Source organism: Podarcis cretensis, assembly GCF_951804945.1.
Source record: "Podarcis cretensis genome assembly, chromosome: 3".
NCBI classification, from domain to species: domain Eukaryota; kingdom Metazoa; phylum Chordata; class Lepidosauria; order Squamata; family Lacertidae; genus Podarcis; species Podarcis cretensis.
The window spans coordinates 82,975,176-83,119,354 of NC_137172.1; the positions used below are offsets into that span (position 1 = coordinate 82,975,176).

Here is a 144,179-nt window from a genome sequence, read left to right on the forward strand (position 1 = left end):
GGCTAGGTCACAACAACCTTTGACGTTATGTAGATGTCGGTACCTCCGTACCTGAAGGTACCACAGCATCCTTGGTTGGTTTATTATTTGTGCTCAAAGGATGCAGAAACGATGCGAACTGGCTTTTCCTTTGTGGCGAAGGGTGAGCAGGTCCTGAGGGACGTACGTGTCGTAAAGACCACTGCTTGTTCGGAAGCTGCGCCGGCTATTTAGTAGCGTACAAGACCTATGTGGCACAAGACCTATCCTATTAGAGTTGGCGAATGTTTCCTTACTTCCCCCGCCCGGGTTTTCGTCGGGCCGCCATTTTGAGCGCTTTTACTTCCTTCTACAAATTGGAAGTCTTGCAAGAATGGGCGGAAGTGCTTCAGCGGTTCCGTTTCTTCCCCCCGCCCTTTTCCCTTACCCACGTAATAGGGTGTCGAGGCGGGCAGAGGGTTGCTGCGCTTTTCAGGGGAGCTCTTCTTCAAGAGACCGAGGGGAACCAAAATGAAAAAAGCGCTTCGGGGAGCCTCTCGGCGCCAACTTCCTGCCTAAGACACGTGTCAACCTTGGCCCGCCTCTTTTGAGGGGGTGGGTTGGTGGGAAGTCACGTGAGAGAAAGCGGGTCGAGGCAATAGGTCACGTGAGAGAAACCGGAAGTCGGGAGCGCGGAGTCCCGGGTGTTTTCCTGACAGCCGGGGCCGCAGGTGCAGCCGGGGTCCCGTGCTCCGCCACGGCCCCCTCCACCATGAGGCGGGTGCGCGCGGCCGGGGAGAAGCTGTGCCGGCGCGTGCGCGGCGTGGAGGCGCTGCGCGAGACGTGCCGCCAGTACCCGCTCTTCTGCTGCCTCCTCCTGGGGCTCAGTGCGGCGACGCTCCTGCTCAGCCGGTAATGGGGGGGGGGGAGGCGAAGCGGGTTCCGCGCTGGTGGTGCTCCCCGTCACGGAAGCGCACGCGCGAGGCAGAGCCCGCTCTCCTGCTCGCGGAAGGCGCTTCAGGTCGAAATGTATTTGCACCAGTCAAATAAAACACGTCCCTTTGTAGGTGTAGCCGGAAGGACGGCTGTGGAAGGGGCGTGATAAACCCTTTTTAGTAAACTGCTCGGGTTTTGTGTTTTAAGAGTAAAGGCAGGGCACAAAACTCAATAAACAGAAAGGAGGGCTGTCTTTATGTTACGTTGACCTCCGTTCGTCCCCCTCGTTTAAGTGAAATTGCACGTGTGGGGATCGTTTCTACGAACCACTACCCCCCACCTATTTTCGCAATAGCACTTTTCTTTGCTGCAGCCTCTCCTTTCTCCCTGTCAAGGAGAGGCCCAGTGTGAGTATCTGTCACCCTCCTGCAACACCATCAAAATGCTGCTTGTGAGCAAAGGACATTGTGTGTGAATTTGCACCAGTTGGAGACTGAGTCTCACAGTGCCTGGAATAATTCGAATCATAGAGCTGTAGAGTTGGAAGGGATCACGAGACTCATATAGTCTGACCCTCTGCGATGCAGAAATGTTTTGCCCAACATAGGGCTTAAACCCACAAATTCCGAGTCTCAATCTCTACTGACTAAGCTATCCCAACTGTTAATGATGGTCTCTTTGCAGCAGTGACTGATATTTTGGAGGAGTACCCGTATCTCTCTTAACATTTATGACTTTAGATACTGCACAGTCACTTACTGCATTATGCTTATTCCCATTCAGGCTCCTAAGTCTTAGCACTTGTAGGTTAGGCACTGAAATAAGCAAACACTTTCTTCACCATTTAGCACAGGTATGGAGAATTTGTAGTCTCCAGATGTTGGTCAGAAATGATGAGAGTTGTAGCTCGTTGGTCAAGTTGGTTGGGGTTGATGGAAATCTTAGTCCAACAGCATCTGATATGAATGTCTTGATAGCTGTGTAAATTTCTGTTATAGTATATGTAGTGTTGAATATGGTTTTCCAAAGTTCGTAGTAGAAACATAACCAGATATACGTTTTTGTGCTGCTTTGTAGATTGTAATTTTTCTCTTTATTTTTGAGGTATCTTCACATTCTCATGACCTTCTGGTCATTTGTGGCGGGAGTTGTCACATTCTATTGTTCCTTAGGACCAGATTCCCTCTTACCCAATATTCTATTTACAATAAAACATAAAACCAAGGTAAAGTATAACTTCATTAGTGTGCTTTGATGCCTCATATGGAGGAAACAACTGAATACTGCTTTCTTTTATCATTGTCGGAGCACTAGGTTTATGCAAATTTAACTGAAACATTAGTTAATGATCAAGAACTACTTTTAGTTGATGCTGCTGCAAGTTTACAGCATCTTTGTTTATTAAATACTGCATTTGGCACACTTTCTTCAATATCTCAAAAAGTACTTATGTTGAGGCATTATGTTGGGTAATACACAAATTTAGATTCAATTAGTTAAAAGGCTGATGTTTAATGAAATTATTTGATAGCCATTTATTTTGCTGAAAAATATAGAAATATTTGTATTTTGTATGGAACATATGCCTCATCAAAATATATTAGCAAAAGACATACATGCTTATTTTGAAGAGATGGAGGGTCTGTGCATGTACAAATATTTCTAAATAATGATGTGTACAGTTTCAAGTCGAAGGGGGTTTACGCGGGTGGAACATGCTAAGCCCTTCTGCACCCCCTCAAAAAGCTGGGCTTACTTTTTTAGTGTCAAAACCCAGCTGGGGGTGAGGGGATAGATTTCATGAGGTGGGGGTGAGTACCAATTGAAGAAAAGGTTGGGATACTGTAGTGGGTGGCATGAAGTTCCAAGTGTGAGAGGATTCTTAGGTGCACCTTTCCTCCTCACCACCAGCCAAGGTTTGGCATCACTGATGCTTCTGCCATAAATGAAAAGACTGCCCTGGTATGAAGCTGCTGGTGAGAAGGGAAAAGAGCCTGTAGAGCCTTCATCTCACTCCTTTCTCGCCGCAGCTGAGGTTTGGCATTGCTGCCTTTCCCCCCATTTGCTTTAGACAGATTCATAGGTAGAAGAGGTAGTGGAAGAAATCCATTGCTGCTGTCCAGTTATAGAATGGCATTTTATTTAGTGAAAGTGTCAGCTTATGTAACAGAAGGAGAGGCAATTTTTGTCATTTGCCCCTCCCTTTCCCTCTGCAGTCACCTATGTCCCTCTCAGATCAGTTCTGGAGGGTTGGAGTGTGGAAGGTATTATGCTATGGTGGAAGGAGAATTGGGGAAAAAAAACACCTCTTCTATTTGGTAGATGCTTCAGCTGGATCAAGCATTGTTCCACAAGTGGGATAGCAGCAAGATAAGATTGTGGGAAGGAGCAGGAAGGTGAAAGCAGAATAAGTTTAGGAGAGTAGCCTAATTTCAAGACATTTGAGATGTGCTGCGGTGTGAATATTTGTTTGATGTTACAAGCCTTGGTTTTGGGGGGTGGGGTGCAGGGTGCAGACTGTTTCAGTATTTATTTCTGTGTTTTACTGTTGTCAACATTTCTACTTATGTGATTAGTTTCACTGCATAATCATTAAACATGGCCAATGCTGAATTATTTCCTTAGGATTATGAGTAATGGAACACTTGTTTGTTTTCTTAGCAATTAGAACTGCAAGAACTATATCCTCAAGGTTACACCTGTACTGTATGTAGTAGCGTCAAATGTAATAGGCACAGGTAAGTGAAAAATAGCATTTTAATTTTCTTTTTTGTACCTTGAGGAATGGAGCACTGCTTAACAATCTTCTTTATTCTATAGGCCTACATTTCTGCTACAAAATTATCAGCCATGGCTGAACTTGAAAGTTCCTTCTAAAGTTGATGCATCTCTCTCAGAGGTAACTGTTTAGCATCACCAGGTGTAGAAATCTCATTTTAAGAAATCACTATCATCCTTGCTTTGAATACCAGAATTTTTCATTTGCCCTGTTTGTAAGAATTAGTAAATTATGGGTGGATCCAACATAACGCTAAGCAAATGTTCAGCCGGGGCAAGGATTTCTTCTTGTGCAATAGAATGTCCTCCCCGTCCAAAATCTGTTTCAGGAGGAGAGGAGGGGAAAGGTCCTGTTTTGCATAAATGAAAATCCTTATGCTGAAAGGATGGATTCATTCAATACCACCTGCAAAGAGCTTTACCCTAAAATGTGGGGCCCATCCTTGGTGGGTCAGCGGGTGTCTAATATCCAGGGCTGCCAACATGCTTACAAAGTATACTGCCATCACACCTTATCTAGTCTGGGCAAGGAGACTCCCAAACCCTACTGGACACCCATAAGATTCCAGAGAAGCAAAAGCTTAAAAAATAAAGAGCTAAATGCTCTCTGAGCCTCAGGCTAGCCAATTACTCAGTAACAATTAGTTAGGAACTGGATTCAGTACCAAGGCTTGTATCCAATCTGAAATAAAATAGCTCTATTAAAAAAGAACAAGAAGAAAATGGAATAAAAATAACTGCATGTAAGGGGGAGCAAAGTACAGTTGATAGCTATATTTAGGAAATATAAATCAGACTAAAATAAAAAAGGTAATTCTGAATCCTATACATACCACAAAACAATGATTCAGAAACAAAAATCCATAACATAGCAAATATGATCTCCCAGATAAAAAAGTCAAGGAAGGCAAAAGGAGACTGAATGGAAATTAAATGGAGAAAAGAGACAAAGGAGCAACGGCTAGCCTAACAGTAAAAATTATAGCAACTGAGGCTTAGTCCCCCAAACCAATCAGAAGACTTAACACCTAGAACCTTCTAGCACTTTAGTGTACATGCTTTTCATAGCTGAAACCAGTTCCTAATTACCAGGCACCAGCTCTGACCTTGAAACTTAGGAGCAGCATAGATGCTTCAACTCTATAAGATCACTCCAATTACTTGAGAGTAGCTCCCAGCTTTTTACCTAGAGGCCTAAGCAAGTAAACCATTCCATTAACACTGTCCTATGAATATTTATGAAAAACGAGCACTTTTATCATTTTTTAAATTATAATTGATTGATTGTAAAAATAAATAAATAAGGAGCACTGTGTGAGAGGGTGATTTTCTTTCTGTCACTGCATCAGTGGGAAAGGGAATATTTTTGGCTTGTTGCCGCTCACATTGCTGGTAGTAAACAGACCAGTTGATTCTTGAAGAAACGCATGCCTGCAGTTCTGCCACCTCTCTGTCAACATTTTTGGGCATACAAAAACCTGAACATTGTATTCCCAGACCTGTACCACACATTGCTTTTTAAATGCTTTTGGGGCTGAAGATTCATGCAGTTTACACAGCTGCCTTTGTTGCTGAAATGCTTCTGCCAGTGGCATGCCATCCCTATGTTGCCTCTTTTACTGGTAATATTTTAACGCATTATTTAATTTTTCACTGTGATTTTATCTTCAGGTGTTTGAGCTTGTGCTGGAAAACTTTGTTTATCCTTGGTACAGGTAAGATTCCTTCAATGAATCTTTATTCAGTGGTTTTTTAAATAGCCCTATATCCATCTACACATAGAAGTCACAAAGGATGGCATATAAGACAATTAATTCTTGTGTTGCAAATTCTTAACCTGTGGACGGTAGAAGTTCCTTGGATCAATATTGTATTTTAAAGCTTTGCCTCATTAAGACAGCAGAGGGAGCTGAAATACCATTTTGTCTTAAATTAAGAGCGCTTTGAGTATTTGTTCACTGATAAGGCTTAAAGTATATGAAACACATTTTGAAGCCTCGTTTTGTATAATTATATATATTTAAGCCTCTAGATGTAGTTTTATTTATTTATAGTTTATTGAAGTGATTTCAATTAAAAGAAATAAAGTGATACAGAAAAAGAAGAAGAAGGAAAGGTGAGGGGGAATAAAAAAGAACAACAAGTGGAGTTAGTAATACTTAGAAATTAAAAGCTCACTTTGATTGTCTGGTGAGCATGAAAATTTGGGAGTATAGTTTGGGAATCTGTGAAATGTTTTCAGTGTATCGTTTCCCGTAGATAGTGTCCGGAGCCGTATTAACCTAAATATTTATTTCATTGCTTGATTGTTAAAAAACAACACCACCACTCCAAATGGTTTACAAAAAAAATAAATCAAGAAAAGATAGCAGGCATAATTTTAAAACATACAAAGGTTAAAATACTAAAATAGATTAAAATTACCTCAACTTTATAAGCATCCTATGAAATGACTAAGCAGAAACATAGATGAATGTATTTGCTTATCAATAATGATGCACAGTGCTTTCTTTTGAAATTTTGCAGGGAAATAACCGATGATGAATCATCTGTGGATGAATTAAGAGTAACACTGAGATTTTTTGCATCTGCAGTAATTCGCCGAATATACAAGGTAACAGTGCTATGGTGTTGAATCGAAAGTAAATCATTTTCGGTTGGGCTTTTTAGAAGAGGATAGTAAAGGATTACTTGGGAAACACTGGGCGCACAGCCCCCTCCCCCCGCAGACTCATATCTGTTTTATACCAGTCCAGTGCTTGCAGTATTTTTCAAATAATCCTGGGAATTGTATCTTAGGTTGATTGGGAATTTATGTTCCCAGCCCCCTCTCAGATGTACAGTACTTGAGAGTTTTCTGGAGGCAGTGACTTTTTTAAAAGTTTGTATACTCACAGTCCTTTATGCTGGGACACTTTGACTGAATTAAGCTCTTGCATCTAATTTACAGTTAAAACAAGAACCTTCAATACTGGTCTTCTTTTTTGACACTATTTAAATTATGCAGCTTGAATGTTGCTATATAAGCAAATGCACTTTCTTGTCATCTTTTTATTAATAATAGGGAAAATGATTTCTTCTTCTACTTCTCATCCAGGTGGATATTCCAATGGTTATTACAAGGAAAATGCTGAAGGCAGCTATGAAGCATATAGAAGTAATAGCCAAAGCCAGTCATAAAGGTAGCATTGACAGTACCATGCATTTAAATGGTTGTTAGCCTGGCAAAACCCCATTGTTATCTTTATGAAATGGTTGTTATCTCTTCAGAGTGCTTTCCTGGATAAAAAACCCATGACACTTTTTTTTAATATACCCTATCATTACATTGACTGGGACAAAAAAGTAGCCTTGTGGCAAAAAAAAATAATCAGGTGTACTCAGGGGCGCCGACTTATAAAAAATATTGGGGGGGGGGCCCATACCGACTTATAAGAAATATTGGGGGGGCCCAAGACCTCCAAACCGCTGCTGCTGGGGGAACGAAAGGGGCGAGCCCCGGGCTGCCCCGACCTTAAGTGAACCTGTGAGGGCCCGCCCTTTGCGGCAGCCGATTGGCTGCCGCCGTGGGCGGTGAATATTAATGAGCTGGGAGAATCCCCGCTTCTCGTGGGGCTGACGCCAGCCACGCGAGATTGTTGATGGGTCGAGAGCCCGCAACCCCACCCCCTCTCTAGATCGGGAGTGGCTTTGTTTCAACTCATTACTGAATGTATTTTAAAAGGTAACTATCGTCAAACAAGGAAAATAAAAAATACCAACATAATTTTGTGATTTTACAAAGCATAATATAACTAATAATTTTCTTAAATTATTGGGGGGGCGGAGCCCCCCCAAATGAATTTTTGAGGGGGCTTGGGCCCCCTCAGGCCCCATGGAGTCGGCGCCTGTGGGTGTACTGAATATCTTTTGTCTCAAGTGCTGTTTGTTTACAGAACAAAACCTGAATTGGCCAATGGATTGTTATCATGCTATTTTTGTTCAATTGGCTTACAACTGTTGTGTCTGTGTTATCATCGGCTGTTTTTTTTTTTTTTTGTTAATGGCACCTGTTAGTAATGTAATTATTGCAATCTGTCATTTTCTACATTTTATTCCCATCTGAACTCACTGTTCATTTCTGCCACTACCCCCTCCAACATGTATATCTGTAAATCAGAATATTACTTCATGCTTTTGATAAAGTGGTCAGTAGTCCATGGAAGCTTATCCAGTAATAAATACGTTAGTCTTTAAGGTGCCACAAAACTCTTTGGTTTTTATGTGCTGCCAGAGAATTATCATGGCTACCTTTCTGGAAATGGTAAGTGACTGAAATATTGGGAGACAATAGAGTATTTTGTGTCTGTAAATTCTGTAATGACATATGCACCTTGTGTGAATTTTACCCAAATTGATTGAATTCTTCTTTCATCGACAAACTAAAAAGCTTTACTGCAGTGTATCTTGGCATAAGTTAACTGTTCTATGCCCAAATATGTATTTGTGGCATCAGAAGAAAGTGTGCATCATAGTACTGAAACTTCCAGAGCCAGATAACACAACTTTTTACATGAGATTAATATTTGTTTTGAGTAGATATTAGCCCTTCCCTGTTTGGTATATAGATTATCCAGCAACTGTCTCAAAAAAACAAATGAAAAACTGCTACAGTCAGGAATAAACTGAGTTGCTGGTAAAATGTTTGCGGAAACTTTGGCAGTTTCCCATGCTATTTCTGAATAATCCCCACCCCATCGCAGCAGGTAACAGATACAGGCATATGGAAATTGGAGCAAATTCTGAGCACATCTTTTGATGAGAAATCATGGGTGTTTCTTGCAGAAATATCTCCATCTTTAATGTGGATCGTTGTCCAACTGTGTCTTTTGTCTTGAGACTGCAAAGTTCTTTGTGTTTATGGAATTTGTATGACATCACATAACATAAAGTTCTCTGAATCACTTAGAATAAGTAAACTAGGTAAAAACATTTGAGGTACAAAATGAAACAGAACTCTCTGACTCTGCCCAGTCAGATTTGAAAACAAGTTTTTTAAAAGAGATGGGTTAACACAAGGTGCTTCACTTGGTGCTGAAAAGTTCACATACATGGCTCAGTTGGTTAGAGGGTGGTGCTGATAACACCAAGGTTGCAGGTTGGATCCCTGTATGGGACAGCTGCATATTCCTGCATTGCAGGGGTTTGGACTAGTCACATGATGATCCTCAAGGCCCCTTCCAACTCTACAGTTCTGTTATTCTTTGGCTCCATGTGATCCAAGATGCCACTACTGAAAAGGCCCTTTCCCTTATGGAAAGGCAGCTTGGCCATATGCTGCTTCAGGCTTTAAAGGTTAAAACTAGCATGTTCAATTGGGCCTGGAAAGGGCCTGGGAGCCACCGTAGCTTGAAGCCCTGTTAATGACCACATTCCGTTTCCAGACTGTTTTTTAAAGGCAGCTGTACACAGAACACATTGCAATAGTCTGACTGAGCAGCTATATCAATATCTCTAGAACTACAGCCTGTCACTCTTCATAGCTGCTCTTCACAGCTGAACTGTGTTGTAAAGTAAAATATGAAGAATTGTTATGTAAAGCTATTCTATATAAATTTTATATAACTCTTGCTGGATTTCCTTTTTCCCTGCAGTGAAAAATGTTGAATATTTACAGCAAGCTGCTTTAGAAGAATATGGACCAGAGCTCCATGTGGCTTTGAGAAGTAGAAGAGATGAACTTCATTATTTAAGGAAACTTACAGAACTTCTTTTCTCCTTTCTTCTACCTCCAAAGGCAACAGACTGCGGGTATGCTATGAATTTAGGATTCTGATTTATTTGCATTCCATACTTTTTCATTGTGTGGTTACGCACAGTAGAGTCCAAAAACAAATCTTGTAATCTCAGAAAATCTTACTTTGCTTCCAGGACTCTTGTGCAACTACACACCTGGCTAGCGTCAATACTTGGCAGTGTTCATGAAAAACCAGTTGTGTGGGAGTAGCTTCAGTATAACCTTGTGCTTGGTTGTGATTCTTCTCAAAGGCTTCAGTCGCAATCTCCAATTAGTAGGTTTTCCTTCCACACAGATCTCGGTTGTACAGAACTGCTCCTCTTCCATCTGCCCACAAAGCTTAATGGCAACATCACCACAGCGCCATATTCTTCAGTTATTTTGCACCCTTAGTAGTAGTGATCAGTACACATTCCAAGTGCTTCAAATTGGCTCTGGTCTGCAAGACAGAAAGGCCAGAGGAGTGCACTGTGAGCAGCAGTGTGAGGAATTCTTGCATATTTTGTAAAATAGAACAGCAAGTGATTTTTCCAACAGTTTAGAACGAGTACTTTATGAAAGCTCCATTGCGATGAGAGAAAAAGCAGAAATGTATAAAAATAGGCTCTTTTATTCCTTTCAGATCATTCACCATACTTATAAGAGAAATCCTTTCAGGTTCTGTTTTCCTTCCCACCATGGACTTCTTAGCTGATCCGGTGAGTTTTGAGAAGTTCACATAGCCCTGTTTTCATTGTTCAACGAAATGCTACAGTTGGGCTGCTATAAAAATGAATTGCTGTATTTGTTTTCTTTTTTTATTATTGCATTTGCCTCAGACCTTTTCTCCAAGCTCAAGGTGCTGCTGTACATGGTCCTCCCTCATAACAACCCTGTGAGGTAGGGCAGGCCGAGGGAGTAGGACTTCCCTAAGGTTGCCCAGTGAGCTTCATGGCCGAGTTGGGATTTTGAAACCTTGTCTCCCAGGTCCTAGCCTGACACCCTGATCCTTGTTTGCAAGGTTTTATTCATTTTATGTTTTAAGTGGCTTTAGGGTTTTTTATTAATATTAAAGAAAATCGGGATATAAATTATTAAAATAAAGAGATGTTCTAGGAAAAGCCTCTGCAACATTATCACTTGAACTAGGAATTCACAGGGCTTCATTTGTAACAGCTACAGTTGTTGAATATATAAGATTTTTCATTGTTCCAGCAACCATTTGATTGTACTCCCACTAAATGCATTTTTAGATTTTTTATTTTATTTTTTTGATGGCAGGTTTCAGTCTGCGAACGTGCGCATTTATTCATAAGCAACTAGCTCATTACGATCTGAGCCAAAATCCTTTTACAGTTGTGGCTTGGCTTATACATCATCTTGGCTCATTCTGAGCCGTCTCTGCTCCTTTCCCTTTTCTGGAAACATACCTTCCAGCGGCATTGAAGGGGGAAAGCAGGCTGCACATACTGGAGGACTGCTCTCCAGTCCTTGGTTCGGTCTTAAATCCTTTAACCGATACAAACTTCTCCGTGCATAATAATAAGTTCCCAGGGCCTGGAAATTCTAGCAAACTATGGTTTTGTTGGCAGAGTCTGATAAGCTGATAGGTTGTTGACAGAGGTGAAGATTGAAGCCACCAGTCACATTGCTTTGGATGTGTTTCAGCTTGTGCAATCCAAGGATTTGGCTGAGGCTGCTTGGAACATTGGGTGCCACCACCTGTGCATGAAATCATTGTCTTTTCTGGCTACTACAGCTTGCTAGGACCAAACATACTATCTGAACCATGTAGTGAATCATCCTTCTCTGAGGGAAGGGATCATGACTGCTGCCCTGCCCATGTCCTTTGTTTTAAAAGATCAAATCTAGATGCAGTGGTCCTTGATAACTATTGCCTGGTGCCCAGTGTTCCTTTTTTAAGCAAGGTCTGGAGTGAGTGGTGCTGCTGCAGTTCCAAGCAGCCTTGGATGATATTGATTATCTGGGGAATGGATTGGGGATTGTAGCCTTGATGGTTCTCCTGGGCCTCTAGTGACCTTTGATAACGTTGACTATGGTGCATGTGACCCAACAACTAGTGGGAGCTGGTGAGCCAATCAGCTAGTTACAGAAGGATAGACTCATAGAATTGTAGAGTTGGAAGGGACCCCGTGGGTCATCTAGTCCAACTCTCTGCGGTGCAGGGATCTCAGCTGACGCATCCATGGCAGGTGGCCATCAAACCCCTGCATAAAAACTTCCAGTGAAAGTTGAGTCCACCACCTTCCACCGTCAAGCAGCTTACTACCAGAAAGCTCTTCCTGATATTTAGTCAGAATCTCCTTTCTTGTAACTTGAATTTGTTGGGTCGTGTCCTAGCCTCCGGAGCAGGAGAAAATGAGCTCGCTTCCTCTTCCACTTGTATGTGTGTAAGAAGAGTGGAATTTAAGTGAAGTGCTGACAGCTAATGATCAGATAAGGACTGTCTGAGAGAGCACAGGTAGGGATTTTCTGTGGGTTAGACAGGAGGCTGGGATTAGAGAGAGGGACTTTCTGGGTGGGAAGAAGGGGTGTCTGATTTACCTGAGAGGACTCCGAGTTTATCTGTCAGTGGGGACAGATAGTGAATTGGCTCAGTTAAAGATAGGGATTGTCTGCGGACAGGGGGGATGTTAGAATTCTAGAAGGGGCTGGGAGTCTTTTACAGGTAGCCTAAGACAATAGCCATCCTAGAAAGAATTTATCTGTCCAGTGGCAGGTTTATAGTGTGAAGTTAAGGAAGATCTTAAATATTTCTAAGCTATAACTTTATTGAGTATAAACAAATAAAGTTCTAGTTTTGGTTCTGAGAGTGTCTCATCCTTATTCAGTTCACTTGGCTGGGGGGGTTGAACGGCCACAGTTTCGTGCTGCTGTAAAACTATTATTATTATTATACAGTGGCTCTAGTCCTTTCTGGTAGGGCACACCCAATTGCTGGTGTTAGGGGACTTCTGTTCCACTCTTAGCCTTTGGCCTGGGAAACTGCTGGAGGAAGTGGAGGTTTGGGCTGCAGCGCCATTAACATGCAGATGCCACTTAGCCCTCATTTCCACCTCATAGTTCTGCGGAGGCAGTGGAATGTATGAGCTGGCAGTCTCACTCTGAGGTGGCTGCCTTATGTGGTCAATCATTAAAACCATAGCATAGAAACAGACCCTTAGTCAAAGGGAAAGAAATATAATATATGTTAGTCATAGTTTGCATCTTGGGATCAAAGGGGTTGTTGTTGTTGTTTATTCAGCACCATCTATGTGCTTGGTGCTTTCTGAAGAACAGGTATGGAAGTTTCCTGCCCTAAAACAGATGCAGAGAAACTACATAGGAAGGCAGTGTCACAGAGCTTTCTTCGCATGAACACACACAAACACCCTCCAAGGGGGGAAAGCATGACCCACACAGCTCCAACTTTTTGGTAGTATTGCCACCACTACCTGCATATTCTCTCTCCAGTCATCGCTGGAAGGCAGTGTCAGCCCATCCTCTCCTGATTCCCTGCCTGCCCAAACCTTGGAGCGTGTTCGGATCAGCTTAGCTCATAAGCTGTAGTGATCTCAAGCAACCAGCTAACCTCCAGTATTACAAAACGATTATGTCTTTAATTAAAAGAAATAATGAAAAAGGAAGGGGGAGGAAGGAGAGCAGAGTGCAAGACAAATCAAAACGTAACATCTAGCTAGCTTGCTTGAGCAAGTTATTAGGTTTAACTGAAATACCTGGAATAAACATGGATCTGCAAGTGTTCTGATGAGGACCAAATCTAGTAAAAAGAAGCCCTCGCCTATATATTGGGTGGGCAAGGGGTTGGTGGGGGGGCCCAACCAGTGCAGAAGGGTTCCTATGGCAGCAGGAGGCAGGACACCTTTAGAGATTGGTGCTTTGAAAAGAGTAGGAAGTATGAATTGGAAAGATCTCTTGGCCTCCCATCAACAGACTTGACTAAAGAGAAAAAACTAATGTATTGCGGCATTCCAGTCTTTGGTCTAAGGAAAATTGTGGATGGGCAGACAGGTTTGTGCAGATCACCATGATGGGCCTTTGTGTGTGTAATGAGAACATGATAGGAAGGGAAAGAAGATATGGTTATTTCAGTTGCACATGTTTTGGATTGTGTGCAGTAAGGCTTCCTGGAAAAGAGGAGTTTTGAACACTGGCTTAAGGTGGTCAGATAGTGGCAGTTTAGGGCTTAAGGGGCGACAAGGGAAGATGAGCAGAGTCTTTTCAGGGATTAGGAGACATTTGGATAGATGACTGTGGTAGAGCTGGATGAGCAAATGTCACAGGAAGGGGTGCGTCAGGAAAAGAGAATGGAGAGATAAGAGGTGGCAAAATAATTGGGGTTATCGAAGGTGACACAAGAAAACTTTTACAGGATCTCAATCTAGGACTGGGCTACTGCCAAATCTCTACAAGGAGGGTGGTGCTGCAGGAGCCTGATGTTTTTCTTAGAACTGTTTTTCTTCCAGTGAGTAGTAGTAGCCTCCACCAGTGGAAAAAAAAACGTGTTTGAAACAGCAGTTTCAGGGAGCGGTTCGCCTCCTTCCTATCAATTCTGTGCTTTAAATCCCTCCCGCAGGATTCCACAGATGCCAAGTTTCATCAGGCTGTATCTCATCTCGTTTCAGCTTCAGATCTCTCTAGTGTTCTTAATGTTTTGAGCTGAATTCAAGTTTCTGTGTCCAGAAGGATGAGCAGATGTGCTGCGGCTAGTAGCTTACAAGCATGTGTCTGATACCTCTTTCCACTGGCGCTGCTTTGGTGCCTTGTAGAGTGCGACTAAAGACGGGGCGGTTTTTTGGAAATGGCAGGCAATATAGCCATTTTGGTTCCACATTAGGAGGGGTGCAGTGCTGCAAAGTTTTCATGTAGGTGTGGCCCTTTGGGCTCCAACTGTTGTGTGTAAAATATTTTTTCTTAATCTTCTCTTTAGGATACTGTGAACCACTTGCTACTTATCTTCATTGATGACAGCCCAGTGAGTACTGACAAAATGTGAATACAATTTTTCTGCTTCTGAAATCCCATGGTCTTGCTCAGTTGACTTGCTCTTCTTCCGCAGCCTGAGAAAGCAACAGAACCTGCTTCTGCTTTGGTTCCCTTCCTGCAAAAGTTTGCAGAGCCCAGAAGCAAGAAGCCCTCTGTAAGCATGAAACAAAAAGTTCAAATACTGTGCATGTTTACATTGTGGTTGTTCTTGTTTTCGTTATTGAAATTAAACAAGGAATTTTAAATTTATTTATTTTTACTTTTTATTCAGGTCTTACAATTAGAGCTGAAAGAAATTAAAAACCAGCAGGATCTTTTCTTTCTCTTTATGAACTTTTTGAAAAAAGAAGGAGCGGTGCACGTATTGCAGTTCTGCTTGGATGTAGGTACGGTACCGCAATAAGTTCCTACTGCACGTGTATTAAATAGCCATTATTGTGAGTGGTATGACTTAACTAGCTGAAAGTTCCCAGCGATGCTCAATAATACTAATACACACACACACAAAATACTGATATTTATAAATGTCTAATGTAATTCACTCATTTCTGGGGCTCTGTACAGCCACCCCCTCCCTAAGCTGACCCCAATAATATCCGACCAAAATCTTGCCCCGAATCAATTCAGGGTGAGGTTGATGTTTAATTGGGACATTTCAACTACATCTGCAGTTGGGAGGGGCATCTCCTGCAGAGAGCAGGGAGCTTCTGTTCTTCTGGGTGCTGTTTCACAATGGCAGAGCAAAGCAAACCCGTGCAGTCAGCAAGATTGCACCCTTGGCAGGTGGCTCCTGCACTGCTGCATCACTTCCTGCCAGACCTGCTTTCCCTCCCCTCACTGCCGCCCCACCCCCATGTAATTGCCACCTCAACGTGCCCCAGCTCACTGCAGTTCAGATGACCCCATTCCTCTCTGTCACCGACTGCCACCTTCTCCCACTCTGTGGCTGCCATCACCACAATTGCATTATGGGAAGCGGCTGACTGAGCTGGACTCATCTCACTTGCCACTGATCCCCAAATCAACTCTTGCATCGGCACCACCGTGGTGATGATGAGCGATGGTGAGAGAACGGCCGGCATGGGGACAATAGCTAGTTTTTTTCTCCCCCCTCCCCCTATGCCTCAGTCTCCTGCCTTGGGACCTTTGTGGTCTTGGCCATCCCCTTTTCAGTCCTCTTCAGTGTGTTCCCTTCAGATAACATGCCAGCAAAGCAGACCCCTGCAGCTAGCAGGATTGCACCCTCTGCTCACTGGCTCAGATTGACTGTGATGCATACCCGCTCCCTGACAGCCGCAGGTCGCTTCAGGATTTTCTTTGAAGGGAGTATTTGCAATATTCAGAAATAATGCCTTTTTTTCATTTTCTTCCACCAACAGAGGAACTTAATGACAAAATTTTGCAGCCAGAATTGTCAGATTCTGAAAAGATGTCCCTTCATGAAGAAGTACAGAAAATCTACAAAACCTACTGTTTGGATGAAAGCATTGACAAAATTAGATTTGATCCTTTCATTGTGGAAGAGATACAAAGTAGTAAGTGAGACCGGGTGGAAGAAGTGGTCTCTTTGGTAGTTGGCTATGCAATTACTTTCTCCCTTACCTTGCCAGTTTCCACAGGATAATAGAAATGTTGAGCTAGATTGTACAGTACCTGTGTAGTCAAAGCACATGCCTTGATCAAACTTGGTGGCCTTGACATTCCCACCCCCACATGTCTCTTCTTGACTACAAGAATAACTGCTCTTGTCAACCTCCCAATATCAAGAGGGCAGAATTTGATGATTTAGTCCCTCCTGAGAATATCTAATCCTCCTATTACTGTGCATTTTTATGCAGCTGATATTTTGCACACCAACATTCTCCGCATTTTCACCTGTAGTTGCTGAAGGTCCCTATGATGAAGTTGTGAAGCTGCAAAGGATGCGATGCCTTTTTGAAGCCTATGAACATGTTTTCTCACTCTTAGAGAGCGTATTTACACCTAGGTTCTGTCACAGTGGTGAGGTAAGCCCGAAGATGAGAGAAAGCTCATATTTATTTGGTCAGATGTATTTTAAAAGCAGAAATGCAATACAGTGGTTTTAATACTTGCCCATTTGTTTTTAGTTAAGATGGTTTCCATTATTACAGAGTTTTGGTCTCTGAAATATGTTTAGCTCAAAGGTGCTTGTTATTCTTCCTGGGCAGAATTCTAACGTGGAGTGATAATGCTCTATTTTTAAAAATAGACCTCTGAATATAGATCGTCCAATTGCCTTAACTGTGTAGGTGGGAGAGGAGGAAGAGCAAAGGAAGAGAAAGGCTTGACCCAAGCCCTTTACCCTTGCAGAAAATTGTGTGGGGAGAGAGTGAGAGTACAGCCTGAACAAACCCCTTCTCCTTACTTGCAAAACTCCATTGGAAAAGGACTAGCATCAATGCACTTCCTGCAGAGGGCAGCGCCGAGTTGTTAAGCCTTGCCTGCTGAGGCAGGGACTTTTCTTGTTAAGGGGAGAGAAACTGTTCTTGTCAATGTGAATAACTGGGGAAACGCTCAATAGAACGCCATGGATATTGTTTCCCATTCATGATTCTCCCCCCCCCCCGCCCCAGATTATATTATCACTTTGAGACAAAATAAGGAATCTGCCTTGAAATGACACTTCTGCTGATTAAGAGCAGGTTACAGAAATCCTTTAGATCAGTAGTTCCCAGTTGGAGGTCCGTGGACCTCAGGGGTCTGCGTACAACATGGAGGGAGTCCATGGCACCATTCACATAGTGGAAAACTAACATAGAGATATCAACATTTTCAAACTCAAGGGGTCCATGGCTTGGTTTATGAAAAACTGTGGGTCTGCAGTACTTAGCTAATTGGGAACTACTGTTTTAGATCCTAGTAGTACAGTTAATTTCAAATTTAATAGTATCAAAATGTGTCTTTTTATTTTGAAGTATTTCTGACAAATGAATCATCTGCTTTATTATGGAAAATATAATTATGAAATGAAAAAGATGTGCTTAGCCATTTTTAACTTTCTTTTCCTGGCTTAGTTTTTCAGACATCTCTTAAAAGTAGATGAATCTCCAACACGCAATTCTAAATCAAACAAGTAGGTGTATTATACTTGCATGTTTTGAAAGCTTTTTTTTTGGGGGGGGGGGGGACGACGACGACAACAATAAGATTGTCAGATGTATTCGGCTTTTATTAAACTTTGTTTCAATACAGACTCGAGAAAACAGAGCATGTTATGTTAAATAATCATTGAAATGGGTTGTCGTACATTGACCACAATACCTTCCCTGTCTTTGACAAGCTCCAGTTAAGCACTACAGCTCAGTGGTAGAGCATCATGGGTTTGCATGCAAAGGGTTCCCTAGTTTGATTCCTGGCACTCCTGGTAGGCCTGGGAGAGATCCCTTTCTGAAACCATGGAGAGCTGCAGCCAGGCATCCCCAAACTCGGCCCTCCAGCTGTTTTGGGACTACAACTCCCATCACCCCTAGCTAACGGGACCATTGGTCAGGGATGATGGGAATTGTAGTCCCAAAACAGCTGGAGGGCCAAGTTTGGGGATGCCTGCTGCAGACAGCACCCAGCTAGATGGACCCAGTTGTCAGACTTAGGTTTTCTATGTTTCTGTGCAACCGGACACCCTTGGCACCAGACTACTTTATGGGGTGGGGAAAGGAAAGATGATCCCTGGACACTATTGATTGCCCACTGTTTGAATATGGCCACAAATGGCAAAAAATAAATGAAATTCAAGCTTTTAAAACGAATGCCACACAGTGCCTATGGGTGTGGGCAGGGTATCAATGACAAGTAAAAATAAATAAATGCAAATCAACAATTTAAGTAAAGCCCATCTTCCTGGGTTTAGGTACATGCTAGTATCCTGTCGTCTTTGAGCAAGGAGAGGATTCGTGTCCTGAGCATTGCAGGTGTCTGCTTGCTTCGGGAAAGATAAGAATTAATCAATAGATAAGTGCAACTTGATGGTGGCAAGCAGCACATCATTGCAGACCCTCCTACTTGCAGTTTGCATTGGTATTGTTAAAATGCTCGAACCCCTTTATTCTTGGAGGGGATCTCTATTTCTGCATGTGCACAGATACTGTCAACCCAGATTTATTGATACACATGGCTGGGATCCAGAGTCACAGGTGTTCATTATGGCAGGCAGAGTTCTGTGACTGTGAATGCACTGGTTTTCCAGTTGTTGTTGTTTTGTGCTGAGAGTAGGGAAGCCTTATCTGCATACATGGGACTGGATTGCATGCAAAATGACCCTTGCCTATTTAGCAATAATACAGTCTTATTATGCTTAGTGGTAAGTAACTTTTGCTATTCAGTCTCCTAATTAGCTGCGTAGCTCCGCATTTTGTTTGTAGATATTTCCTATCTAAAGAAGAATGGTGTGTGAAAAACAGTTGCCTTTCTGGAGTATGTGCATGTTGTGTCTGTGTAATTCTCAGTATTCTAATATCTCTCATAAAATTCTTTATGATCTCATGTAACTGTTGGGCTTGGTTTCTGAGTTTAAAATAATGCAAGTAGCTAGTTTTTAAAGTACGTAATGTGTTGTTTTATTGAATCAATATTAAGCCCAATTTTCTTTTTTAAAAAGAAAACACAGTTGGCCAAATGGCCAACTAATCATGTGTGTGTGTAAATTATATGTTATACTCAAGGTTAAGAGCTTACAAGAAGGTGGAGAGAGCTTGCCTTCTATCCTTCTAGCCATGTTAGGATTTTAAGTGTGGAAGGAGGGCTTGCAGTTGTGACAGCTCTCAAGTCAAGCCAAGGGGAGTGGTAAGACCACACCTTCTTCCAAGCGCCTCCAAAGCCCAGTGCCATGTCTGGGGAGTAACCAGTTCACTGGCAACCACAGATTTTATCTGGTTATAAAACAGTCAAAAACTGAAGACATCTGCTTGGTGCTTACATGCTGCCATTGGATTAGTGTCAATTGGATTGGAATGCAATGAAACGCAGCTAAAATAAGGAGCTAAAGAGAAGAACAAGGGGAAAAGAGAACAAGTATGGCTTTCATTAGTATGAAGATAATTCAGGAATGTCTTCCTTGCAGCCCTCAGATATTCTTGCTACTTTTAAATAATTGCTGACATTTGTATTCTGGGAAGGATATTCTTTCCTCTTAACTGCCCACCCCAAATCTATGCAAGTGATGCATTTCCTGGTATGCAGATAATAATAATAATAATAATAATAATAATAATAATAATAATATTTATATCCCGCCCTCCCCAGCCAAATCCGGGCTCAGGGCGGCTAACAACAATAAAACAGTACAACAGTACAACAGATGCAATTACCATGGAAGTGTCTCCTGTTTCTGTTGTCCTTTCTGGGTAGCTGTAAAAGGCACAAAAGTCCTGCCCCCCCCCCCGGTGTGTGTGTGTGTGTGTGTGTGTGTGTGTGTGTGTGTGTGAAATGGGCCATCCTACTGCAGCATTGTTTCAGGGCTCAAAGAAGGAGAAATCAGATTTCTACTGTGATCTCTGCAGACCACTTTACATCTTCGGTGCGCAGCTTCGCCAAATGCATTCAATTTAAGTTCAGCTCCTAGCAAGCATAACTGTGGTGTCACAAACTTTATGAAACAGCGCCAGTGCTTTTTTATCATACTGTATATGTAAGCGAATGCAGGATCAAGCTGTTGTGAAGAAAAGCAGATACGTCCAAATGCATTTGGAAATGACAGCCACTATAGCAGCTACTAACATTTTTAACTGCACTGTTAAAAATGTAGAATAGAAGTGTAATGGGATTCACCTTTTTCTTGGCTTGTGGAATACAGTACTATTAGTTGCCTAGCTGGAGAGGTAGCCTCTGTTTGGATTGTTTATAGTAAATTGAGCTGACATGCCATTGTTGCTTGTTTACACTGTGTCTTTTTTTTACTATATTATATTTCACTTGTACACATTTTTAAAAAATAAATAAATACATGGAAACTATTTCCAGGCTCAAGTGATAGTGCAAGTAACTGCACATTTCTGTCTTGTTTAGAAACATCAGCAAAAATGGCATTCGGTTGGGCTTTAAGGCATAGCTTTCCTTGGATATTTTCTGAACTCTAGAAATCTGCCACTAAGCATTCCTAAATCACTAGCCACCTGTTGTACCCATCCTAGTTTAATGATGCTGTTTTAATAACTGGGTCAAATAGTTGTGCATATTCCTTTTTCTTTAAATGCACTTCTTCCCCATTGAGGCTTTATATATGAACACAGATGCACACTGCAATCAGAATACTAAGAGTTAACAAGCAGATATCCGAAGACCCTGTTCTGTTTAGCAGTGCTTTTGTTAGCAGGAAACACAGTCCAGTTATTCCATAGCTATTACCAAATACTGCTCTCCCCTCCCCCCATTTTTTTATTTACCATTACCAGCTCTTTTTGAATAAGACCCACATTTTGTGTGGGGTTTTTTCCACCCCCCACTCAGATGCTTGGTGTGTTTCTAGAGTGGGAAATGAAGTTGGATTTGTTTGGTGTAAGGGCGTCAGTCCGGTGTGCATGCATGAAGCGGCCATATATGTGAAGCATGGCTTTTTTTGTGTGAGGAATGCAGATTTGTTGGCTAATGTCTGTCTTTTCATTTGAATTTGCTGCCTTCTGGATGCTCTGTTATAAGTTGCTCTAGCTCTGAGCAAGATTATAAACCATGCATCAAGCCACCTTCTTTAGGGCAAGCTGCTTTCGCCAGCCAGGAGGCTTCGTCTGCGTCTGTTTTCCCTCATTTTCAGTCAGTCCTAACCCTCCCATCTGGCTTTTTTCCATCTCTCCCTGCTGCTTTAAAGTAAGTTAGGGCCGTCTCATATCACACATGCTTGATTATTTATGTGCAAGTTTAGCAATAGCTTAAGCGTACGTTATTCAGCATCTCCCCCCCCCATACCACTCACTGTGATTTTTGCAGTATGAATAGCCAGTTTCCTTGATTATTGTTACTACATCAGCTTCTGTTTTGTATTTGCCAGAAAGGGTGCTATAGTAAGAAAACAATTAGTTCATTTCCCCCCACACTCAGCACTTGGAGCAGGCATGGCCAAACTTGGCCCTCCAGCTGTTTTGGGACTACAACTCCCATCATCCCTAGCTAACAGGACCAGTGGTCAGGGATGATGGGAATTGTAGTCCCAAAACAACTGGAGGGCCAAGTTTGGCCATGCCTGACTTGGAAGGATGCATTTCAGAAAGCTATGGGTTTTTGTAATCTGTGTATTTTGAGCTGTTTCTTTAACATTCCATCACACTTCTCTGGCCAGAAATAGAAGCCTTCTCCCAGACAGTATTGGGTGATGAAGAGGGAGCTGTGCAGACAGGAATAGGGTTGGGTTATCAAGAGGAGGCATCATCAAGGCCAAGGAGCAGGTTTAGCAGCCCATCCTAGTGCTGTCCCCAAAGGCTCCTCTCGCTTTCTCCAGTGTAAGAGACTGGTTGCCGAGCTTGGGCAGGAAGCAAAGCTGGCCTGCTGCACCTAACCCTGGATAGCCTGAGCCCTAGAGAAGTATTTTATGGGGCTAGAGGAGGGTGCAATACGTTTACACATTAACAATGTTACTGTGTCTAAATTCACATGCCCACACCCTGTCGAGGCCCTTGCAATATAAAAAGCATTCCTTCCATGTATCCAGCATTTCACAGCTGATGATGTTTTGCCGCTGTTGCATTCGGATGTCAAGAGAAACCATGGTTTGATGTGACAGGGACAAGCCTAGCCTACCTTCAGATTCACATCCTCCCACTCTTCCTCCAGTGTAACTTCATCATCATCATCATCAATTTATTATTTATACCCCGCCCATCTGGCCGGGTTTCCCCAGGCTCTCTTAGGGAGCTCTCAGCTTCATTTCTGATTAATTGCAGTTTCTCAGATCAGTCAAACCCAATGAAGCGTGATTAAGCTTAACTTAAAATCATGGGTTATCAGTCCGACATCTTTCACCAAACCACAGTTAAGATTAACCATAGTTTAGGATTTGGACAGCATTCTAAACTGTGGTTAGCTGAAACTGGCAGCGAAAGTTTCCTGTAATCCTCATGGCTGCTCTGGAGAAAGTGGGGGAGGGTGAGCATGCGATCCCAGAAGGGAGGAGTATGCTTGTTCTCATCTTGATAAACCATAGTTTATTGCCATTTCTAAATATAGTCATTGTGTGAAATTTACACTGTAAATTAGGGATGAGGAACCTGTGGCCCTCCAGATGTTGCTGGACTCTTAACTCCCATCAGTCCAGCCAGCATGGACCAGTGGTCAGGGATGATAGGAGAGGTAGTCGGGGGGGGGGGCAGGCTTTGGTATTATGGTGCCCTGAACCAGGCCAGAATTTGGCGTCTCCTCCCCAGCCCTCATGCTATGCTGGGCTTTTGGAATGAGGTGTGAGGACTCCTGCAGGGTCCTAGAGCCCCCCATCCCACCCCAAAGCAGGGCAAGTGCTAACAAGCCTTTAGAAAGGAGGAAAGAGGACCCTGTCAGAGCCCTTACACTTGCTTCCCATAACTGAACAAGTGCTTGCTGGGCTCCCTTTCAGCTTGGTGCCCATTGCGGGGGAACCAGTTGTGCTGCCCTAAAACCGCCTCTGGTGTAGTTATTTTGAGGGCCAAAGGTTCCCCACCTTGTTGTAAATGCTAAAGTGAAATAGATCATAGGCCCCAATCCAGAGGGCTTTGAATAGAGGACGGGGTATGCATGTGCCAGGAATGTGTCTCTCTTTTTACTCTACCAAGTGACTGGAAATATCAGAACTGGCAACATGGAACATCTGTTTGTATGGGTCTATTACTAGCAGAAGCCTGGTTCCTTTTCCCTTTGTCTCCCTTGCTGGATTGGGGCAAAGTAATGTCCCCATGAATTGTTCGTGCAGTAGAGTTGCTTCAATGTTCCCTTTGCAGTATTTCAGTTTTCTCTCCTTGGAATAGCTACGCAGTATGCATTTCCCTTTTTATTTCATATAGGAGCATGCAGAGAAAAGGAGAATCGTCCGGAATCAGAAGTATTAGTAGCAAAATTAAAGGAGTGTTCAAGAGTACCACAATGGAAGGCGCAGTTCTGCCCAACTATGGCCTGGCTGAAGGAGAGGATGACTTTGTGAGTTGGCTCTTCTTTGTCCTAGCAGCTTTGACTGCACACTCGTCCTCTGTCCTGTTCACCACATGTTTTATGGTTGCTCCCCGTTCCAACTTCAGTCCATTCTGTCTTGCTTCATTTTATGGTTACCGATTAGCAACACAAGTGCGGGAACACGATCACATGAGTTTCATCCTTGAAGAAGTTGATTGGCTCTCTTGAGAGCTTGTGCCACTTTGTATATACAGTGGTAAAGGTAAAGGTAAAGGGACTCCTGACCATTAGGTCCAGTCGTCACCGACTCTGGGGTTGCGGCACTCATCTCGCTTTATTGGCCAAGGGAGCCAGCGTACAGCTTCCGGGTCATGTGGCCAGCATGACTAAGCTGCTTCTGACAAACCAGAGCAGCGCACGGAAACACCGTTTACCTTTCCACCGCAGCGGTACCTATTTATCTACTTGCACTTTGACGTGCTTTCAAACTGCTAGGTTGGCAGGAGGAGGGACTGAGCAACGGGAGCTCACCCCGTCGCAGGGCTTCGAACCGCCGACCTTCTGATCGGCAAGTCCTAGGCTCTGTGGTTTAACTCACAGCGCCACCCGCGTCCCTTATATACAGTGGTACCTTGGGTTAAGTACTTAATTCGTTCCGGAGGTCAGTTCATAACCTGAAACTGTTCTTAACCTGAAGCACCACTTTAGCTAATGGGGCCTCCTGCTGCCGCCACACCGCTGGAGCACGATTTTTGTTCTCATCCTGAAGCAAAGTTCTTAACCTGAAGCACTATTTCTGGGTTTGCGGAGTCTGTAACCTGAAGTGTATGTAACCTGAAGCGTATGTAACCTGAGGTACCACTGTATTGTGTTCAAGGCAGATTGTTTCAGACATAGCTAAATAAGGAACTGTTGTGGCAGTGCTGCAACACCCAGCGTCCCTCATTTTTCGTCACACTGGTCAGAGCCGATAGTAAATGGAGCGACAGGTTACCCACCCCTTCTTGAAACTTTAGATACGGTCTTGGTTTTTATCGGTGCTTTTTTCTGGGAGTATGCAGGGGTACGCATACCCCTAAACATTTGCTGAATCTTTGTACTTTTGTCCATTTACTGTATTTATTTTCCCCAATTTGAACTATAAAATGGTCATTTTCTTGAGTCAAAATGAGAGTACCCCTAAGCATTTTTTTTTTTTAGAAAAAAGCACTGGGTTTTTGTTGTTTCTTTCATACAGTACAATTTAATACTTTGTTTTGTCAGTTTTGAATTGTAAGCTTTCCTGAGCTCTGTGATTATAGTCAAAAGGCAAGATACATTTGTTCACATAAGGAAACACATTTTAAGTTACCTTGAATAAAATAGGCTCAAGATAGTCTCTTGATGCATTAATCTTCCACTGTAGATTGAAGAAGGCATCGTGGTAATGGAAGATGATTCTCCCGTGGAGGCACTTAGCACGCCTAATACCCCTCGCAATCTTGCAGCTTGGAAAATTACCATCCCGTATGTGGACTTCTTTGAAGACCCCCCTCTTCAAAGGAAAGAGAGAATCCCCGTATTTTGCATTGATGTGGAAAGGAATGACAGAATGGCAGGTACTGGTACCTTTACAAGTGTGTGCCTCTTTACCCTACCTGCCTTAATACTCTTGATTTGCCAGCTCTGGTGCACACTCATTTTATCTTAGTTGTTTTCACGATCCTGTGAAGTCTTGAAAAATATTAAGAACCAGCAAATCCAAATGCATTGTCTAAAACCCTGGTAAACTCTTATTGAACATTGCACCTGTTAGGATGACTGGGGTATTTCCTTTTGTATTTATAGTTTGACTGCAGCAGGATATTATTGCTGCTGCTGCTGCTGCTGCTGCTGCTGCTAATAATAATAATAATAATAATAATAATAATACCACCTTCTGAGGACTTTTCCCATATTGTCTTACACTTGTACATTTGCCTGTAGAACTTTTTTTTTAACCCTTCTTGGATGAACAAGAGGGAAAAGTAAAAAAATTAATCTGTGTATTTTCAGTTGGTCACAAACCTGAACACTGGTCGGTCTACAGAAAATACCTTGAATTTTATGTTCTTGAGTCAAAGCTAACAGAATTCCATGGTATGTTCATTTCCTACCCTCCTCTGGAGGTTAAAATAGCATTTTACTTCGATAAAATTTACACTATCATTTTAGTGCAAGTGAAAATAAATCTTCACTTTAACTATATTGTACCTATTGTGCTATGATCAGGTACATTCCCTGATGCACAGCTTCCTTCAAAGAGGATCATTGGACCAAAGAACTATGAATTCTTGATGTCAAAGAGAGAGGAGTTTCAGGAATATCTGCAGGTATGAAGAAGCTTCACTTGAGATGTACTTATTTCTGTGGATAGCTTGGGTTGCTGCTCATCAATTTCCCATTCTCTCAGTGTGTACATTTGCCATCTGATAGCCACACAACACATTTTGAATGACCATGATCTCAAATGGCATTTTAATTCAAATTGTATCTTATGATTTTTACCTTGCAACATTTAACAGTTAATTTCCATTCCTAGAGAGAAGCTAATTTGAGTGTAATTGCTTGTTTTTCTTTTTGTTTCCCTCAAAGAAACTTTCACAACATCCAGAACTAAGCAACAGCCAGCTTTTGGCTGACTTCTTATCCCCTAATGGTGGAGAGACTCAGTTTCTTGATAAAATGTTGCCTGATGTCAATCTAGGTATGTAAACAACAACAACAACCCTATAAAGGTAAAGGTAAAGGTACCCCTGCCTGTACGGGCCAGTCGTGTCCGACTCTGGGGTTGTGTGTTCATCTCGCTCTAGAGGCCGTGAGCCGGCACCGTCCGAAGACACTTCTGGGTCACGTGGCCAGCGTGACGAAGCTGCTCTGGCGAGCCAGCACCAGCGCAGCACATGGAAACGCCGTTTACCTTCCCGCTATAAAGCGGTACCTATTTATCTACTTGCACTTAAGAGTGCTTTTGAACTGCTAGGTGGGCAGGAGCTGGGACCGAACGACGAGAGCTCACCCCGCTGCGGGGATTCGAACCGCCGACCATACGATTGGCAAGTCCTAGGCACTGAGGTTTTACCCACAGCGCCACCCTATAGCTGAGGGCAAAATTGCAAATGTTGGATTCTAACCAATTAAAACATTCCTTCACCTCCTGCCACACACCCACAACTGCTTTCTGCCACACGTCTAAACCAGCTATGATTCATATGATTGGAGAGTAAAAAATTAGAAGTTCCCATGTGCATATAGAAATCTTTCTCTTTGGTAAAGGGTAAAGGGACCGCTGACCATTAGGTTCAGTTGTGGCCGACTCTGGGGTTGCAGTGCTCATCTCACTTTATTGGCCGAGGGAGCTGGCATACAGCTTCCAGGTCATGTGGCCAGCATGACTAAGCCGCTTCTGTCGAAGCAGAGCAGTGCATGGAAATGCCGTTTACCTTCCCGCCAGAGGAATTTATCTACTTGCACTTGACGTGCTTTCGAACTGTTACATTGGCAGGAGCAGGGACCGAGCAATGGGAGCTCACCCCATCGCTGGGATTCGAACCGCCGACCTTCTGATCGGCAAGCCCTATGCTCTGTGGTTTAACCCACAGCTCCACCCACGTCCCTTTCTCTTTGGTAGCTAACACTAAATAGTATACAGTTGTACCTTGGATCCTGAACGCCTTGGTACTCGGACATTTTGGCTCCCGAATGCCGCAAACCTGGAAGTGAGTGTTCCGGTTTGTGAACATTCTTTGGAACCGGAATGTCCAACAGGGCTGCTGGTTGGCTGCAGGAATCTCCAATCAGAAGCCGTACTTTGGATTCTGAACGTTTTGGAAGTTAAATAGACTTCCGGAACAGATTCTGTTCGACTTCCAAGGTACGACTGTGGTTTAAAACTTAGTTACGTTATCCTGATGATCCAGGAGTGGTCCCACTGGCAGAAGGTGGGTGGTTTTTTGCCAGCTCTCCCAGAAAAGCATGATCTGGAGCAGCATGGGAGGCAATGCGGAGGCTGAAAGAGGAAGGAGGTATTGGAACGAATTGCCGATTTTAACAGCATGAGCCTCTGCTCTGTCAAAGTCCCTTCCCCAGCTACTCTGGGCAGCTTCCAACAAAATATTAAAATACATTGGTACCTAGGGTTAAGAACTTAATTCGTTCCGGATCTTAACCTGAAACTGTTCTTAACCTGAAGCACCACTTTAGCTAATGGGGCCTCCTGCTGCTGCAGCACCACCAGAGCACGATTTCTATTCTCATCCTGAAGCAAAGTTCTTAACCCGAGGTAGTATTTCTGGGTTAGCAGAGTCTGTAACCTGAAGTGTATGTAACCTGAAGCATGTGTAACCCGAGGTACCACTGTACAGTAATGCATCAAACATTAAAAGCTTCCCTAAACAGGGCTGCTTTCAGATGTCTTCTAAAAGTCTGGTAGTTGTTGTTCTCTTTGACATCTGGTGGGAGGGCGTTCCACAGGGCAGGCGCCACTACTGAGAAGGCCCTCTGCCTGGTTCTCTGTAACTTGGCTTCTCGCAGTGAGGAAACCACCAGAAGGCACTTGGCGCTGGACCTCAGTGTCCGGGCAGAATGATGGAGGTGGAGACGCTCCTTCAGACTAAGTATATATTTTATCTGTTTCATTCCATGCATGAAATACTTAAGTATACACAACAGCAACGATGGCTTTGAATGATAGGAGGTGCAGTCAAGATTAAAAAGTGAATTGAGCTTTTAAAAAGATCAGGTGACAAATTTTGCAGATTGCATCCAGCCAGCTGAATTCTACTTTGAGTAGACATTGAAATTAATATACTCATTAATTGCAGGGTATCTACTTTACGTATGATGTAGCTGGATATAACCCAATTCTATAAAATAAGTGGAGGAACATAGTTAATGCTGTGTTATTGCTAATGCAAATCATTGCTTATTTTTCCCTACTGTTTTTCATTTGCAGGTAAAATTATAAAATCTGTCCCAGGGAAGCTAATGAAAGAGGTGGGTATAACTTACTTAATTGTGTTTGTAGTTACTATGTCCCCTCCCGCCCAAAAACTAGTAGTAGATTTGTCCCAGAGAGCTTTTCTTTTGAAAATGTTGCATTACAGCTATTGTTTGGTTAATTTCAGAAAGGCCAGCACTTGGAGCCATTCATTATAAATTTTATTAACTCCTGTGAATCTCCGAAGCCTAAGCCAAGTAAACCCGAGCTTACTATTCTCAGTCCTACTTCTGAAAACAACAAAAAGGTATGTGGTATGTCTGCTGGGGTGAGAAACAAAATCAGATATTGTAAACACAACCTTTTATCAATACCTATTTATACCATAACTTTTGTCTGATTGAATAAGCTGTAAAGTCTGTAGACTGGGAGCCAAAGAGCTATACTTAGGCGCACTCCAAATCTAGTAAGAGTTTGACCCCCCCCCCTTAAACAGCAGATCCCCCTCATTCCATCTCACAAACTGCCTTTGAAACTTTCCCTCCTTTTCAAAAGACATGCCCTCGTACGTAGCAGGGCAGTTGCTTCATTTTGAAAGGGAGAAGTCTGTACACCATTTCCATGTACAGGAACAGGCTACATGGTTCATTCAATCCTGTCTTTTCCTCCCTCCCTCTCCATTCAGATTCCTTCAAAGTCAGAATGTCACAGGTGTGAAGACTTCATTTTGGCATAGCTGAAGTGCAAGACTAGGGTTAATGGTTGACATGGCTAAAAACTGAGTAAAGCTGATGTTTCAAACTCTCAGATAATTTCATTCAAAATAATAGGTAATATTGGGTAATATTGGGTAGCATTTCAGAACTTCTGACCGCTTCAGCTATTCTGTTGTTGCCAGAGAAAAGTGATGCGGCTTCCATTAAGCCTGCAAATTACTGAAGAACGGGGTGTTTTTTGTGTGATGTTGCTGTTTGAAAACTTGATACTCTCCTGTTTCAGCTTTTTAATGACCTGTATAAGAACAACGCAAACCGCTCAGAGAACTTAGAGAGAAGACAAATTCAGAACTACTTTATGGAAATGATGACCGTTGAAGGAGTCTATGACTACTTAATGTACATTGGTGAGAAATCATGTCTTGGTTTTTCTTTTTCAGCAGAGGGCCTGTTAATACAAGAGGCTTATCTACAACATATTATGTGTGTTGGGAGTTTGTGCCAGGATCTGATAAATCTCATTTCAAAGATATGGGTGTGGAAAGTTTTGTTATTGGCACAATTCCCATGCTGACTCGATGTTGTTTTTTCTCTCTCTCTCCTTCTGCAATGTGGGACTTTGATCACAACTATGCTGATGGAATTATAGCAGAAACAAAGAGAGAACACTTTTTGCCACCCACAGAATTTTTGTTTCCAAAAATCACCACAATGTATATAAAGCCCTGGGATCTCTGAAGTTTGGGGAGAAATAAGATTGATGAGCATGTTCAGTAACAGTGGACAGCTTTTTCAGCCCTGCTGAGTAGGAGGCGGTGGCTGAAAGAAGAATGGGATTTAACTTACCATGTGTAGATGTTTCATCACAAATAGGAACCACTCACTAAAGATGAAACTCAGAGACCAGGCATACCACCAGAATCCCCCTTCCCACAAAGAGTATCTGTCAGCAGCCAGGAAAGCTCCAGCAACTGCAGGTTTTTGTATTCCCATGTTGTCTTCTGCACTCTCCCTTTACTTTCCTTATTAAATCAAGAGGGGGGTAAATGACAAGTATTTTGAGAAAGTGCTGTGCACACCAGTCATCATAGAAGGTGTGGCATAACACAATATGGCTGCCAGGGTGGGGTGGGGCACGGCATAACACAAATTACAGCAGAGTTGTCGCTGCTCCACTGGACAACCTGAGGTTTACCGTGGTTATCTGGGTTGTGAAGATCACACAATATTAATATCACACACACATACATGCTATTGCTGTGAACATTTCTCATGATAAATAAGAAAAAGGTTTTGCCTCGTATTACAGGTTCTAAAATTTTTAGAAACCTGACTGAAAAAAATAAAAGCTTGGAATCTGAGGGTTCATCCTGGGAGCTCCAAAAAGGCTTTCATGGGCACTCTGGTACCCATGGGTTCAGGGTTGGTGACCCTTGGTCCACAGCATGCCTGCAGTAGGTGAAGGCAGTCACCTTGCTCCCATTTTAGTCTCCGCTTCTAGATCTCAGAGTGTTCTGACTAGTAGTGTGGAAGTTAATGCTTAGCTACCATGGCTAACAGCAATACGTGTGTCTTGTTGTCATTTTACAAATATCTGCAAAATGAGCTTTATAAATGTAGTTTGTTTACAGTATATACGTAACCATTTCCCCCCAACCATTGTTTAGAACATGGAGGCTTAATTAGAGCCTCTGTAGCTGCTTTGAAAGGTAAATGTGTTCCACAATTAAAAAAGCATGCCCATACACTAAATATATGTAATGATAATGACTTTGCAGGTCGGGTTGTTTTCCATATTCCTGATTGGCTTCACCATATCTTGATGGGAGGGCGAATTCTCTTCAAGCGCACCTTAGAGGAGTACACAGACTACTACCTGCAGCACAAGCTAGAGCAACTCTTTCAGGAGCATCGCCTGGTGTCACTTATAACACTTCTGAGAGGTTAGTGGAAAGTTGTGCACACAAATGAGAGCTATTCCCTTGATAAAAAGACTTGCTCTGTTTTGTACTTGCAACTTATTTTGGTACTTGCACAGTTGCCTTTTTTGTTGTTGTGTGTCTTTGCATAAAGTAAAAACTAGCGCATACTTCAGCAAGAGCTGTTAACTAAAGGGCTTTTTTAAAGGTTAGTATCTTTTGCATTTAACTTAACTGAAGTTCACCAAGTAAGATAATTAAAGCAACAGTCAACCTGTGCTGATAGCGCCACAGCAAAAAATGGGTTTCTTTTGTTTCAGATGCTGTATTTTGTGAGAATTCTGAACCTCGATCTCCTCAGGATAAGCACAAGAGGGCAAAACAGACCTTTGAAGAAATGATGAAATACATTCCAGGTTCAGTATTTTTGCAGCATGATCTGTCAAGAGAGGCATGCTAAATGACCAGGCTGAATGGCACATGTTAATACAAATATCCAGGGGTGCCCATTTTTTAAGGCATCTTGAAAGACTTGGGAGATGGTTTGAGATGCATTACATTTCTAAAACCTATGTGGACCATAGAAATTCTCATGTGACAAATCTGGTGTGGGTTGTGTGTGTGTGTGTTTTTTTTACTGTTTTATACTTTCTTCGTATAAACTCTTTAGCAATATTGGCAGTGGCATAAGCATTGCTGGATTCTTGCAATTTATCGGCTGGAGCATCCTCTGGTCCTGCATTTCAGATACAGTGTCATGTCTTTGATAATTCATAGTTTAATGCTTCGAAAAGAGCACTGTAGGAGGATGGGATTCCCAGAATGCAAAGGGCATATTTGCTGAAGGTGTGCTTGCTGCTTTCCAGTAAAAGATGTCCCTATGCAGTCTCATTAGACAATCAGGAGGATTCCTTCATATCTGCTGCTAAGTGTATCGTTTCCTATGGTGCTTTCCCCAGCCCCCAAGTGCTCCTTTCTTGCTTGAGGCTCCTCTGTCTGGGCCTTTCTTGTGCTCAAGGTGTGATGCAACCATCTTCCCACTTATGTAGAATTCTAAGAGAACATCCATTCTTCATACTATGCTGAGAAGGTGTGTGCCACATTCCTGGGACACTTTCCCAGTAGCATGGGTGCCCACAACTCCACAGTGTCACGGGCACACAGAAACATATTTGCTGCTAGCTGTTTGCCTTTTTATCTACTGTTTGCCCCCGCCTTGTAGTTTGAATCTAATGCTGCCGCTTGCCAAGGGTGCAAGGGACCCTAGATATGCCTCTGAGTGCAAGGGATTTTCTCTCTTAACTGTGCATGATATAAAGAACTTGTATTTGAACAAATTGTGATGACTACAACAAGCTGACTTGTAAAGGACTTAACTCTTCTGTTTTATGGAACGCTCCACCTAAATTTAGTCAGACTTCTCTGACTTGACCTAAGTCATATTGCATTGTGCGTCCAGCAGAGGATTATCATTGCATTTAACATAACTTAAGACTGGATAGGCACAGGTGGTTAATCATTACATTGGAGCAGAACATGATAATGCCTCTGTGCCCCCAAATGGGACACTTGTTGGTTCATGAACTTCGAGGCATGAAGTCACTCCCTTGTCAAACAATAGATGCTGTAGGAAATGTGCTGCTTGCCCCAACACAAACAATATGTCGGGGTGCTGATCTTGCCCAAGTGTTTCAGGGAAACTGGGTGTCACCAGCTGATCTCTTTTGCAGAATAATCATTGTTGATAACTTAAAGCTCCGGGGATGATCTGGGCATTGACTTTCTACTCCTCCTTGTTTGAGTTGCCATAACTGGTTTTGTTTTGGCATTTTGTCCAGATTTGATAGGCAAGTGCATTGGAGAGGAGGCCAAATACGAAGGCATAAGACTTCTGTTTGATGGACTGCAGCAGCCAGTGCTCAACAAACAAGTAGGTGCTCTCACAGCCATTATTTATAACGTTTTGAAATGACCTCCTTTTCTCTTCTGCCAGAGAGAAACCAGGGCCAAGGGCCGGTAGAGTCCAGTTCTTCTTCTTACAGTGGTCAACTATGGAAAGCTTGCAAGCCAAACATGAGTGCAGAAGCATTCTCCCCACTTGTGTTCCCCAGCAATTGGTATTCAGAGGTATGCTGCCTTGGGCAGTGGCAGTGGAACATAGCCATCATGGCTAGTGATAGCCTTATCCATTAATTTCTCTAATCCAAGTTGGGGGCCACTATTACCTGCTGTGAGAGCAACCTCCAATGTTTTAACCTGGTGCTGCATGAAGAAGCCCTTTCTTTTGTCTGTCCTGAATCGTCCGACATTCAGCTTCATTGGATTCCTCCATGTCCTAGTATTACAGTGGAGTGAAAAAGGCTTTTCTGTATTCACACCATGCACAGTTTAAACACCTCTATCATGTTCCCACCCCCTTACCTTTTTTTCTAAACTGCCCTGCTGCTGCACAGCTTTAGATCCATTTCAGTCCGGTTTCTGTCCTGGTTTCGGGACCAAGACAGCTCTGGTCGCCCTAACAGATGATCTCTGTAGACAACTGGATCGAGGCTGGTCAGGACTGCTGATTCTTTTAGATTTGTCAGCAGATTTCGACGTGGTTGATCACGATCTTCTGGACCACCGCCTTGCCACCGTGGGGATTCAGGGCACAGTCTGACAATGGCTGCGCTCGTTTCTCTCTGGTCGGGGACAGAGGGTGTCGTCAGGGAGGGAGATATCATCGCGCCACTCCTTGGTGTGTGGAGTGCCACAGGGCGCAATCCTTTCCCTGATGCTTTTCAACATCATTATGCGCCCCCTCGCCCAGATTGTCCAGAGCTTTGGGCTGGGTTGTCACCAATATGCTGATGACACTCAGCTCTGTCTGCTGATGGATGGCCACCCTGACTCGGCCCCAAACACACTGACCAGATGCTTGAAAGCTGTGGCTGGATGGCTTCATGGGAGCCGACTGAAATTAAATCCTTCAAAGATAGAGGTCCTCTGGCTGGGTCTGGATGGCATGGGGTTGGGGGACCAATTCCCTTCTCTTGCGGGGGCTCAATTAATGCCAGTGCCTTCCATTAAGAGTTTGGGTGTAATCCTTGATGCCTCCCTTTCCATGGAGGCGCAGGTTGCAGCAACAGCCAAGGCGACATTTTTCCATCTTTGCCGTTTCAAGCAGTTGGTCCCTTACCTTTCCCGCCCCGACCTGGCCACAGTGATCCATTCGATGGTCACCTCCAAGCTTGACTACTGTAACTCGCTCTACGCGGAGCTGCCCTTGAAACTGTCCCAGAAACTCCAGCGGGTGCAGAATGCTGCAGCGAGGCTCCTCACAGGGTCCTTGCCACAGGAGCATATTCACCCAGTGCTCTACCAGCTGCAGTGGCTCCCGGTGGAGTATAGGGTCAGGTTTAAGGTGCTGGTTTTGACCTTTAAAGCCCTATACGGCCTAGGACCCTCGTACTTACGGGGCCGCCTCTCCTGGTATGTCCTGCAGAGGACCCCAAGGTCCATGAATAATAATAGCTTAAAGGTCCTGGGCCCTAAGGAAGCCAGACTATCAGACTATCCACCAGGGCCAGGCCTTTTTCAGTGACTGCTCCGACCTGGTGGAGTGCTCTGTCCCACGAGACTAGGGCCCTGCAGGACTTGATCTCCTTCCGCTGGGCCTGTAAGACAACTATTCCACCTGGTCTTCAATTTGAATTAACCTGATCCTCTATTCCCTTTTCCCTTTCCTCTTCTATGAAGAAACCCTTTCTGGTTAAATTATTCTCTGGTCTCCTTGCTAGCCCTAATAGGACCAACTTGGCCAGTTAGCCCTGGTGATTATTCAATGTCTACTGACTGGGGTTTTTTCCTTCCAAAAATGACCCCTGAATTTTATTGATGCTTCATTTTATGCTGTATTCTATGCTGTTTTAAAGTCGCATTTTAATCAGTGTTTTATACTTGCTGTTAGCTGACCTGAGCCCGGTTTTTAAACAGGGAAGGGTGGGGTATAAATAAAAATATTTATTTATTTATTTAGGAGAGAAATGCCAAATCTGTGATATTGGTGCCAAAATAAATTCAAATAGATAGCGGTAAGGTAGCTCATGGGATGTCAGTAGGTAGCTCATAGGAGCATAGGCAGGAAGGGTGGGGGTTATACAGAGTTTGGCAAGATCACTTGGGATTTGTGATGCCAGTGCCACTCCAGCTGTGGCATGACAAAATTCTTCGCTGTGACACTTCGGTGCAAGGTTAATAAAATTTGCCACTTGAGATTTGGCAGAATGATGGCACTAGATTACTGCCAGCTTATCTTGTCATGGCCAGGTATTCAAAGTGGTGTGTGTCAACAAAAATAGAACCTTTCAAACTACCGTAGTTTGTTTTAAAATGGTTTCATCTCCTAGTATATAAGCCCTTAAAGGTTCATTTGCATCTGGGTGGGGTTGTACTTTTCTGTCAAGTGTACCATGGGAGTCCTTTTAGGTTATTGTTCGGGATTTGTTACCATGTAGGTGGCGATTCTTCTAAGCGGGGGCTTACTAATCACCTACAGTCACTGTAGTCTGTATTGCTAATTCCAGGATGTAATTTATCTCTCTGTTTTATTTTAGTTAACGTATGTTCTACTGGATATTGGGATTCAGGAACTATTTCCAGAATTGAATGAGGTATGTTGTGACACAAAGTCATATCTATCTGTTTTAGTTGCCCTTCATGAAGGCATTGTGCTCATAATTTTAGTTGCTCTTTATGGTTCTCAGCTCTGCTATGCAGTCTGCACCATATGAATTTTAATAGTGATATGTATGCCATTCCTTTTCTAAAAAAAACAAAAAACCTAAGTTTTTTCAACTAAGTTATGGCACTGTTTCCAGCCAACCCCTGTTCTCATCCATAAGCCCCAGCTGATATTAATAGAAATTGTGCAAGGGGCTTGGAGCTACTTCCACTCACTGCAGTGCCATTTTCACAGAATATGCTGGTACATTGTGCCCCTTTACTCATCAGTGCGTAACTGAAGATTATGTTTGTTGCTACATCAGCCAGTTTGAAGCTATCGTTTCAGAACTTTGCACAGGGGACTTTAGATTTCACCATCCTGAATGGTTTTTGTGACGAACTGTGCTTATCTCAGTATTCGCCTGTAATACTAGAGCACTTACACATTACACAACTTCTTAATGCATTGCTTTGAGCTTCTACTGTAATTGTATTGCCATTCCATAGCTGGATAAATTTAAATCACAGGTATTTTCTCTTTCTCTCTTCCCCAATACTGCTGTTGACAGGTTTAAAAGTATGCTTCCTCCGGATCATAGTGGATGAAAACAACAAAATACTGGATTAACTCCATTTTATAGATAGTTGCTATGTGCTAATTTATTGAATAGGTCATGTGTTTAGTCTTGTACATTTCCTTGTAAATAGAATGAACTTTGACTTCAAAAAAAATATATTCGCTGAAGAAAGATTAAAGTTTATTACTGGCTGAATTTCAGTAATACCTCACTGTCTTTCTTCCTAATAAATAGTACTGGCAACCCCACCCCACCCCTCAAAAATATTTTTTATGCATGGTAAATGTTCTGAGGCACTGCACAGGTAACTGAAAACACCCACTTCCACCCCACCCATATTTGTGACGTTTTCAGGTCACTTCTGGGTTTGGCACAATGTGCATATGTGCGGTTGCGCACCTATTGGACTCGTGTGAATGGGGAGTCGCCTGTATGAGAATACTAGCGTTTGCCATTTATTGAAGATCCTATGAAGGACCAAACTGAGAGAAGGTTCACACTGACTTACACAGAAATCTTAAAAAAACAAAACAAAACAAAACCACCCTGGGTGGAAACAGCTTTACACTCAATAGGCCAGATCTACATTTATGCCAACCATGACAACATAGCTAGAAGTTACAGCAGCATTGTACAAAGACTCTTGCGAGCTCTTTGGTTTGGGTAACATTTTGCAATATGCCCAGCACTCAGGGTAAAGAAAAACAACTTGTTTCTTTTTGTTTTTAATTTTCTAAAAAGTGACGGTATGAAGAACAAATATACATATCAGTTATATACATAACTCAGTTCAAACATAGTATACATACAAAATACATTAAACCTTATTGTTGAATTTTATGTCCTTTAATGGCCATGCCCGTAATAATTTACATTCTGCCCTCTGGGAAGAGTGGAAGCAGCTGAGATTGTCTTTTAAGTATTAAGAAATTTATAGAATGCAGAAAAAGTCAAGTTCCCCTGCAGCAAGTGAAAAACTAAAAAACGAAGCACAGAAGTAAAACAAATAGTCCGGAAATCAAAGAAAGATGTCCTTGGAAAACAATTCCAGCAGAAAACCTCACGCGACCTTCAAGCGCTGGAAATACCCTTCCCATTCTAGTTATGTAGTTGGAAACAACGTCGACATCAAGATCACCTATTTAAGAAAAGGAAAAAGAAACACCAAAGTTCATGTCAGTCAAATCATTGTAGCATCTTAATCACACCCAGTTGGTCAACATTCTGTAACTACGGTGAGTAAATAGTTTGCGGAGCTGTGTTTTCTAGGCAAAGCCACTGTAGCAGAAAAGAGATTTTGCATCTTTTTGCCACCTCCTATGATGACCTCCTCCTGGAAGAGTCCTCACAGCCTCTTGTTCCCTAGTATGCATTCCCTGTTGTTAAATATGCAGTGCTCTCTATATACGATTAAAGCAGTGACATGCTACAGTAGATGCCCGAATCCAAATTGTAACATGCTTAGGCTTTCTGCACAGGATATTAATTGGCTGCTCTTTTGAAAGAAACTCTTCAGCTTTGGTATTCTGTTTTAAAGGCTCGATCTGGAAGGCCCTACCCTCTTTAAATGCTTTTCCTTGCATTGTCACCAGTGTCCACGCAGTTGCTCCTACACCAGGCCAGATGACGTGTGAAGGCTTCTTTCTATTTTCTTCCTTCTCCCTGCTGACTTAAACAAACCACACAAGCAACACTAGAACTCTAGGGAGGTCTGCATGTGTGATTGGCATGTAAAAAGACTGGCACAGGAGCAACTGTGGTGACAGCAGTAACCATGCTAGGAAAAGCCTGCGTAAAACTGATCTGATTTTAGAAAATTCTTTTGTATGTCCAACACATAAATTCAAGATCAGCTTGAAGGCAAGCAGTAACACACTGAACTTTTGCTTTTAATTATTAGGTGCACTTATTTTGGAAGTGATTGTGATTGTACTATTACACCTGTGAAAATTTCCTCATTTTTGTTTCAAACGTATTCTCTTGCTTTTCCCATTCTCTACTTTTGGATGAACTCCAAAACCAACCTGAGTTAAATATTTCCTGTTGCAGCTAGAATAAATAAAGGTTTGCTTAATAGCAGCATTTTCCACACTCATGGGAGAGTGGTCTCCTACAGGGACATTAATTCCAATATACATTCTATGTTCCATATTAGAGATCGCCAGGAATAACTTATACATACCGCTACTGTGGTTATTTGAGCTTCCCTTTAGCATGTGGTACCCGTCTCCTCCTCCAGCAAGGAAAGAAGGTAGCAGCACTTTGTATGTTTTTTCCAGCTGCAGTGGTTCATAGACTGGTACTCTACACTCTGTGCAAAGAACCTTTAAGCTGACCACTCTGCTTCCCGGACTTGCAGAAAGATCATACACCACCTGTATACCTATCAATGAAGCACAAGTTTGAACAGCATTTTTAGACATCAGCTCTTGCATTCTTTGGGTCTATAAAAACTTGCTTGAAAAAATAATGATGCTGGCTCCTTGGAAGTTCAGAACCAGAATAAACTGATGTGAGCACAACACAACCACAGGACAGGACCACACTGCAGTGGCAGAGCAAGGGTAGAGCACATGCACTGCATGCAAAAGAAAAGGTCCTGGGTTCAGCCATTGTGAAGCCTTCAGCTATTCCTATCTAAAACCTTGGGAGGCATTGGCGATTACTCCGTGCTGATAATATTGTGTTGGGTGAAGCAATGGTCTGTCTTGGTATTACTCTGCTTCCCATGACACACTGGATTCCAAAGCTGAATGAGTTAGGTAGCTGTCTTTCCTCCAATGATTCCTCCAGTGACCCCATATCAAGCAAAATAGGACCTGAGGGTATTTTGCTTTAAAGGCATTTAGTTTCTCCACAAACAAGTGTTGATGGTGTATAAAATTGAAAACTAATCAACAGACCCAGAAAATGGCATTGACATACATAACCACAAGGCATCATTTTTTGTTCACGTCCAATGGACTTTATTCTTTATAGGTTTTTTCAAAGTCTCATAAAGTAACAGCTGGTGGCTCACACAAAGGCAGCCAAACATGTACAAAAATATTATTGTCCTAAATGGTGTGTGTGTGTTTATATGGTTGTGTCCAATGTTAGTCATACTCAGAGTAGGCCCATTAAAATTAATGGACTTAGGTTAGTCATATTCGTTTCAGTGCATCTCCTTCAAGTAAGACTAACATTGGATAAAATCCATAAAGTCTCAATAATTCCAGTGAATTTGTTGATGTGGTCTGTGACCTAAAATCCCTACACATGAAGTAATTTTAGTTATAAGAATTTTATTTTCATTTATTTCATTTATTAAATTTATTCATTGCCCTTCATCCAAAGATTGCAGGACAGTTTACCATCTAAAAACACAAAAATATATAGCATAATAACAAATGAAAAAAATACCCCACAAACAGTTTAAAATGCCACAGGTAATTTAATTAGCCAGTATTAATATTTATTTTTCTTTATTGTGGGCCTTTGTGGTGAGTTCTCCCACCTTTTTTCCCAGAAAAAAAACCACGGGGGCAGAAACTAATTGGCAGCCAGTGCAGTCGGGACAGAATTATCCTTATGTGCTCAACTTGTCTTGCCCTGGTGAGCAACCTGGCCTCTGAATTCTGCACCTGCTGAAGTTTCACAACCATCTTAAGAGGCAGCCACGTGTATAACGGGTTGCAATAATCTAACCTTGAGGTTACCAGAGCATAGGCTATCCCTGTCCTGATAGGGACACAACTGGGCCACCAGCCAAAGGCGATGGAAGGCACTCTGTGCCACTGAGCGCACCTGAGTCTCAAGGAAGAGCAATGGATCCATAACTACTGCCAAGCTACATACCTGCTCCTTCAGAGGGAGTGTAACCCTACCAAGAGCAAGCCACCTCCCATCCATCTGGTCTAGGGGACTGCCCACTAACAGTGCCCCAGGCTGGATTGAGCTTCATCTTATTGGCTCTCATCCAGTCCATTATCGAGGCAAGAAGTCCTGCTTAGTTTATTTGAATAGTGTCATAAGTACAATGGGGTTTTGTTCTTGTCTTAATATGAGCAGTATAGTAATTGTGGCTCGTGCTTGTTTTTGCTGTTGCTGAGAGGGCATCCATGCTAGAAACATTTGTGTACTGCTTGCTTGATGAATTGCACCACCCTTGTAAGATAAACCTAACCCTGGGATGATCTCCTGCCTGGTTCCACCACACCTAACCTTGAGAATGGGGCAACGTTCCAGATACTTCATTGTTTTAAAAGCAGGTAATCCTCTTACAATACTCCTTTGTGAGTATGTGTGGGTTTAGGACCTTGAACAGGCAATGCTGGCAAAGTAACTTACCTGAGACCTGCAGGAGTTCCCCTGTCCCTTCCCCATGTCTGTAAACGCTGTGTTCAAATGCTTCCTTCAGAGTAGAGCCTTTGATCTGTAGCAAATCGAAAGTTCCTCCAAAAGGCAATACGGACAGCAACTCTTCCAAAGTAATAGTTCCTGAATGGGACAGGACGTTTCATAAAACAATCGGTTTTGTGTTCTATTTCTCACTTTAGGAGACTATGATATTGTAGATATAAGCGGTAGACAAGAGAAGGGCTGAGTTCAAACCCCTGATCAGCAGTGGAGCTCACTGACTGCCTTCCAACAAGTCACAATCTTGCAGTCTATTTTACGGTGCAAGCTTGTTGTAGGGATTGTAACGTGAGAACCTTGCTTATGCCACCCTAAATTCACAGGATAAAGACTAAGAATATTATAATAAATAAATACGTTTCTGATAGTTCTACCCCCACATTTATCAGAGTCTCCAGGCAGCTTATAGTATAAAATTTAAAGCAATAGGAACAATCAAACCATAAAAGCAGCAGAATCCCTTGTAACATGTGGAGAGTCCCCAGGGCGGGGCTACCATGTACAAGCTTATGGCATGGGGATTTTCCAAGTGGGAAGGCCCCATTTGGTACGGGTCATAGTATTCTCACATGGAGACACTGCCAAGTGTTTCACAAGCCTTCGTATGAAAACAATAATCATTAAATTGGTCACCAGCGTTTCAGCATCCAGAAATGTATATTATTTATCTGAATAGGTGTAAGATTGGTTTTAAAAACATACGCTAGAAAGGTATGTATGTATGTTCAAAGGGGAGGAGAAAATCAAATCTTTGTCCAAGAAAAGCATTGTGAAATATAGTAGATAAGCTCTAAAATAAGAATCCCTAAAACTAATTATCTTATTGAGAGAAATGTGGGGTATGAAGAGGAAATTTTAGCAGCATTCCCTTGGGGAAGAAAAAGCCCTAAAGCTAGATATACCATTCTTGCTTTGTTCATCAATGGGTCCCCGTATTCCACCACCATTTATGATGCACATCGAAACATGATTCCATTGCTTATCATCTGGATGTCTCAGGTTATTGTAAACCTAAAACATTTACACACAAAAAAAAATTCTATCAGTTTCAGTCTGCACTTTGTCTCAGCTTGAAGAACTTCAGGAAGCCAGCAAAGGAAAAGATCTTATAATGTGATGGGGGAAGGGGGAAACTGGGATATTATCTAGCAACAAATCATTTACTTACACAAATAAAACAACTGTAATTAAAGACTAAAGAACATTCATAGTAGTATACTAAAAATCATTTATATCAATGGACTTGGTATGGAATCAGTATAGGATAGAATCCATTATTTATTTCCAGCCATCCCTTACTCTATCTAAGGAATTCAGGCAATGTACAGATTCTTCCCTCTCCCTCTTTTACCTGCCCAACAACCCTGTAAAGTAGGCAAGGCTGAGAGATAGTAGATAGTTCAAAACACCAAGTAAACGTCATTATGAGTGGGGATCTGAACCTGGAGCTTCCCGGTCCCAGCCCAACATGGGCTTGTGGAGATCTAATATGAAAAATTTCAGGGTTTTTTTTACATGTGCTGTTATCCTGGGAAATACAAGCATGGCATTTTCCCCCTTGTTGAAAAGTCTACAGCTCCCTTTTTCTGCTGTTGTATTTCTGCTTCACAATTGGGGATACAGTGGTACCTTGGGTTACATACGCTTTAGGTGACAGACTCCGCTAACCCAGAAATAGTGCTTCAGGTTAAGAACTTTGCTTCAGGATAAGAACAGAAATCGTGCTCCGGCGGCGCGGCAGCAGCAGGAGGCCCCATTAGCTAAAGTGGTGCTTCAGGTTAAGAACAGTTTGAGGTTAAGAACGGACCTCCGGAACGAATTAAGTACTTAACCCGAGGTACCATTGTAATTTGGTGGGTACGTGCGTCTATAACAGCAAGTAATCTTTGGGGATTTCTCCCTGCTTACAAACTGAATACTAAACCTGACATCGTAGTTCTTATAAGGTGCACACAGGCAAATGTATTGTTACACACCACCTCCAATCTCCACAGAAGTGTGAGATTTCAAGGGGGTTCCAAGATGAAGTATGTTGTGGGGAGAGGCTACATATACTGTCTTGAGCTCCCTGGAGGAAAGGCAGAAATTTAATAACTAAATCATAACAAACTCACATTTGAGCATGACCAGTGGTCAGGGATGATGGGAGCTGTAGTCCAATGGCATATGGAGACTGCAGGTTTCTTATTCCTGGCTGTCCACAGTTTATTGTATTGACTTTTTACACTTCAGTTTTATATAGTGCTTATATTTTATGATGTGTTTTTACAGTTTACTGATTTTGTATACCTTTTTGGATATTTCTTCAATACAAAGCAGTATATAAGGGTTTTTAATAAATCAAGAGTGGTGGTTTTAAAAATAATAATTCTGAGGCTGAAGTCCTAAACATAACTTACGTACAGCATTAAAGAAAAAGGGATTTACCGGTACTTCTAAGGATCACTCTGTAAACCTCACAGAATCACTTTTAGTTTTCCAACTAGCCTGTGTAAGAATACAACTGGGTATCTTTTTTCCAAGAACAGCATTGGCAGAAACTAAATTGCAGTCTGACACAGGAACATTAAGTCATTAATGCACTGCATATCAACTGAAAGATGCCCTAAACTAATCTGTGGTCAATGTTTAACTAAGTCTACTAATAATTAGCTGTAGAAGGGATATCATTCTCATCCAAACAAATTAGTGCAATCAATTAAATAAGACACCTCTCCTAGTCAATGATTGTTCATGAATCTAAGCAAAGTAGCCTGTACAAACAAGTCAAGTAGTTTTCTATGGAGAGCCCTTTAGACACTTCCGCGTGACAGGACAGTAATGCCTGGTCAACCTAATTAATTGTGCAAACCTTATATTCAGATTTTTACAAGGCAACTATGGAAGCCCAGAATGAACCCCCCTTTCCCTGGCTGTTTTAGAGGTTACTCAACTAATACAGTAAGGAAGTTTGCACACTTAAAAGAATATCCTGAAGGCCAGTGCACCTACTACTCCAAGATTTAGCTGTTCATATGTGAGTGACTCACAACTGACAGTTCTCCCAGTCCCTTGCCACCACAATCTCTCTCATTCTTTGTAATTTCGTATATTCTGGAGTAAACAGCTCAGTCCAAGAGCTGCTGCGCACAAATACCTCTTTACATGGTGACAGTCTCCATCTGCTGTAATTTAAAGCTATAAAAAAATGTGATGTGATGCCAGTACTCACATATTGATGAATGTGCCATGGGTGTCAGCCCCAGGCAGCAAAAGGAACTGCCAGTACTTTATAATGGTGAGCAATGTCACCCAAAAAGACCTGTATAGATCCTAAGAAAAATTTCCCGGAGGCAAGTCTCGAAGGAAAAAGAAAGACATGCAGAAGTGAAAGTCCGACACCTACTTTAAAAGCTTAGGACTTACAGCTTTCAAGCTGTTTCAGGCTTTTGTCACTAGCTAATTCTACAGCTATGCCATCAGCAGTTTCTGTTTGATAGTTTCAATGTCCACAGGAAGGACTAACAAGACCTTGCATAACAATTTCATAGCCAGCTGAACCCCAAGTGAAGATAAGCAACCCTGGCCACAAAACCACATCTTTCATATAAAAGATAAAGGCCCTGGATGGTTAAGTCCAGTCAAAGGCGACTATGGGGTTGTAGTGCTCATCTCACTTCAGGCTGAGGGAGCCAGTGTTTGTCCACAGACAGCTTTCTGGGTCATGTGGCCAGCATAACTAAACCACTTCTGGTGCAACGGAACACCGTGATGGAAACCAAAGTGCATGGAAATGCCATTTACCTTCCTGCCACAGCAGTACCTATTTATCTTCTTGCACTGGTAGGTTGAACTGCTAGGTTGGCAGGAGCTGGGACAGAGCAACGGGAGCTCACACCGTTGCGGGGATTCGAACCACCAACCTTCCGATCAACAAGCCCAAGAGGCTCAGACTTTATATGAAACACTTGAGACTTTAAATATCAAATAATGAACCACTTAAAGTAACCTGGATTATTATCTTACCACAGCATCGCAAATTAAATTCCCCATGTTGCACTCTTGAAAGCGGCATGCTTGACTTGTACCGTTTAAATAAACAATTGTTTTTCCTATTTCCCGGGAAGAATAATTTTGTAGTTGAAGATGCATCTTGTCAACTTCTGCTTTCACATCCTCAGCTGAAAAAGAAGTAGGGCATGTTGAAGGTTATTACTGGCAGGGCGACTGATGAGGATGGCATATTTGTTTATCTACAGCACAACATTAGTTCAGGGTTTTTTTCAGACTTGCACTCCAGAATACTCCCAACAAAGTTCCAGCTTGCGATAGTTTGGATCCAAAGGAGTCACACAGCCATTAACTTGGGTTTCTTAAACGCAGCCCTCCCCTATTCTGTGTCATACAGTATGGCTAACTTCTTTTAGAACCAAGCGGACTTTCAGAAGCAGATGTGATATATCAGAACCAGGTAAAAAAAAAAAAAAAAGTCAAAAGTCAAATTCCCACTAGTTGTGTCCAAACCTTTGGATGTGCCTAGAGTAACTCTTTAGAACCAGTTTTAAGTTTGGGGGAATATGCTTCTGGTTTTTTGTTTTTTTTTTAAAAAAAGTGTGTGAAATTATATACTTTAAAACAAGATACTTTATATATATATATATATATATATATATATATATATATATATATATATATATATATATATTTAATTTATAGTGGGCATAATGTGAGTTCATAGCCATCCCGCATAATTTATTTTAGAAAAGGAAAGAAGGCTAGATCCTGAGTTCTCATAACTGGAGCAACGGTTACCACATACTCCCTGCAGGAGGGAGATGATTTTTCACTCATTTTGCCCGCATGCCCAGAGACCCTCTGGAACAGTATTCAACTTGGCACCAGGGGTGGGGAATACAGGAGGAAGGGAGAATCTGCAAAAATCATTCCTCCTACAACAGGAGACTCCGCCATATTTCATTTTTTTTTAAATGATCTTTATTAAATTTTCAAAAGATTACAAATAACAGAACAGAAAAAGAAAAAAAGAAGTAAGAAAAAAGTAAAAAGTCTCGAGAAAAAAACCAAAAAGCAACAAAAAAGGTTTCCACCTTTTAAGCTCATTTTCCTTAACTTCTTTTCAAGACTTCCCCACATCTCCCCTTATTGTATTCCATCTTCAATTGTTTAATCAAGCAAGTTTTCCACTTAATATCCTAAAACATAATTTATTTAAAATCACTTAACCCTAGTTTAATTAAGATAATTTTTTATAATAGAATTAAGCTTTAATTCATTAATATACCTTAGCCATTTATTAAAATATATACCTTAGCCCTATATATAGAGAAAAAGAATAAAAAAAGAGAAAAAATATGTACCCTTCCTAAGGTTGCCACTATTTCCCCTCCACCGATTCCCCATTTTTGTAATAATAAAAATTTTTTATACTCCTGAAGCGAAAAAAAAAACAGACCCCCTTCGGACTGTTAGGTCCCACCCTTCCCTCCCCGGTTTCCATCCCTAGCGCAAAAGCCATTTGGTCCATCTTTTTAGCCTGGTAATCTTACGTCCGAGGCACGCAAGTCTCTCTCAGTCCCATTCAGCCGGTTTCTTCGAAAGTCTCTCTTACTTAACACCCAGGGTCGAAGATGTATTTTGTCGGTGCTGACCGTGATTCTTCCAATGAGACCTACTTGTTTACAGGTGGTGCTCCAACACTGTTTCCAAAATCTATATGTCCCAACTAGTCCAACTTTCACCTTGGTCAATTTAAGGTTCTTCTTAGCAGGTCTCCAGTTCTCTTTTCTCTTCTGTATCATCTCGGCCATCCCTTCTTTCAGCTCCTCCTGCTTGGCAGATATCTTCTCCTCCTCAATCTTTAATTCTTTTTCTTGTCCAGCTGCCTGTGTTTTGAGCAGCGAGTCCTTTTCCAATTCAGTTGGTATATCTTCAGATAACTTCAGGTTTGAAGGGCTCGTAGACAAAACAAGGCCTTTCTCATTCCTCTCTAACAACTTTCCCACGAGATAGATCAGCTTTTTCAAGTCAGCACGTATTTCCTGTATTCCCTGTTTTAGTTCCATTCTTGTAATGTCCAAGAATCCCCTCTAGAGGGATTCTGGTTACTTAATGTTCTTTTCCCCTCCGACCCAAAAGTCAAATTTGTTTGTAACAATCTTTCTTTGTTTTCAATATTTTGTAGCAATATGACCGGTTAAAGTTTCAACTTCAATTCTTCCAACTTTGACAGCTAATTTGACAGCTGTCAAAGGTTTCTATAAATCCTCAGCAGGCTCTTGACTCGGGTTGCTCCCGGGCTTGAGAAGAATGGTACTTAGTTCAAATAAAGTAAACTCTAGTCCTCCAGCACATTAGCTTAGTCCTTTTAAATCCGTGGAATTTGTATCTTTATCCAATCCCGGCGGCTCTTTCCGCGACCTTAGTTGACAGGTCCTTGCTTTGAGCTATTTACAATAGGGGGGAGACGGACTTCCTTTTTTTTTCAGCTCCCCCGCTCGCGCCGAATCCAAAGCCAAATATATTGTAATCCAATTTTCAAATTACTCACGGGTTGTTGTTCTTGCTTTTAAGTCCAAATTTAGTAGGAAGAAGTCAGCGCTGACTGAAGAATGGCTTGCGGCTTCGCTCGGCAGGGGAAGCGAAGGACTCACAGCACCACGCCACTCCCTGGCACCCGATCCGTAGCCTTTAAAAAGGCTCCTTCACGAGTCGGGAGGGCGCTTATGGTGCCCGCCGAGTCACCATGTCCACGGGCTCCGTGCCCGTGGTTTTTAAGGGTCCCCGTGTCGCCGGCACGGCAAGACCCAACCCCCTGCTAAGCCGATTCCCTCCGGAGCTCGGAGGGAATCTGCCATTAGCCAGTCGCGCCAACCCAGAAGTGTATGAGACTCCGCCATATTTCAGCCCTTTCTACAAAAGGGAGAGAGCTGTTCCGTTTGCGGAAAGACAACTCTGGATCCAACCCAGAGTAAAAGAAGGAGGAACAATAACACGACACATGACATCATGCATTTATCTAGTACTTAAATTAGGTAATCATCAATGTTATAAATAGGCAATCTACAGGAAATAAAATTCTCCTCCCCATACATACCTTCAGGAATACTGCTGTTTAGTAAGATAGGGTTTCCAGACGCTCTAATTACATCTCCTTCGTCGTCAAACACAACGTTCAAATAGCCAAGGTATTTTCCAAAAGCATAAGCTTGAACAACAGGAACCTCACGCCCATCATCTGACTTCACCGTAAATGGATATTTACCAGCTGGTATATCATTTGAAGGTGGGGTGCCTGTAAAAGTGGCCAGAGAATGAATGACCTTTTCTCCCTTCCTAGCTTTCAAAGGAAGTCCTGAATACTGATGAGGCAAGCACATCAACTGATAGTGATATTTAGGGTGCAGAAAGAAACTGCTTGTGTGTGAAAGCAAGAAACATAACATGTATACAGCATCTAGGCAGGTTGTCAGATCATTCCCTTCTCCCTTCTTTCCCATGTCAACAGTTCATTTGGAGCTTCACTCTGAGACATTCAACAATGTCTGTCTCCTCCTGGGAAGGACAAGAGTGGGTCATCAGGCAGTTCCTCAGCCTTTCCTCAGCTCCTACTCAATTCAGCAGCTGATCGGGGAATCAGAGGCTTCCACTCTGTTCTCCAGCACTAATGGTGTTTTGAGAATTATATATATATATCACTTCTATATACAATAACACTTCTATTTGGGTGTAATCCCCAGCATTAGTGATTTAGAAAATACACCTAACCTTAATAAAACATTTAGCAATCAGGTTGTGCATTTTCAGAAATGTAGCTTTAGCTGTTTTGCAGTTGTTTTATTCTTAACTAATGTTAGTCACCCTGAAAAGGTAGGGAAGGGAATACATAAATCTTCCTGCACCATGTCACACTTCACATCTTCAGGGGCAAAGAGAAATGAGGGTCAGGAAAAGCCTTGATGCACACATGCACTGAACATCCACATGATTCATCCCTTTGACTCTTGGCTTTGGGATATGAGAGCTCGGAGAAAAACATGTTATTCTTTCCTAACAGAAAAATAATAAATGGTGAGATGTAAGTCCCCAAATGGGAAGCTGAGCTTTTTTATTTTCAATTACCTCATGTGCACTGTTTGACTGAGATGCTATGTCACTAAACACACACTTCAGCAGAAGCGGGTTCAAAAAAAAAAAGTTTCATTTTATTTTGCTCCCATATTCCTTTTGCTAAAGGCAGTATGTTTCACTGCAGAACATTATCAGTGATTAAGGCAATAAATATATTTCTGATTGAAAGTGTTACTAGGACATTAATGGGTGCACTGAAAACACTGCCACTAGATTTTATATTCTACACCCAGCATCTCGTTGGCATGAATGATTCTTTCTGAATGCAGGCACTGATCTCTCTACTTGTCTCAGAACTAGACTCCTGGACAGCTCCCAAATTCACTCATTAATAGTGCCAGAAAACGCAACATGTAGCTGCTGCTAGTTTCTCAACTTTCAGCAGCAACAACAAAATCCATTTCAACAGCAACAACACAATTTGGAACATTTCAATAGGCTAAAGAGCCTGTAGAGTCTAAATAGCTCCACCTGCATATGTGCTTAGCCAAGCACCAGTTGTGACAAGAGATAAAACTTAATAATGTCCAGGCTTCCTTTTATCTCAGGTATTCATATGCTGTTCAATATTCAGAGTATATATCCTGAGGGATAGCTCAGTCAGCAGAGCTGTGGGTTCAGTCAGGGATGTGGGTTCGAGCCCCACATTGGGCTAAAGATTCCTGCATTGCAAGGGGTTGGACTAGATGTCCCTTGTGGTCCCTTCCAACTCTATGATTCTAATATTCAGAGGTTTGTCAGCAAAGTATAACAGTATCAGTCACAAGCACAATGCTGCATGTTCCAAATTGGGAAATTAATATGAAGGCTAAGCTTGGTGCACTTATCAAAATGTTAGGTATGCTTTTTGGATGTGTCTACTCATGTATGTTCTTTTTATGTCAAGTAATGTATTGGCAAACTCATCTTCTTTCTTTAAAAAAAGGCTTCAATGCTTCTACCCAAGCTTCTAAGAATCAACTCTCTACCTTTTCTTTATAAAGTGCCTTTATAATTCCACAGAAGTTTTCAATCCCTACAATGCATTATGAACGATCTGTAAATGGTGGGCGTAAGAATGAATGTTTAGCTTAGTAAAGAGTGCTCAGACCAGGAAGGAGGCAACACGCAATGTTAATTTTATCAGAAAGTCTGGTATGTAAAACTAAAAAAAGACACACTTCAGAGTTTGAGGTATCTCATTTCCTATTGATAAACAACAGCACAGCACCCAGCTACACCATTATAACTAAAGTAAGTGTGACTTCTGCCCGGAAAAAGACCCCCAAATCAGCACTGGTGTTACTAGACTAATGTCAGTCTGTGGTCAGAGTAACAAAGTGTATGATACAGAGTGGCTTGAGGAACACAGAGCTGAGAAACCCTCATAGCTGGGAAAAATTATTTGAGATCCTGGGTGAAAGACATAACTTGTACCAGATCTATGTGTGTAAAGTCTATCTAGATCCACCTGGAGCAGCATGACTCATCTGATCACAACACCCTGCCTGACCTCACTGCTTCCTCTTCAGCACTCTGAACTCCTAGACTGCCAACCTAGCACTAAGAATACCCATCTCTGTAACTACACCCTGCAGTGCGAGAGAGACAGAGAGACTGTACCTGCAAGCTATTTTGTTTTCTGAACTGTTTTCACTAAATGCGGTTTTACTAGTTTTTGAGGTTGGGCTCTGCACACAACAGTTTATCTAGTGAAGAATGCAAAGGTGTGGGAATGTATGTACCCATAGTTATTGAATACACATGTACACTAAAACATTAAAGTAGCAGGACAAAGGTATTAGCATTGCCCATGCTAAGGACAACTAGGAAATCAAAATGTTTTCAATTTGGCCCAGCTAAAGGCAAACAGAACATCCAGGGAATCAAAGTCTATCCCTGCTAGAGATAGAGGACCAAGGAAGGAAGTAGATTTCTATGCTCACGTTTAGGCAAACAGGAAGCCACTGGGATGAGATTCTTGCCCATTTCAGCAAAATAAAAATAAATCAAAAGATTGGGAAGAAATTCTAAATAGGAATCAGAGCAAACTATGTTCAAAAGAAAACCCAAAGCTTCACTCAGCTCCATCAACTTTGCCTTTTATAGTCAAATCCTCCCTATAAAATTGTGGAAGTTCAAGGGGGGAGTATTATAAAAAGCTGAAGACTCTCATTAGCGAATAAATTCCATAGCGTGGCTATTGTGGGGGAAACTATAGGTTAAAAGTTTCACTCCCAATCAGATATACAACAATAATCTGTGGACGCTTGGCAAGCATTCAGCAGACCAGGTTCTGAAAGCCAGCAGCTTTACAGGTATATCTGAAAAAAGCAAAGTGTTTGTGCCATCTGTACATGACCAATGTTATAATTAGAATAGAGTGAATAGTGGGAAATGGAATGTTGTTTTTTTCTGAACACATCCTGGAAAAGTTTCCAATTTCTGAGCCAATTTTGAATATTGCTGAGGTGAGTTATCCCACCACTATTTCTGAAAGGTTTTAAAAACAAACCACCATTTCAGAGGAACATTTCACACACAGGAAAGTTTACCCTGATCTAGTATGAGGGAGGCTGGAGAAATCACTAAACAATCCTGGAGGAAGGTGTAAGACGGGAGAGAGTGAGTGAGACAAAGTTCATATTTATTCTGGACCAAGGGCAGGAAAGACACATAGACACAAGCAGAAACAGTAGAGGACAGAGACATGATTCATTTGTGTACAGCTATGCAAGCCACTGGAAAAAGGCCCAGCATCCTTAGTGCTTAGCAGCAAACCAAAAGCCAACCACTTCCTGAGGAGAAAATGAAACTCTGATGAATGAATAAAAGACTGAAAGCTATGACCAAGGTAAATTCAAGATGTTGAAAAAAGAAACACGTAAAAACTGAACAAGAAGTGTCACTGAACCTACAAGAAGTGTTGCTGATATTTCATTGATCTTTTATGCTTCTCAAATATCAGCACAATTCTATTAATGTCTGCTTAGAAGACCTAGTCAGTTCATTGGGCATCTTACCCCCATTGTGTACATGATGCCTTCTAGATGCTGATAGACTACAAGTCCCTTCATTCATGGCTATTGGACATGCTAGCTGAGGCTATAGAGAGTTAAGATTCCTATAGCAGGGGTCCTCAAATCTGGCCCGCCAGGGTCCTGAACCCAGCCTGCCTGGCAATTGCAGAACCCATAGCACTCCTCCTTCCTGTTGCCCAGATGGCTACAGCCAACGCGAGCTTCCTTCCCTCCTTCCCTCCGAACCACTACTACTGCAAGCAGCTGGGTCCAATCCTTTCTGGCTTCTCCTCAGACCACACTCTCCAGCCCCATCCCACTTGACTGCTCATCAATCCCATTGCAATCCCAGGTATGCATGGGCACCCCAGGGAGGGGTGTGTGTGCATGAGAGAGAGAGAGAGAGAGAGAGAGAGAGAGAGAGAGAGAGACTGCTGGCATTAGTGGCAGCTCCCTCAAACCACTGGGAAGGGACCGCCGGTTCGGCGGCAGCCTCTGTGGCAGTGACCACAATCCCCTCTCCCACCTGGCTTCTCCTTCTCCACACACACACACCACCTCCTCCTCCTCTTCAGTTGCCAGGTGAAGCAGGTCCAAAGGGGGCGGGACTGGCCCATGGACCAGCCAGGTCTGGAGCCAAGCCCAGAGGAGCCGGCTCCGAGGAAGGCCTGTGGAAATGCGGGCATAGCACGAAGGCGCAGTGGCTATCACCAGCGCTGCAGCTGGGTCCGGGGCAACTGAGGGAGGAGCAGCCAGATGCTGCTGCCACTGCCCAGAGCCTGAGGCCGCACCTCTTTCCTTTCCTCCCTCTTATTTGGTCACCCTTCTTTGTCTCTCTCTCTCTCTCTCTCTCTCTCTCTCTCTCTCTCTCATATTGAAATACTTATAAGTTTATGTTGATTTAAATCGTTCTTCATTTTAAATATTGTATTGTTTTCCCTGTTTTGTGCACTACAAATAAAATATGTGCTGTGTGCACAGGAATTTGTTCGTCTTTTTTTCAAACTATAGTCCGGCCCCCAACAGTGTCTGAGGGACAGTGAACTGGCCCCCCTGTTTAAAAAGTTTGGGGAACCCCGCCTATAGCATCTGAAGGGCACCAGGTTAGGAAAGGCTGATGAAGGACATCAGGAGAAAAAAAGCCTCTACACTAGACTAGTTTCAAGGTTTAATCTTATACTTTCAAATGTTCAGTTCCCACGACAGTTTCTTCCAAACATGCCTAGCTGCACCACAATGACGAGCACGAAGAATTAAATATTTAGCACCCTGTTATAAATGCTGAGACATAGCTACAATAATTAGCTACAAACATAGCTACAATAATAAGTACTAACCAATCAGAATCCCCTCTTTTTGCCAAGGAAATGACATACCTGTATAAAGAAAGGTGTTTGTATGTCCCCCAACTACAACATCCACACCTCTCACTTTTTGAGCAATGTTTTTGTCCACAGTAAAACCAGAGTGACCGAGTGCAATGATTTTGTTGACTCCTAAAGTTATAAGTTTGTCCACTTGTGGCTGTAATGCTGTAACTTCATCTTCAAATGTTAAATCCGGCCCTAAAAATCCAGAAAAAAATGCATTAATGTTTTGTATTTTATTTTATTCTCACAAAATGATTTGCCAAAGCACATGAACAAATATATTATACATATATAACGTATATACTATACATAACATTCTCTCTTGGTTTAACAAGTTCCTTTCAAGTACAGTGGTACCTCAGGTTACATACGCTTCAGGTTACATATGCTTCAGGTTACACACTCCGCTAACCCAGAAACAGTGCTTCAAGTTAAGAACTTTGCTTCAGGATAAGAACAGAAATTGTGCTCCGGTGGCGCGGCAGCAGCAGGAGGCCCCATTAGCTAAAGTAGTGCTTCAGGTTAAGAACGGACCTCCAGAACGAATTAAGTACTTAACCTGAGGTACCACTGTAATGGAAGTTACACTGATACATTGCTAATTTGCTAGCTCCGTAGTTCTGTGGATCCCTCATATGACAGGAAATCATTTGGTTGCTTTAGCAGAAAGTGGATGGTATTCAAATAAAATCATTGTGCAAGCAGAACAACTTCCACTTGTGCAAGGGGACATCTCCCCAAGGTCCTGACAAGAGAAGATTGGAAACAGAAGTTAATGGACTACACAGAAATGGTGAAACTTACCGGGAGAATAAGAAATCAAGGAAACAATTCTTTTTAGATAGGAATGGAAATGGTTTTTTGAGTGTTTACAAACAAACTGTAAACAGATTAAGACATTGGCAGGATTACTGTAAATACCTGATATATATATATATATATATATATATATATATATATATATATATGAATGATATATACGGGAATAGATACATAAAAGAATATGTTGAGATAATTTGGAGTATGCAGGAAGATGAAAAGAAAGGTAAAGAACCACAGAAAGAGGGGGAAGGGAGCCAGAGTTTAAAACGTTAAAATTATGATTGGATAATTGTTGTCATATATATAAATGAAACTTATAATTTAAAACTTTTAAAAAAGGGGGGGGACATCTCCTCACCCCCATCACACACTGTACACTCTCCCCAAACCAGCTCTGGAAGGTAGGGGTAATATCAATTAAAACATTATGCAGCAAGCTATCCCCACAAAAATAATGCTAATAAGGAGATTCAATCTACCCTAGCCTCCAGTGTTCCAGACACCTTAAGAAACAAGAAGACCATAATAAGGTGCCAGTGCCAGAGTGGAATCAGAAACCATGTTCCCATTATTAATTTTGGAACTATTAGCAGGCTCTTTATGTTCCCATTATTAGTCAGTACTAGAACAGCTACAGAACGTATTCATTCACCAAAGCATTTATGTAGCAGTTTGCTAACATACAGTCAATCAGCAGTTCCTTACTCCTGGATATGAAATAGCAGTGGATATTGGCTATTGGACATTAATGAAGAACATGTGTCTAAACAAAAATGGCTGCCCTCATTTTGGCCCCGGGTTTGTATGACACTGAGCAATAGCTTAGGCTTTGTTCCATGTTCTCACAATAATAATGGAAATCATACACGAAAGGATTCCCAGAAAAGCAAAAGGCTGAGCTGCATGGAACACCACCTGGTAGCTCGTAAAGCCAACAGCCTTTTGCTCTGGGCTCTGGAGTAAAGAGTGGCATTTCCTTTTAGCTCAGAGCAAATGCAGCTTTCTTGGCCTGATGATTTTGCATTTGTACAGCCTATATATCTATATCCTTTTGAAATTCATGCAAATGTCTTAAGTTGCTTGGACAAGGTGATTTCACAATTCTTCCCCAAGGAGGAAAGGGAGAGGTTACACAAAGCACCAGAGGACAGATGTGCTTTTTTGAAATATACATGAGCATCCAAGCTAATGACTCCTGGTATAAATTTTGGTCTAACTAATTAACCATTAAATAACCATTGGGCAGGTTTCAAGTAATAAGTCCTGTTCTCTTTTGCAATGGGTCTTCCTTCCCCTCCCCTCCCCTCTCCTCCCCACCCACCTACTATAACTGGCTGGGGTGTGTCAAGAGAACCCCTGGAACAGCATACATCTGGCAAGCCAAAATACCGTAGATTCCAGCGTATTAGGCGACTGGGCATATAAGACGACCCCCAACTTTTGCTGTTCAATTTTAGAGTTGTAGGGTTTGAGCGTCATCAGGAGCAGAGTGCGCACCCCTCCACTGCCTCTGCCGTCGCAGCAGCAGCAGCCCGAGACGAGGTGTTTGGCGGGCGGGCAGGTGAGCGCAGCGCTCGGAAGGACTTTCCGCATCCCCTTCTGTGGGGAGGGAGGAGGAGCGATGGCAGAAGGGGCGCCTCTGCTCACCGGCTCCCTCTCCTCCTTCCCAATGCATATACCAGGCGTATAAGATGACCCCTGACTTTTGGGGTAATTTTCCAGGGATAAAAAGTCATCTTGTACACTTGAACATATGGTACTTGTCTTGATGACTGCCTTAGCACAATATTGAATTCCTCTCATAATCTTTGAGACCTGTCCAGATGCCTGTGACTGAATGACACATTAAGCTGATAATTAAACAAAGATCTAAATAGATGAAACCCGTGTATGTGTGTATATATATGGGGGGGGGGAGAGGTTCTATCATCTGATTCCACTATAGTCACACATATCTGGTGCTCACTTTTTATCTTACTTTGAGCACCATTTAATATAATTGCTACAGGAAGAAGAAATAAAATAGGGTGGGAGTCACATGATTCAAAATAAATATATTTATTTGCATAATTTTTACATAAGCATTAAAAGAAAGAATACCTGGATTTGAAAGGACAGGTGTCTCCTTCGAGGTATAGCCAACAATTCCCACTTTTTCCGAACCAACTTCCAGAATTTTGTAAGGAAGGAAATATCCTGTGATGTTGCTTGCTAGTTTCTTGTTTGCTTTAATGTTTGCACTTACAACAGGAAACTTAACATTTTTCAGCAGTGGATCCAATAATCCATTCACACCATTGTCAAATTCATGGTTCCCGATTGTCTGCACAACATAAAAGAAAAGAAAAATAGAATCTCCTATTGACAAGAAGTTCCCGCAATCATGAAAAGCAAAGTACAGCATAAGGACATATTTTAAAATCTACACTGTGATCCATCCAATTCTAACACGTGAACAGTATGCTATATCCAAATAGTATCTTTTCAAACTCTCTTACATCTATTTCAGTTCAGCTACTAATATTTGGAGGTGCATCAACACAGTTCTTCAGTCTCTGAAATGCTAAGATTTAAAAACCTGTGGCCCTCTAAATATTGTTGTACTTCCACTCCCAAAACCCCCAGCCGGTGCGACCAATGGTCAAGCCTGATGGAAGTTGGAGTCCAGCAATATCTGGAGGTGAATAAGTCCCTCAGCCCCATTTTCAAACAAGAACAGTGTCAGCATCCTCTCCAATTGTCACAATGGACTAGATTTGGAATTTTGAGCCAATGAGTATTTAAGAATTTAAAATATTTGGAATTTCAGTGGCCCTCAATAATTTCCTTAGAATGCTTAACTTTCTTTATCTTTTTGCAAGGTTGAAATCAAGGCTCTCCCATAACCATCTTTAACCAGGCTGCTCACCAAAGGAACGTATTTGGGTGTAGCAGTTGCCTGACTTCAGTTTCAACTATAGGGTGAGTCTTTTAAAAGACGCCCCGTGGAACATGTGTACTCTGTATCCACGGGGCCTCTTTTAAAGGACTCACCCTGTATAACTGTAAAAAGCACTTCAAGATGACAGTGCTTGCTGAAGGAAAAGAAAGGGACTTTTATCCTGCTGTCTTTATCCTTCTACCCTCTTCTTGGTTTAATTTTGAAGACCAGTAAGCAACTGAATGATCTTGCACCCATTTTTTTTCCTGAGCCAAAGATCAATCTGACCAATCAACACTGCACAGCATGACAAAATATGTACTTACTCACCATGCCTTCAGCAGAAAAGATTTGGAAATGTATGCATTACACTGCAAATATATCCCTGTAATGTATTGCTCTCTTTTTTAAGCCATGGTGTAACAAGCTACTCTGAAGAGCCAATATTTCCAAGCAGCTTCCTTCTACACTTTCCAGGGCAAATCATTTCTCCGATTTCCACCCTTTTAGGCAATGACAGGGATTCTTGAAATATGAAACACACCGTTCAGGCAATGCCTGGTCTTGCATCCCTGTCCCTTGTGTGCTTAGGGCAGGATACAATGTTATAAACATGATACTGTATTCTACATGTAGTGTTATTAAGTTGGACTGACATGGTAGGCAGATAAACATATTTACACACCTAACCGCAATATGGCTCGATAATACTTTCAGAGAGGTTTGTGTCTGTTTACAGTAGGCACCTATTCATCTATTGTGGTCTGCATGGAAGGCACCAGATAACACATTGTACTATGTTGCAGTGTGCTGAAGTCATGTTTACCCTCTTTTCTCCACAACAAGTGCAGTGCAGACCAAACAGAGCTGCCCACACTGTGATTTGGATGTGGAAACAAACAACTTGAAGCTACCGTACTTAAAATGCCCAGAACAAGACCTAGAATGGATTTAAAATATATGATACTTCACATGCTTAAAATAGAATGAAAGCTTGAGCAAAACAACTCAGCACTGATTACAAGCCCGATTTGTCCAGAGCTGATCACCCACATGTTATGTGTTCCCAATAAAAGCAGATAAAATCTGTATATTATAAAAGTAGCATCTAAGCAAATAGTGAAATTTTCAGCAATGAAGTATTTAGAATCTGGCTTGTGCACATTCCAGAATTTTCTGTATACTTTGAGACTGAAACAAACATCTGCTTTTACTTTGCACATATAATTGAGAGCAGGACTCTTTCAATCTTGTACATTTCATTTCTTTTTACAGATTATTTCAAAATAGTTCCCACTATGCTTAAACAGATTTCACCAAAGAAAAGCAATTTGGGGATCCAGAACCACATCCCATGTATCTTTATGCAATAGTTTTTTGTCATTTATCCAGAAACCAAAAACAGTAGTGCCAAGCAAAGATGGGACTGGCGTTAGCTTGGCCCCCAAAATCTCCACCCTAACCCTGTGCTGCTTAGGAGAGGGAACGAGGTATGGCATAATAATCTCAAATCCGATGGCTCTGCTGTGCCAGCCAACACTTGGATAAAAGGAGGACAAGATGTTCCCTTGCCCAGACACTGCAAGTTATATATCTACGTCTCCTGTTGCTCTCTCATCTCACAAAAACAGATTAAAAGACCTTCTCTTCCTATAGATTTTCATATTGATCGGAATAAAAGGATGTACTGCAATTCACACCACAGAATGAGAAGAAGAGATGAGTCCAATATCCACCCCAGCCTTCTCTCTCACATTTTTTTTCAAGTAATCTTACATTCCCATTCACTTAAGTTTAGTGCCAAGTGCTTAACTCCTTGTTACCACACTGCCTGCAGAGGTTTGATAAGTGGAACAGATGTGAGCAGGCTGTTGTCACAAAGCAAAATAGCCACCTTTCTAGATTCAGTGACACATTTAAGAGTGTGTGTTTTTCTAGAGGCCAGAATAACGGCAAATGCTTTTCCTATGCGCAACTGGCAGAAGTGTTTCCTGGAAGTATATATCCCGAGGATACAAGTGGCAACAATAATTTAATATAATCACTTTAAGATAGGATACTATGACAATTACACTGGACAAAGCTTGCAGGTTATGGAAGAAGCAGGCAGTACAGTTATTGTTAACAGCACCGGATTTGGGGATATTAGGTGTTGGTTCACTATTTCTTCATCATCCCAGCAGTCTTCCCATGTGGGATTATGTTTTCTACATTCATCTTTGGTCTTGTGCTGTTTTGTCTTATTAATAGCCGCTGCTAGGAATAATTCAATGTGATGCACACTGGGGCAAAAGAATTCTAATTTCACATATATGCTCATGGGACCTGAACTGGTGGTAACTGATCTGGAACTAGACCTTATATACCTTGACAGAGGTATTTGAAATTATGCATGGTATGGGAAAAGTGAATTGGGAGAGGGGTTCTCCCTCTCTCTCTCTCTCTCTCTCTCCTATACTGCGAGAGCTTGTAGCCATCAATTGAAACTGAATTGCTGGAAGAATCAGGGCAGTCAAAACAAAGCTCTTCTTCTGTCAATGCATAGTGCCTTCTGTGGGACTATCAGATTTTACTCTCACGAGATGTAGTGATAGCCTTCAGCTTGGATAGCTGTGAAAGAGGATTAGACAAATTCATGGAGGACAAGGCTATCTGTGGCTGCTAACCATGATGGCTGTGTTCTACAACCGCATTTGGAGGCAGTATGCCTCTGAATACCAGTTGCTGAGAAGAGAACTGCTGCCCTCAGGTCCTACTTAAGAGGCTTCCCATAGGTAAGTTGGTGAGTAGAGGATGCCAGATGGCCTTTAGCCTGCTAAAGATGGGCTCTTGCCAGAACTTCCCTAGCGTGTATGTACAGCATAGAATAAGGCACATTTGCCATGGAAAATGGCAGACGTAATCCTGAGGTGTCCCTGAGGAATTTCCAATATGTGTTATTCTATCCCTCCAAATACTCTACCTCTAACTGCCTTCAGGCTCCATAACAATTAATTAATCAAAATGTATTTATATCTTCTCAATAAAATATCATCAAGAGAACTTCGACATAAAATTAAATTATTACCAAGGCTGCTTCAATGAAGAATTAAAACAGCATATCTAAATCACATTGGTATCTTCTAATCTAAGGCAACTAAGCAGCAGTCTAAAAACCATTTAAAAAACAACAACACAACCCTGGAAATATAAAAGCATTTTAATTTTGTGGCTAAAAGTTATTCAATTTGTAATCAGGTGAATTCATAAAGAGAAAGGACACTTCACTCCTGGAGCACCATGATCAAATAATCCCGTATCTGGCTGCTACCAACTTAAGTTCACAAGTCAGGCCTCAAATAATGGTTTTAATATTAGAGCAGGGCATATAGCAGTAGGTCTTCCAAACGCCATGGTTCCAGACTTACAGCTTTAAAGGTTAAAAATCTGCAGCACTTGGAATCAGCGGTGCAGCTAAGTATTTTAGACTCTGAACTTAATGTCCAAAGTCTAAAATGGCATTTCAGGGGCTCCTGCTGTTTAGATGGGGGTGTGTATTACTTAACTTACTTCAGTGTGTGGTAAGCCAGCCCTGCTGCATTTGAAGGCCCTCCTGCTCATTCCTCTGAGTGGGGGGACCTTTGATGTCTGCCCCAAAGTCCTGATCTGATGGCACTATCACTTTTATTTCTACTCAGCAGCAGTCTGGAAGCCAGTGGAGTTTCCTAAGTAGTGCCGAGATGGGTTCATTTTTGGATATACAAATTAACAGCTTCACATATGTATTCTGGGCTTGTTATTAACACATCCAAGTCTTCAGAGGCAGTTCCATGTAACCGACAGCAGTAGTTAGGCGATAGCTGGATCTGATCAAAGGTGCAACTAGTCCAGCACTTTCTTTCCAACAGCAGGCCTGCAGCTCCTCTGCACCCAGAGAGTAAGCCAAATGATGGGAGTGCTTCATTTTTTTCTTACATGGAGGTAAGAGAATAGGCACCAGGTTGTGCTTCCCTGGAGCATCTCCTCCAAAATCCCAACCTCTTCTAGAGGAGCTTCTCAGTGCTGAGTCTCACATCTTCTGGTTGTGGCTGGCTGCTGGCCTTCTCCACTACTTAAGAAGAAAGGATTCCTCCATTCAAGATGGCCAGCTGATCTCTTAAGGTCCACAGCTTAATTTTATTATCATTTACATGGTGCAGGTAGTGTTTACAGGATCTGAAGCGCTCAGGGTTTGGAAAAGTTGCCTCAAAATAAAGCTGACCAAATAGAATCAAGGCGGAAAGTGGAAAAGCTGAAGGGAGATCACTGTTGTTGTTGGTTAGTATCCAAACCCGGAACCTTGAAAAAATGGTTCAGACTCTTGCTTTTTGCTACCCTAAACAGAAGAGCGTCATTACCTCGCCTGCCAATCAACTACCTGAGGGCAGCCTGAGTCCCTTCAGCTATGAAGGGGAAAGAAAGAGAACCGGCCTCTTCTCATGCCTGCTCAGATCTTTCTTATGGCCTCCCTCCATAGTGTTGGGAGGACCCAATGGCGCCACAGAAAGTTTTTTTTGGAGGGGGGGAGCGTGCCAGACCCTCGCGCCCCACCTGACGGGTTTGCCCCCCTCTCTCGCCGCCCCTCCCCGCTTACCATTGCGTCATAGCCGAGGAGGTTCATGAAGCGCACCACCTCCTGCCCTTTGAAGAAGCTGAACCACACGGTGCCCTGGTACTGGTCGCCGGCGTCGAGGAGCAGCACGTTGCGCTGCGCGGCGCGCACCCGGCGGATCTCGGTGGCGCGCCGCGCGACGCCTCCGTAGCAGTCCTGCCCGACGCATTTGCCCGAGTCGCGGCTGGTCTGCTCCACGCGCGCGTGGACGTCGTTGGTGTGCAGGATGGTGAGCTCGAAGGCGCCGGCCGAGCTGGCGCAAAGCGCGCCCAGCAGCAGCAGCAGCAGCGCGCCCAGGCTCCGCGCGCAACTCTGCCCCGCGCGCCGCCGCTGCTGCCTGAGGCTCTCCATGAGGGAAGGCAGCGCGCGCTCCTTGCCCCTCGGCGCACTGACTGGCACTGGGGAGCGCAGCTGCCGACAGAGGCGCTTTAGGCGCAGCCCGGCGGGGCGGGGAGGAGCTGGACGGCCGCCTCCCGCGCGCCGCCATCATGACTAACCCCCCGCCGCGAGTTCCGCGGGTGCTGCCTGCCTGGCTCCTCTGGAGACTCCCTCCCCGCCTTCGCCTTCCCTGCTTAGTCAACTTTTCCTGAGAGGAGTCTTGGCATCCTTGGGCACTTTTCTGGGCAGATCTGGGGAGGCTTGCTCATATTATTGTCATTTCTGTATGTGAACTCCGGGCACCAAGCACTCCTTAAACCAGGACTAGGACTACTACTACTACTACTACTACTACTACTAAATGCAACATTACACAATACATAATTACATATGGTAATGTTTTGCTTGACATGATGTTTCCAGTCCTTGATCTGAACCCAGCTGCCAGCTGACTAACCTGTTCCTATTTCCTTTTTTTTTTTAAATGATATTTATTAAGGTTTTCCAATTACAACAAAATAAAACAAAAAAACAAAAAACAAAACATCCAATTTTAAAATCTTTTTCCCAATAACATCTTTCCGGGACTTCCCCTCCCCTCCCCCTCTTGTATTCCAATTCTTACAAATAAACAAATAAATTCAACAAGTTCTTATCCCAAATTTAAACTTATTATCATTGACCCAATTTTAAAAATATTTTCCCATCCCCTAAAATCAACCTGTTCCCTTCCGCGGGTTCCCCCCTTTAATATGCAATACAGATTAAAATAGAAAAAGGTAAAATAATAATAATAATTTTACACCCTTTGGATTCCAAATTTCCCTCCCCCCTTTCCCGGTTGCGTTCCCAATGTTCCTCAACGTCTGATGTCTTCCTGGAGTTCCCACATCTCTCTAAGCCATAGTCCTTTACCAGTCATCTTTAATTTCGAATGTCCAATCTTGGAAGGAATCTGTCTCAAAAAAGGCCCATTTCTTCCATGCAGATTTTTATATCTAGGAGTAAAAACTCCAATTTTATTTCTTTAAGCCTGTCAAATCTGGATGTCCCAAATGTTCCCACTTCCAGCTTTATCCAGTTCTTATTATTTTTGTTGTTCTTGTTGATCTCACTCCTCCTTTTTTTTTTTCCCCTGCTCTCCTGCACAAATGTTCTAATTCCAAAAGCTTCTAATTCCTCTGCAGAGGCTTGTTATTCAGGAACAAAACATTACGTCAAGTCCCTTTCATTCTTAAATCTATTGTCTCCTTTAGTGTGTAGACCTCTGTAGACAAAATAGTGTTCCATTTCTGCAGTTTCCCAGGAGATAGAAAGTTCTGGTCAAATTCCACGCCAACAATACTTGTAATGTCCCTCAGCTCCTCTAGGTGGTTTGCAATAACTGAATTCCCTTCCAGATCACGCCCACCAGTCAAAATAACTTGTTATTCCTTGTTTAAAACAATTTGTATTCAATTTGTAGCAAATGTAACTGGCAAAGTCCTCGTAACAAAGTTCTCTATTTTATTCTTCCGCTTTGACAGCTCTTTGACAGCTGTCAAAACCTCTATTTCTCTTCTCCCGGCGCTCTCACAAATCGCTCCCAGGGTTCCGGGGGGGGGGGTTGCTTTTTAATTCAATTCAATTCCACTTTTCTCTTCCAGCTCAGTCTTATAATTTTCCCTCGCAAAGTTAATAACTTTGTCAAAGTAGGGTTGCACTCGATCTTAGTTGTCAAATCCTTTGCTTTAACTCTTCTACAACAGGGGGGGGGCTGACTTCCTTTTTGCGCCTCCCCCGCTCGCTCCGAATTTTTTTAAAAAAATTATCCCCTTTTTAGTCCAGGTTCCGATTACTCACGGGTTATTCTTTTAAGTCCAGATTTTCAATAGAAGAAGTCAGCGCTCTCCGTCGAATGGCATGCGGCTTTGCTCGGCAGAGGAAGCGGAGGACTCAAAGCACCACCCCCCCGTCACCCGCTCCGCAGCCTTTAAAAAGGCTCCTTCGTGGGTCGGGGGGGCGCAAAAGGTGCCAGCCGAGTCACCATGTCCATGGGTTTCAGCGCCCATGGTTTTTAAGGGTCCCCGCGTCGCCGGCGCGGTAGGACCCAGCCCCTGCCGAGCAGGCTCCCTCCGGAGCTCGGAGGGAGTCCGCCATTCGGCGATGGCGCCAACCCGGAAGTCTTTCCTATTTCCATATCAACCCAAAAGGTTACAAAACTGAGTGTGTGCCTTCCACTTTGGGCACATTCCAGTGGCCTTAGTTGCCCTAAAATAAATTTGGGTTTTGTTTTGTTTCTTGTTGGGCAATGGGGCTACATTTAATTTTCCGATTTATAACTCGGAGCTGCAGTCTAAAAAGGCAACAAGCTCCCCTGCACAGTCACTTGCATTGGGGGACCCTTCCTTCGCATAACTCTGTGAGGTAGCTTAAACTGAGACACTAATTTAGAATCATAGAATTTGAAGGGAAACCAAGGGTCATCTAGTCCAACCCCCTGAAATGCAGGAATCTCAGCTAAAGCATCCATGACAGATGGCCAGCCAACCTCTGCTTAGAAACCTCCAAGGAAGGAGAGTCCTTCCTTGCTTCAGGCCAGCCAATGGCCAATTCACACTGACCTTGGATGGCAATTTTTGCAGTGCCAGATATCATACAGTGCGAAGGGGAGCCAACTGCTTCCAAGCAGTGAGGGCACTCAGTAGCTCACTGCTCCCACAGCCCATTGCCGGAGAGCCATGGGACAAGTGTGGCTTACTTGATTGACAAAGGGCTTGTGCATTCATGGCAGATTTCCTTCTCACTGCCACAAACCAGAAAGGACACACATATGAAACACAATACAGTGGTACCTCGGGTTACATACGCTTCAGGCTACAGACTCCGCTAACCCAGAAATAGTACCTCGGGTTAAGAACTTTGCTTCAGGACAAGAACAGAAATCGTGCTCTGGCGGTGCGGCAGCAGCAGGAGGCCCCATTAGCTAAAGCGGTGCTTCAGGTTAAGAACAGTTTCAGGTTAAGAACAAACCTCCGGAATGAATTAAGTACTTAACCCAAGGTACCACTGTACTTGCTTTTGTTTTCTATTGCTTGCTTTTTTATTGGAGAGGACATTTAAAGCTCTGTTTACATTATTCCACACCTCTCTTCTTAGGAATAAGAGCAGGAAATATATTATTTCAAGTGAATAAATACAGCCAAAGGTTGTGTCACCACTCCTTCAAATTTTCCAGTTACAAAGAATTGACAAAATAATCACAGTTGTTTCCTAGAACAATATGGAGAAAATGGATTTCAGAGAAGCCTGAAAATCTATCCTTTAGTTAAGGTGGTATGGTGCATGTTCTTCCAGTGGTTTAGGGATAGTACTAATTTTAATGATAATAGCATTGGTCCCGTCTCCTTTCTCAAAGTTGAATGCAAGTTTATCATGCAGTCTCCAAAATTTATCTAACCCAAAGTTACTTTTTAAGGGGCAACCATTGTTCTCAAACCTAAGATCTTCAAAGGATCAAAAGGATCACAGACCATATTGCTGCTGCTCTTCCTTTCCTTGATATCACAGCTTGTCCTTTTTGCTGCCTCGACAATTCTTCACCATTCATTTAACACCCCCCCCCCCAATGCAATCAGAAGGGTTGGGACTGGGGACAGAGAAGTAAGCTTCATTTGATAAGGAATGCCATTGAACTTATCTTTGAAGTTGATGTACTCTGCTAAAGTGCTCATTACTTGAATAGGATGTGCAACAGAAACCTCTGCATTTTTACTCAGAAGTTCATCCCATGCTGTCCATTGGAGATTTCTTCCTAACTGTGTTTCAGATTTCGCTACTGTAACCCTAAACACATGTAGTAAGTGGTAGGTACCTTGTACTGAAACAAAGTAAAATAAAATAAAATAAAATAAAATACAACACCTACTTGGTCAGGGGTAGAAAGAATGGGGATCTGGACCTCAAGACTTGGGGATTCTCTATATAAATTGCAATGTTTCAAATGATGTGACCACTATTTATCCTCATTAGAGAGAGGGGAGCAGCTGTGAATTGCATCACAGAGGTGTGAAATCTGTTGCAAGGGGAACTGTTGCAACTAATTCTATTCTCTGGAAAGATCAGTTATTGTTGGACTTTATCGGCAATACCCCACCCCAGAATGGTCTCTGTATGCATCATTATTCTGAATTCCAAGCCAAGAGATTATGAAACACAATGGAGAAGAACGGCATCTTAAAAACAAACTTGATTGGGGAGTGACTAGCATAGCATGCCAATTGTAAACATATGGAAGTACAGAAATGAGCAACAAAAAGAAGTTTCACCCGCACAAACATCGACAATAACACAAAATTATCCAGAGCATTTCGTGTATTTGTGAAGCAGGCTCGAGTCTACAAAACATTATACTACAATTAACTTGGTATTCTCACAAGGTGCTATGGGACTCTCTGTAATTCATTATTTGGCCTCCCTAACTTGTTAAATGTTGTCTCAATTATAACATTAGCATCTGCCTATGAAACCAGAATGTCCTGTCTTCAGAGGGGGCTTGGGAGCACTCATGCCACAGTTAAATAGCTCACTGTACAGGAATTCAAAAGAGCTGCTGATATTTTAAACACAGATTTGCCAAAGAGGTTGCTGGGGCGGGGGGCTGTGTACGGAAGAGAAGAGAATAACAGCAACCACAGAACACCAGGGCTTATGCCAGGGTTGCCTTCAAGCTGTATGTGGCAATAGGAAGAGGGAGGAAATGGTGCTTTCGTAGCTATGCCTCACACACCCAGTGATTACTTGCCAAAATGAAAGGCATTTTGGATTCCTGAAATTGCCTCTGCCCAAAGTTACAAACTCTGACTTGGAAAACTTGTTCTTAAATGCAAAGGCTGGCGGTAGTAGCTACACTGTGAGAAGAAAAGGACTCTGCATGTGCACGGTAGTTACAACCAGTACATTTTGAGCTTTGAGGTGAGACTGCGCCTGTGGGATTTCTGCTTGCCTTAGATAAAGGCACAAAAATAATTCATTCATATGCCGCTTTCCCACAAAAAACACTACAAAAACAATTTCATAATAACATTGCAAACCAATAACACAGTGACATTTTCAACATAGCAAAACAATAGCAAATATAACATACAAAAACCTGCATTTCATTACTATAAATATAACAAGGTTCCTTAAACAACATGCAGCATCAAATATTTTTAAAATAGCAAGGGAGCTTTACAGTTTTACCTTAGCCTAGAGATACCCTCTTCCCATGACGTTGCTCCTGCTAAGAAAACAGATAGCATCCCTAAAGAAAGAGTTGCATTTTAGTAGGAAAACCACGAGGTGATTTATCAATTCATTTTTGGTAGGGTTTTTTTTTTTTTTGCATAACATATAAAAAACTGTTACTCATTTTTTAAGCGCTCGAGTTTGCTGTGTGCTTTGAGTGTGCTGAGCATGCATACAGTTATCCCCCTATTTTTTGAAATGCAGAATCCAAATGCCTTCCTCTTAAAACACACCTCTTTGTGTGGTCACCATACTTTCCATGTGGTCAGTCTTGAAAATATTGCTACCAGGAGGGGAAAAAAATGTGGCTCTTCACTAAGCTATAGTGCATGTCTTTGGTGGTATTGTTATTGTGTGGAATGCTGTAATTTTAGTCGGTACACAGTGTGAGTCTGTAACAGACAGCTATTAAAATAAAATTGCATCCTTCATACATATTATGGTAAAGGTAAAGGTACCCCTGCCCGTACGGGCCAGTCTTGACAGACTCTGGGGTTGTGCGCCCATCTCACTTAAGAGGCCAGGGGCCAGCGCTGTCCGGAGACACTTCCGGGTCACGTGGCCAGCGTGACATCGCTGCTCTGGCGAGCCAGAGCCGCACACGGAAACGCCGTTTACCTTCCCGCTGGTAAGCGGTCCCTATTTATCTACTTGCACCCGGAGGTGCTTTCGAACTGCTAGGTTGGCAGGCGCTGGGGCCAAGCAGCGGGAGCGCACCCCGCCGCAGGGATTCGAACCGCCGACCTTTCGATCGGCAAGCCCTAGGCGCTGAGGCTTTAACCCACAGCGCCACCTGCGTCCTGACATATTATTAGGACATATTATGACCTCACTATTAATCACTATTGTTCGTTCTGTTATGATGTAAGGGTGGCGATAGCTTTTCTGTGTATAATTAACTATAATTAACTTAGACTAAGCTGTTACTTAGGAACGTAAGAAGAGCCTGCTGGACCAGACCAAGGGCCCGTCGACTCCAGCATCCAGTTCTTACAGTGGCTACACAGATGCCTGCTGAAAGTGTTCAAGCAGGAGCCCACTCATCTCCTCCAGTTTCCAGCAGCTAGTATTCAGATGCATTGCTTCCTCCAACCATGGAGGCACAGCACAGCTATCACTGCTGATAGCCCTCCTATTCAGTCCTCTTTTGAAGGCTGGTTGGTGGCCATCACTCCCTCCTGTGGAAGCAAGGGTCATAGTTTAGCTCTGCACTGTGTGAATGAAGTTCTTTCTTTTATCTGTCCCAAATCTTCTATCAATTCAGCCTTAGTGGAGGTCCATAAGTTATGAATTATTGGGAGGGGGTCTCTATCCACTTTCACCATGCCATGCATAATTTTGTAAACTTCCGTCTTGGCACATCTTTCTTACCTTTTCTCTAAACTGAAAAGTCCCAAATGCTGCAATATTTCCTCTTTGGCAAGTTGCTACATCCCTTTGATAATGATGGTTGCCCTTTTCCAGCTCTACAACTACCTGATTGAAGTGAGGTGAGGCAACCAGTCTACTCCATTGATTTGTCAATGATGCCTAACATGGAATTTGCATTTTTGACAACTGCCACACACTGGGTTGACTTCTTCATTGAGCTATCTATGACAGCCACGAAGTCTTCTTCCTGGCCAGTCACTGCCAGTACAGATCCCATAACGTGTATACATGAAAATTAAGATTTGTATCATTACATTACTTTAATATTTCTAATACTTCCAACATCTTTAAATTACTAGTTATGCTTACATTAAGTTCTAGTCATTCATATAATTCCCTTCATACTTTTTTCTTATTAATATCTTGTTTGTGTATTCATTGTATCCTGTAATGCAATACTATACATTAGCCCTCTTGTGCTTTTGGATCCCCCCCCCCAAAAAAAATAATAATCACAAATAATGTGTGAAGTGGCTTTTAAGGGAGAGAGCTAAACCTAGACTTCTCTTAATTTCCTAACTAGAAGATTCCCTGCAAAGGAATGAAAGAGATAGATAATTTATTACGGTCAAAGACCAGCTCACATAACATAACACAATAAAAACAGCATTCATAAAGATAAAATATGCAACCGGAGCAGATTGCAGCAACAGCTCATGAGTTAAAATTGAGATATAGCCATACACTGGTACAACTGAGATTTGGGCTACCATAGAAAATTGACCCTGAGGCACCGCAAAGGGCGACTTCAGCATTTCCCTAGTAAGCTATTTTATTCTAGAGGATGATCTGTGCCTACAAATCTGGGTGCAAAATCTGGCTACCAGCCAGGCCGTCTCGTGATCTTTTCCTAAGAGGATGCAGAGGAGTGTATATCATGTTGGGAATTCACAGGTTGACATGAATTTTGCAGCTACAGCACATCAGCTTTTGCAGAAAAAGCACTTTACCATAAAGAACTTTCAATTTCTTATTATATGGGTCATCTGATTTTTTTGTGTACAGAAGCACAACAGTTGGGTTTTATGTTCACATTCAGATGCGTGTCTTGGAGGCAGGTTTTAAAGGATTAAAGGAGCTTCAGAAAAGGGAAACAGAATTAATTACCACCTCCGCAGAAGTCTAATAGGCCCACACACCCCAACCCTTTCTCTCAGTGATAGCGAAAGGTATTTTATCTACAGAAGCAATCTGCTCCTACTGTTCCTCCTGGACTTGTTTCATCAACACCTCCATTAGTGTAACTTATCCTGATAAACAAATGCCATAAATTGTCTGATTAAAGGTCATTGGGATACCAGATCAAGAGTTAGTCAAAGACCGAGAAGTGGCGAAACTGACATACAAATTGTGAGATAAGGACAACTGTGACTTTAAAGAAGAATGGGAACTTTTTACAAATTATTTAAAAAGACAACAAAATGAACTGGACTCCTTGGCAGGTTTTGAATAAACATACACAAATTTATTGAGGGTTAATACAGTAGATAGATAATAAAAGGATATATGCAATTTTACAGTATGCAGAGAATAACATGAGTTGAGAAATCAGAGAGAGGAGCTGAGGGAAGTCTTGGGGGAGGGGGAAAAGGGGGGAAATAATGAAGATGATTTGTTTTGATAATTTGTTATGTTGAAATTTTTAATAAAAAAATATTTAAAAAGAGAGTTAGTAAAAAACCGAATTTAAAAAAAAAGAACCCTCAAAAGCAGGCAACATTCAAGAAATACAGTAAGCAGCAATGGGGGGGGGGGGGAGAGAGATTTCCTCAGAAATGGTTTGTGGACGATTCAGGACTTAAAATGGCAACTTTCAAGCTGCCATGCCTTTTATATTTTCTGGCATATGCAAAGCATACAATACAACCGTGCGACAAACTGCACAGCAAAAAAGAAAAGAAAGATTTGACCTGTGTAGGCAGAGAAGCCAAAGCAACCAATATAAAGACTGGGTACTGTGGGATTATACTAAAGCCAGAATATGTCTGGAGCGACCCTTTCATGAACTAAGGAGATGGCAAAACTGTATCTGCATCAAAGAAAGGAATGGGGGAACCTTTCTCCCCTAAGGGTTGTATTCCCTTGGGGAAAAGTTCTCAGAGGGATGCATATGGGTGGTGGTTGTAGCCAAGGGGGGCAGCTACCACCCCCAAATCAATAAAAATGCATAGCAAACTGATGCTCTGTCCCCATAACGAAAGGCCTGCCCCCTAACAAAAATCCTGGCTATATCCATGGCACCTTGCCCAGACACATTCTTTTACACACACACACACACACACACACACACACACACACACACACACACTGCCATGCTGCACATTGACTCACCACCCCCAGTCCTACTCAGCTCCCGCCCTGATTGCAATGGAGAGGGGAATCTCTTCCTCAGTTATTTTAGGCTGAAAGACAGAGAGTGCACTATTCCTGCTTTGCTTCCAGAGAGAGAGAGAGGCTGAATAAATTCCTGCCCATAAGAAGCTGATCAGGCTAACGAAATAGGCACAGAGTGCTCTGCTTTGCCATCCGCACTGGTGCCAGAGAAAGTGTTTCCACTATCTCCAGAGTCAACACAACGTGGATGTTGATCTGGCGGGTGAAGCAGGACACTACGTCATCAGCCCCTTATGCCTGGCCTTGGAGGAAGAGATCAGACTCCTCCCTCCATAGGTTCACTCATCATGGCAAAACATATTAGAGGGGCAATGAGTTAAGTGGAGGGGAAGAGGCAGGACATGAGAGAGGGCCAGGTCCCAGATTTGGCCTGCGGGCTGGGGGTTCCATATTCCTGACCTAAGGGGAAGCAGGAGGAAAGCTTCAACTGTTCTCAGAACAGGATCCTGGACTAGATGAGCCATTGACCTGATCCAGCAAGACACTACTTATGTGCACAACCATTTAAGTAAAATGAAAGGTTACCCATAACACAAAGTTATATGATTGTATGTTGTGTTATGCCTTTGTCCATGGAGTTTTCTTGGCAGGGATACTGGAGTGGCTTGCCGGTTCCTGCTCCAAGTGGACCATAAAGAAGGCTGATCGCCGAAGAACTGATGCTTTTGAATTATGGTGCTGGAGGAGACTCTTGAGAGTCCCATGGACTGCAAGAAGATCAAACGTATCCATTCTTAAGGAAATCAGCCCTGAGTGCTCACTGGAAGGACAGATCCTGAAGCTGAGGCTCCAATACTTTGGCCACCTCATGAGATGAGAAGACTCCCTAGAAAAGACCCTGATGTTGGGAAAGATGAAGGGCACAAGGAGAGGGGGACAACAGAGGAAGAGATGGTTGGACAGTGTTCTTGAAGCTACCAGCATGAGTTTGACCAAACTGCTGGAGGCAGTGGAAGACAGAAGTGCCTGGCGTGCTCTGGTCCATGGGGTCACGAAGAGTTGGACATGACTAAACAACTAAACAACTACAACAATGTTGTGTTATGCCTGGGCTCCTCTGCGAGGAAAGGCAGAACAGAATGATTATTACTATTCTTAGCATTATTAATATAGACATGTCGTAAGTCCTGCTGAGCTCTGTGTGGCTTTCTCCCAGGTAAGTGTGAACAGGATTAAAACCAAAGATTAGTAAAGGACTTGCAAATTCTTAATATGCAGTCGCTTGCAGGCCAGCAACTCGCTAAAAGAAAAGGGTTACCAAGCACACATTAATACATAATTGGCAGGTTTCTGTTTGTATGGTTTAATGCTGCACTCTGCTGGAACAGAGCTGTAATTACCGTTTTCATTTATGACACTCGTTCTCAGCAGGCTTATTTTACAAGCTTGTAGACCACTTAATACGAAAAGTCTCCAAATGGTTTACAAAAATATTAAATACTAATGTGTAAAAAATGAAACTGGAAAATGACAATACTAAACTGCAACACAACAACACAATATAAAACGATAAAACCCCCCTGAAGAAATATAATACGAAAAAAATAAAATTTCCCCCAAGAAAAACAAAAATAAACAACACACGTAGTGTACACCTGAAGGAGCGTCTCTACCCCCATCGTTCAGCCTGGACACTGAGGTTCAGCTCCGAGGGCCTTCTGGTGGTTCCTTCATTGAGAGAAGTAAGGTGACAGGGAACCAGGCAGAGGGCCTTCTCGGTAGTGGCACCCACCCTGTGGAATGCCCTCCCATCAGATACCAAGGAGAGAAGGAACTGTACAACTTTTAGAAGACATCTGAAGGTAGCCCTGTATTTAGTTTTGAATGTTTGATGTTTTAATGTGTTTGATGTTTTAATTTGTTGGAAGCTGCCCAGGGTGACTGGGGCAACCCAGTCAGATGGGCAGCATATAAATAATATATTATTATTATTATTATTATTATTATTATTATTATTATTATTATTATTTGCTATTACTACTATTACTACACACACACACACACACACACACACACACCCAAAAACAAACAAACACTGAAAGTACATTCAGAGCACCCATCTTCTTGCCAAGACACAACCTTTAGTAACTTAAAAAAATAACAACAATGAAAAATAAGAAGAAAAAATATTGGAAAAGGCAGCACTGGAAACTACTGACCAACTGATATAGTGCAAAAATGGGTGAAAAATAGGCATCTATTGAATGCAAAGGGCACAAATTACTCACACAGCAGGTGCGTGCCTATGTAGGATTTATTGCTTTGTTACCCCTGGGTGAGCTCAGCCCCTGTGTTGCTAGTGATACAGAATCCTATAAGCTGCTCTCTCAGCTCTTACAACTACCAGGCAATTAACATCCAGCAGAGGAACGTTCTCTTTATCCCTACAGTCACCAGTGTTTTTAGATGCTGAAGCTGAAACAGAATTATTTATCCTACAAAGAAAAGATTGCAGTTTCCTGCAGAATCATATGCTATGTAACAACACCAAAAACAACAACCATTTAACACTACCATCTGCCTGTAAAGCATTTGGCTTCTAGTCTGACCGCACATGTGTAGAATCTCCTTTTTACATCCTGAACTCAATTTGCATTACAGCTGAGCATTACAAGCTGGACAAATTCACGTTCCAAATGAGGTAATTATGAACTTCAACGACATCAACAGCCTGGATGTCAAAATTGGCTAAGCAAGTATACTTCTGAGGATACCTGCCAATGAGATTTGCCAGCCCAGATTTTGAAATTTGCCAGGTGGCAGGAGTGAACAACTTTTTTCCTGCCAAGGTCTGCATTCCCTCAGGGCTAATCTGTCATTGGCTGTATATCAGTAGTGGGTGGAGCCAGAGTAAAAGGTCAGAGGGCCTTCCCCTTTCTCTCTCTCTTTCTGCTATCACTTCCCCCACCCCCGTTCATGCCACCCAAAAAAAGTTAGACCAAGGGCCATGTAAAATGTAGATTTGAGGGCCACAGGTTGCCCACGTTGTCTGTCGTTCTTGCAATTTGTCTATTTCTGGAGAGGAAAGAAAAGCTGCCATGCCATGCCTAGGAGTTTCCCACATGGATGTGGGCATTTTTCCTTGGTGGTACTCTGGTTTAGGAATGCCCTCATCCACTCTGGAAAATCAGTCAGCACCCACACAGCTGGCATTCAAATGACCAGTAAAAATCTGGTAGTTTATTTAGCAGTGCTGTTATTTGATATTCTGGATACATTTTTTTGTTCTATTTTCTCTGGAATATCCATTTTAAACTGAGACATACTTGTTCTGTTTATTTTATTGTGACCTGCCTAGAGATCCTAAGACAGTGGTATACGATTTAAACATCATCATCATCATCACCACTAATCCAACCTTCACCCACAGGTCTCTGGGCAAGCTACAACATTAAAACACAACATCAAAACAATTTAAACAACTTAGAATCATAAATATAAAAGGGGGGTCCTTTACACCTTGAGTGTTAAAAACCAGGGTGAAGAGGGGTATCTTCAGCATCCTCTGAAAGCTGTATAATGAAGGTGATGGACACACCTCTGTGGGGAGTTCGTTCCACGGCTTAGGGGCCAACACAGAAAATGCGCTCTCCCAGGCCACTACCCACCAAGCATCTGAGGGCAGATGAACTACCAAGAGAGTCCCCTCTGCCGATTTCAGCAGCAGAGAAGATCTGTAAGGAAGGATATGGCCTTTCAGATATTTGTGGGCTGCGTTGTTTAGGGCTTTAAACACTAATGAGATTACCTTGAATTCGACCCAGAAACAAACTGGCAACCATGCATCTGTCTTAAAACAGGAGTTACATGAGGTCTAAATGGAATCCCAGCCAGATGTGCCAATACAGAACTAGCTGCAAAAAAACCCATAGATGTCAAACACCTGAGTGTCCATAAGATGGTGCTATTTTTCCTCTTACTGAACAAATGTTAGTTTCTTGGATTGGACTCAGCGGTCATATAGTTCCTCCATTATTTCTCATTGCCGCCAGAGAAAGTCCCAGTCAAAGTTTATTAATTTTCCTTTGTTTGGGTTGTGGCTTCCAATGATGACGGGGAGAAAACCTGAAAAGTCAGTGGAAGTTAATTAATCTTCATTCAGTTATAATAAAAAGAATAAGCTGTGAGGACATAGAAGGTTTTGCAGTTTTCCCACGACCAATAAGGCCCCCGTTTGAAAAAGCTGGTGAGCTTTTGACTCTGCAATCGGTTCAGACAAGTGTTGCGGAACCTTATGATTTGCAGTCTGCTTAGATGGGCATGCACATAGCTTAACAATAAAATAACAAGGAGCAAATTTTCTGGACTTTATAACTTTTCCTTGGTTGCAGACAAATGCCACTATTGCATGAATACAAGCAACAATTCACAAAGTGGGTTACTGAACCCAGCACACACACACACACACACACACACAAGCACATGGCGTGGTTGTTGTCTGTCAGTGTGGTTGTCCATCAATCTGTCTGGTAAGAAGAGGCTCTCTTTTAGGGAGCTCACATACAGAAGGGGTGAGTACATCACTAGCAACAATACACCCTCATTCAGGCCTTTCAGGGCACATCTACATTATACAGTGGTACCTCGGGTTACGTACGCTTCAGGTTACATATGCTTCAGGTTACAGACTCCGCTAACTCAGAAATAGTACCTCAGGTTAAGAATTTTGCTTCAGGATGAGAACAGAAATTGTGCGGCGACGGCACAGCAGCAGCAGGAGGCCCCATTAGCTAAAGTGGTACCTCAGGTTAAGAACAGTTTCAGGTTAAGAACGGACCTCCGGAATGAATTAAGTACGTAACCAGAGGTACCACTGTACTTCTAAAACACTTTCAGAAATTATATTCTTGCAACAAACCTGTGAGCTAGGCATAGGCCAAAAAATAATGTAACACCCCAAACTCTTTGAAGGAAGGATGGAATACAAAGTAAAAAAGAAATCTCAACCAGCCTTAGATCACCTAATGGTGGCCGAGCAGTGACTGGAATCTGTGTGTCCTCAGCCCTAGTTTGACAATCTAAGCAGAGCTGGGAAACTTGTGGCTCTTCAGATGTTGGTTACAGCATGGTCCTGATAATGCAGGTTCGATGCCCCTCTGGGCCAGCTGCATATTCCTGCATTGGAGGGAGTTGGACAAGATGACCCACAGGGTACCTTCCAATTCTACAATTCTATGGTTCTATGAATTATCCTCAGAACACTGATTTACCAGTATTAAGCTAAGCTACCATTCAAAATTTATTCTCCTCAGGTAGAATAGATTGAGGCACTAGGCAAAATGCATCTTTATGGCCGTTTCACGCATTTCCCCCCAGTTTATGCTGCTTTAGTATTTACAGATAAAACAATACTGTTTACATGATATTATCAGTTGTGTTTTGTTTCAGTCAGTAATTTTAAAAACGTTGAGAGAGATTCTAACCTTTCGAGGCAGCTACACTCCAACCTGTTAAAGTAATAAGGCAAATACAAGTGTAAATGGAAAGACATGTAATTGTCAAGGATTTAAAATCCAAACGCTTCCTTTTGAGTGGAGTTCTCTTCATTATTCATGGTGGTACTCTTACCAGCAGGGGGCACTCCTGATCCTACAGACGAATGATGAGTTTCCTGATGCAACCTGGCCTGCTTAATCTGGAAACATATGACACATGATTTATATCTGGCTGGCATCTGTATTATGAGTCAGCAGATGATAAAGTCAGATATTTATGACACCTCCATTTACCACCTTTGACAGAACAGTGCTAAATATCATATAACTTGATCTAAAAGTCACTTGCAGTAAATTAGTTCGAGGCACTAACTTCTCAGTGCAATATTTAGGCTGCAAGCTTAGCTTGCTAAAAGGAAACATTGGCAATAAAACCAGTGTTTCTTCTGCAGTGTCTTCAGAGTCACGAGGCTTCTTCACATGACTTGTTGAGCCCAAGGCAGCCATTCGAAAGCTACTTAGTGGATGTCGAGTTGAGCAACAGTGGCTTTAAGCAGTCACTATGACTGCAACTTTCTGAGAGGTTGCAAGAGTGTGAAAAGGGTTCAGCTCAGTGTACCAGAAGAGGCAATGGATAGTTAAGTCAAGTAGCAAAAACAAGGGCCTACCACTATAAGCCTCAAAATCCTGCAGCTTTTTTAAAAAAGGCACACATTGGGCTAAATTTGAAATACACGATCTACTTGACAAAGCCAACAAACACACCAAATTTCAAACCAACGTGATAAAATGACGACAGGTAAAGCTGAAAATTGGCCCCTAGACTCCCAAGTTTTAAGAATGTGTATCACACATGTCTTTTCAATTCTAGTGAAAACTATTGAGACGCTTCCCCTAGGCTTCTTGGGGAGCACATACTTCCATCGGTTTGGTGAAGTTCTGATCTGTGGTTCAAAACCTGTGAAGGTTTTCCTGCCCCACTAAAGTCTATAGAAAATAAGTTCCGGCAAAATAGTGTCATGAAGGACTGAATGCAAAAAAGCAAAGCTAAAACGTTACTAAAAGATCACAATGCTTTCTAAAGGAGCCACCTAGTGAATGCTATGTGCACTGCCTCTTCCTTTCACAGAATCATAGAATCATAGAGTTGGAAGAGACCACAAGGGCCATCGAGTCCAACCCCCTGCCAAGCAGGAAACACCATCAGAGCACTCCTGACATATGGTTGTCAAGCCTCTGCTTAAAGACCTCCAAAGAAGGAGACTCCACCACACTCCTTGGCAGCAAATTCCACTGTCGAACAGCTCTTACTGTCAGGAAGTTCTTCCTAATGTTTAGGTGGAATCTTTTTTCTTGTAGTTTGGAACCATTGCTCCGTGTCCGCTTCTCTGGAGCAGCAGAAAACAACCTTTCTCCCTCCTCTATGTGACATCCTTTTATATATTTGAACATGGCTATCATATCACCCCTTAACCGCCTCTTCTCCAGGCTAAACATGCCCAGCTCCCTTAGCCGTTCTTCATAAGGCATTGTTTCCAGGCCTTTGACCATTTTGGTTGCCCTCCTCTGGACACGCTCCAGTTTGTCAGTGTCCTTCTTGAACTGTGGTGTCCAGAACTGGACACAGTACTCCAGGTGAGGTCTGACCAGAGCAGAATACAGTGGCACTATTACTTCCCTTGATCTAGATGCTATACTCCTATTGATGCAGCCCAGAATTGCATTGGCTTTTTTAGCTGCCGCGTCACACTGTTGGCTCATGACAAGTTTGTGGTCAACCAAGACTCCTAGATCCTTTTCACATGTACTGCTCTCAAGCCAGGTGTCACCCATCTTGTATTTGTGCCTCTCATTTTTTTTGCCCAAGTGCAATACTTTACATTTCTCCCTATTAAAATTCATCTTGTTTGTTTTGGCCCAGTTCTCTAATCTGTCAAGGTCGTTTTGAAGTGTGATCCTGTCCTCTGGGGTGTTAGCCACCCCTCCCAGTTTGGTGTCATCTACAAATTTGATCAGGATGCCCTTGAGTCCATCATCCAAGTCGTTGATAAAGATGTTGAATAAGACCGGGCCCAAGACAGAACCCTGTGGCACCCCACTAGTCACTCTTTAGTTCTGAAGTACACATGGGCTCATTTAGAAACCTGAGAAACTGTAGTGGAAGGCCTCCTACCATAACTGTGCATGCAAATACCCCACTGCAGCCCCCACCCCACATGACCATGTAGTTCAGTGATTAGATGAGGGGTTACCAACCTTTTCAGAAACATGAGAAACTGTCATAGGAAGCAACACACCCCACAGTCTTACGTGTGCCCACCCTCCCTGCAACCAACACACTGTCCAACTTTGATTCTTCCCCCAAAAGCACACTCCCTCCACACCTACGCTGAACACAAGAGGACAGAGGCGATTCTCTTCCAGCCTTTAATCTCATAACAACCCTGTGAGGTAGGACATATGGAGCAAGAGCCATGGCAGCAATGCAATCCCACAAGATGTGTTTAATCAGTCGAATAACCAAATAGAGACCACACTCCACAACCGTGCATGTAAATCACATTGCAAACCTACTATTCCATTCATGATGCAAGCCCCTTGCATCCACAGTGAAGCACCCACACGTACCCTGCCCCACACTAAGAGCTCTTCAGCACACTCCACCCCATACTTAACACCACCACCCCTCTCTCTCACAGACATGCTATCCCATTAGAGCATATTTTCAGTTTTTGGAGAAAGCAGTTTACAGACCCTCCAGGTGCCCCTCTTTTCCAGGGGCATCCCTGTTTTAGAGAAGTCGTCCCGGTTTTGATCCTGGAATCCCACTTTTCCATATTTTCATTGGAGAAATGTTGGACGATATTGAGTTATCCAACCCCCGACAGCACTCCCGAATACGGAATGTTTTTTTAAAAAAAGTTTATTATGTTTTTATATATGTTTGAAGCCGCCTAGAGTGGCTGGGGCAGCCCAGTAAGATGTGTGGGTCTAAATAGTAAAATTATCATTATGGAATGCGACATTCCTATTGAGAGCCAGTGTGGTGTAGTGGTTAAGAGCGGTAGACTCGTAATCTGGGGAACCGGGTTCACGTCTCCGCTCCTCCACATGCAGCTGCTGGGTGACCTTGGGCTAGTCACACTTCTCTGAAGTCTCTCAGCCCCATTCACCTCACAGAGTGTTTGTTGTGGGGGAGGAAGGGAAAGGAGAATGTTAGCCGCTTTGAGACTCCTTAAAGGGAGTGAAAGGTGGGATATCAAATCCAAACTCTTCTTCTTCATGAGAGAAATATTGACAGTATGCAGTTTATATTTGGAGCACTTCCTCCAGCACTTTGCATACGACGACTTTCTCAGAAAAACACATAGTCACTCCATTTTAAGTGAAGCATTCCCCTCCTCTTTCCTTAAAATGCGACTGGAATTTAAGTACATTGAATCCAAATTGCTTCTTCCAGAACAAGGGTGCTCCCCGAGCCAAGCCTAGCTGATGGTTGGGGCTTCAGCTATGCAGGGCTCTCTTCAAGCTCCAACAACAGATCATGGATACTTGTCAAGAGCCCTGCACTGCACTTGGAAGCACCAGAAATCAGCAGAGTTGGGGATTCAAAACACTTTGCCAAGGACCATTCCCCCCCCCCCCCACGTATGTGTTGAAACCATCTGCAAACAGGAATAAAGATTTTAGGACACTTCTAGACTGTCACTATTTTGGTGTGTGTGTGTGTGTGTGTGTGTGATTCAGCCACACAGCAGCACATTAAGTTTGCTCATATACAGTTGACTGGGGTGTTTTGCACAAGAAACCCGCTCCCCCAAACGTTCAGACGTCTTGCAATAAAATGTGCTGGAAACAATTGCTTTGAAAGCAATGTTTAGTTTTGAAGTGCCATCATTTAACCTCTCCACAAACAAATCAGGATGAATGCTCACAGAGCTACCATTTCCAGAGATCCCCATGAAGAACGACGGACTGTTAAACCACTCTGACAACTGTAGCTCTGGCAGGGGGAATAAGTGTCTCCTAGCAGCTCTCAGCACCCGTAACAATCTGCAGCTCCCAGAATTCTTTGGGGAAAGCCATGATTGTTTAAAGTGGTATCATAGTAGTTTAAATGCTGGGTGTGAATGTGACTTAAGCTGCTTTAGTGGCCACCAATTAAATAGAATTATATTAGAAACTGCAGATCAATTTCTTGCGAAATACCTGGGGTTAATTTCAGAATTTGTAATCAGTGGGGTATTTATGATTGAGGTATAAACTATAAACCGTTATGTACATATAAATTTGCCACTGCCACCATGGAAAGAGCACTATAGTTGATTAGATATATCCTACTGTACCAAATACCTCTAGAAAGGATAAAGGTACCCCCCCGCCCTTCTCACCAGCCTGCTAGATTTCAGCTCTCACCTCATAACTATAAATAATAGCTCTGGGGTTAGTTTTGTTTCAGACAGAGACAGAGAAAGACAGGAATTAGGAAAAACAAAGTATTTCTTCCTTCTCTCCCCCCCCCCCCCCGTGTCACTGGCAAACTACAGCTCTGTTGTGGTCAGTGGTAGGATGTGCAAAGTAGTGTTTTGAGATTCCATAAGGGCCTGTTTTGTATTTCAAGCAGACTAGTATCATGTGTGGTTCAACTGGCTACGGTAGAGTAATGACTGCTACAAGGTGGGTGGAACAAGGGGGAAGAAATGGGGTGTGTGTGTGTGTGTGTGTGTGTGTGTGTGTGTGTGTATCTCCATAATTAAGAATAAGACAGAAACTATGAACAGACCCCACCCTGTTGGTTTAAAAAATGTATGCGCACATAAAGAGGACATCTGTAGGGGCAAAAGGTCAGCTGGGTTTGTCTTTCCCCAGACTTTCTGAAGCAGCCATTGAGTACATTTTTTAACCACAGTCTGAACTTTAGCCGCTTTAGGAGACTTTTAAATGGCAACTTTTGTGGGAGGAATTCAATACTGCTGTGGCTTTTTCTCCATGTATTTGCAGGAAAATCTGAACAATAAAAAAGTTCCTATTGTAAAAGAAGAAGTTAGTCAATGCCTCAGGGCATTGTTCGTTTTAACCTACCATTCTTTCCTCCTTTCCTCCTTGATATATTTAGGAAGGGTGGAGGAATAGTGCCCTTTGCTGATTTTAAAGGTCTTTTTGTCTTGTTTAATTTATGGAACTTGATAAGGGGTTTGATGAAATCACTGGGATATCATTCATCTATCTCAGTTGCCCAAGGTCTGGTCTTCTAAGAAGTGTAATGAAAACTCCCCAAAGCACATGATTTTTATTCTAAATTTTTATTTATATTCTACAGGACTTTTCTCTTACATGATACTGACAAGTTGGAACATGTGCAGAGGACAGCAAGGGTCTGGAAACCAAGCTTCATGAGGAATGGTTGAGGGAGCTGGGTACGGTTAGCCTGAGTATGGAGACTGAGAGAAGATAATGATGGCCATCTCAAGGGCTGTCACATGGAAGACGGTGCATTTAATTTTTATTTTTTTAATATAACTAATATGAGGATGATTTTGATGCATGTTATTGTTAGATTTTCGACTGAATGATTTTTTGTAAGTTATTCAACATTCCTGGATGAAAGTGTGAGTATAAAAAATGGGGGGGGGGGATAAAAATTAAATAAATAAAATAGATAAAAATCTTGGGGAAAAAACATGGAAGATGGAGCATACTTTTTTTCCCTCCTGCGCTGATGACAAAATGCATTCAACCTAAACATCAGGAAGAACTGATGTTCTAGGAGGCTAAAATACAGGCTATTCAATACAATGCTTCAAGATTATGTTGGTTTGCAAATATGAACAATGCTTCACCTTCAAAAGAGTCAAATGGCTTTCCTAAGCAGAGAAACTTTAAAAAAATAATAATGGGAGGAAAGCAAGACTTTGAATAAAAAATGAATCTCCAGGAATCTCCTCAGCTTACTCCAAGCTACACTAAAATCAAATCTAGCCATATCATAGTTTGTTGTTATATTGTTCCATTCATAATGTTTTTTCATATGGGATTTCAGCCTTAACTTTTAAAATAATTCTAGTTCAGGCTGAAAAACTGAATCTCCAGAATGAAAAGCCAACAAATTGAACTCCCCTGGGTTGAAAATATCTCTCTTAATTATTTTTGTTTTAATCTAAGGTTGTTAACAGATGACAACTTCTCTTTGTTCATTTCTCTCCCCCCCCCCCCCCCCCGAGAAAGCAGAAGGGTTTTTGTGAGTGGAAAAATACAGCAAATATTTCCCGCCCAGCTGTTGTCAAGATGAATTTCAGATGAGAAGAAATGTCTATTCTGCTTTTACACAGTAAGTGATTCCCAACAAGTTTATATTAATGACAAGAAAATGGTTTTCAAGTACTTTGGAATAGGATGGTTATAATTATGTGTCTATGAAATGATGGGTTCCAAATTTTTGGGTAACTTTTTTTGTATGCTGTTGTTTCAATAAATAATATACTTGGTAGAAGGGATAGCAGCATATCCTGTTCCTCAAGGTTCCTCCCCTCACCTGGCCAGCCTATGTAGCAACCATGTGGTGATTTGGCCACAGGATGGTGTTTCTGAGGAAAACTTTCCTGAGGTCAAATCTTAGGTGGGTCAGATACATTCCATAGATTTTTATATCGGCTATTTATCATTTGGCATGCATTTTTTCTTCTTTCTTGATGACTTTTGTTCTATTAGGGTGGCCACTCACAAATCACCAAAAAAGAAGCTGTGTGTCACCAACAAGAGAAGACCAGTTTACATAAAAGATGTATATGATAATCTGTATGTATGAAGGGCCATCTTAACCGATGGTGCTAGGGGTGCACGGCATGGTGCGGGGCTCTCAGAGGTGCCAGGACAAGAGTCCAGGGCCGAGCGTTGGAGTCCAGGGAAGAGCCGCCGACAGCCGAGTGGAGCAGAGCCCGTCAGAGCGCTGCAGGTGGCTCTTCCTTGGACTCCAACGCTCACCCCCAAACTCACCCTGAGCCACTGCTGTGCTGCACTTGGCTGTTGGCTCTTGCTGACAGGTGATCCACACGCTCCTATTCATTGGGTTTTGTTGCTGCCGTTGGCGCTGTTGGCACGCAGCAGATCCCGTCAGAGATGTTTCCTCTGCTGCCGCTTGCATTCCCCGTTGTTCTGCGCTGGAACCCACGTTGGGCGGCGCTAGGAGTGTGCGCCGACAGCAGAAAAGCCAGCAAAGGCACGCAACAGGATGCGTCGCACAGTGCCCACAACGTTACACGATGCTCCAGGTGCGGCGTGCGCAGCCGAAACAGTCAGCTGCCATGCAGCTCGGGACGGGGGGGGGCAGCAGGTGGACAGCGTGGTGACTGTGCTGCCCGACATTTTGCCCCCCCCAGCATGGAATCCGCACCCACCTTCATACGCCCCTGTGCTTGGGTGCTGGCACCCCCGTTAGTTGGCACTGTGAGTCCCTGCGTCCCGCAACCATTCTAAAGGTAAACAGCCATTTCCTTTAAAAAAGTCAACAATTTTGGGGGTTCTCTCCCTAAAAAAGTCAACAACTTTGGGGTACCCCCTTAAAAAAAATAGTAGGGGTGCTGGGCGGATCTTTGCACCCCAACGCTGCATTTGCTTAAGACGGCTCTGTGCATATGTATAAGCTTAAAAATAGTAACAATAATTTAAACAGAAATATATCTTATAATCTAATAGGGTGAAGGGTAAGTAAGAAAACAACACAACAACAATGGCCAAGAGGCCTATGTACCAGCTCAGTCTGCTATCCAGATGCTACCTATTGATGGACAATTTCAATGCCCCTGCTCTTCCTTCATATTTGTAAGTAATTTCCTCCCAAAAGAGATCAGGGCAGTTCTTTTTCTTCAGATAGAAGACTCCTTCAAATACAAGCCTGTCCTATGTGTAGTAGGGTATGTGTCCATACTATCTATCCATGCATCTATCCATGTTGACATATCCCTATTCTGCTTTAGATTAATACATTTCCCTTTTCACAGACCGATCTCTAGAGAAATATCACATGTATATTTCTTTTGACTATTGACTAGGCCTCAGGAGTCTAAGTCAAAATATTGGTTTTGACCTATAAAGCCCAATATAGGTCCATGCTGTGTAATAGCCCTAAAATTCAGTGCTGTGGAGAGAACACCTTTCTCCAGGCAGGCATGGGCTTCCCATCTAATAAATGCAAGTAGTGTGATATAAAATACTTGGGTTCTGGAGATACTGTGCAACAGGGCCTGATATATTCGGCAATATAATAAACATGAAGCAAATAAAGACCAGAGAAACTTATAGAAGACCCATCCTCACCAAAAAAAGAAAGAAAGAAAAACCCTGAAAGCTACCTAGGAACAAGGGTATGTCATTGCCAAATACAAAAACCCGACATTGTGAGAGGCTAGCAATGAACTAGAAAGATGTGGCTTGCTTTTCCCTGTAATATTGTTCTCCCAAAATGATTGGATTTTAATCTTTCTACTGGGTTACGGCGTCTGTCCCCTGTTAACCACACTTGCCCTGGTTTGCTGTGCGCAGTATGTGAGATTAGCTTCGTTCCCATGCATTAGTGCATCTGAACCACAACAAACTCCCTAAAAACAGCTAGAGTAGGGTTTGGAGGGGGGATTTTTTTTGTTTTATGAACCCCACCATTTGTTCAAATGCTTACTTCCTCTCCCCCATGCCTTGTACTCCTGCTTATCCACAACAACAAAAACTATCTAGTTTGCACCCTCTGTTTGGGTTCTCATTCTCCTTGCCATCCCTTGCTATTTCCTCCTGCAATCCTTGCCAGATCTACAGTATGATCCCTATTGTCATTCACACATGGTCCTTGTTAGCACTTCATTGCTCCACTTCACAAGGCCCACTATCTGGCAGGTTAGTTTAGTGCTGTCAGTGAAAAGTGTCTCTTGTTTTATGCAACTATGGAGTCGGCTTACAGGGAAGATGCCATATACAGAATAGCAAAGTCTCTGACAGAAAATCTGTTGGAGCAGCACCTTCTTGGCAATGTGTCTACCACATTTTTCTATACCTGCTTTCAATTTATTGCAAGCCATCATTTTTTACAATGTTATTCAATGTACCTATCCCAGTATACTGCCAGTGATTAGATCTTCACTATTTATGCCTTTCCAGATGACTTTTCCCCATCCTACAATTGCACAGTTGTGATGTGGTTGTTTTGTGGGATCCAGAGATACTTTTCTCATGTAGGGATGGCAGACAAATCAAGTCCAGTCCACATTTTAAGGGGAACCTACCTAATTTGCACTTTCCAAAACAATATGCAAACCAAAACACAGACATCCTTTTGAAATTTGCACCTCTCTGAATTTTGCAATGCAGTTCTCCAGCCAAGTAATATGTTAAAAAAAAAAAAAAGCCTACTACTAGGGCAAAAGCATACATATAAATGCACATACTGGTGAAAATAACATACAAAACTGCATATTGGGGAAATTACTTTGCAGAACCATGTATATAAGGAGAAATCTGACCTAAAATGTTGGTGAATTTTCATTTTAGAAAACTTTTTGCAAACTGATGTGGAGAACCAGATTTAAGATGGGGAAAATAAGAAATTGAGAGCAACCAAAATTGACACATTTGCCCATCCTTATCTCAATATAATGCTGCTTCTCTTATAGGCACCTTTCATTTTCCTGGTACTTGTTACAATAATGCCCATTGCAATGATGGATGGAACATAGAATGCCAGTGCTCTTGCATTTGGAGTGCCTGCAATGTACCTCTTCCCCACTCACCAATGCCTGTGGCATTTACAAAATCAAAAGTATCACAATCATTTTTTAAAAGTTTCTTTTTTTAATAAAAAAGAACACTTTTTAGAAGCTGAGTTTTCTCCTTGTGTAGCTCTTTGCATTTTTATTTTAAAATGATAACACAGAAAACATTCCCCCTCCCACCACAGAAAAGCCGTACACTTTCACGAACTATTCTTACTTCTTTTCCTTTCTTCACATCCCATCAACACACACAGACATAGACACTGTCATGAACTGGCAATGTGACAGGGATGAGGAAGAGGATCCTGGTGTAGCTGGAACTGGGACACACTGGGGCAAGCTGGGTTTGGGGAAGGAGAGGTTGGCGTAGGAAGTACTTACCAGATGACGGAGAACCACGAGGGGATGGGAGTCAGTGCACAGGAACTAGAGAAGCAGGACCCGTCACCAGAGCCAGAGGGGGCCCATATCTCCACAAATATGATGGGCTCTGAGGTGTAGGGAGCAGTGGGAGGGGTGTCCTAGGAAGCTGAGGCAGGCAAGGGCCCACAGCCCTGCTCCCTAGCTGGCCAGGTGGGGCTCGCTAGCTCTGGGAGGAAGCGTGTGATTCCTCAGCTGGAGTAGGCTTGGGACAGGTGAGGGGCACCTGCCTCATCAGCCCAGATGCTGCAATCAGCAGGCAAAGTTTAATGCAGAAGCAGAGCTGAGGTGCTATGCTGGCTCAGCTTCCTATGTTGGTTGGACCACAGTTTGGATGTTCCAGGGAGTTCTTCAGGACTGTGCTTGTGTGGGACAGACCTCCAGGCGCCCTGGCCCCTGGATCACCTGCAGAGGTAGGAATGTGGCCTGTCTGGACTGGATTTGCTGGCCTGCTGGACTGTGTGCTAGCATCTACTGTGGGATAGTACACTCCAGCAGGGCTTGCTACCAGTGGAGTCTTGTTGATTTTGATGGGAGAACTGAGCATGAAAGTTAAGTGCACTGTGTGTTCTTTGTCCATCACACATGCCCTCTCTGTTTTTAAAACATGGAAACGCTTCACATTCTACCACACTGGAAAGTGCTTTGCTGCCTTCTATGCACATTCGTACCTCACTTGTGACTCCCTAGCCTGCCACTGTTTTCTCCTTTTGCTTTAACTTCCATACCTGAAACCATCTCCTTCCTGAAACATGCTATATTGCACATATTCAAAGCACAGGTGTTTAAACTTATACATGAAACCTGAGCAGAATTGCACTGTCACACCATTCCCACTTTTAAGTTCTCTTTCATCAAAGCAAGAAGCCAGTTCTTTAGAGTGTCTAGATCAAGGGTTCGGTATTCACTGACTCGTGTGTGAATAAAGAGATGAAAAGCAGCCTTTATGGCAGCAGGTGGCTCAGGAAGCCAAAATGGTGTACACGATCATCTTCAGAAATAACCAGACTTTTCCTATTGTGTGTGTACATTGTCATTAAGGTGTGAATATTTCACAATGGCAGATGATTCTGAGCAACAGTTTGGTCCAGTTTTTCTTTATATGGCACAAGAAACACTTGGAGATTAAAACACTTGTAAATCCACAAACATGTGGTAAACAAAGCATTGGAGAGCTGTCAGTTACCTTTCAAACACTCTGCAGGGCTCCCCTTCTTTTCTTTTCAACACACTCGCACCAAAAGACACCTTGCCAGAGCTTACAGCAAGGCCTTTCTTAAATCAAACCTTCCCCTCAGTCAGGAATGAGGAACCTTTTGCAGGTTGAAGTTCACATCCTCACATAGCTAATCTTCTGGGGACTGTACACTAGTGGTGGGCAGGAGATGGAGTGGATGGGGACCTGATTAACTATTTCTGGTCCCTTTGGTGGATCTCTGGTATGGGGCCTGATAACAACATCTGCGCTTCACATCCTTAGTGCCACACATCTGGTTTTCAGGCTTTCAGCTTAGGCAGAAACATAATAGTTGCTACTTCTTCATCCAACCCACAACACACCTCCTTTCTTGTTGGTTTTACATTGGCTTAACAATCGTGTCGGGACGCAGGTGGCGCTGTGGGTTAAAGCCTCAGCGCCTAGGGCTTGCCGATCGAAAGGTCGGCGGTTCGAATCCCTGCGGCGGGGTGCGCTCCCACTGCTCGGTCCCAGCGCCTGCCAACCTAGCAGTTCGAAAGCACCTCCGGGTGCATGTAGATAAATAGGGACCGCTTACCAGCGGGAAAGGGACGCAGGTGGCGCTGTGGGTTAAAGCCTCAGCGCCTAGGACTTGCCGATCGAAAGGTCGGCGGTTCGAATCCCTGCGGCGGGGTGCGCTCCCGCTGCTCGGTCCCAGCGCCTGCCAACCTAGCAGTTCGAAAGCACCTCTGGGTGCAAGTAGATAAATAGGGACCGCTTACCAGCGGGAAGGTAAACGGCGTTTCCGTGTGCGGCTCTGGCTTGCCAGAGCAGTGATGTCACGCTGGCCACGTGACCCGGAAGTGTCTCCGGACAGCGCTGGCCCCTGGCCTCTTGAGTGAGATGGGCGCACAACCCCAGAGTCTGTCAAGACTGGCCCGTATGGGCAGGGGTACCTTTACCTTTTACCTTTACCTTACCAGCGGGAAGGTAAACGGCGTTTCCGTGTGCGGCTCTGGCTCGCCAGAGCAGCGATGTCACGCTGGCCACGTGACCCGGAAGTGTCTCTGGACAGCGCTGGCCCCTGGCCTCTTAAGTGAGATGGGCGCACAACCCCAGAGTCTGTCAAGACTGGCCCGTATGGGCAGGGGTACCTTTACCTTTACCTTTTTAACAATCGTGTCTTCCTTCAAAGAACTCTGGGATGAGGTTGCTTAGAACTTTCTCCTCTGAACAGATTAGCAGTCCCCAACGACTGTCAAAACAATTTTAAGTCACCATAAGGACTAACTCAAGTGAAGGGGGCCAACACATTCCTTCCCCCATTCACATATAAAATGGGGGAAAGTGAAAATTTCAACTCCATCAAATGGAGGAAGGGAAGGACAATCTTTCATTGTGGGTGCCTCCAGACGGTCAGTATTTCACAGGAAGAATCCAAGTAAATACCAATAAATTGAGGTTTGCACAATTAAAGTGCTCTGCTGCCCTAGCACAACAAATCTACTTCGAAAAGAAATGGAATTTTGCATTTATGAAAGCAACGGGGAACTGCATTGAAAAGTGTAGTATGAACAAACGATTAATGGAAAGATGTCGAAACCTCATACAAGCAAATCAGAATGAAGACTTAATGTCATATAATCTCCCTAAAAACAAACAAATAAACACAGGCTATAATCTAACCTTGGTGAAACTTTGTGCAAGCAAATTGGGATGGATGTTTGATAAATATGTCACCTACAAGAGACCTCTACATATTCCATTGCCCCAGGAATTTCTCCCAAGCTTAGGATGATAGATTGTGGGGGGAGTTCATGTGGGAGGGCTCAGCTCTCTTTATGTACCCATACCTTTTAATATTAAAATTAGACCCTCACTTTGCCCACCATACCTTATATATGAATTAAACAAACATAACTAGCTCCATCATATCTAGTTGGCTTCATAGATATGCACAAGGACTGCAGGCCTCAAAAGCAGGAGAAAGCAAGGTTGCTCCACCTTCCATGTGACAGCCCTTGAGATATTTGAAGATGGCTATCATATCTCTTCTCAGTCTCTTCTTTTCCAGGCTATGTTCCTCATAAGGCTTGGTTTCCAGACCCTTGTTCATCTTGGTTGCCCTCCTCTGCACATGTTCCAGCTTGTCAACATCCTTCTTAAATTGTGGTGCCTTCCATTAATCCTACTGCAATGCAGATGTGCTGTAAATCTGGCAAAAAATGATAGCTTCTGCTAATATGAGCCCTTATTCTATTTCCACAGCTCTTCAAATTGCTTTATACAAAGAAGCATAAAAAAGAACATGGTGCCACTTTCTATGCCTTGAGAGTAAAACTTGGCTACAAGTACCAAACCCCTCCTTTCTTACAGTGACTTTCCCCCCTCTAGCGGGGTCAAAGGGAAAATGGGGGGGAGGGACAACAACGACAGAGCAGTAGCTTAGTAGGCATGTGGCATTTCCTCAAGTCATAGGATGGGTTCCCCATCTGAAATCAATAAATAGCAGTTTGGGAGGAATTCTTCAGAAAAATCAGTCGTGAAGTTGACAGTCCTGATGTACTCAAACAATTCTTACAGCTGTGGAGTCCTTAAAGTCAATGAGCTCCAGGCAAAATGACAGTGGGTTCTGGAATCTCTCCCATAGCAGTGTCTGGGCATCAGAATAGAATATTTACTTGACAATGTTATTTCATTAATCATTGTAGATACTTTTGTTGCACCCGCTTTGAAGCTCGCCACAACTTTTCTTTTCCTTTTCAGATGAAATGTGGTCAATTATAGCAATACATAGTCAGAAGGATCTGTCCCACGTTATGTCTATTTCTTAAGTTCATCAACCCCCAAGCTCTCAGTTCTCAGTTATTTCTCAGTTCCATAGGACTTAAAGAAATGATGCATGTCTTTGAGGGGATATAGATCTTGATGGACCAGCAGCAACCTGCAGTTGCTAGTATATATGATCTCCCAACGCCCACAAGTGGGTACTACTGAAGCACCAGTGGTATGTTAAGATGAGTGTGCTATTTTAAGCATGTTACTGGAACAAGGCACTTGGAAAAAGCAATAAACATGTGGCTAAAGTAGGGCTGGACGAATCTGTCACAATTTTGACTTCTTTCAGTTTTTCCTTTTTCTAGTCTTACTTCCAGTCCTCCATACTTCCAATTCTTGTGAACATTCAGCAGCACTTTACTGTGAATTTCTCCCAATGGACAATTTTGGTATGCAACTTTGCCTAAAATACACATTTTTGTAAAGCAATTTCCCAATTGATATGTTATTTTCACACACATATGCACATCTTAATGCACATTTTGCCCTTTTGTATGCATTTTATATAAATTACTTGACTGGAGAATTGCATAGCAAAATTCAGACACGTGCAACTTTTGAAGGTTGGCTGTATTATGGTTTGTGAATTGTTTTGCAAAGTGTGACTTAGGTAGGTTTTCCTTTAAATATGAACTGGACTTGATTTGTCTGCCATCCCTATATGAAGAAAGTATATCTGGATCCCCCACAACAACCACATCACAACAGTGCATTTGTAGGATGGGAAAAAGTCACTACAGGCCTATCAGAAAATTGGGGGTAGCACTGATCAGATGTTTTGGAGGGGCAACTGGATTGTCCTCTCTCACTTGGCCTTCTTACTAATCAACTCACCAGCACAAATGGTGGTTTTCTGAAAGGGCTAAGTGTATTAAGCTATGCATTCAACCTTGGTTTGGATATTACCAGTTCATATGTTTGGTACAATTGGTTGTATGCAACCCACTCAGCCAAGAAAATTATGTTTACCAAGAAGCAATATGCTGTTTGTGGGGAAAAACTTCACCTTTCCCTCCCCCTCTTATCTGGCTGCTTGGTTAAGCTTCCAACTTCTGCTTAAAAATCTCCAAGGAAGGAGAGTCCACCACGTCTTGTGGGATTCTGTTCCAGTAAAAATACAGTAATAACAACTGGTTGTCATTCACGGCTCCTAAAATCGCTGACTGAGGTGGCCATCACACTCTGCTAACGGTAGGGCAGGCCTGGCCCTGACTTCTATATCCAGCAGACCTTCCAAGTGTCCCTTATTTAGAGAAGCCTTTCCGGTTTCTGATTTGAACCCTGAATGTCCCACTTTTCCTTAGGATGTCCCTATTTTCATTGGATAAATGTTGGAAAGTTTGGAGTTTTCCAGCCGACGAGCCATCTGAAGGCAATCCTGTATAGGGAACTTTTTTTAATATTGTTGTTGTTTTTTAAATATGTTGCAAGCTGCCCAGAGTGGCTGGGGTAACTCAGTAAGATGTGTGGGGTATAAACAGTAAAATTATCATTATGGAATGGGACATTTCTATTTTCATCGGAGAAAAGTTGGAGGGAATGTATTCATACGGTTTTATTTAGTGATACAACTACAGCCATTAATTTAAAACAGCACTGAAGTTCTCCTGCAACCTAAATGGAGCTTTTGGATTTATGCATGCTGAATGATTGAAATCTCTTGATAATGTCCTAAATTTCCTTTTTGAATGTTCAAACCATTTGATTTTGTAGGAGGGTTCTATATACTGCACTCGCTGTCCTGTGTGCCTTCTTCTGCAATTCTTGGAGTCCAAGGAGGCTGCTTTCCATCAATTTTAAAGTTCTTTTTATCTCCATTTGCTGACATTTTAACTCGCTATGTAATGCTTGATAGAGCTGTGTTTGCAAAAGACTGGCAGCCACAGGCGGAAGTTCAGCCTGCGGCATCTGCCCACCATCTTGCTGCGCAGCTGCTAATTACCTTGACGTGCAAATTTGCCAGAAAGACGTTATTAAAGTATTTCCAAGGGCCAGATCTGTTTCCTTCCCTAGGAGAGAGAGAATGCTGAAATTATCTTGACAAAACCTCTAGCTTTGAGTGCATCTGGCTTCTCTTGAACAGTCTTCAACCAGAGCCATGTCAACCAAGCTATGTTCCAAGTTATGAACCAAGCTTTGTTCGTTGGGCTTTGAAGAGCCTGCAACTTTCTTACAACTGCTTAGCACATGATTAGGTTTGCACACTGATATCACTCTCGAGTATAAAATCAAATGACCTTAGATGCTTGCCATCATGCTGGATGAATGTTCATGCCACAGGAACTAGCCAATGACCGGGGCTTCTTGCTGCAGTGATGCCACAGGCACTCAACACATTTGGTAAAGTTTCTTACACTGAATGAAGGACCCATGTACAAATTTTGTCATGTGTGAACTCTTTCACTATGTGTGTGAACTGGCCATGAGTGTAACTAGTTCAGTAGTCATTTGTGACTGTATATGTGCCACATAGCAGCCAATTAGTAATATCCTTATCCTTTGAGCTTCCATGGAATACATAGCCAGATAACACACACACAAAACTTCACAATAGGCTGCAAGGTGGCTGAAAACTCGTCACACACCAACACTGTAGATTCCGGCATATAAGACGAGTTTTTAACACCAGAAAATCCTCTAAAATGTCGGGGGTCATCTTATACGCCGGGTATGGGTTCGCTGGGCAGCGGCAGTGGGCAGCAGGCTCCGCGCCGGGAGGAAGCCGCCCAGCGAAGCTGGCTTAGCATCGCTGGGCAGCTTCCTCCTGGCGCGGAGCCCGCCACCCGCTGCCGCTGCCCAGCAAAGCTGCCGTGTGTAAGACTGGGTGTATAAGTCAACCCCCCAAATTGGTAGCTGTCAATTTGGGGGGTCGTCTTATACGCCCAGTCGCCTAATATGCCGGAATCTACGGTACATTGACCATGCAATTCTAGCTTTCGATACAGTCTGATTTCCACCGGTATTTTCTGAGATACTTATTTTTCAGGATCGTTGGAGAAATAAGTATCCTGGTATAGGGTTTATTCCAAGTAAGTGTGCATGTGATAGTAGCCCTACAATGCAATGCTATGGTTGTGCACTCAGAGTAAGCCCCATTGAGTTCAATGAGGCATACTTCTGAGTAGGTGTGCATAAGATTGCAGCCTTAAGCAGCTAATGAAGCGCTCTGGGACAAGAACAGAGGAAGCCTTTCATCTCTATTAAATAATGCACTTCAGAAATATTAACCTATTCATTAACCAGGTATATATATCTTAACCAGGTCAAGTGATAACAGGGCCTCAGGCAAGCTATGGAGCTTTGACGAGGAGTAAGGGGAGGAGGGACTTTGGTGAGGAGTAGTGGGGGAGGGGTTTTGGGGGAGCAAAGTGAGAAGGTGCATCAGCCCCTGGTCAACTGATATCAGCAGTAGTGAAGCTGAAATGTTCTCAGTTGATTGTGGCAAAAAAGTTTGACCTTGCTCTGCAAGGCATCTTGAACTATGATAGCCAACCGACCAGTCATATGAGGCGCTCACTCGCGTGCGCACATGCACACACATTCTATTTGATGACATTCCCCCTCTTTCTATGGATTAACTGGCACGAACATAAAGGTCTACATCTGTATTAAAGATGTTACTGATTACTAAATGAATAATGCAGACAACTGTCATAGTCTGTGGAGAGTTAGTGCTTTATGTGCATATACATCAATATTTTCTTCACATCAAGGACTGGCTGAGCATCCTAGATTAACCCTTGAAACAAGAGAACCATTTTACCATAGCAAATTTGGGTCAAGGATATCCTTCAGTGAATCTTCACCAGTTACTATTCTCTTATTAATGGTAATTTACCAGCACAGGCTGTGCAGTGCTTATTGTCAAGCAATTTACTCGTGTTTAAGGAGGCTACTCTTGAATGTAATGGCAAATAAATTAATCCTTTGTCCACACAAACCACTGTGCATACAGTCAGTTTTCTCTTGAAAGCTTTAGCACTGCTGTCATTTAAATATATATAAAAGCACCAGTGATTATTGTCAAGTGGGTGAGAAAGAGAGGAAGGCGCCAGCTACAAACCCGTCACATGGTATCCTAACACCCCAAAGGTTCTAAGAGAAACAGGCATTTGGCGCAACCCTGCATGGGATTTTCTTGAAAGCAAGCGCCTGGATGTGGGCGTTGTGTTGGCAGGTTTGCCAGCCTTTGAATGTCTTGTTAGCTGTGGTGATGCAGGCCAACAGATGTACAGTTTGGGGGCTGCCAATTATACAGCTGGAAAGAGAGTTTTGCAATTATTTGCGTTCCAGCCGTTGGCAAATATCCAAGCAGATCCTACCAATTTTATAGGAACTTGCACATACACGTATGGCCAGAATCCAAACTGTGATACCAGTTGTGTGCGTCATCCAGTTTTGTACAGCAAACTCCTTATGAAATTTAAGGGGTTTTTTGGGTTTTTTAAAAAAGTACTTTGTGGTAACTTGCCATGGGGGTCAGCTGCTTTAAAAAAGCAAAATAATAATAATAATAATAATAATAATAATAATAATAATAATAATAAATAATATACCCCTGGGATAAGAGTTTATCCATACCTTTTGCCTTGCTCTTTCCAGGTATGGATCCACACTTTAAAGCTCTGTGTCTGAATGCCTTTCCCCCTGTGAAAACTGGGGGGAATTCTTTAAAGGTGAATTGGAGCAAATGGAAATTCAGGTTTCCTGCAGATCCTCGTTTGCTCCGATTGAGCCTTAAAGAGGGGGTTTTCACAGGGAAACTTCAGTGTAAAATAGGACGGTGCACTCAGACACAGAGCTTTAAAGTGCAGACTATGCCTGGATAAGTCCTAACACAGGCCCCTTGAATGCACATAAACAGATTTTTGGAGTCCAAGATGATGAGGAAGACCAGTCTTGAACATAGTTTAGAGCTTCCCTTAGTAGTGTAATGACCTTATTAATTGCAATGTAGTGGTTTCAGGTGAACGAATGTAGATACCAATTCTTCTTTACATATGCTGGAAGCTTCCTTAGATTGCATAGGTTTACAGTTTGGTAAGGTTTTTGTGCTTTGGTCAATCTAAGGAGCACATAATATTTTAAAAATGTATTTGCTGTTCTCAAATCTAAAGAATTATTCTTTCATTAGATCAGGGTGGGGAACATTCCATCATGGGGAACCTTGGGGGGTTTTGTGCCAGTGGTGGGTGGGGACACAGGCAAAAGTGGGCAAAAAAAAAAAAGTAGATCATATTCACCCGGTGCTATACCAGCTGCACTGGCTCCCGGTGGAGTACAGGATCAGGTTTAAGGTGCTGCTTTTAGCCTTTAAAGCCCTATACGGCCTAAGACCCTCATACCTATGGGACTGCCTCTCCTGGTATGTCCCACGGAGGACCTTACGGTCTTCAAACAAAAACAACTTAGAGGTCCCAGACCACAGAGAGGTTAGGCTGGCCTCAACCACAGCCAGGGCTTTTTCGGCTGTGGCCCAGATCTGGTGGAACGCTCTGTCACAAGAGACTAGGGCCCTGCGGGACTTGACAACTTTCCGCAGGGCCTGCAAGACAGAGCTGTTCCACCACGCCTTTGGCCAAGGCACAGCCTGACCCCCTTCTCTGGTAATTCTTCATGGAACTCTAGCCCAATGGTTGCCATCAATTTGATTTGAACTGATTTTATAATGAATTGATTTTAGAATGCTGTATTATTTTACTGTTGTTAGCCTCTCTGAGCCTGGCTTTGGCTGGGGAGGGCGGAATATAAATAAAATTTTATTATTATTATTTATTATTAGTTGAAGCAATTGATGTGACTCTTACCTTCATACAGTAGGCTATTCCAGTCATGCAAATGTCAGTAGTTTATACATGTCCCTGCCCACATCTCTCCATCATTCAGCCAGGCATTGCTATAGTTCCTCATCCCTTTTCAGCCAGGCTTAGTGAAGGGTGTGGCCTGGGAAAAAGGTGTATCCTAAAGAGAGCCCTGAGAACCAAATATAAAGACCTAGAGGGCTGCGTTTGAGCCCTGGGCCTGAGGTTCCTCGCCTTTGCACTGGGTCTTCCTGCATCTGACAAAATGCACACCGGAACCATAGATCAGATCTACCCCTCTGAGGGCAGAGAGAAAGCTCCAGTGTTGAGAAAAGGAGGCCCAATCTTGGATTCCTCACTCCTTTCTACTACCAGCGTCTCTTAATCCCAGCACTGGAGCTCCAGCATCAGAAGGTCCATAAAGGCAGCATTCTGGGCTGTTTCAGGAAGCAGGTTGGATTCAAAGGATCCTAAGGCATTACAACCCCCTGGCATGCCCCAAACTAGAGAGATAGCTAGTTAGCCTTTTTCTAATGGGAGGGGGACAGCATCTTAAAAAAGCAGAGACATCACCTTGCCAACAAAGTTCTGTATAGTTAAAGCTATGGATTTCCCAGTAGTGACGTATGGAAGTGAGAGCTGGACCATAAAAGAAGGCTGATCGCCAAAGAATTGATGCTTTTGAATTATGGTGCTGGAGGAGACTCTTGAGAGTCCCATGGACTGCAAGAAGATCCAACCTATCCATTCTGAAGGAAATCAGCCCTGAGTGCTCACTGGAAGGACAGATCCTGAAGCTGAGGCTCCAATACTTTGGCCACCTCATGAGAAGAGAAGACTCCCTGGAAAAGACCCCGATGCTGGGAAAGATGGAGGGCACAAGGAGAAGGGGACGACAGAGGACGAGATGGTTGGACAGTGTTCTCGAAGCTACAAACATGAGTCTGACCAAACTGCGGGAGGCAGTGGAAGACAGGAGTGCCTGGCGTGCTCTGGTCCATGGGGTCACGAAGAATCGGACATGACTAAACAACTAAGCAACAACAACAACTGGGAGGGAAACTTTTTTAAAAAACCAAAAAGGACATAGGAATGTGAAGTGTTTCTCTGTAATCACTTCTGCCCTGTTAGCTTGTGCTCATCAGGGTGTTGGATAGACCTACTTTTATATTTATACTACCACCGTGGGATTGCACTGTCCATACATTAATGTACCTGCTTCTTCTTTTGCATTTATTATTATTATTATTATTATTATTATTATTATTATTATTATCATTATTATTTTACTTGCATTGATTTTTTTTGTAACTGGCCTTGAAATCCTAGATAAATGTTTAAAGAAAACCAGTAAGTATTGGTTTTTGAGCTCCTGTAATATACTTTGGTTATCCTTACTTAAACAATCCAGTACTATGTTGATGTTATCAGCCTTAAATGTGACAACTCAGCTCAACTCAACTGGGGAAATGCATTAACACCCAAATATTTAGTTCACATCATGATTCTCTCCTGCTCAAAGTTATGTCCTTTTTAGCATCTGCCAGCAGTGATGAATTATGAATGCAGTTCATCAGAAACCTGATGAGTTGCATTAGTCTGCAGTTATTATATCCTTCAGAAACATAAGTCAGGCATTGCTCTGGTTTTCATGTGTGCAATGTCAAGGAATCTCAAGTTTCATATCACGGTAGAATTATAACAAACATACAGGGAGCAATGAAATAATACCAGTGTCATATACAAGTAGGGATGTAGGAGAAATTTGATTCATTTCACATTTAAAGGTGAGTCTAACTAATGTGAAATAATGTGTGAACTGAAACACTGCCATTCTTCAAAATTGGCACTTCTCTGAATTTTGCAATGCAGTTTAAGATAAGTAATGCGTACAAAAATGCATATACTGTGGTGAAGTGTGCATTAGTGGAAATAGCATACAGAAATACATTATATTAGGGGAAGTTGTTCTGCAGAGATGCATATTCAGCCTCTGAACTTAATGAAGCTGCTGGTGAACTTTTTTGAGAACTTTCTAAAAATAACTGCAAATCACTGTGATAATGTGGAGAACCTAACTTGTGATTGGAAAAAAGAGAAACAGAGAGAAACCACAACTGACAGATTCACCCATCCCTACCAGGATTCCCTCCGTGGAAAAAATAAAAATAAATTCTGAATTCAGGAATTCAACAATATTCTGAAATCCAAAAATTGTTACTTCAGGAATAACTCCTAAAGACTTGTAAACTCCAATTTTAGTTGCAAGGCAATATATGCTCTAACTAAAAGCCCACTATAGCTCCCTTTTCTCCCCTGAACAACCCAATGACAAGGCACAAAACCTGAGGGCATTTCACTGTTTGTGGGTGGAATTTAATAATATGCCGATGAACTCAATTTACACAATAAATGTTGATTTGCCATGCTTGTGCAACAAACCCACTTTCCACGAAATCAGACTTTTTGTAATAAAGAAAGGGGGAAATGCACTGCAAGTTGTGGAATAACACATGCTTGTTGCAGCATTGTCTAACTTTGATGCAAACAAATCAGAACAAATTCTCAATACATTGCCATTATCATCTAACCTTCTTGCAAATTTTGTGCAAATAAATCATGATGAATGCTGTGTAAACAGGTTATCTGAAAGTGACCTGAACATGTAAGGAAAGTAATCCTTTATTAATTAATGTGTTTGTTTGGCTTGGAAATCCTATACTTGACTACATATATACTATGAACATTTCAAAGGCCTGTAGATCATATTTAACAAGAAGACTATGGTGTTTTTTAAATAGTATGTGTGTTTTATTGGATCAAATATTAGTTATTTTCAAATGCTGTCTTTGTCTTGCCCAATCTCAGGGCGGGGCATTCTGCAACCAAGTGACAGATAAAAACACTTACCGTAATAGAACAAAGACACACAAATCTGCTAGAAACAGATTACTGAATCTTTAGCACATTTTATGTGGAAATAATTCCCACTGAGATCAATGTGATTCAGTACATTTCAGTTTAGGATTCGGCTAGAGTTCACCTTGATTTCAACAGAACTGAAGTGTACTAGACTTCTCCTGGAAAATACATTTTGATCATTTATTATGATTTTTCTTGGTAGAAAGACCCGGATTCCACAAAAGTGTAAATGTGTGGTATAACATTTATGGTAAATGGCTTTCTGTAGTTTCATTTCCTGCCAATGACCCACCACCTCCCCTCTCATTTTCTATTTCAGGACTGCCACTCTGGAACATAGGAAACTTCCCTTATACTGAGTCAAGCTGCTGGCAAATTTCCCACAGTGCCCAAGACAGTGACAAGCATTTATTTCATTTGCAGACTGCTTTTCATTTGAAAATCAGAACAGTTTACAAAATTGGATAAACAATAAAATACAACCATCTCAGCACCTCACTAAAATTAGAAAATACTTGTACTCACAATACAAGTAGCAGGCACAGGGCAGAGCACCTAGTGTCTGGAGGGTCCTAAAGTCTAGATCAGGCTCCCTCAACCTCGGCCCTCCAGATGTTTTTGGCCTACAACTCCTATGATCCCTGGCTAGCAGGACCAGTGGTCAGGGATTATGGGAAGTGTAGTCTCAAAACATCTGGAGGGCCGAGGTTGAGGAAACCTGGTCCAGATGAATAGATGCATCTTAAACTGACAAGAGAGCACTAAAGATGCTTGACACACCTGCAAAGGCAGGCAGATAAGATGTGACTCTATACAGCTAGATGCATGCATACAGCTTGTTTGTTTTTATTATCCCTTTCTCCTCTTCCCCTTTTTTGTGAGAGAAGAACCCCAAAGGTTTTGTGTACATGCAAATACCCAAGCTCATAAGTTACTTTTTCTATGCAAGTAACTATATCCAGTGCTAGCCAAGCAAAATAATTGTCATGCAAGAACATCCCCTGCTCTTTCCTCCCCACTGCAGTCCCTTGTGGCCCCTGCTAAAAGCATCCCATGAGTAAGGCTGTGCTGTACTGGGAGAGGCAGTTTGCAGTAGTGGGAATCTTCCTCCTTAGTGTGACTCTACTGGATACCCAATGCAAGGCATATACAAGGGGAGGGAGAGTAAGCCTTTGCAGTGCTCCAGTGCATGTTCAAGATTTGCAGCCTACAGCATCTTGGTACATTGACAACCTGTTCCTACAAACCGTTACAAGAGAATGGGCAGAAATGTTACATCTTGGAAAGTTGCGAGGGCAATTTCTGGAGATGCAAACCATACAATTAGAAGCAAATATGTGCTTAATAAAACATTTGGAGTCTGTTAGTTTTAGTGTGCCTTTTGCTTGTTATGAGTACACGAGGTTCTCACGTTCTCCTAAACCCTTCTTAGCAAAATAAAGGTTATTTTGCTTTCCACTGCACACTAAGTTCCCACCCTCATCTGAGACATGTGTTGATTGGCAAGGATTCTACCTTAATGCGCTGAGAAAGAAATGATTTCCTGCAGGGCTAGATCTCACCTGCAGGCTGCTCGTCATTTCAGAAAAGAAAGAGGAAGCCGGAAAAGCTATGACAGCCTGGATATGTCTTGGGGGACATTATATTGCCAACCCTGATCTCATGGATCTAAATACACTTAGGCATAGGGAAAGGTGTCTAGAAGCCTCCCCACTTGTTAACTGAACTGAAATAATGATTATGGTGTTGTGTACCCTGAGCTGATGGGACAGATTAGGAGTCTATCAAATAATAAAGACATCACAGTTTCTTAGTTCACATTGCCAGTGAAAGTATTTCATATTTATGATTGTGTACACACACAAATTTCAACAAAGAACTGTAGAAATGTGGAATGGGAAGAGTGAGGAGGTATGAGTCTATTACTGATGAAGAACACAAGAGAACTTTCTGAAAGTTTCTCATAAAATGACTGGCTGCCAAAGTACCCCCCTCCCCAGTTGCCAGCCCTGCAGCAAAGAGGGAGTTGCAAAAAGACTTGTCTGCAGACCACCTTGGTCAACTCCTGCTTTACTGCTGCTTCAAAATGGCTGCTGACCACAGTATGAATATTCGCCTCCTTTTCAGTTTCTGAAGATCATGAAAGTGGGTCAATATCATTTGTGGAATGAAGACAATGAACAATTTGTTTTAAGAAAATAATTCGGGAGTGGTAGCTCAAGCCGCTCATTAGGTGATTTGACTGTCGTTAAGCACCGAGGAGGAATGAGAGGAGGGGAAGAACCAAACTTGCTTCAGGGTGACACCAGGTCACAGGAAAACACAGCTGAAGCTCCCCAGCCCTGTTATAATGACACACAAGGGAGCAAACACCAAATTAGCTAGGCAGTGGGCCTTGAGATGTAGCTGAGCGGCCAAAGGGATCCTGGGACAGGCTGAGCAGATTCTGTTTGTGTCCAAAGAAAACTGACACAGGCAACACATCTGCTGATCATTAAAGAACTCTCAATGTGGCTGAAAGGCTCAATAATATATTTTAAATTGTACGAACAAATTGTCACTGGCTCTTGCTTTCTCTTCACGACAGTGAGTAACAATAAACTTCCAGCCAAGGTCAGCACAGCCAGTGTTTCATTCAGGAAAGAAGAACGGGCCTTCAACATATTTCCCGTTAACAGACCAATTGTATCGCCCAGTATGAGAATCATTAAAGCCTGGCAATGGAAAAAAGAAGGGTTGTTGTTGTTGTTATGGCACATTTAACTTCCTGACTTTAAAAACAACTAACTAAATGGAACCTAAAGTTTCTGCTCTAGCTGGCTAGGCATTACATAGTGTTGTATGGAGTTGCCATGTGTGTAAGAGAAAGTCATCAATTCAGTAGGATTTTAGTAACTCCACCCTTACCCTTGGAGAATTGCTGAATCCAGTAAAGTGAAAGAAATAGCAGGTGTGCCCCAGAGACCAGCCGGGTCTCATAATTGGAAATTGGTTTCATAAGGTTTGCTCTCTTCTTGTCCAGTAGATGAGAGTGGGGAAATTGATCGGTCAGAATTACAGCAAAAGCAGTTCTTACACGAAACAGCTGAAAACAGCATTGTATTATAGTTAGGCTGGAAAGGTGACTTCTTCTGGTTTGACTGTTGTCCTGTTTTGTGTGCAGGGAACTCAAGAACTAGATCAGGGACAGTGCTTCCAATTGCCCATACAAAGACATTCATGTGTACAATCACTCAAGGAACACATGCATAAAGCACAGCCTACCACCCTCTCCCTGTGCACGTTCCTTGAATCTGATTCTCGAACTTCATTTTAGAAATCTGACCAGCAAATTTTTTAACGGGCCAACAAATGATTATATACATGGCTTGAATCAGATCAGAGACATCACACACTATATTCTGCTGTACTGCCCTTTATATGATTCACCCAGGGATAGATTCTTCTGTTCATTTCAGAAGGTCAGTCAGATGGTTTCAAAATTAGATGGCTGCTGGCCTATGAGACATTTTAAGTTATGAAAATTTGCAGCTCTGAAAATGTATATGTTTTGACTTACCCTTGGACTGTCTTGGTTGTTTGGCAGGATTTGTATTGTAATGACCACTGGCTATAAACAATAATAATAATAAAACGTAGGCTGTGTACATGCAACATTTTATTCTAAACTCATTGGAGCCCTGAGTACTTCCACATAGTCCACACAAAATCTAGATCTATTGCATATTCTTTCCCCCTGAAAAGCACTTCCTGAGAAACTATTCCTTTCCCAAAACACAAGCTCACTGCAGATTGATTCTGCATGACTCCACTGTTTGCCCCTTTGAAAGCAGATGTAAGCAATGACAGTGCAGGTGGGTGTATGCCAAGATGGCAATTACCACTTCCTTCTTCCTTGACAGAGAACACATGTAGGGAGGAAAAGGTGTGGACAATCTATCCGCTTGAAAGCATGGGGCCAAACAATTCCCCCCCCCTTTCCATTGCTTTCTAGGCATGGGTCTGAGAGGTTTTGCCTTTGGCCTGCCACTTTTATCCAGAAAACCTGCTCTTTAGGACTAAAGTGGAACAAACTGCAATATGCGGAAAACCCAATTGCCATTCTGTTCTGATTTAATGCTAGAAAAATGCAACCTGTGCTGCTGATAGTAGTGTGACTCATGCAACACGTTGGCGATTAATATACACAGAATAATAAATTATACATTCTTTATCAAGCTTCTGAGAAAAATACAAAACATTAAACAAAGCCACAAAGACTTGCGAACTACCCAACCTTGCAGGTAGCACACTCCCAAGATAGTTTTCTGGGCTTCTTCAGTGGTCTAATCTCAAAGTCTTGATACATATATTGTTATTCAATCTTATAGAGAATACTCTTTCTTGGCATAAGCTTAAGAGACTACCTGCAAGCCCTAGGAAAAGGGCCCCACTGGGGGCGAACAGCAGCCTCTTGATTACTTGGACTGCCAGGGCAAAACAGGTGCAAAACGCCGGCACCCTGTCATCTACAACTTCATTAACATCTATCTACAACTCCACTAGCATCTCTGGCTATTGTGAATCACACCGAACTTACCTTTTGTTGGTATCTTCATGAACTTATTTAAAAGACCGAGTTAAGCATTTGAAAAATCTATTGAAATCAGACATTATAAGTTCATCTTAGGTTGGGTAGTTCACAAGTCTCTGTGGCTTTGTTTAATGTTTTGTATTCTAATTTATTATTAATTTATTATTCTGTGTATATTAATCACCATTCTGTTCTGATTTAGCACTAAAAATGGGTTTCCCCGGGGGGAAAGTGGTAGGAAAAATGGAAGTATGGATAAACCCATGTATCATGAAGCTATACCCACCCTTGTAGACAGCAGGCTCTAGAATAATTCTAGATTGAAAGCAGCATGTTGAGGATGAGCACCAATGATTCTGGATGGAGAAAAACCACATTTTTGTCCTGTAAGCAGGTTAGTGTGTATGCAGCCTAAAAATAATGTAGGATCTCTACAACAGAAGATTGGAGAGGAGGTACCTGTGACTGCATAGGTATGTGATTATTGCTCTAGAAACTCAATGCACATAATATCAAGAAAATATATTTTTGAAATTGAGAGTGCAAGATAGCAGAGTGCCTACCAATAACCAGCTGTCTCTTCCACTTCCATCATCTATGGGAATCTGTTTCAACAAAAAGAAAAGAAAAAACGGGGTAGTATACATATAGTATTCAATATACACAGTATATTGAAAGGGAGCTAAATAAAGTGTCATTTATAAAAAGGAAAGGAAATACAGGATTATGGACAAAAGGCACTGAACTGGGCTTGCAGTATATCCAGATTTATCTAAAGAACAGCCTTTGTCTTTATTTCTGAGAAATAAAGACAAGCAGCACTAAAAAGAAAATGTCACAGATTCTTCAGATGCAGCTCTAAAGTTTTGCCCAACCCAGCTTTGAAAATATAGCTAATAAAACTGCACGTGCTTAAGGTCTCATATGGGATTTCCATAAAGTAAAATCCTTCCCGAAAGGTGTTTCATATTCTCTGGAAGCCAAAAGGATGCAAGATGAAACCTTAAGAATGAAGCACCTGAAAACAATGACAAATGTTATTTCCATTGCGTCAGAGCATTGCGGTATCTAGTGGAGTATTGTCTACATGGAAGGGTAGCAGATCTCCAGGGTTCCTGGTAGTGGTCTCCCCCTGCCCTACCTGGAGATGAGCTAGGGGTTTCTGAATGCAAGGCAGATGCTTTGCCCTTCCTCAAGCTGTGTTCAATGAAAAAGCCATCCCCTTTCCCATCACACTCCCCTTCTCTCTTTTGATTATGGGCCTGTGGGCAATGCCTTTCCTCTCTGTTGATCTATGTGTATCTCTTTTCTTTTTAAAACATATAAATAATAAATATTATTAACAGCACTACTAGTTTTGACATTACCATCTCATTTTCCTTGACAAGTGATATGAAACAGAAACATGCAATCTGAAGAGGTTTTGTTTGGGGTTTTTTTCTGTTCTATCTGGCGAGCATTAGATAGTGGTGGTGGGGGAGAGTGTGCACTTTTATTTAAAGACAGCTTGCAATGTAAGAGACTGTGAGAAGTGAAGAAATTGTTTTTAACACACAACCTTAGTGATTGTCTTCCTCTTTCTCCTAATTTGTTCTCTGGAGCCTAAACAGTGCTTAAGGCTCCTGTTATTTGTCAAATGCCTGTCGATTGGCCAATGTGAACTCACTCAGGTCACCAGTCATTATCTCTCCTACTCCAGGGAAGGGCTGGCTGGGACCTGTTGAATGGGAATGGCTCTATTTTGAGCAGTAGGCTTGAGGCCTCCCTAGCTGTGGCTCTGCTCAGGAGTAAACACTCAGACTTGCTGAAAAATAGATGTGCTTAACCCCCCCCCCCCAAATATTGGCAGGCATAAACTTCCCAGCAGCAGGAAGATCCACTGGGAGAAGTGATCAGCAGGGCGTTTAGCTTGTTCCTTTTCCTGGGGCACAGAATTGATTGGTGTGAACATGTCCCAAAAATATGAGTCCATTTGGGGAGGATTCTATAGATAACAGCAACTGAGAAGTATTAATCACATCAGGCTGGGCCAGCTTGCCCTGTGTTTCTGCTACACCTTTTCAGAGATGTGTGTGAAAATACCCCGAGTTTGCCTCAAGGAAGGCTTATAGAGAGAGTTTGCTCTCATTCACTCATCACCACATACTTTGGTATCCATAACAAGGGTGTGGAAACAGATATTGCTATCCAATATCATGACCCCAGGACAAGAAGATCAGTGGCTGATGAACCAATCTGTCAACAAGTTTTAGAGCAGAGGAGCCCTATGAAAATAACCAGCTCCCAATTTCATTTCTTATATATTCTATTTGAAATAATGGTATATCATAACCAGCACCCACATAAACACTGTTCCATTTGACCACCACCCCCCAAAATGGAGAATTGAGATGGAATGAGGCAATCAGGTCCTGGGACAGTGGAATAGTCAGTTTTCGTTTATGTACACAAATTATCAGATAAAATGAAACAGAGTGAATAGGGGTGTGGATGTCATGTTGCAAATGCGTAGATAAAAATAAGGGCTCTGGTAATACAAGAGCATGGATGCTGCAATGACCATGAAGAAGTACAGACGGAAACACCTGTCCACACCAATCATGCAAAATGTTTTACCACTAAAGAAGCACAAATATTTGCATGAAAAAAATCCAGGAAGTGCAATGGTGTGACAGTTCATGGGCAGTAATGGTATGAGCTGTTCATGATATTTGTTTGTTTGTTTGTGTCCAGTTGCTTACTGGTGAATAGCATTTGGGCGGTAGCTTCCAAAAAACACCATGAGTTAGATCAGATGTTGAGAACCTGTGTTTATGTTGCTGAACTACAATTCTCATCAGCCCCAGCAAGCAAGGCCAGGGAAGATGGGAGCTGTGGTTCAAGTCCATGGACAAAGCCATGGTGTATACTCCTGAAGGGATAATGCCATTTAACAGATCTGCCTGTGTCTTCATTTTATAGCTTTAAAAAAGAACAACAATTCCTGCCATGTGGCTCATTCTGCATTCCATCACACCCCGGAAAGAGTAAAAACAATAATAGCTAACCATGTTCCTCAAGCATTTCATCTTGACATGTTCTGACTTGTATATTGAGCAATTATGAGGTGATGTTTCAGTATGGCCTCTGTGATTGGGACATATCTCATTTTGAAATGATTTGCAGTCTGTACTTTCTGGAGATCTTCCTTCCTCATTTCCCCATTTATGAGTAGACAAAATCAGTTTTGCTCTAAATACACTAAATGTCTCATAATGCAAGATGCTCCCTGTTAACAAGGCTGTATGCAGATCAGGGACTGGAGAATCTATGGCACTCCAGCTGATGTTGGACCCCAACTTCCTTAGCCCCAGACAGCATGACCAATGGTCAGAGATGGGCCCTGTAATCTGACAGGGTACCTAGTTCCTGATCTCTGATCTTGCTGGTGAGACCAAACATTCACTTTGTATTGTACCTAACACCAGCAGTATATTCCCTTGTTTTTATTTAGGCATTTGTCTTTTTTGAGCTTTTGCATCTAGGGTTTTAAAAAATGCGGCTTTGATGTAAATTGCATCAGCTGATAGTCAGGATTACAGCAGACGTCAGGAGCACTGACATGTTACATTCAATAAGTGTACAATCTGTGCACCTGTATATACAAATAGTTGATCTGGACAAATCAACAAGCGTATGCTCTTTCACACAACCATGTGCATGTATAGAGAGAGTTTGCACCTGTGTTCAGTGTAACTTGCACTAGGGAGAGATTTGAATCTTTTCCTCCTGCAGAAAATCACATTTCCAAAACTGATACTTTGCTTGGGGTGGTGTTGGTCAAATCCACCACTGGAGTAAATGCAAAAATACACTTAATGACATGTCTAGTTTGGCCCTTGATTATGAATGAGAAGAGAAAGCTGGAACAAAAAAGAGAGTCAAAAAACAGTATTTCTGAGACTTCCTTTCAGCTACTAAGACTACCACCTTTTTTTTGACAGCAGCTTTGAACTTTTAAAAGCTTGCCTGAGTAGCAAAAAGTTCAGCAGCTTCTGCTTTCCAACACCTCAAGACAGGAGAAAGCTGTAGTTCTTTCTGCTTGTGCCTTTGCTAAAGTTGCAGTAAGACTACCACAGGTGGGGGAAATGATCACCCTGTAAGCCATGCAAGCGTGGGTGGGCCTCCAGATGTTGTTGGGCTACATCCCAAGATGACGCAGCCAATGGCCAAGGATGATGTGAGTTGCGATTCAGTAACAACAGGAGTGCCACCCAAGGATACTTATGACAAACTGTGGTGACAACATTGTGTAAAATGAGCACTCCCTGCCCCCCATACAGATAGTATCTGAAGTGCTCTAGCTGGTCAACCAAATCAATGCTTGTTCCAGATTTGGGGGTCTTTGGGTGAGATTCTCTCAGTGGACCCATCTCATTAAGTACCCGCCTCTTCTGTCTACAGTTGTTACTGCCAATTCACTGGTTTCTTCCTTTGGGCCTAGTTGTACCATCTCCTAAAGAAGGTGTGCTGGCAGGATGTACTGTGGTTACTGCTCCTTGTTTTGTTCCTCCCGATGCTCATTCACTTGGTGAGGGCAGGTGAACAGGCAGCGGCAGCAGCAAAGAGGAGGACGAATCCAGGATGCTCTAGGGATTGGCTGTGCCGCCCCCTCCCCCAATTGGAGCATGGGCCTAGGAAGGTGCCTGACTTTGCCAACCTCTGGTGCTGGTCCTTAACCAAATCCATGATGACCAGTTAAGAGGATCTGTTGGATGCTTCCACCACTTGTCAGTACAGGGAAATATTAGAGAACATATCAGAAAGAGTGAGGCAGATAAATGCACCTTTAAATGACCACCTGCTGAATCCACAATACTATTATGGGAGATTTCACAGAGCAGCTTTCCTAGGTCCCATGACCAGTTGATCACAATAATCTCTCTCTTCTGGTATTATCTTGTACAGTCATACCTCGGGTTGAAGTTGCTTCAGTTGAGTGCTTTTGGGTTGCGCTCCGCAGCAACCCAGAAGTAACAGAACGCGTTACTTCCGGGTTTCGCCGCTTGCACATGCACAGACGGTCAAAATGACGTCAAGCGCATGCGTGGAAGCGGCGAATCATGACCCGCGCATGCACAGACGCGAGTTGCGTTGGCTTCTGGATGCGAATGGGGCTCCGGAACGGATCCTGTTCGTATCCAGAGGTACCACTGTACATGGTGATGTTTTAATAGACTTTGATTTTAGGTGGCTTTAAAATAATAGGCAAAAAAATGTGCCTTAAAATCACCTGGACTGCAATCCAGCACACACAAGCAGTTTAAATTCTATCACAAATCAATTGGATTTTAGAGGCCTAATTGTGTGCAGGATGGCAGCCAAACCATTTAAAAAACAGATCCGTCAGAGCTGAGCAACTGCAGAGATTTGTGTCTCTTGAAAAACAGTTAATCCCCCGCAGTGTGTGTTTCTAGTAAAAGTTTAATAATTCAACTTATTTAGGAAGATAACTCATCTGGAATGCCAACGATGATCTGAAACACTTTTAAAGAAATGTTTAAACTATGTGTGCAAAACCTACAGGAATATGTCTTTAATAATCGTCTGGGATTTTTTTTTCTTTTTTAAAATGCAGTTAGAATCTCATTAAATCTAAATAGAAAGCTTACTCGGGAAACAATTTAAAAATAGATATTGAAACCCAAGAATTCACACTCTTCTGTATTTGTTCTCATTACAATGCACACCTAAGAATTTGGTAATTTTTTCCAGGTGCTTGAAAATAAAAACTGGTTTGCATTTGTAGTTAGTTTCAGATTTTAAAGTAAACAGGGTACTTGAACTGAAGGACATGGTTTGTCCATAATATACATCCCATCTGGGAATGTTTAATTTTAAACACATCATTAAAAAGCAGCCAGTTTAATGTTTTTAAAGAAATTCCCTACCATGGTAAAACATTTGGAGGAAATTTCCTTTTAGTTAGGAACACTAAGAATTTTTTCTTTCTTTTTAGAGCTCTAGTTCAGACAGGCACAATGGGGTGAAAACACAGATGTAGTAAGTGGGAATTACTTTTCACAAGGAGGAGGGGAGGAAAAGAAATGAAGGTGAAAGGCCCAAAAACCTGAGGAGGAAAATGCATGTTTGGGTATGCTGAGGAAAAGTTAATGCAATGTGATGCTTGAACTCACTGTAGGAGAAACACCCTTCACCTGTGAGGATTTTCCTATCCAGATATCACGGCACTGTTGCACTGTGGCTTGGTCTGCAAACACTTGCAGGTGATCATATTTATCTCACTGCTGTAAAAAAATCAGGGCTAGCCAAAAGTAGTCCCCAACTCTCAGCTCAGCATTAGTACAAAGCTTTGGCACATAGGTGCAGAGAGCTTGCAGAAATATCAGTGCAAAAAAAAAATATATGTTCCTTTTCTCTCTCTGCACCTATGTGCCAAAGCTTTGTACTAATGCTGAGCTGAGAGTTCTCATATGATAGCCTTACACAAGCACACCAGGGTGAAATGGCAAAGCTGCCACTGATTTGCCATTTTGGGATGCAGATGTGTGTTGACAGATACTGTGAAGGCTTTAATCTGTCAAGGTCTTAGTGCAATATTTTCTGTTTGGAATATTTCAGACTGGTCACCAGCGAAGCAGCAATCATGATATATGGTGGAGCATTCACAAGGTCAATTGTCAGGCAAACTTGGCAATGCACTGCAACGTCACCTCACTGCTGTCCTATAAATATAAGCATGTGAGTGTGCGTTGAGTGGGCTTGGATCAAATGATTTTTAATTGAGTTTCAGGCATTTAGATCTTGGCTCTAGCCAAGCTCCTCCCCAAGCCTATTGACTAGCTTGTAGTGCAAAGTGTAGTGCAAAGTGGTTGGCATCTTAGCTGTATGACAGAAGTGGGAATCATAAGAATGAATTTATAAAACTATACTGATTGTAGGAACTAGGAAGCTCTAGGGTACAGAAGTAGTACCCAGAAGCATACAAAGGGGTTTGTGAAACTCTCCCTGCTGAGTATATAGGTCAGGCCCACCACCCTCTGCAAAAATAACCTACCAAACTATGGGGTGTATGACATATATGTTGGTGATGTGCCACCGTTGTTGTGGAAAGATCAAACACAGGGGAAGCCTCCCATCCTTCTCACACCACGGCACAAAGGTGTGTCATCTTTTTCGCCCTTCCTCCTCACCTCGCTCTCACTCTGGACACTTTGAGTACTTAGGTTGCATAAAATGTAGTAATTTATAATGTGGCTATTGTGGTAAAGTGTTTTTGTGTGGGGGGGGGGCATTGATACAGTTCTTTGCCAAGGATGCAAGGGACCCCAGGTACGCCTCTGGTAGTACCATGGGGGGGGGTAGTTTAGAGAGGAGTAAAAAATCCACTTTGATGTCTAAGTTGATTAGCTTGAAAAATGATAAAAGTAGGGACTTGTGTTTGATTTTGTACCTATTCTGTAAGAAAGCATGAAGACTGACAGTCAGGCACCTGTAAGCCATATGCTTTAAATAAATCTTGTAGCTAGTCTTAGAGCTACTTTTCCTCATATTTCTCTCAGGGGGGAAAAATCACACAAGATCCAGAGTTGGATTCCACAGATGTGGCAGAAATTAACAAAGGGTGCAATCCTAAGCGTATGTACTAGGGGTGTTTACCAACCACAGTATTTGACTTGCATCTGTAGCTTTAGGAAACTGTCTGATCTGTCATAAAATAAAATACACATCCCCCTGCTACTTCAACATCCTCTCCTTTCTTGAGCTTTGAGCATTTCCCTCAGGAAGTTTGGCTTCATTTCTTGGGATGGGGGTGTGGGGTGGCTGTGGCAATTTTTTTTGGGAATGGCCGTTCCCACAGAGCTACCCAGAAGCTGAAGGAGTCTCTGAGCCCCCTTGAGACACTTTGTTAGCAGTGCAACCCGGCTTGGAAATGTGATCACCCTGACTGATCACATGACAGTGCACACACACCATTTGAATGGCATTGCCCATCAACTGGGGGGAAGCCCCCCTCAAATATTTTATTGGGGGGAAAGACCCCTTGGCCCCTAGGAGTTGGCTCCTATACGCCTGAGGCAGTTATGGCAGTTGGTACAGCTATGACAGTCTTAACTGTTAGAGCAGCAGGTATGCTCTGTTGTGCTGCTGTCTGCCTCAGAGTTAGTCAGTCTGTAACAGCCTGCAACCGTATTTATCATTGATACAAATCTATGTAATATGTATTAGTAATATAAGTAACACCCAGCTGTGGTATATTTAATCTGCAAGTGCAAGTACACAAAGTAAAAGTTATTTGTTATTTAAATTTTAAAAGAGAGTGTCTTGAATAGTTTTTATCGGACGGAACCAATTATAGGGCCTGTCTTCTACATAACTCTGTAAAGGGGAGCTAATTCCCATAAAAAGGTAGCTCCACTGAAACAAATGAATGACATTTCTTAGCTAAGCATTTATAGAGCTGAGCTACTGATTGATTGTGGAAATTATCAATCTAGCTGAGCGCTTAGTCACCCTGTCACTTTAAAGTGTCTACCTGAGTGAAAAGCAATGCTCATCAATGTGAGAGAACCTATTGCATATAAACTGAAGATTTTTATAGCCCTTGTATTACTCATGGCTCACCAATATTAAGGCAAAATTGGGTTCTGTTGCTCACTGGGTACATCTCCTGTGGAAATGGCAGTATGGCCGCTTGTAACTTTTATTGGTTTTAAAAGTTTTTATACATGAGGCAAATAGCACCACATTTTCTAGAGGCTGGCATCCTGGAAAGGCTTAGGAGTTTTCCACCTGCATGACTGGAAAGCAGATGATTAAGTTTAAGTGCAATGTAGCCCTCACTGTCACCTTTCTGAACCTTTGACCCAATACAGTTAACAGAGCATTAAAAATGTAACAGCGTTCATCTTGTGGCCTCCCACAGAGATCTCGTCTGAGGGAACATTTCTGCTCCAAGCTGGTATATGTCCTAGCTTGAGCGGAGAATGTGTCCAGAAGGGCAGGAATTCTACCGGCCATTTCTGATCCATCTTCTTCTCTGTTTCTCCTAACTACTCTTACCCCTCCCTAGACCACAGTTCCCAACCCCCACACCATACATCACCATTTTTCCTGTTCCCCCAATACCTGTCCATTCACCCGCTGTCACCCATCACCCTCCTTTGTATCTATGACTATGCCCTTTTGTCTCTCATCTCTTAATTTAAACAATGGTCTCACTCCATATATATCCTGTAAATCACAAAGTTCTGCAGGAAAGGCCCTCCTATATATCATCTTCTCAAGAGGCCCATTCTGTGCAGTGTAAGAATTGGGTCTTCAGCATGGTGGAACCTACCCTTTGGAACTTATTCCCTCAGACCAGAACCATCTCTACTGTCATTCCGGCACCTATTGAATGCCTTCCTTTTCCCACAACTGAAAATCTTGATCCCAGTTCTGGTCTCTGTTGGATTTGTGACTGTCCTTACATATGAGTGTCCATAATTGTTTTAAAACTTTTTTCATTTATGTAAATATATGAAATTGTAATTTCTTTTATTACTGATGTTTTCATTGTGCAATCACTTTTAGATATTTTCTGGGAAGCAATGAATAAATGGCAGTTCATGGGAAGCAATTAATAAACGGCAATAAATAAAGAACAGCTCCTCTGTGCCATGCCTCTTCTGTCCTTCCTTTCTACCACCTAAGGGTTGCCAGGTCTCTAGGTTTGATTTAAAGTTTCAGGGTTTTAGATTTAAGGGCTATTATCTGTGGGTCAGAATAACACCGGCTTACCATTTCCTGTAAGGTTTTGCAATTTGCTTCTCCCACAATCCATCAGGCTTCAGCCTGCAGCACCAGGAACAGCCCAACCTTCCACCTTACCACCAGGAGCAATCCTATGCCCACAACAGAAACAAGGCTCAATTCCTATCCCACCAGGCACCAAGCTAGTTTTGGAAGGCACTGTGGTGTTTGCCCTCCTAGGTGACATCATGCTGGGTCATAAGGAAAGGGTTAAATGAGTGTGAAGTGATTGGCCAGTGGGAACCCAAGGGGAGGGGTTAGAGTTCCAGTTATAGTTGTTAAGGAGTCAGTCGGGTGTTAGAGAAGAGAGAGGGAGGATAAGTCTGTGGGTTGGGATAGTTTGATGTGAGAGGGTGAGAGAATCTGCTAAGAGGAGTCAGATAGACAGTTGGGATAATCAGTTAGCATTATTAGGAAGGTATAGGCCGGTAAAGAAACTAAGATTAAGAAACTGACAAGAAAAATTATCTGAAACCATAAACTCGTTAATGCTTGTACAATAAACTTGTTTATTTGGTTTAATGTTAACAACTGTCTGGACTCCGTGTGTACCCGAGAGAAACGGGTTGGTGGCAGCGGGGAAGCAATCACAGTGGTGGCACAGGGACCAATAGACCATCAAACGTCCGGGGACCCTGTGGGCACCATTCCTTAGCTACCAAGCCCACCTTCTGCATACCTAGCCTTAAGAGATTTTGCAGCCCTATTCTCCCTTTCCCTTCTCCCTCATCTCCTTTGATTCATTTTAGAATTTCAATGTGCTTCAGTTAAAAAACAAACAAAAAACACCCCTTCAATAAAATATATATACTGTATTTTTCGCTCTATAAGACGCACCAGACCACAAGACTCACCTAGTTTTTGGAGGAGGAAAACAAGAAAAAAATATTCTGGATCTCAGAAGCCAGAACAGCAAGAGGGATCGCTGCGCAGTGAAAGCAGCGATCCCTCTTGCTGTTCTGGGATAGCTGTGCAGCTTGAATTCGCTCCATAAGACACACACACATTTCCCCTTACTTTTTAGGAGGGAAAAAGTGAGTCTTATAGAGCAAAAAATACGGTATATATGCAGAAATGCACAGAGTCATTACCAAATAATTCATCCTTTGATTTCTATCAGCCATAGATATTCAGCAGATTGCGTGTAAGAAGTGAACGAATGGGAAGTGGCTTCTCTCACTGGTGAATATGAGCAGCCGTCTTCTTTTTCATTGGCTTCTGATTTGGAGAGCGTATTCATAAGCCGTAATGTGAGAGTCTTCGGGGGATGGTTCATTCATTTCAATCTCTCTTCACCATTTTACACGAGGTGGATGTCGCTGCACTGAAAAAGCTATCTGGTGTCAGAATGCCTTCTCAATTATTCAGAGGCTATTTAGAGGCTAAACAAAATTTCCCTGACTGCTAAATTATTAACTGTACTGTATTTTTATGGCTAAAAGGACAGTGTGGTTAGGGTTGCATTATAAAAAGCAATGGATAGTCCTGAGTAACTGTCTTCTATTTAAATCTATCTATCTTAGGCATCCCTTAATCAGGATGGATGAATTGGTCAACATTGGCTTATCTTGGGTTCTCATTTCCCCAGTCTTAGGTTCAGTTCACACAATTTCCACCTCAGTTTGCAAATCTTTGATAAAAGCCTTCATAAAAAGATTATATGCATTTTTGTGTGCATTTCACCTAATTTACACATTGTTGCATGTGATTTGTACATGTTGTTGCAAGCAATTTCCCTAAGATAATCAATTTCTATATATAATTTAATTAGCTAATGTAATAATATTTGTGTGCACTTCCTCCAATATAGGTTTCTTAAACTGTTTTTTTTTTGGGGGGGGGGTTAGAAGCCTGTGCTTCAAATTTTGAAGGATACATATTGCTGGATTACATATCGCTTTGGGAAGTGCAAATTAGTGAGATCTGCATAAAAATGTGAAACAAATAGGTTTCTCACCCATCCCTACCTGAGCAGAGGAGAGAGAGAATGAGAGAGAGAGAGAGAGAGAGAGAGAGAGAATATGATCCAATGCAAAGGAGGACAGAATTATATGTATAAGCAAATATGTTTTGATAAGTGAAGCTTTTTCACCTCTGAATGGCAGGCTACGCCTGAAAAAAACCAACCTTGCACCTGGTCATCAGTGACAGAAAAATGACAAACCGTATTTTTTGCTCCATAAGATGCACTTTTTTCTTTCTAAAAAGTAAGGGGAAATGTCTGTGCATCTTATGAAGCGAACGCTGCGTGGAGAAGGGATGGACAGGAGCCATGTCTCCCGTCCATCAACTCCTCTGAGGCTCGCTTTAAAGCGGGAAAGGAGCCGCTTACACGGGTGTAAAGCAAGCACAGCAGGAGCTGTGTAACCCCTCCGCCCCCGTGCTCGGCCGCCCCATTGGGATGGATGTGCACGCCCGCACCACCCCCTTGGGACAACACTCGAGTGGGCAACGTCCCACATCCCCACTGGCAACATGCCACCACGCAAGACCCTCCCTCCGCCTCTGTGATCATGGTATCTCCCCTGCCAGGTAAGTATCCTCCCTCCGCCTCTGGTCTTGCTGGGACAGTAGTGCCTTCCTTTGCAGAAGTGTGAAATTTGAAGGGTGGCTGTGGTTTGGTCCTTGTATTGTGTACGGTGTGAATTAGATAGGTTTGACTTTAAATGGGAATTGAATCAGATTTCTCCCTCATTCCTCCTTCATATGAAAGCCCCCAGAGCTCTCTGCAATGAACAAAAAGGAAGAAAGTCCCACTTCTTTTGGCTTTATTAAAACAATTGTGTAAGGCCAAACCATACAGTTCTTACATCTAAGACACTCAATGTGGGAAGCTCATATATTTCCATTGCCTGCCCCCCTTACTAGGGAATAAAGTCTCTCTTCATTTGTTAATGACAGTGATGATGATTATTAATGCCACTGTTGACTGCTGTTCACTTTACATGGTTGAAATATTATTCTGATATACCGGTAGTTTATTAAATAGTTTAGTACAACATTTGATTCAGAATATTTTTTTCTTGTTATCCTCCTCTAAAAACCAGGTGCATCTTATGGTCAGGTAAGTCTTATGGAGCGAAAAACACGGTATATTATTTTGGGGATGGGGTGGGGAAATTGGGGGTGACATCCATGTTGACATTTGAAGTCAAAAGTGGGTCCTGGATCAGGAAAGGTTTGAAATCTATGAGTCTCCGTGTTTATGAGTAAAAGGCAGAGGTGACAGAATATGGACATTACTAGTGCATGAAGTGCCAGAGTCCTAGCAGATGTCACAATGAGTAGAACTTTCATTTTTTAATTTTTAAAAACTATTTATTTTTACCAAAAAAAACCAGTGCAACATATGGTGTATTATATATTCGGATTTGACAGAGGTGGTTACAAATAATTTGCTTATGAAACTTTGTTCATCCTCATTCCAAAAAATTGTGCCATGTGTGCCAGTTCACTTGGTTTCTTTCGTCATTAAATAAAGCCACACCAAACAAAATCATCTCCCTAGTCCAGCCACCTCAGTATTCAAATTTGTTTAGACTGTTGTCAGCTAGTGAATTATTCCAAACATAGTTAAACCATTCTTGTACCATACACCCACGCTCGTGTTTCCAGTGCTTTGCCTTTACCTCTCTTGAAGTTTATAGTATAAAAGGTTAACATCTCTTTACATGGTATTGTTTGGGGTAATGTTGGCCAGGGAGTTGCAGTTGAAGTCAGTTCATGAGTTCTCCAATATGAGCTAAGATTTTATACCCAGGCTCCCAAGTCCAACTCTGGGATTCATCCAAACTGTGAAGGGATAGATCCACATGGCATAGGAGGAACATGAGCAGTGGTATTGCATTCTTGCTATTAAAAAATATCTGCCACAGGCTCACGATTACAATGCAAGTTCTCTGTTGGGAAGTATTCCTGCATATGACTTAGATAACTTAGGTGTACCAGAAAGTGCTCACCAATAAATTGTTAGTCCACAGGACACATTTTTGCTTTTCATCATGAATATGGATTCTCATAATAACAAAGAAAGAAAGAAACAGTGAATTTCAAGTACCTACAGTAGTGTAAACATTTTTTAAAAAATAAAATAACCACATTTAACTATTTGGCACAGGATTCACAAATGAGTTCTGTGAAAATAGGAATAGAAACAAAAAAACTGCCAGCTATTGAATATTCATTTCCTCCTTTGTGGATGTTAGTTGCATTTTGTTCCATTGAAATCAACCTATTGTGGGTCTTGTGGGGTGTGTGTGAGAGAGTTTTATTCTTTTGTTATAATGTGCACAACTAACTTGGACCCATTTGTTCTGTACTCTGTGTTACCAGTTACTCCCACTCCATTTCCCTTCTCCTGTCACAATCTTCCTAGCTATTTGCCAAACACTTTGTCTCTTCACTTTTTTGCACTTTTTTGCACACACACACATACACCCCACTGCTACTCATTTAGTATATTGCATTGCAAACATTATGCAAAATCTAGTCTTAAAATCTCAGGTTTTTTCCCTGACCTTGTTTGATATGGTGGAGATAATACTGGAAGATTCAAGTCCACATCCTTAGGTGTGTGTTTGAGTTGTACAAAGTTCCTCTTAACCTTGCCACTGTTGAAGAAGTCTTTTGACTTTTCTTTGGATTGCCTCAAGCTTCTTACCATAAGTGTTTGTTGTGGGGTCATGGGGAAAATTGGCGGTCTTGACCCGTTGACAAAAAATGGAGATGAGCCATTGGGTTGTTGCTGTGATAGTCCCATCAATGAAATCTTTTTAGTGATGGGGTCCCTCAGGGCAACTTGTCTCAGCCTTGGTAAAGGTGAGAGGTGTGGTGATTCCATAATCAAGAGAGCTGAGCTTTCTTTTTCCTGGTATTGCCATGGTAGAGATGGAAGATTCTCATCCATTGCTTTCAGAAGATCCTTGACTCTTGTGTCTGGGCAAACCATAGGACTTTGGTCTATCAGTCTGTTTTCAATTGCTGACCTTGGTGTTAGTCTACTTGCACATGACATTAAGGACCTCTGAGCCTGGTGGGTCATAGAATATGCTGGGTTATTTCCTAAAGCAGAAGGTGGCTTCTCAGATAAATATGATTTTCTCTCTTCTGAAAAACCTTTAATATCTTCTATATTTTCCCGCGGGTCCAGTTGTGCGTGATTTAATGGCTCACATGAAAAATATTTATTTGGAGATTTAGGAGGTTCAAAATGAACCAATTCTCTGTCTGCAAACTTGGAAACTAAATGGAATATAGAGTATATGAAATCAGTTTATGTAGAAATTATAGCTGCAGTAAAGAGTAGAGATATCATTATGTGTTATACTTCAAATTTGTGATTGACATTTGGTATGATGATAAGATTTTTGGATGTTGATCTTTCAAAATGATAATAAAAGGTAAAAAATTGGTAAAAATAAGAAGGGGTACACTAAGTGTTGGGGGAATACTGTTTAGTTCTATATTGCCCCCCATGTCATTCAACATCTACATGAAACCATTGAGTAATGCTAGTAAATACAAACTTGCATTTTATATTTTGCAGAGAATAATACACTCTGACTTGTTTTGCAATGAAATACTCCCTCTTACAAGCATTAAGGGTGCAATGTATGTCCCTTTAAGATATTTAAAAGTGGGAGCTAAAACCTTTCATAGTTGCCACTTCCAATATTTAAAAAGACACGTGCTGAATTGTATACATATGCACCTTCCAGACTTCATGAAAGGCCCAGTTATATCATCTGCTCATCAAGTTCAGATATAAATTTTATGTCATGACTGGCCATGAGTCACAACACATCTGGGTTAATTGTAGATGAGAAATGACAATGAGTTGGATTGAGGGTTCCTGTGAGAGTATCTCCACTCACGGGACATTTCTACTGCAGGAAGAAGGAAGCTAATGTTTGCTGATTTCTCCTTCTCTTGGTATTCCAAAGGTGTTCTGGAAAGTTAGGGGACACTCTGGAACAGTTTGAAAGGTGGGCAAGGGGGCAAAAGGCTAAAAGAGGAACTATAAAAAAATCCTCTCCTTCCTCTTGCTCATACTGGCCTATCCTTTCCCTTTAAAACAGTAAGCTAAGGTGCTCTGATGTAAGTTAAGGTTAAAAACAATTAATTTCCAAAAAAGAAAAAGAAAGAAAGAAAAAATTCTTAGAATGACATAGATAAAACATATATGTTTTACATATCTACTTTTCAAATATAATATCTATAAAGCACAAAACCAGATTGATAGAAACCCATACTATATTTTGTTTGCTTTTTGGACAAAAGAAACCACTATGCTCTTGCAAGTAGCTGTATTGGTTCTCTTGTGCCTCTAAAGAAAGTACTGGAAAAAGGGAGGGGAATTGTTTCATCTTTGTTTTCCTTCTTTCATTCCGACACAACGAATCAGTTTTGCTATTAGTGCACACTGATGTGCTTTAGCTAGCCACTTGCTCATGGAGGGCATTACCTGAAATTCCCGGGGGTTTTTTGCATGGAGTGCCCCTACAACAGCAGCAGTAACAGTGCTGCCTACCATGTAACTTAGGGGTAAGAAACCTTTTTTTTATTTTGAGGGCCTCATTCCTTTCTGAGGGCCACATGCCAGTACAGTGTGGGGCCAGAGGGGAAGGTGTGTAGAGCACCAAATGCAAACTTTACCTTTTTATTGGAGGACAGTTTCTAAACACACTCTCCCCTCTCTATCTTCCATTCAAACAAGCAAGACATTACCAGAGTTCAAGGAAACATTCTAGCCAGGCAAAAACATTCAGGGTGTGCAGCAGGGTCATTGAAAGGTATGGCCTGGGGAGAATTCTGAGAGCCACATCGAAGACTGGCAGCCCCTGGACCTGAAATTCCCCACTCCTGATGTAACTTATCTCCCTTGGTTACCTTAATTTCAATTAAAGTCCCACTCACCCCAGCCTTTGTACAGTTAACCACATTCCAGATTATGAAGATAAGCAGCACATATTACCTTCTGGTAAAATTCCTTGGTTTTCCAGAGTGATGGCAATTTCATCTTCCTGGATAGCATATGGCATTTCTGAGTTCAGGACAGAAGGAAACACTTTATTCTCACAGCTTTTCAAGTTTTCTGTTGTAACCTGTTCTGTCTTTTGAGAAGCTGGCATATCATCTGCATCTTGGCTTAGGGTCCCAGGAAGTTTAACATCAAACTTTTCTGAGGTACTTTCCTTCTGTAGACATATCAGACACCGGTAATACTACCATACATGGAAAAGCTGAAGTGATAAGAAACTGCAACGTGGTAAGTTCAGGTATCTAGGTGGGATGTAGACTTTGTTACTAGACTAGGGTAGGTTAAGAAGAGGGGTCCAATGTGAAAAGCTAGTCGTGATCAAGTTAAGTCCCTTTGGTTTCAGAGGGAACTAGGTTCAACAAACTTAGTCTGCAGCTAAACTGGCTAACTCTAAATCCATGGAGACTGGTATTGTGACTGCAAAGACTAGGGAATAGGATGTTTACATTTTTTGCAATAAATAATCTATGTACAATAAAACCAACAGTATAAAAACAAGGGCTGTTATGAGAAATTCCTTTTCTCCAGCTGCACTTGGTATCTGCTGGTAGAGCCATAACCCAAATACAGGAAACCGTCTTATACTGAGCCAAACCACTAGTCCACTGAGCAGAGTATTGTCTACTGTGACTGGCAACAGCTCTCCAGGCTCTTTGGCACATGTTTTTCACACCACTTACAGCTGCAGGTACCATGGAATGAAGCTGGGATCTTCTGCATGCAAAACATCCTCTACTACTTAACTACATGCCTTGTGTCAGGAGCCGGAGTCAAGGGCAGGTCAGTAACAAAACACCTGGTGTCAGTGAAGTTAACTCGTTATTCGAAGAAACCAAAGCAGTGCGGGCCTAGTGATCGCAGCAACACTTCCCAGTAGGTCTAGCTCCGATGAGGCTCCTCCCCCCTCAGGTCCTACCTTAGCAATCTAAGGCAACTTCATCTTGTCTCTCTTTGCTCCGCCGTATTCATTCCTCTCTGTGTTCTGGGAGACCGGGTGGGAGGGGAACTGATCACAGCAAGAATAGGAGACTCCCTGGATTCTTCAGCAGCCTGTCTCCTGCCCCCCCCCTCCTCTCCTGCCTCTGAGTCTGTCCAACTCTCTGCGACAGTTTCCTCCTGCTCACGAATCCTGCTACCTCTTCAGCTTCTGATACCTCCTCCTCCCACTCTGTTCCCTCTTCTCCCTCTGACCACTCATCATCGTCCCACCACCACGCCCCTGGCTCTGAGCCTTCTTCCCTCGAGGGTTCCCCAGCTGGGGCCTCCCACCACTCTTCTGCATCTAGCCAGCCCATGACACCTTGTTGGACACACCTTTTCATGTAGACATTCGGGTGAGGACTGACGGTTGGATTTGGCCCCAAGGGCTGAAATTTTGCAATTGGTTGAATGGTTTTTTTAAATTGATGTTTTGATTTTATTTGCTATTTTATGTACTTTTGTGCACTACCTGCCAGATCCTTGTGGATGATGGGCAGTGCAGAGAAACAGCCTATAACTAAATATAACTATAACTATAAACAAATCTTCTGAGTAAAAAAAGCCAAAGATAGCACCGTTGATGTATAATGCTGACATGTCTTAATAGATAGTTGGACACTGAATCCAATATAGTACAGTATTAAACCTTGACAGCCACTGTTTTTACAGGAAAGATTTTCCTTGTTAATCTATCCTATAGAAATCTTTATTCAAAGCAAGTAAAATTTATAGGCTGACTGGCTCTCCCAATGCTTGAATGAATTTTGAGCCTTAGTAGAGTACATTAAAAGACTGAGTCTCTTGGAATCTGAAACACTTTGGGAATCTGAAACTCCTGTGGGTTCATCTGTCCCTATCAAATATTTTCAAAACTTGAAGAATGCGGTTAAATCCGTTATCTTCAAGGACTTTTTGTCCTTGAGCAATTTGGGTAAGTTTTTTTTAAAAAAACCAACAACAACTGTAGTGCTCAAACCACACTGCATCAGTGGGGAATAAGAGATGACATAAGTATTTTAGCCAAAGCAATCAAAGCGTCTCTCAGGATTTTGCACACTCCTGGTTAAGAAAACAAATTTTCATCTTAGATTTTGCAAACTGTCACGTTATATACAGTACATCAGAAAACTTGCCATGGCTCGTTTTTATAGCCAGGCCTCTTAAGAGCTAATTGGTTAAGCACCTGGGCAGGAAGCTTTTTGGCAGGAACACTATTTCTGCAAGGCTTAACTATAAAGTTTTGGATGGCAAATTGTAATCATTAGGCTCTCTTTTCTGCAACAAAACACATAAAATGCAAACAGGTTGCTTGGAGAAATCACAGTGTGTAAAAGGACAGGCCATGTTTTATGCTTATCCAATAATTTATGGCTCAAGCCTGATCGTGGAAAAACGGTTTCAGTTGCCTGTAGTCATTTAAAAGCCAAATTTCCAGTAGGTTTTCCCACCAAACAAAATTACTATCATGCCTAAAACTAAATCTTTTGTGACCAGCTGTTTGCAGTCAGGATTTTAGAAAGTGAGAAGTTAAACTTTAATAAATCGAACCTTTAGGGTCTTTCCAGAAAAGAGTTTTATTGGACAACCAAAGCACAGTTATGACTTAGTTGATGAGGGGGTGGGGAATCAAATCTCTTTCCTCGTGTCTACTGTGGGAAATCACATTCTCTCAATACTCAAACAGCATTTTTTTTTTTTTTTTGGCAATGAGAAAATGTCACACACACCACTCAGTTAGCCTATCTATTAGAACCTGTAGTGTTCAGTGTAGTGTATTTACATCACTTTCATAGGCAACTACTAGCTAGTTCTTGTGACATCACTGGTGTTGAGCAACACTTAACCCCCAACATCTCTGCACAGGCATTTATTGTGTGTGCTGTTTTTTTTAATTGTTTTTAGGACAATTATTTTACTAGTTTTTAAAAACTTATGCAGAAGCTGACTGCTATATTATGTCAGTACAGTATTGTTCCTCAGCAATGCCCATATGCATTATTATTATTATTATTATTATTATTATTATTATTATTATTTCAATTTATATACCGTCCTTCACCAAAAGGTCTCAGAGAGCTGTACAACATTAGAAACACATTGCAAAACATCAATGATAAAACATAATAAAAGCATAGTAAAAAGCATACTGAGAGACAGCGTAATAGTAAAATGGCATCTAAAGACAATGTAATGATGGCACCAGGCGAGCCTCTCTAAGGAGAGCATTCCACAATCGGGGAGCCACCACAGAAAAGGCCCATTCTCTTGTTGCCACCCTTTGAAGCTCTCTGAGAGAAGGGACACAGAGAAGGGCCTCAGATGACAAGCACAAGGTCTGGGTCCGTTCGTATGGGGAGAGGTGGTCCTTAAGGTATTGAGGTCCTGAGCCATGTAAGGCTTTATAGGTCAACACCAGCACTTTGAATTGGGCCTGAAAACTAATCGGCAGCCATTGTTGTTGTGCCAGTATTGGTATTATATGCTCAAACTGTAGATCAAATGGCCCCTCTCTTTCCCCCGAACCCACCATTCCCCGGGGTCTCAACTCGGCAGCTTGTGCATACAGCCTTATGGAGAAGCAATCAGGAAGGAATGGATTCTGCTGGGGTTTTTTATGTGCAAATGGTTAACTGCTTGATGCAATAGTACATAAAATGCAGCAAAATAAACTTTTCCATTCTCCCCCTTCACTGCCCCAAACAGTTCAATAATGTTGAGAACAGCCACTCCAAGACATGTTGCTCTCTGAGTCAAAGGAGACGATGGGATGACCCGATTCAGCTTGTATAAGTCCACTGGACTGACAGTTGACTCTTACTTTGACACAGGCAGTACGACACCATGGTCCTTAATAATTGTGGGCAGTAGGCCGCATGGAACATAAATCTCTGTCCTTCAGCAGCTCACCACTGCTCCCTGCCCCTCAGCATTTGCTGTCTGAGATGGTTGCCCCATTCTACCTAATGGCAGAGCCAGCTCTAATGCTGAAGATCAGTGAATGCTGCTGCCCTCTGCTGAACTGTATTATGCCTAAAGTGATGTGAAGTTGTACGAAAGTTCTGCCTGTGGTTTTTATCATTGATGACCATTTCATACATTCAGTCTTAGCCATCAGATTTTGCATTCGCTGAGTGAGGAACAATAGATGTGCGAACTTGCTGCTATCCTGAGAATTTATTGTAAGAGTTGTCCATATATCTTGGATAAACAAAAGTCAAGGGGAAAATAAAGTTAGCTGGATGGCTTTCTTGATGAGCCTAAAAGCCGACGTGAGAGAGAAAGTATTTATGGCAATGTAAAAGAAGTACAACTTGGAATGACAGATGAAATCCACAAGGGAACTGTTTAGAGTTAATATCAGAAGAATTTATGAAGAGAAGACCTTTTGACTTTTTGGTTAGTGCACAAATGGAGTTGAAAGCACTCATGAAGTCCTCACTAAGCACTAGTTAAAGGACCACAGGGAACAGATCTGCTGGGGTAGCGATACAGAGAACATGAGGATAGTAGAAGATTTCAGCCTTGAACTTCCAAGGTTCTGTTTTTTTCTATCTGATTCAAATGCAGGTCAAGGGATTTTTAAGTTGCTCCATATTGTCCCCATCGGAGCATTAAGATGCGCCTTGTTTAAATTCATATTGCATTTTATTTTACAACCCAAACAGGAGGCTAGTGAAAGTATCTGGCTTTCTCAGTTATCCATGTCAGAAAATAAATCCAAATGATTTTTTTTTTTAAAAAAATACTCTCCTTTTTATATAGGATGCATAGCTGCTTGCAAAGCATTTATGAAATCCAATCTAGAGGGGAAATATGACTTCAGCATAGGAATTTACTGGAAAGTTTTTTAGCTTATTTGAAGCTTTCACTTATTTATTCAATAGCACTTTGTTGTAAATTATTTGTTGCAAGTGTTCAAATATCAATGGGTTCATTGTGTCTGCACCTCACTCAAGGCATGGCAGAATGTCAAGAGGATGAAGCAAAAGTGATATCTGGCTTGTTGTCAACATTTAAAGACAACAGAATACTGGCATTTGCAATATCTCTTGCAAAAATTAAGGTGGTCTTACTGATATCTGCCATGTTTCCAACAAATCTGTCTTGCATTCATCTTGCACCAAGGTGTTTTCATAGTTGTCATGTTTACATATTCACATGAATGAAAATTAGGTATTATTATATTGGTGAACACTTTCACAGCCTTTCACCTTTTTTGCCAAATCATCTTCTGCAATTGTGCTAAACTCTGCAACGGGGTTTATATCAACCAATGTGATGGCACTGTTATATCGTGAAATCCTACAGTATCAGTTGCAGAATGAACTTTTCATGCAAAATGTTAATCTAGCCTTAAGACTACAAAACCCATGATGCCATACATCCTGGTGTGAAATAAACATGTGCTTGCTGCAACCACCTCCACCCTATAATGTGTCCATGAGCAAAATCGCATGTAGAGAAATCATAGAATTGTAGCATTGGAAGGGACCATGAGGGTTGTCTAACCCTGCCCCCTGCAATTCCCCTGTCTGTCACTACATGATCCCCTGCTTGTGTTGGAATACAGGAGAACAGGCAAATTTCAAGTGAGTCTTTGAAACAGCTTTATTACAAAATGCCTGAAAGTTCCTATGAGCAAGAATTAAAACCCTAACAAGGCCCATCTAATTTTTGAACCACTCTCCACCTGAGCATATGTAACCATTAGGCAGTAAAAATAATGAAAAGTGTCTAAAATCTTTGGAGAGGCTGCACACAAACCATAACTTAAAGCATATTTCATGCACCTTTAAACCACAATACTTTCCCCAAAGAATCATGGGAACTAACAGAGCTACAATTCTGAGTAACCTTAGCAACTTACAGTTCCCAGACGTCTTTAGGGAAAGTTGCTCACATTACTCCTTTTGTGACAAGAGCTGTTTCTGGAACTACTGTTGTGAGCTGACTTTATGAAGACAAGAAACTATGTTTTGACCATTGGTCCTTCCAGCTCAGTATTGTCTACCAATTGGCAGTGGCTTTCCAGGGCTTCAGACCAAGAAAAATTGAACCACCCTTGCCCCCAACTGAACTTTAGAGGCACCTGAACTTTCCGGGAAGTTTGCAAAATAATTAAGTATGCCAAAGCAATACACTGAAAATTTGCACAGAGCCATAACTTCATGAGTCAAACTTATCAAAACAAGCTTTCACCCTGGATTGGACATTCTAATGTGTATTCTAAGAAATGTTGGTTTTGGTCAAATATTTCCAAACCATTTACACTTTTAAAGTTAGATTTTGGCTTCCTGTCTACATAGAGCAAGATGTTTATGACTGAACTGCTAGCCTCTTAAGAGTGATGGTTACCAGTGAGGAAAAACATAAAGATGCCTAAAGTAATTTGGCTCTAATTAAGTACCAAGATGTCCCCCTGCCTGTTTATTTGTTTAATAAGCCCTGAATCTCTGCATTAAAAACTCAGGGCTAAAACGAAACATGTACTATATGGCCTTGCAACCTCTCAAAGAAAACAATGAGAAATCCTTAAAATGTTTGAGGTTTCCAGTGTGATCTGCTTCACACCTTCCCTGACACTGAGATATTATTCTTTTATTCATTATTTCACTTCAACAAGCAGAGCTCAAAAGAGCTTAAAATGTCCAAAACCAGCACCAAAACATACAACTAACACCAACATAACCCAACAAAAATGATAACGTAACAGCAAGGTAAATTGCCAAGGCAGGCAGGAGCTTGCATAACATACACAAAAACAACTTTTGCGTCAAGCAAGAAAGCTTTTCTAGCTACTAGCAAACATAAGTTAATCTGCTCCAGGTCATTTAAAGCAATTCTTTACTTTCCAAGTGGGAAAGCTACTTGCTTTAAACAAAAATGATACCAATAAACATGCATAGGCTGTGTGTACACCATACATTTAAAGAACATTGTTTTCTACATAGAATCCTGGGAACTTTAACTCTGTGAGGGGGTAAGCTACAATCCCCAGGATCTTTGGCAGAAATGATGTGCTTTAAATGTGTGGCGTGTTTGCAGTCTTGGTGCTCAGCACTTCCCAAGTACCAAAGGACAGGGCTTGCAAAGCCCCTTGTGCAGTATTTCCCAAGTGTCTGACAAACAGCTGTTTTTCGTGTGCAATATTTTCAAAATCTCTACTGATCTCGGCCACTGGTCCAAAAAGGTTTCCCACTCCTGCTCTAAGTTAAAGTAGTACTCAGTCTAAGAACCATGATTGTTCCCTAGGATAACTCAGATTTCCACCACACACCTCTGTCATCTGACAGACAACTCCCTTAGAAACTGCAGAGAGACCATGTCTATTAACAAGCCAGAATATCCACCCTCTGCTCCTGCCAAATGTTGCCCACTCCATCAATGTAGGACTAAGCTGGGCAGGTGCAGTATCCTCAATATTTCATCGCCCTCCATTAGAGATGTTGGGCTTGCAGCATCCTTAGCTCTCACCATTGCCCAAACACCAACCCTTCAACACCAGGAAAAGGAATGATAAAATGCAGCCATATTTACTCTCTGGGATCGAGGACCACCAAATGTGCATTGCAAGCATAGCTCCCCAATGGTTTTGCCACCCCCCCTTTCTTGGGATGCAGAAATCTAAACCAGGGAAGGAAGATCTAGTAAACCCAGGGAAGGAAGATCTAGAAATTAATAACCTGACTTACAGCTAGCTAGAAATACATTGACTAAAAGATCCACTGAGAACTGGCTTTCCTGGAGTTCAAGAAACGATGCAGGCTCAATGTTTTCAGAACTGCAGGCAAGGGACAGGCAACATGCATTCACTAATCCAGTCACTGATTCACACCTCACCTTCATTGTCCCGTGTTCTTTCTGATATCTAATTAATTTCTTCAATAGCAAGTAGTATGTTGCCATTATATAAGATGGCTTGTTGTTTATCAAGACATTGACAACATCCGAAAGATTGAGCTCCAGTGTTTCCGTCATGTAACTCAAAACAACAGGATTCAGCTCATTGGGGCGAAGTCTGAAAAACAAGATGCTTTGGTAACAGGGATGGAGGGAATCCTTGGACTCAGTCTGCAACTGAGCTCACTCAACAAAGTTATTCCCCTCCACAACAAAAGAACCCTTGTTTTCTTCCTGATCCCAATTTCAAAATTTATCTGAACACCTCCTCCAAATCTCCCTTGAGTTCCCCAACCTGCCTATAAGCTCCTAAACCCTGCCTCACCCACCATTTCTCCAATCTTATTGCTGCAGTAGAGCAACAATGGTAATGGGTTGGATCTCAGTAGAGGTCTACGGGTAAGAAGAAGAAGAAGAGGAGGAGGAGGAGGAGGAGGAGGAGGAGGAGGAGGAGGAGGAGGAGGAGTTTGGATTTGATATCCCACTTTATCACTACCCAAAGGAGTCTCAAAGCGGCTAACATTCTCCTTTCCCTTCCTCCCCCACAACAAACACTCTGTGAGGTGAGTGAGGCTGAGAGACTTCAAAGAAGTGTGACTGGCCCAAGGTCACCCAGCAGCTGCATGTGGAGGAGCGGGGAATCGAACCCAGTTCACCAGATTACGAGTCTACCGCTCTTAACCACTACACCACACTAGGTAAACATACATATTATGTCACTTGTATAATTACTACCACTCAGCTATATGTTCAGCCAGTAACACTACATCAATGTAAATTTTTTGGGAGAACAACTCTGTGACTCAGTGGCAGAGCATCTGCTTTGAATGCAGAAAGTCCCTAGATCAATCCCTGGCATCGCCAGGAAGGGCTGGGAGTGTCTCTCTCTGAAATGCAGGTAACCCACTGTCAGTCACGTATAGAGTCCCCACTAGCAATCTGAAGTGGAACAACACAAACAATGGCTGTTGGCCTAAGTCAGTGAAGGGGTGGGGCATTTCTCCTATATGACAATGTTGTCTAAGAACACTATTCAAAATAAAGTAGGACGGAACCAATTTATTCAAATTCTGTCAGTCTTTAAAAGTTTTAAGAGGAACCAGAAGGTGCCTTCAACAGACTTGGATTGGACTTTATATGTGCCCCATTAAAATGACCCAGTTCCAGTTTTGTTTTGTTTTAAAGGAAGGACTGGACTAGAATTAATTGCATTGGCCTTAAGCCTAGGAAATGCTATTCAGAAGGCGAAAATGAACAAAGAAGACAAAATTTGAAAAGAATTACCTATTTTTATATGTACATGAATTCAGTGGTTTCCTGATATTACCGTCATTCAGCCATTTGTCTTTCATTGCCTCTTGAATAGCAGGTCTCTTAGCTGGATCAGGTTCAAGTAAAGAGTGCATGAAATGAACAGCTCCTGAGCAGAAATTCCAACAAAACAATGTTAGCTATAGCAATAGCCTGCATTACAGTTTGTCTTTCTCTGGCCTTAGACTTCGTACTCAGCAGAGACATGCCCTCAGAGGATTTAATTTTGTTAACTATTTGATAAACAGGTGTTTAATGTCCCATGTTCAATTCCCAGCATCTCCATGTATGACTGGGAAAGAGACTCCCTACCTAAAAACCTGGAAAGTCAGTGCTAGAAAGGTGTGGTTCAAGGGTTCCCAAAGTGTGGTCTGGGACCACCAGTGGCCCATGAGCATCATTCAGACTCATGAATTCATGCATCACACAACAAGCTTTATACTTCCATTTGTACTTTATATATACTGAAGCTCCTTTTAGAAGCCATTGTAGGTGGCCTAATTTTTAATGCTTAAAATAGTAAGCTTTGAAGTTCTAAACACTGACACTACCATATAACCAGGAATAATCATGGGGTGCTTTTGCAACCCACCTAATTTACCTAAGCTGTTGTAGGGACTCCAAAGCTTAAATCAAGAGCTCTGCAGCCTGTTTAACCAAATGAGAATCCCAGGATAAACCTTTGTTGAAATATCAGACCTTCTTTCAGGCACATAAGGAAATAGAAGGGAGAACAATAAAATTCCACAGTTGACAGGCATTATGGAGCCTCTAGATTGACTATGTTTGGCACACACATTATGAACATGACCTTCATCTGGTCAAAAGAGCAGTGAATTCTGCCAGTGCCTTCAGGCCTGGATTTTAGATCTTCCTTAAGTCTACCTTCAGCAAATTACTTCGAGAACCCTGGGGTAGGGAAGCACATTCCACTCCCAGCCTAAATTTGGGTAGAGCTGTCCAAGTTTGGCCTTGTCTGGACCTGACAACTATAATGTTGCAGGGTGGCAGACAACACTTCCAATAACAGTGGTACTCTATTTGACCTGGGCTGCTTGGTAATTCAATAGATATAGGAGAAGCAGAAGCATAAAGCTGCCTTGGCAGGTCACTGCCCTGTTTTCAAGTCATGATGGGGGACCTCACTACATGTTGGGTTAGCCAGATTGAGATGCATGCAGAATTGCTGTGAACATAGTAGTAGTAAGAGCCAACTGCTGCTTCACAGGTAAGATTCACCTTCTGTTGTGTGGGCAGGATGGTCCCTCCCCTTACCTGGCCAAACCTCTGGCAACGCCTCCCCAAGCATTGGGCAATTGACAGAGGTAGTCGCAGACCTCCAGGTATCCAGCCTGGGGAGGATGAAGCCAGCCTGAACTACCAGGAATTGCACTGGGATCCGGGGGCTGTGCACAACCACACAAAAGGTGCCCCCATTTGATGTGGGAGCTGTCATTATTTGTACCCCACCCATCTGATTAGGTTGCGCCATCCACTCTGGGCAGCTTCCAGCATATACAGAAACATAATAAAGCAACAAACATTTTTTTAAAAACTTTGGTTTTGTAACAAAAACCAACCCGAATCTTTTTTGAATGGAAGTTGTGCATAAATGGCTTTCCTGTTCTCATCAAGCAACATAGTGACCAGCACAACTTGTCTCTCATTGCAGAAGGTGTTTCTGAATTGTCCCATTCACCTAGTCACAATGATTTCATAATCACTGTCATTAATACATTGCAAAAAGGAGGAGAAACTGCATCAGCATTTTCTTCCACAATCACAAACAAGTGCTTCATAGATGTTGTTACTCCTTAACAAGATTGATGGCAGATGAAATCACAACTTATTTGTGTCACATTTTCTATGAACATTAAACATTATGAGGACAATCCAGCCAAAGTTAAGCTCAGAGAGTTCAACGGGAGTGTTAAGCTTGTACCTACATCTTTTCCAAGAAAGAAAAGCAGGGTCGGTCCTACCATTAGTCAGAGTTTAGTGGGTGGCTCAGGCAGATTATTTTGGGTGTCCTGAAAAGGCAACAAATGTCTGCAATTTATTATACTATGGTTGTAATTTGACCACCAGGGAAAGGTATTTGTGCTTATGAGTTTTTCTGCTCAGGTACCAAAATAACTTAGTGGGCCTTGGGTAGTATGTCCCTTAATCTGTGGCTAGGGGGTGGGAGGGTGTGGCATTCACAGCTCTGCCTCTGGCAACAAAACGTCTTGGGCTGACCCTGAAGTCAAAGGAACTCAAAAGTGCTTACTTTGGCTGGATCAAACTCCATGTGTATAATACAAAGCCAGGTATGGTTTACCAGTGGAAATGTCAGATGGAATGGGATTCATTTCACCGTTCACCATCTTGAGGTGCAACTGCTTGATATTAAATGGTTCCACAGTGAAGGGCAATGTGCCGGTTAGCATGGCAAACATGCTAACTCCTCTGCCAGGGAGAAAGATAGTAACAGTCACATCAGTGGAGCAAGAAGAGTTTTATAAAATGCATGTGTGATGCTTGGGAATACAGTGATAGATTGATGTGTGTTAGCATTATATACTTTGTCAACCAAGTTGCTACTATCAACCAAACTTGATGGTTTCTGCTCACATCCATACACAATAGAATAAGCAAGCAATCTACAAGAATCTACTCTAGGCCCTTTCTACACAATTGTTCTTTTTTCTGCAAAATAGGTGCACCTCCACCCCATTACATACTACATGACTATTTAGAAGCAAGCTGTGCATTTAGTGACTCTTAGAATGGAATATGCCAGTTGTCAATTGTCGAATATGTTTCCTCCCCTTTCCCAGCAGTCTTACCTCATCCCAAGCTGTACAGGAGCCTCTGGCCATCCAGAGAGCCCCTCAAGGGGGTGCAGTCGAAAAAAAATAATTCCCTAATTTCCTCACATTAACTTAACTTAGGTTCCAAGCCTAAAGGAAACTGCAGCATCAGATTTAAGACGTTTTGGAGGACTGTAATGTGATTAGCTTTCATCCACCATCAACTGCATTTACAGAACACCTGTTTTATTCCAGTTTTCATGCCCTCAGTTTCAGAGGGATGGAAGAGCTGTAGCATGTGACAGTCAATAAATCCCCCTGCTTCATGTCTTGTCTGTTTCCAGTCACAAGTCAACCTCACAACTTATTGTTGCTCCCTATTAACATCTTGTATACTAACGCCTCTCTAACCCTCAAATTTTCCATGCTTTAGGAATTCCACATTCTGGTAGGGTGTTGAAAAGAGGCCTTGGTAGTCCTAAAGGCACTCACTTTCATATATCACCAACACCAAGTAATTTAACATATACAATGATTGCAGTGTAAAAATCTAATGCTATGTGAGTCTAGAGATCAAAGTACTCTTGTTTTTGCTCTCATTGTAAAAATCAAGAAACCCACTTGCTGTTCTTGAGGTGCAGTTAACTTCATTTAGTATACTGATGTCTAAAGCTCCAACTAAGTTTTTCTGTCTCTCTCTCACACACACACATTTAAAATTAAAATTATCATCTTCGAGGCCCCCATTCTCCTGAACATTGCTGTGATATAATTGATAAATGTAATTCTTGGAGACTGGATGTGACTAGATATTATCAGCAACGTAAAAAAAAAATCTGAAGAAGTGTGCATGCTCACGAAAGCTTATACCCAGAACAAACATAGTTGGTCTCTAAGGTGCTACTGGACAATTTTTTAATTTTTAAATTTATTTCTACTGTGTCAGACCAACACAGCTACCTAACTGAAAGTAAAAAAGAAATAGTTTGACTTATAAATATCTGAGTTGGTTTGCTTATTTATTTATTTAAGATATCTATACCCCACCCTTCATTATAAAATTCCAGGGCACTGTACAGAATACTTTTTCTTACAGGTCCAGATAAAATACATGTTTGAGTATATAATGTGCCCGTAAATTTCTTGAATACTTTATTTGTGGGGGAAGAAGGGGCTGCCAGGGGAATTGTTCAAAATCACAAGCCCATCATTTGCTGGCAGCAACACCACATGACTAGAACTCTACTAAAGTGCTGTAGGAGCAATAAAATATTCACAATCTACTTACATGGACCAGACATCGACTTTGGGTCCATATTTTTTATGAGCCAGGAGTTCTGGGGCTGCATAGGCTGGACTCCCACATTGAGTGTTTAGCAGTTCTTGAGAAAGGCCCTCAAACTTCATGATGTTGCTCAGTCCAAAATCTGAAGAAACAAACACATAGAAAATTATACATTTTCACACACAAACATACATCTTGGGGATATCATTAGAGTTTAGATTGACCAGTTAACCAAAGCAAGCAACATTCTAATCTAAATGAGATTGGTGCAGCCTGTTTTCATATTATATCACTCCCCACTTTCTTCTGGATATCACTAGAGATGAACCTTGGAACAAAGTCCAGGGCACAGCAGCCCAGTGTCCACTATATGAGGGTGGCAGGTGATGAGGACAGTGGCAAGTGTGCACCTTTCCAAGTGATGACTCTTCAAAAGTCAACGTGGGCAGCATCTTACCATTCAAAACATGTGAAGAGAAAAAGAGGGGAATGATTGTTTATAGAAACATTAAAGAATAGGGCTAAGCAGTGTGGGCTGCCCAGCAACAACACTTGGTCACCAGTTTCGTTTTTGTAGGGTGTCTTCTGTGAAACATGAAGTCTAACCCAACTCCTTTGGAATTTCTATAGAATGAGGTGGACTTTTGCTTAAAGACTTTTGTTAATATAAAATGTGTTATTTTGGGTATGAGCCTAGTCTGCTCAATTAATTTAAACAAGCAGAAAGCGAGCGTGGCAGAATCCTCCCTGGGTACCAGGGGGAAATGAGTAATGTATAAACAGGGGGTGGGGAAGGGAAGGCCGCACCAGGGCCTTTGGCTTCTCATCATGGTGTGCAGTGATGAGGCCATTACCTTGCGCCAGGGCCTGATCTAAGCCCAGCCTGGAGTCCAGAAAACTTTCAGATGTTCAGAAGCATATTGAGCAAATCAATCTGTTTATTATGGATTCTTTCTGGAGTGTATTGTTGTGGTGGTGGGAGAGATGTCCTTCCACTCCTAGGTCCTTCTGTCCCCAGGGCACACATTTATCTCACGTTGAGTATCCTCTGCAGCAGGAGTGGTGATTTTTTTTTTTATCCGCAAGCCTGCATACCCTTGTGGGAAGCTTTCCAGGGGCCACACGACAGTGGTGGCATTGGGTGGGGCCAGAGGCAAAAGTGGAAGTGTTTAGAGGCCCCCCAAAAGAGTGGGTGAAACAAGACCTGTGACCCAAATCTTTGCATAGTAAGCTATATTCCAGCCATGCAAAAATCAGAGGTTTCTATGACAGCCACCCATATCTCTCCACCCAGGCAAGGAAGAAGCACAGTTCAAAAACACATTCCAGCCAGGCAAATGCAGGTGTGAAAGATGTGGTCTGGGGAGAGAAGGGGGTGGCCAGGGGAGTGGGCATGGCTGGGCCTGTGGGGCCACTCCCAGCCCCCAGCTTTAGATTCCCCACTCTGGCCATCAGAGGTAAGATCTCACAACCCACAGACACCATAGCTGTTTATTTGGCCACTAGTTGTTATGTATAAGTGCAAGGCAACAAAAAACAATCTCTGCAGAAGAGAGTTGTATGTCTGCCATACAGTACACCTACCAACGATTCTGATGTTGTTGTTTTCATCCAGAAGAAAATTTTCAATCTTCAGATCTCTAAACAAAGCAGGAGAGAAAGTAAATGTGTTGTCTTGAAATACAGGATTGGATCCAGAGTTTCTGTGAGTAAAATTCCATTCATTAGGCACTTCCTACTGGAGGAATGGTGGGGAGGTGATTTTAGTCAGTTCAGCATGCAATTCCCTTGGACACTCCAGACGTATGGCAACTCATGTTGGAGGTGTCGTTTTTGGCAGAAAAGCTCAACAATTTTGGGATTTTCACTTTTTGAAATATGGCAACCCTAGGTTGGCACTGGGGGATGTGGACAGGAGGAGAATTGGTGGAAATCCAGAGCAAATCTGGATCTAGCGCATAATATTTTGCTCTGCAAATAATGTTAAACTAACGTTTCTGAGTGTAATAACTTAATTGCACTAGAGCTCCCCATAGACTCGTTGCCTTATAACAGTATTTTCCAGCACAGTATGCAGTTAATGCTGGACCTTGGCATTGAAGTCCAGAAACCGCCTCTCCCCCCACCCACCCACCAAGAAAAAATTACCAGAGTGACATATTATGGGGCAGTGGGATCAGTACCTGGGCTGGCACAGGTATGCCAGGCCCTAACAGGGACTGATGATGGCTTTCTCTATGAGGCCAGAATTAGACTACAAAGCTCATGTTCCAGGGGGAAGAGAAAGTGGGAGTTTCAGGAAGGTGGGGGGGTAGAGAAACCCCCTCAAACTACAAATTGCTAGTGACTTGAACAAACTAATCCCTTCTATCTCTCAACTCCAGTTTAGCACCTGAGGCAAAAAGTTTCTGCTAGTGGTAGCAGAAGTAGCAGCAGCAGCAGCAATAATAATGACAATAGCAACAACAACCAGAAATTTGCTTCCTTTTCACGACAGCCAAAATCGGTTGTCTGAGGTAACTACCTCACACTGCCTAACAGAGGCGCTGACCCTGTGCTCCACATATAATGAACCACTTGTCAAAATGATGGACATTTTTGCTCATTCTCCTAATAAATTCCAGTTTGCACTCAAAACCATACTTGTTTACTTTAACACTGTGTGTGTACACTGAGCTAGCCTGAGACATTTCATTACCTGAAGCAGGATATCCAAATGTTGTTGTTTCTCTCTCTCTCTCTCTTTCCAACAGTAAGAGTGTAATAACAAATTAAATGACAAGGTGCCATGCTTTCATCTGTCCCATGAGATATTCACTTCACCCTAATGGTTTCACTGCCTTAAGGCTGCATGGATGCTCTATGTGAGTAAATAATTTTATATTTCTGAAATACAGTGGTACCTCAGTTTAAGAACAGCCCTGTTTACAAACTATTTGGTATACGAACTCTGCAAAACTGGAAGTAGTGTTCTGGTTAGCGAACTTTACCTCGGTCTACGAATAGAAGCCAAACAGTGGAAGGGCACCGGCGGCAGGAGGCCTCATTAGGGAAAGCGCACCTCGGTTTAAGAACAGTTTCAGTTTAAGAACGGACTTCCGAAACAGATTAAGTTCATAAACCGAGGTACCACTGTATATACCGGGGTGCCCAAACCTTTTTCAAAGAGGGCCAGATTTGATGAAGTGGACATGTGTGAGTTGTTGGGCTATTTTTAGGACTGAAGTTGCTGAGGGTTTTTTAAGGATTATACCCCGAAACGGACTTTGGACATGCCTGGTATATACATATGGCATAATTGATCAAAGTTAAGCACCTAATAATCTCACTAATTTGAATGGAAGACTTCAGCAGATACTTTCATGAAATGAGTGGGGCTGAGTTTTATCATGGCCCCTGAAATATAAATCTGAGGGAAGGAAATCTGCTGTACCTGTGGACGATCCCATGATGATGCAAATGTTCTACTGCAGATATTATCTGCCTGGTATATTTCTTGACTTCCCTTTCTTCCAGTTTCTTTTTCTCACAGATTCTGTCCATGAGATCTCCCCCTAGGCACAGTTCCATCACCATGTAATAGGAGTTTTCCGTCTCCAATGTTTCATAGAGCTGAACAATATTGGGATGTTTAATCATCTGATGTATCCTAGGTTCCCTCTTCATATTTTTTAAAACATAGGAGTCTTGCTTGGCTTTTTTCTTATCTATGACTTTTATGGCTACCTAAATAACAAAAATGCTGTCAATATTTGTTTTTATAATACAGACAACCCACTTTTCTTTAGCAGCACAGTGTCAAAGACAAAAATGTATTTTATATATATATTATTTACCATTGATGGGATCAAGATGCAGTTTTTCTGCTAGTGGTTTGCATGCAATAAGTCACAATTTTCAATGTCGGTGGCTTTGTAAGTTTTTGATTTCAGTTAATATATGCTAAAATTAGATTATGATATAATGATGATCAAATAATTTGTTCCAGCAAAAGTGTTCCTTGTGCAACACACAGTGGAATGTCTGCATGTACAGACATACGCCGCCTCCCAAATTCTACACTTCTGTTAGATAACTTGAATGTTGAATTTCTCAAGAAAGATAAGCAGTGTATCCATCAACATGTTTACAAAAATGTAGGTGCACAGCTACTTCAGATACTCAGAATCAAATAGGAATCAAACAAGTTTCATTGGTATCACAAACAGGAAAACAGTGATTATAAAAGTTAGGGGAAACTTCTAATTATACACACAACATACCTAACACAGTAATATTAACATATTAGATCTGGTACAACATTCCAGAGCATGATAGCAGGTAAATATATTACTATTATGGGCATTGCTGCTTCAGCTAAATAAAGCACCAGGTTGCACTTGCAGATGAAAAAACAAAGCCCTAAACTTCTTCAGCATACATCACCATGAGATTAGTGGCAAACGTTCCTCACTCTCTTCCAGCCACTCTCCATTTACCTTCTCCCCAGTGGGGATGTGAAAGCCCTCCATCACTTTGGCAAAGGAGCCCTTGTTGATCATTTTGCCCACTAGGTAATTCCCAACTTGCTTGGTATGGGGAAAATTCTTCCTAGACTCTTGGGACATCTTGCTGAAACAAACAGGTATACCCCTGTGGTTTGTCCCCCACTCTGGTAATATCCTTTCCTGGTTTGCATGATCCATTCCTCTGTCATCTGGAGCAGCTTTGATTGCCGCAGGCATGCCCGGGGGAGTGAGACTGGCTGATGACACCCCAGTTCTTGAAGACTGCTGCTTTCCAGAGGCAACACAGAATGGTTAACAGATTCTGTGCCTGTAGGTCTCGAGGTACAATGGCCAAGTTGTTGGCCACGCCGTGTGTGATCATCCTCCCTTGGAGGCTAGTTTTTCATCACTGATCTCTTTCTGCCAGCATGCAGGCCTGCTCAAGCAGAACCAAGCTGGAGATTATTAACCTAACCTGATACACGATGTCAATTAATGCCCCAGAACTGACAGCTCCGATGTCACATAATCTCATGGAACAACCCCTTCCCATTTACAGAGGCCAACATTAGCACCAAGGGCTCTGTTCACCAGCCCTGAACACCAATCAGCTAAATTAGAGTGTCGCTCGCTTTACCTGTATTTCCAGAGATAAACAGCGCGTCCACTCCTCCTGTAAAGGCATCAGGGTATCTCAAGTGAACGCAGAGTTTAGTTAAATAGAAGGTGGTGCTAGCATGTGTTTAGAACGGCTTGACCCCAGTGTACTGTTGGTCCTCTGCCCTCATCCACCTCAAGAATCCTCTGGGGAACTGCACTCTCACCTCACGCTGGTGAGAGATTCATGCCCTTCTCCCGGACGCCCATGAACTCACTAACTGATTCATACCTCTTAGTAGTCGCTGGGAACTAACTACGCATGATGTTAACTGCATGGCTTGCAATCACATTTCCACCCCTTTATTCCCGTGCGTTGAACGTCCCATTTTCGTGTGCTTTGTTCACAATGAACATCACATTGCTCACCCCCCACAAAGGGGGGTGGGGGTGGAATGACAAAGAGATCGCAAGCAAGACAATTAAACCCTCAGGCCCTATCTGTGCTCTACATTTATTTATTTATAGAATAAAGTAATAGAATTGTAGAGTTGGAAGGGACCACAAGGGTCATCTAGGCCAACCCCTGCAATACAGGAATCGTTTGCCCAATGCGGGACTTGAACCCACAACCCTGAGATTAAGAGTCTCATGCGCTACCGACTGAGCTATCCCAGGAGATATTTAAATCAGGGTCATTCTACTGTAGCACCCTGCTTGTGGTTAACGCTTAGCTGGAATGAAATATTCAACGCAGCAATAGAGAAATTAAAATAGTAATTTATTTGTCAGACAAATAAATATGAGGCACAGTGGTATATGGTTACCAAGCTCTGGCCTGGCCTCTTGCCATTCTGGCCAGCACTTATATTTCCTTAATCCAGCCCCCTTGCTCCTCCTGTGGCTGCCTCTGTCCAATCAGCCTGGTTGAAATTCCTATTGGCTGTTTGCTAGAGCCAATCACAAAAGATACACCCATTTCCTTCTTGCCCTTTTATGGAAATCAAAAAGCTATATATTCTTCTATCTATAAATGACAAATAAGTAGTAATATATCTTACATGTGTCTCAACAAGGAATCTTAATTACCAGCTCACCTCTTGCCCTCCTTGCCCTATTGCCTTCCAAAACAGATAATTAATCTTGAATTTTTATCTTAAGCATATGTCAAGGATTTTGAGTTCACATCAACATTGATAGATCTCCTTCATTTGAAGGTTTCTAAACAAAAGGCCTGACAACCATATATCAGGAGTGCTCGATGGCGTCTCCTGTCTGACAAGGGGCTTGGCTGGTGGCTGACTTAATTTCAGGATAGTTACAACTCTTACAACTATATGAAATAAGAATCTAGCATTTCTTAATTCCTTTGCATAATTATATTTAAACTAATATATTTAATACATAAACAACCTTTTAAAAGGAAAAGAAATCTTAAAAGGATCTTAGTTTAAGAAAGAAACAGCTTTAGAAAAGTCTTCCAAAAAATGTTCTCTTTCTGCCAGCTAGATGCTTTTTCACTGCTCTTGACCTTTTTTAACCTTAGGAAGAAGATATGGCTCATTTTACTATTTATCCACTCTTAATTTGTAGGGTCAGTGTAACCTTGGCTGTCAGCCTGTAATTCCCTTTTTACGACTTTGAGAATTGTTTTCTGCTATAAATCAGGGGGGCCCCTTGTCTAGGAGTAAAAATATCTTGCCAAGGTTTTTAGGCAACTGGTCTTCTGCCTGGCATAAAATATTTGAAAATCATTAAGTTTTTCTTAAAATACAAGCCCTGATTAAACATATAAGCTTTAATAAAAATGCAGGCTTATGATTAGATGCCTCATTCCCCCCTTTCAAGCTCAAGGACCTTCATCCCAAGTGTCCTTGATAGCTTGACCTTCATCATATTCCTGAGGTAAAGCTCTGTATAGGGCCATGATATGAGGTAGAGTTTCATTTGAAATCATCTTGCTAATTGTACTTCTAAAACATGAAATGATACATGGCACCATACATAAAACCATTATTACTACTGTCAAGAAAAACAAGCAAGACAATAGTATCCCTTTGAGTCCCGCAACATTAGGTAACCAATTGGTGAGCCATCCCATATCCCATCCTTCCCATGTTTGTACTGGGACATGTGCTATATTCTCCATCTTTGTGGCCAACACACGGATTGCCTCACCATTATCAGAAATGTTGAAGCAACAGGCATTCCCTGTCAAGTTCAAGACTCCACATAGGCCTCCCTGCCTGGCAAGTACATAATCCATTCCCATTTTCAGCTGCAAAATGGCGGCTCTACTTTCATCCAACTGTTGTGCAATAAGTCTCAAACTCTGGGCCGTTGCATTGGTTACAAGTTCCACTACTGCTTGCAATCGAATTATTCTGTTTAGATTATAAATAGGATCCCGTGCCCCTTGTATGAGCTCACCAGGATTCCAGGAGGCAGGATCATAATAGGCTATAATGCGCTCTGGTGGCCAATCATCAGTACCGCTCCAACTTTGGGTACTTCCTCCTGCTATATGAGAAATGTCAGCGTTTCTTCGTGTACGCTTGGCCGAACTAGTGGGCATAATCCACATTGGTGGTAATACCCATCCCAAGAAACAAGTCCCACTCCATTTGGAAGGGAGTTTCTTGTATGCCCATTCTCCACATATCCACCACAACCATCGGGTCTGAGGTTTTTGGTACGTGGAGTGCAGAAGGCGAAATATCAAAAGGGGTAGAGAGTTCACAGTGCAGTATGTTAGATTGCCTTCTTCTGTCACAGTTATGTTCCATACCATTTTCCATGCATGAATAAAAGGAGGTGCACAGGGCAAGGTATTCCGAGTTCGATACGTAGTACCGTTTGCCCAGGTTTGACTATTCTTAATATAATCCCAAGTATAGTGGCAATGAGAAGAGCCTATCATGGTAGGATCAGCTGCATCTGATGATTTATGTACACAGAATTCCCCTTGCACAGGTATAACTCGTATTGGTTTAGTTGAGTTCCATCCGGGGAAATTCTGTACTTCTGTTTGGTGTGGCATTTCGCTTACCATACCAATGGCATTTAATGGTATCGGTAATAAGGGCATACCTCCCTCTGAATCATCTGGCCCAAGAGAGCAAACAAGGCAATTAGTCCTATTTGCAACATTGGCTACCATCTCAGCTAAGCCTACCCACATATTGTGGTCATGGCGGAATCCATATTTAGCAAATTTGGTCAGATTCAAGGACCCTTCCCCTTCCCAAGGGATCAGGATTAATAATAAAATCATGTTGATGTCTAGCATATGCATTCCTTCCACAAAAAATTACCTTATTGTGATAGCAAATAAATATTAGCCCCAATATAATTCCCCCAGTGACAAAAATGGGGAACCACCAAGACCAAAACATATATCCCGAGGATCCCCAATGAGTAATATCCCTTATAATTGTTCCACAAGGGGGCAGTCAATCAATTGTATAAGAGAATCTTCCCGTCCACAGTCACTGGTCCAGACGCTCCTCAAGCTTCAGGCGTGCGCAGGTCAGCCAGCTTCCAGGTTGTGGCTGCAGCAGGCCGGTCGTCTAATGTTGCCCGTGACCTAGCCCGTTCCCGGTAGGGCTAGATACAGGGGTTTTTGGAGAGAGTCAGTTTTAAAGGATTAGAGGGGTCACCTTTGCACGTCCAACTGCCTTCAGACTTCTTCAAACGAGAGTGATGAATCCAGGGGGTCACCTCGGCTACCTTCACCGCTGTTGGAGTAGAGAGCAAGACGGTGTAAAGTCCACGCCACTTAGGTGCAAGTGGATCGCGTTTCCACTCTTTCACCCATACGCTATCGCCAGCCTGGAACTGATGAATCGGCTCGGCAATGCTGCACGGCGTGCGCTCGAGGGCCCACCTGTTAAGAGAAACAAAAACACGGGAGAGAGATTGCACTTGTTCCTGTGTCACATGGTCTCCTATTTGTTTAAGGTCAGCTGAAATATCCTGAACAAAGGAGGGTGGCCTCCCATACAGGAGCTCAAAAGGTGACAACTTAAGTCTTTTTGTGGGTGCACACCGAACACGAAACAGTGTTATGGGTAACACATCTACCCATCCCAATCCCGTTTCCTGGGTTAATTTTGCCAATTGGGTTTTCAGAGTCCGATTCATTCTTTCAGTTTTCCCTGAACTCTGAGGCCTATATGCTGCATGCAGTCTCCATTTCACTTGTAGGACTCGACATACTTCTTGTACTACTTGATCAATGAATGCTGGCCCATTATCACTTCCAATGCATCTAGGTAATCCAAACCTCGGGATCAATTCAGTGAGGAGTCTCTTAGTTACCTCTCGTGCCTTTTCAGTTCGGGTGGGAAAAGCTTCAACCCATCCGGTAAGAGTATCTACAAACACAAGGAGATACTTGAATCCCTTAGAAGGGACCAACTCTGTGAAGTCCACAATTAGGCTTTCCATGGGGACGTATCCCACATGCTGAATTCCAGGAGGTTGTACCGGTCCCTGCCTGGGATTGTTTTTAGCACAAAGAACACATTTCTGTGAAATGCAAGTTGCTAATTGTGATAGATTAATAATATACAACTTCCGACTGAGACTCTCTGGTTGCAGTACCGCCAAGGTGAGTAAATTCATGATAATTTCTTACAATTGTGCCTGCTAGATGATGAGGTACATAAATCCTATTGTCCGGCAGGATCATCCAACCGTCCTTCACAACTGCTCCTTCCTGTTCAGCCCACTTCCTCTCTTCTGGGGTATAGTGAGGTTTAACTTCTTCTGGAACTACCTCTGGTATGAGGGCTGCTATAAATCCTCCCACAGGCTTTTGGGCTGCCTCCCGGGCTGCTTTGTCAGCAGCATGATTTCCTCTGGTTATTGGATCCCTTCCTCGTCCATGACCTTTGCAGTGCATTACAGCAATCTGTTCTGGAGCCCATACTGCTTCCAACAG

The 144,179-nt window shown here is 42.3% G+C and overlaps 3 protein-coding genes and 2 long non-coding RNA genes across 6 annotated transcripts; 1 reads left to right on the plus strand and 4 right to left on the minus strand.

Annotated features, from left to right (window-relative positions):
* The first annotated feature begins 648 nt into the window (after positions 1-648).
* SNX14 (sorting nexin 14) lies at positions 649-36,589 on the plus strand. The gene is made up of 28 exons (XM_079970423.1): positions 649-870; positions 1,999-2,119; positions 3,556-3,632; positions 3,715-3,793; positions 5,344-5,387; positions 6,199-6,286; positions 6,770-6,854; positions 9,306-9,462; positions 10,071-10,146; positions 14,379-14,423; positions 14,508-14,588; positions 14,706-14,820; positions 15,814-15,969; positions 16,316-16,440; positions 17,470-17,528; positions 23,410-23,542; positions 24,921-25,113; positions 25,550-25,633; positions 25,766-25,866; positions 26,129-26,240; positions 28,488-28,528; positions 28,660-28,779; positions 29,472-29,595; positions 30,967-31,131; positions 31,428-31,523; positions 32,946-33,037; positions 35,703-35,759; positions 36,381-36,589. Exons 1-28 carry the CDS (start codon positions 731-733, stop codon positions 36,384-36,386), a joined length of 2,772 nt encoding a protein of 923 aa, XP_079826549.1. The 5' UTR covers positions 649-730; the 3' UTR covers positions 36,387-36,589.
* Positions 29,982-30,749, minus strand: LOC307212967. The gene is made up of 2 exons (XR_013837302.1): positions 30,631-30,749; positions 29,982-30,588 (listed from the first exon to the last, which is right to left on the minus strand). It is a non-coding gene; the product is annotated as an uncharacterized lncRNA (long non-coding RNA).
* Positions 36,590-37,098: 509 nt separating the features above from the next.
* Positions 37,099-62,006, minus strand: NT5E (5'-nucleotidase ecto; the record flags this gene model as incomplete). The annotated part of the gene is made up of 9 exons (XM_079970473.1): positions 37,099-37,527; positions 38,572-38,772; positions 40,719-40,868; positions 41,690-41,798; positions 44,793-44,947; positions 47,881-48,078; positions 53,290-53,478; positions 56,206-56,428; positions 61,638-62,006. 9 exons carry the CDS (start codon positions 62,004-62,006, stop codon positions 37,367-37,369), a joined length of 1,755 nt encoding a protein of 584 aa, XP_079826599.1. The 3' UTR covers positions 37,099-37,366.
* Positions 62,007-101,989: 39,983 nt separating this feature from the next.
* LOC307213047 lies at positions 101,990-114,476 on the minus strand. Of its 2 annotated transcripts, XR_013837364.1 has the most exons (6): positions 113,831-114,476; positions 107,768-107,949; positions 104,611-104,652; positions 104,334-104,506; positions 103,034-103,084; positions 101,990-102,188 (listed from the first exon to the last, which is right to left on the minus strand). It is a non-coding gene; the product is annotated as an uncharacterized lncRNA (long non-coding RNA). The 2 variants fall into 2 exon arrangements; XR_013837365.1 differs by lacking the exons at positions 104,611-104,652; positions 107,768-107,949 and having other exon boundaries at positions 104,334-104,403; positions 112,022-114,476.
* A 2,719-nt stretch (positions 114,477-117,195) lies between these two features.
* Positions 117,196-138,966, minus strand: LOC307211633 (hormonally up-regulated neu tumor-associated kinase-like). The gene is made up of 9 exons (XM_079968358.1): positions 138,629-138,966; positions 137,584-137,876; positions 135,735-135,790; positions 134,154-134,292; positions 132,394-132,521; positions 130,047-130,182; positions 128,703-128,880; positions 120,816-121,038; positions 117,196-119,083 (listed from the first exon to the last, which is right to left on the minus strand). The coding sequence occupies exons 1-9, from the start codon at positions 138,872-138,874 to the stop codon at positions 118,317-118,319; spliced, it is 2,166 nt and encodes a 721-aa protein (XP_079824484.1). The 5' UTR covers positions 138,875-138,966; the 3' UTR covers positions 117,196-118,316.
* Positions 138,967-144,179: the final 5,213 nt, after the last annotated feature.

Excerpts from the sequence above, each read along its gene's own strand:
- SNX14 (XM_079970423.1), top strand. The coding sequence starts at position 731 with ATGAGGCGGGTGCGCGCGGCCGGGGAGAAGCTGTGCCGGCGCGTGCGC. Across the intron at positions 6,287-6,769 it reads TAATTCGCCGAATATACAAG|GTGGATATTCCAATGGTTAT; the intron begins GTAACAGTGCTA and ends CTTCTCATCCAG. Across the intron at positions 25,634-25,765 it reads AAAGCTAACAGAATTCCATG|GTACATTCCCTGATGCACAG; the intron begins GTATGTTCATTT and ends TGCTATGATCAG.
- LOC307211633 (XM_079968358.1), bottom strand. The coding sequence starts at position 138,874 with ATGCCTGCGGCAATCAAAGCTGCTCCAGATGACAGAGGAATGGATCAT. Across the intron at positions 137,877-138,628 it reads ACATCCCCACTGGGGAGAAG|GTAGCCATAAAAGTCATAGA; the intron begins GTAAATGGAGAG and ends TTTGTTATTTAG. Across the intron at positions 119,084-120,815 it reads CCAAGGAATTTTACCAGAAG|TTTCCAAGTTTGCAGACAGA; the intron begins GTAATATGTGCT and ends TATTCCATTTAG.